Source organism: Elgaria multicarinata, chromosome 1, assembly GCF_023053635.1.
Source record: "Elgaria multicarinata webbii isolate HBS135686 ecotype San Diego chromosome 1, rElgMul1.1.pri, whole genome shotgun sequence".
NCBI classification, from domain to species: Eukaryota; Metazoa; Chordata; class Lepidosauria; order Squamata; family Anguidae; genus Elgaria; species Elgaria multicarinata.
The window spans coordinates 162,459,297-162,562,612 of record NC_086171.1 but is presented as its reverse complement, the minus strand read 5'-3'; the positions used below and the strand labels follow the sequence as shown (position 1 = coordinate 162,562,612).

Below are 103,316 nucleotides of genomic sequence, written 5' to 3'. Positions count from 1 at the left end.
TCATGACTAATAGCCTTATCTTCACAGAGGAGAAGGTCACGAATGTAAGCCTATGCGGCAGGGCCTTGCTATTTACTGTTTTACTCTGTACAGCACCATGTACATTGATGGTGCTATATAAATAAATAAATAAATAAATAATAATAATAATAATAATAATAATAGAGTACCAGACAGAATGCTCTGAAGAGACTGGTTTTTAAGACTTGCCTACTTTTGTTCCATCTTTATTTCTGTAATCACAATATTATATTTAAGTTACAGGCTGTTTATTCACAATATTTTGAGGTAATGATCAAGTGCTATAACACTTATTTTAAAGTATTGTGGCTTCCACCTGAATGCTCTCTCCTTTTTATTGAAAGCACAGGTATCCTAGAGGTACCTGTTTCTTGCACATATGTTTGATGGTAGGCCAAGCACGCTAGCTTGTGTCTTAAGCCACACACACTCCAGTCTATACAACTGTGCTGCCTTAATTCATTAAGTGAGAAAGAGAAAAATACGACACCAGGTTACACACACAGTTCTGCTGAACAAGTATTTTCTTGCACAAGTAACTGCCGATTGTTTCAAATTAAGCAAGTATGGCAGGAATTCTTCAGGAAACACTGAAGGTTACATTTCTGACCACACACCAATGATGACAGAAAGCAAACATGACTCATTTTAAGAGAAGTCACATGCTACTTTGGTGAAGCTATGGAATACCCATTATCCATGACTTAAGACTCCACACTAAAGACAAGTAATCAGGAATATCTCAAATCAAGGAACATTCATGCTGTTCAAAGTAGGCCTGGTGACTGCTTTTGTCCACATAAAAGCATGGGTGGTTGCAATGCAATTTACCCCATGCACAATCAGGTATTGTTACATGGTGATAACATTTCTACAATCCCAATTCAGATTGCAGTGGCCTTTAATTTATGAAAGTGTCAGAATTACAGACAGTATGAAAGAAGGAGGAGTCTACAGCAATGTATCTCTTAGGTTACGAAAACAGACTGCTGGTTTGATATTCGAGCTCCTATTTTAGAATTGTTTTCAATTTTATGGTTTGTTTTAATAGCATTATTTATTTGTTGCTTGCGAGGGGGTTTTCCTTGAAAGGCAGGATAATATTTAATAAATAAAATAAGCATTTGCACGTTATGACATTAATCCTGCTGCCGCCACCATATAGGTTTACTGTATGCTGATCCTCACTACATAAAGTAGTAACGAACTTTTCCAAAAAGGTTACTTTAGAAAACACACCTGCATTTCAAAATGCATGCATCTTCCTACAGCATAAAATGTTGCTGGAGGCATCAGTTGTGGAAAGCTCTGGAAATTCAAAAACTGAAATATTTACACTATGAGTTTGAGGAATGTAAAACATCAATTGTTATTCTAGCCAGTATAGAATGAATGATCAGATTAGGCTCAGGGATCACTTGCATCAATCAAGCTGTTCAGAAGTGCAGCTCCCTGGTAGCACTATCACAATGACCTTTGTCGCTAGAAGACTTCCCATGCACTCTTATGCACGTCTTCTCAGAAGTAAACCCCATTTAATTAAAGGATTAATTCCTGGTGTGCGTAGGGTTGTAGCCTTCATCTTGCCTGTCCCAGCCACAGACATAGGGCTACATCCAACATCATGCAAGTGCACTTCCACTCACACAATAAGACTTCCCCTTTGCACCCCTCCCAATCTGCTCCAGACTGTCCCCCAACCTTCCAAAGCAGATTTGGAGAACGTGGGGGCTGTAGGAGGGAACGGGGAACCTGTTCTGTCAGAGGTGTCCATTCCACTGGTGGCTAGACACCATTACATAGAAGGGAAATGATGTCAGAGTGGTGGTGCTAAGAACACTATCTGATGGGAGCGCTAGAAATCATAGTCCAGAGACACTGAGAAGCAGAACTGGCAGCGGGCAGGGGTGGGCAGCAAGCTGGAGGGAAAACAATTGCAGTTGGGTGACAGGACAAACAGTGTGCAGCTTTTGAGGATGGATGGAAGTGGGGACAAGGACTGCTTCGGAAAGAAGCACAAGTTGTGACTGTTGATACGAGAAATCTGGTATGCAACTCTTACACTTTATCCTACTGCACCTTGTATATCGGACAAAAAACACAGAGACTCTATCTAACAAGGATCAATATTTTATTCTAACAATGCACAAGGAAAAAACGTATTTGAGAAATGCTACAAGGCATTAGTCCAATATTCCCCCTCTTCCCCCTCCCCTCCCCACATTTTAAACTTGCAAATTGAAAAAGGAACAGGTTTGTTGATGTCTGTGGCAATGTAATTCCTGGGGCTCTCCGTCACAGAAGGGCATACATAAAATGAAGTTGGAATGGTAGGTCCACTTTCACTTTATCTGTCTGGACGAGCCATTCCTGGTCTGGTTGGCACCATCATGGGTCTGGATGGAGGTCTCATCATTGGTGGCCCTGGCATCATTGGCATATGCCCTCCCATGGGTGGTCTCATTCCTGGAGCTACAGTAAGCAAAGTTAATTTAAAGCCTAACAAATGTAACAACCAATGTCTAGACAATATATTACCATTTTTTTCAAAATATCAATGTTTAATTTCTGTGTGAAGGTTTCTCTACATTCAGTGCAGGAGAAATAAATCTTGCTAGACAGAAACACAGTGGGCTGCGGTGATCATATAAACCTGGTCACTGGTTACCACTTACCAGGTAAACCTCCCAAACATGGTTTGCAAGTCTACTGGAGATCCCACACTATACCAGTTCCAGAGAGCTTCCCTTGCTATAGCCCACTAAAAATCTTTGTCCACTGACAGATATCACCAACCATCTTGTCAGAGAGCTTAAGCATGGCCTCAGAAAATGGCCATAATCCAGAATAGTCAGGCCTCTTTAAGTCAGAAGGCACAGGGGCAACTGTGGTGGTAATATTGATGCTTGTATAAAAGTGACCCCAGGAAAATTGATAAGGCTGGGCATGGGGTATAAGTAAAAATCCGTGACTGTTAGAGACACACTTCAGTTATTTATACAAACATCTCAGCTACCACCATTATCAGAGAAATCTATATCTACACAAAGATATGAAATTTTATGAATGGAAGCTTCCTAAAGTCCTATGAAAATAGGAAGGATCAACAGTTAAATCAACACTGATAATTTGGTAGGAGGCTTGTCACATGGGGAGAAAATAAAATTAACCAAGCCGTTGGAAAGATGGGTGACATTTGGACAATAAATGTTTTGGTTAAAAAAAGCTGTAGTAAAGGATATTATGTACAAACACACACACACACCTTCAAAATATAAAAAAGGCAGAAGCACTTATGTACACTAGAACTTACCAGGTCCAACTGGCATCATTCCTGGGGGAGGTGGCCCCATCATTGGCATCATTGGAGGTCCACCCATATGGGGTGCTGGCATCATACCAGGCCGTGGAGGACCAGCTAAAGTGTGGCAACAATAGTCAAATATGTCAAAATAGGTTTGCACATCAACCCAAGATCTCAAAGAAAGAAAATCTTTTCAGTTTTGTTAAAAACTGCCAAGAGACTTTAAAAAAAATCTGTTGTAGATACAGCTGTGACAGCATCTGTTTGTTTGGTGACTAGTCTTGAGTGCATCTACAAATTCTGGGAAGGTGAGCTGAAAAAGTCAGAGGGATTACCTCACCTGTAATGCACTAATAAAGGAGGCTATTTTGCCTTTATCTTGAAAAGTATTCTACTCTAAAAAATTGTTCAGTAAGTGTAATTACTATTTTGCAACATCAGTTATTGTAAATTGTTAAGGAACATGTTAGGTCTACAGGAGTACCTGATGAAGACTTTATAGAGTCAGCATGGAAATACACCGGGGTTCCATAGACAGATGTTTTGAAATCCCAATTGACTGTTTATAATTGTAAACCAATTGGCACAATTGTGCCTCTTACCATTACAAATTTTGTAACTAACTGACCCAGTGCTGTGTTATAGGTCTCTCACACCTGGAGTATTTGTATTGATATTGTTGTTGGTAGCTTTGTCTTTTGTTTTGTATATTTCATTAGTCCCTACACCACAGGAATGTTTACCATTTTACCACCATTACAGCCAGGTGTAAGTGGGGATCCTCCTGGAAAGGGCCATTCGAAATTAATATGTCCTCAAAATTAATAAATGGCAACCAAATTTCTTGTACTCTTACCCCAAAATAACCCTTCAAGGGTACAATTCTATGGTGCTGGAGAGCATCCCAGGAACCATAGAGGTTTTTTTGGATTCCCCCTCTCATAGCAGTAAACAGTGCTATGACTTTAGGAGAGGTACTTCATGCTCTGATCCCTCCCCACTCGCAGCTGCTCCTGCAACAACTGTGGTGCCAACTTTCTGAGTTGGCAAAAGTGGCCTCAGATGCCCTCATAGAAGTAAAAATAGGGGCATTCCAGTGGGCATGGAAGGGGAGACACTGGGATACACAAAACCCTATGGTCTCTCCAGACCTGCCCCCACTCCCAGCGGCGCACTTCCTCTAGATGAGCTCAGAGGGGAAACATTTTAAAAAGGAGAATGGAGAGGCAAAAATTGACTCCAGTAGCCTGGAAGGGCATAGAATATTCAGAACCCTCCAAAATTGGAGGCTTCTGTCTAGCAGGTATCAACCCAATAGGGTTGCTCCCTAAGAAGCTTCTCTAATAACGTATATAAAAGCATGTATCATACTTCTATATTAGTCAGAGATAAAGCAACAATATTAATACTTACGGAGATTAGGTGGCGGTGGTATCATAGCTCCTCCTGGAGGTGGAGCAGAAAACGGAGTAGGTGGGATTTTGCCTTGTTGAAATGCAGCCGCTACATTAATGGATACACACAGAAGGCCAGATATGATTAATCAATATGAATAATACAAGATTCTATACTTTTATTTTATTACTCATTAACCAAATACACATTTTCCAAGTGCAACTGTCTACAATCCTCTAGTCATGCAGTCTCTTCAGATCTGCAACTGTCTGGATTAATTTCTCCAATCTAATCAACATATTTAATCACACAATTAGGCAAGATTCATCCATTTAAGTGGCCCATATTTTCAACTTTAAAAGTGAGAGAACAAACCTTAACAGGCCTGCACATTTTCTGTTAGTCAAGACTGTTCTAAGGAACTTCACAACATTTACAGTGCAATCCTATGCATGTCGACTCATAAATAAGTCCCACTGACTTCAATGGAACTTCCAGGTAAGCCTGTAATTCTAAAAACATATACTAGCAAGTAAGTCCTATTAAACATATTGGTGCTGAGGAAACATTCATAGCATTGGGATATAAGACTATTTGGAGCAATGGCCAGATGAAAACAAACTTTTCAAAAGCTTCAAAACTTGTTGTTCTAAACTAAGACTACAATCCTATACTGACTTACATAAGAGTAAGTCCCACTGAACTCAATGAAGCTTACATCTGAGGAGACATGTATAGGATTGCCCTGTCAGTTAAAGTTAACTGCTCTCTATAACAGGAAAATACCTGAATACAAATTTAGAAAAAAAATGTCTACATGGTAGACAAATGTCAACTTTAAAGGAATAGCTTTCCAAATGTTTAAAGAGAAATAAGACCAAATGTTGTTGCATCTGTTCAGTGGAAAGGCTACTCCAGTTCATAAAATACTCCTTTTGTCAATAGATTTTTGCAATAAAGTAGGGCATAAGTTCCATAATTTTCCAATGGAAATCACTATATTACTTCATGACATGACCTGTAAACTTTAAGGGCTGAGAAGTCCCACAATTTTCCAGTATAGAAAAGCTAATAGAAGTATAGCTTCATCTGCAGATGTGCTATGAAAAAAAGGCCTGAACTACTTTCCTAGGTTACTTTTATTAACCACATGCAAAAGAAACAATGTTAATAAAGATTCTACGTAAACCAGTCATTGCAGTGATATGACTTACTTGTTTTATCAATCAGGCTCTGAGCTTGTTCTTCCATCCATTTTTGATAGTAGTCTTTCACATTCTCTTTGTGTTTCCTTCCACTGCAATGGGTTTTTCTCACAGATGGCTGCAAGACAAAGAACTGTTGCTCTCCAACCACTAACCATACCTATGAGCCCAAGATTTACCTATACTTTATACAAAAGCCTGCAATCATACACATTTACCTGGAGTAAGCCCCATCAAAGTCAGGCATACTTCTGAGTAGACATGTATAGTATTGCACTATAAGGAATCTTGCCACATTATTTTATTCATAAGCGATATGAACAAACATGGGACAGTATCTAACCCTGTCTCCATGCTAGTGGGACTGACCAGTAGGGCAACATGAAGCTGGTGGTTCCTAAAGCAATGGGAAACAAGCCAAAATACTTGTTTCCGTAATGGGCCAGGTCACTGGAGTTTACAAAAGGGAGCTCCGCTGATGTGCCCCTTTCCAGAAACAAGTGGTTTAGGCAGTTTCTGGGGTTCTGTTAGGAAGTAGTTGCTTCCTGTTGCACTAGTGTTCAGTCATGCTGTAGCAACAGAATATACAGAGGTGCAGTGGCAGTACTGGATATTGCTCATGTTCAACAAATATTTTAAGTTGTTTTTTCAATATAGTTGTGGAAAGTATTAAAAATGTCAGTAACTGTGAAAGATATTAAATGTGTCAACAACATGTGAATTGTTGGCTGCTAAATATTTTTCCAAGGAGATCTCACCGCTATTCTTCAGTTCATATCCTTGATCTTGTAGTCATACATATTTAACCCCTACTTTCTTTCATCTGTCTCACTTTTCGAATGGTAATGAAATTAAGCAAATATATAAATATTTGCAATATGAGCATCTAATCTATCCAGATTCAACACTCAGTAACCTCTTTTTAGATTGATGTCTTTTAAGAAAAAATATCAAATAATGAATACGCAAGTTAGGTTTAATTTATGTAATGTACCCAGGATTAAAACTGCAAAGGGAAGAACTATTGTAATTTTCATATTGTAACTTTGTGAAACTTACTACTTACAGAGTCATGGGTGAGGTAAGTATCACAGTAATCACAATAAAACCTAGAAGGTGAAACAAACATGCATTAGAAGGAGGAGTAATGACTACTTGCTTAACATCAGTTATAAAAAGATTAATATGCTTTTCACTTAAACTAGCAATTTAGATTTTACAGTAAGAAGCTATTTCATAGATATATTTCCCTTGGAAAAAAATATTAACTTTTCATTTGTGGTATGCAATACCATTCTTTTTTGCTTCAAATATATTTTATTCATGTATTTATATCCATGTAAAGGTTCCATCATTAGCCACACGCTGGTATTACTACAGAACCCCACCGTAAGCATTAAGTCTAGGAAAAGAACCCATCACTTTGACTTTTGTAAATGACTGAGACCAAAATGACCTAGTTGTGATTAAACTACAAGAGCACTTCTGTCAGTCTGGATCTGACATTGTCAGGCAAGGCAGCTGGATCTGGGAGCCACCAACCATTTGGGGGGAAATTAAAATGGCAAAGGTGGGCAGCTTACCAGAAGACACCTTGCCAGGATCCTCCACAAACCTGGAGCCAGTCGAGGTGTCAGCAACTAATGCAGACAAATCTAATGCTCTTTTAAGGGCCTTACTCACAAGGAAGAATACATAGGATCACGGTTTTAAAGCCTATGCGAAAACCAGGAGGATGAGAAGGAAGAAGAGTGGGGGGATGAGTACTTGACTTGAGAGAAAGTACTTGCAATCCAATACTAATATTAACTTTACAAGCAATAAGACATACAGTTTTCATTAGTGAAGCCATCTGCAATCCCTGAGAGAAGAATACAATGTAAAAAAACCGGAAGCATCGCACAGAAAACATTTTAAAAATACAGAACCGCCAAACATTCTGTTTCCCTACTTTCCGCAGCAACTGTTCCTACATACCCAATCCGTACCCCGCCCTCCCCTTTCCTATTTTCTCCACCAGCAACCCAGCACTTTTCATCTCAACGCTCGCCAGTTAACTCACTTCGGCATGTTGCGCCCAAGCGATGCGCTCCCGGTCGCGCAAGCGTCGACAGGAAATGGCGTAGTCACCGTGCGACTTGCCTCCCTTTCCATCATAGAGATACAAAATACACACAGGTTAGACTTCCGTTAAAAATGAAAAAAACCGCCGTTCCCTGTGATTCGCTCAGAACGGGGTGAATAGCGACGCTCTGAGGCGTTTACATCCATTGTTAAAAGCCTATACGCTTTGCGGTGGAAGTTGGAGATGAATCTTATTTCAATTTCAGTCTGGAAGTGCTAATCAGGAGAGCGATCATTATCATCACAACCAATGTATATGCATGGCGCTTTGCTAAATGCAGAAAGACAGGTTCCTTCTCCAAAGGGCTTATAGTGTACAGTCCCGAAGAAATTCTACTAATTGTGTATAATAAATAAATAAATTTAGGCATAGTTATAGTAGGCCGGTAGGGGTGGGTGGGAATTAAGAAATCGTGCCGAAAGGGTTCGTGTCTGTATTTTGGCTGATTTTTCTGTTTGCTTGTTTGTTTAGTTATTGGATCTTAAATCTATTTCCAAATAGTTCATTATGTAGACTAGGGTGACCATATGAAAAGGAGGACAGGGCTCCTGTATCTTTAACAGTAATATAGAAAAGGGAATTTCAGCAGGTGTGAATTGAAGAGGGTGAAATTCCCTCTTCATCACAACACTTAAAGCTGCAGAAGCCCTGCCCTCTTTTGTATCTGGCCACTCTACTATAGCTAGTGTAGCTTTAACTGTTGTGATGAAGAGAGAATTTCACCCTCTTCAATTGACAGTTGCTGAAATTCCCTTTTCTACATTACTGTTAAAGTTACAGGAGCCCTGTCCTCCTTTTCGTATGGTCACCCTAATGTAGACACACATTGCAAAACAACTTACAGAAACAACAAGGAATCAAATTATCTGTTATTTATGCCAGAAAGAGTTTGTTAGTCTTTAAAGTGCCACAAATCTTTTTGTTGTTTTGGCTACAACACAGGCTACCCTCTGGAAATTGTAACGATAAAACTGTCCATGTATTGCAACATGTCTTTTTAACTCAGAAAGTTATTAACATTAAAGTATTACATATCTTAATCTGAATGTCAGGAATTATAGTAGTGAGGGTAAGAACAATAGAAATTGCACATAATTCAAATTACTGAAACCATAATGTGAGTAGCTCTATTTATTTCACTGGCCACTCTATATATTCAGCAACATTACACAGCATACTTTCTGAAAGGTAATATTTCTGACTACAGGCGGAAAATCACATTTCCAAATCCCCTTGCTTGCAAAAATTCCCACTGCATGTACAGTCCAGAAAATTTCATCTATAGACTGAAGTGGTACAGTCCAGGGACACTACCACCATTTGATATTGCTGAATGTGTGCCTGCTAATACTAAAAATCTTTAAATGTAAGTCTTTTGCAATTGTAACAGGCACATCAGATGGCAAGTGTATGTGTGTGTTTGGGGAATGGGAGAGAGACAAGACACATGCTATTATTAAAAAATAGAATGGGTAGAATTACCCATCTATAATAAGAAAATAGGATGTCTGTCTGTTGGCATCATAGTTCTGGTACTGTGAAACCTAGACACCAGAAATTTGGCATGCAAACTAAGGGGATCCTAGGGATGTGCACCTTGGGGTTATTTTGTTTTTAAAATGCATTAATTTAAATGTGTCCATGTGTTTGAAGTCTGCAGTACCACCTCCGGGCACAAGGTGCCAGATTTCCCTAACCAGCACATAGCTTGGCAATCAATTCTGTTTGAAGCCAGGTGGAGGTGCTTTGAGGGACAGTCTTATACAGCTGCCCCTTCCCCCCCTGCTGTGAGGCAGTCCCCTTCACAGGAATGGAGTAGCTTCACATAGATGGGCTGGGCACAATGTGTCCAACTCTGACATCTGCATAACTTTATTTGAAGGCTTCGCTATTTCAACTAAAAGCCTATTCCAACCCATGTGAAGCTGCGTTCCATTCAATAGTAATACATAATAGAGAAATGTGACCAGCAGGTTTCCAGTTGTTATCTGTGGAAACACAAAAACCCACATGCATTTAGTGTAGCCTTTCTATCGCTGTCACTTGGAGCCCTATTTGTGATATTCTGGTTCATGCCAATAATGTTTAGAGAACCACATTATTAGACTTTAAATTACACCAATTTACATTAGTGTGACTAAGAAAATGTGATAGAATACAAACAAGAGTATGATGATGGAATTTGGAACACAATATTAAGAGCATAACTGTACATTATTAAAACAAATATGTATTCTAGCATTATGCATTACCCAAGGAACTCCAATTACTTCTTGACCTCACTGCTCATTATATGATCAATCTATAACAGTGGTTCCCAAACTTTTTCAGGTAACCACCCCCTTGTTTCCACAAACTCATGCCCAGTGCCCCCTACCCTACACTATAAAAATCACTATTCAGAATAGCGGTTTTCAACGACCCACTAAGGAAGATAATAACAATAAAATTCAAAACAGTAACAATTAATTGAATATTTATTCAAAATTCGAAGCACCTGCCGCAGGCTTGCCAAGGGAGGGAGGGAAAAGAGAGCGAATGCCTCTGTTTTGCAGCCGGCATGGCAGGGCACACCAAGCATGGTATGTCTCTTCATTAGTGTTTTTGGTGCTTTTGAAACATTTTAATTCACCTTTAAAAGGACTCTTCTTAAACGGTATTAATACATGTGTGGATTCTTCCCCTATATGGCTTGGGACCAAACTACCTTCTCTCATAAAAATGCCCCTGGGTTTTAAGAACTTCTGGAGAGGTGCTTCTTGGAAAAGACCACCTCAAGCGCCCCCCTGCTGCCCCTTTGCCTCTTAGCGCCCCCCTATGCAATCTCACTGCCCCCCTTGGGGACCACTGATTTATGACATACATAAAAGCATATTTCATGTAATATTTAACCTGACGATTAGATATATTTGTTTATTTCCACTGTTGCACTATTGTAGGTTTTTATCTTATGTGATATGTCCCTGCATTTTTTTAAATTGTTGTATATACACTTGAGCAACTGAAACTGACCTTTTGTTCTAGGATAGTCAACTTTCCTGACAGATCATCAGAAAACAAACAAACCATTAGCCAGACAGAAAAACTTTCTGATTCTTAGAATGTTCAATCCATTACTCACTGCCAGTGAGATCCCTTCTTTCTCCATTTTAGTATACCGCATTGGTCTGTTTTTCCTTTTAACAATGCCCGTTCCCCCCCCCCCTATTTGTGTTGTAACATTTACTATACAAATATTGAAAGTTGAAACATTCTGGTGTCAACATTGCATATCAAATGTTTAAAACCCAACATCTTTGTATTAAACACTGCAATATTCCAGTTTCCTATCTAGTTTATCCAGACACCAGTCTAATTATGGTGGGGTAGGTTGAAAGCTCCATGTCACATAGTGGATTTAAACACAATTTTGGACAAAATATGTACCCTTAGTCCTCAATCTTCCAGCAGTGGCAGTTGGAAAAGTACCTCCAAAAGTGGATGCAAGAATACACATTGTGCCCAACCTCCTGGAGCACTTGATGTATGGTGGCATCGTCTTGCCCCTCCCCACACTCCACATCTTCAGGTAGCAAACAGTTTAAGGCTAGATTTATTATTACTAACCCAGTTTCAGGTTTTCTTCCCATACAGCGGGGTGGTGGTGGGGGTGGTCTCCAAAGAGGCAGACTAGTACTACTGCCTTGGTTTTCAATTTGTCACTTTTTATGCAGGGCAACAGTGTATGACTGGCACCATCATTCTAAACATACGGAGCACAATCTGGAGAATTTTAGATATATTCAACAGCCCTACCATATAGCTCTGCACAGGTGTGACAGGACAAAAAAAGTGACATTTTGTTCTTTCCCTCGAAAGCCCCAATATTTTTTAATCCTGAAAACATTTATTTGTTAGCATTTGTTACTCAAGATTTCATAGAATCATAGAATAGCAGAGTTGGAAGGGGCCTACAAGGCCATCGAGTCCAACCCCCTGCTCAATGCAGGAATCCACCCTAAAGCATTCCCGACAGATGCTTGTCCAGCTGCCTCTTGAATGCTTCTAGTGTGGGAGAGCCCACAACCTCCCTAGGTAACTGATTCCATTGTCGCACTGCTCTAACAATCAGGAAGTTTTTCCTGATGTCCAGCTGGAATCTGGCTTCCTTTAACTTGAGTCCATTATTCCGTGTCCTGCACTCTGGGAGGATCGAGAAGAGATCCTGGCCCTCCTCTGTGTGACAACCTTTTAAGTATTTGAAGAGTGCTATCATCTCTCCCCTCAATCTTCTCTTCTCCAGGCTAAACATGCCCAGTTCCTTCAGTCTCTCTTCATAGGGCTTTGTTTCCAGACCCCTGATCATCCTGGTTGCCCTCCTCTGAACACGCTCCAGCTTGTCTGCGTCCTTCTTGAATTGTGGAGCCCAGAACTGGACGCAATACTCTAGATGAGGCCTAACCAGGGCCGAATAGAGAGGAACCAGTACCTCACGTGATTTGGAAGCTATACTTCTATTAATGCAGCCCAAAATAGCATTTGCCTTTCTTGCAGCCATATCGCACTGTTGGCTCATTTGTTAACTATTGGCACATTTGTTGGCATATTTGTTACAGCGTTTGTGTAGATAACCCACCCCACACTGAAAAATGTTTGACCCAGCCACTGAAGGGTATATGTTAAAATGCACCCATCCTTCTCATAATTAATAAGACATGTATATGTGATAGGGGAACCTAATTCATGAGATGCATAGGTATGTTTGGTATAATTCTAGTCAAATAGCAATATAATGAACACACATAATTAAAAATAATGCATCGACTTGTAATATTAAAATGTTTTAATTGGAATGAATTACTAATAGTGTAACTAGTTTTTATTGTTAGCCATATAACAATTTATCACTATGAGTCAGGTGAAATAATTTGCTGTAATTCTATGGCATAGGTTTTGTTTATTATCTGTCAACCTATTACTTATCCAGCACAATGAATTGTGCAGCAGGCATGCTGTATGTATTTAATATTTTTTATAAAAAATAAAGTCTTGGGACACCTTAAGAATTAACACATTTATTATGGCATAAAGCTGTTGTGGATTACAGTCCACTTCCTCAGATGTAGTCCACAAAAGCTTTACGCTATAATAAATTTGAAAGTCTTTAATGTCCCACAAGACTCTTCGTTGTTTTTGCTGCAACAGACTAACACAGCTATCCCTCTAGAAAATATTTTGTAGTTACATACTTCTGTATATTTACATATACTGCTTTTTATAAATACCAACAACCATCATGTGCAATGTATAATTCTATACATGTTTACTCAAAGGTAAATCCCATTGAGTTCAGCTGTCTAAGACTACAATCCTATACATATTTATTTTTTTATTACATTTCTATACCACCCAATAGCTGGAGCTCTCTGGGCGGTTCACAAAAATTAAAAACATTCAAAGTATAAAACAACAGTATAAAACCATAATATAAAATACAATATAAAAGCTCCCTTCCTTGGGAGTAATCCTATCAGTCTCAATGGGGCTTACTTCTGAGCAGAAGGGTTGCACAGTAAGTTGCTTTGGGTAACCAAACTATCGCAGTAAATGAATTTACAGAGATTCTGATCAAAACATTCCAGCTTATCTAGTTTTAACCACCAAGACTGCAACATTACATACACTTACTTGGGATAGAGAAACTCCACTGAACTCAGTGGGAGTTACTTTTGAGTAAATGTGCATAGTATTACACTTCACTACTGCATAACCATACCATATTACATATTTTAAGAACATAAGAGGAGCTATGCTGGATCAGCCCAAGGGTCCATCTAGTCCAGCATTGTGTTGACACAGTGGCCAACCAGCTGTTGATGGAAAACTTACATGCAGTAGTCAATAATAGCTTTCTCTTCCAGGAATTTTATATTTTATTTTAGCTTTCTATACCTAAGCTGAACACCAAGGACTTAGGAATCTCGCTTTAAATAAATAAATAAATAAATAAATGAACAACATTGGGCTTACTGATATTTTTAAGAGTATACAAAACAGTATGAATCACTGAAGAGTTAAGTTTCCTCCATGTTATAAAAAGCGAGACAAATAGAACTACAAATGTCACTTCTAATACATCAAAGGCATAATTCCATGCCTACTCCCTAGGAAGCAAGCTGGACTCAGTGGGACTTACTTCCGAGTAAACATGCACAGGATCAGGCTGTATAAGCTTAGTTGCTGAAATAAAAGCTACTCTCGCTCTACCTAAGTACAGCTCATTTGCATTCAGAAGAGGCCTCCTCCTCCTCCTCCTCCGTTTACTCAGCGCTGCCTTGGGAAGTTTGTGTTTTGGTTTTCTCTGCTATGACGCCACCACGTCTGTGAGGTCACGGTACGTGGTGGCGCTAGCGACGTCGGCGTGCCGTGCGTGCTACTCGTTCGCTCCCTCTGCTCCCCTCCCCCATGTAGCTCTGAGGAGGCGGTAGTGGCGGCTCACGGGCAGCCCAGGGCCTAGTGAAAGGGGCCGGGCTGGCGCGGGCAGAGGGGGTCCCGTCGCCATGGAGGGGATGGACGTGGACCTGGACGCCGAGCTGATGCAGAAGTTCAGCTGCCTGGGAACCACCGACAAGGACGTGCTCATTGGCGAGTTCCAGCGGCTTCTCGGCTTCCAGCTCAGCCCGGCCGGCTGCGCCTTCTTCCTGGACATGACGAACTGGTACTGCTCTACGGGGCTTGGGAGCGGGGTGGGGGAGCAGGAGGGGAAGGCGGAGTGCGGCCGGAGGCGGCGGGGGTGGGGGTGTCGGTGTTGTCCTGACTTGGCTGTGCCTTTCCGAAAGGGCTGGTCGTAGGCCTGGGGGGGGCTCACTTTGCCAGGCCCAATTTGCTTCCCCGAGCCCCTCCAGCCTACTGGGGAAGTTACCCCGTTAAAGGTGTCCGGTTAAGGGCTTGATCACGCACGCCCTGGCGTGACGGGAGTAGCTCTGCGTTTCTCTCGAAGGTGGATCAACTCCGTTCAATGTAAACAACCTCAGTGTGACGCTTCTTCACTTTGCTGAGCAAGTCATAAAAGTGCCGCCAAAACACAAGGAGCACAGTCCCCTTTCCTTATTCTGTAAAGGCGTTGGTGAGGGTTCCTTAGAATAGGATTCGTGGGTTCATATCCCCCGTCTTGCTGCTTATCCTGCTTCGTGACAGGTTCTGTCATGTTGTAGTTTTGTTTCTGTTGTCTTTGCATTCAGGCCCCGGAAAGAGTTCTTCGTACATTTTAAAATGCAAAGATGTCTGTTCAAGGCCAGAAGGGTCTTTGGCGAATGCATTTTATGGTCTCTGCATATGTATTTGCTGTTAATGTTATTTTTTTTCCATTTTAACTGGAAGACTATTACATATAAACTTTTTACTGGTTTATGGGCTGGGAATGTGAATTAATGGAGTTGTAAAAGTCTCTCTCTGTGTGTGTGTGTGTGTGTGTGTGTGTGTGTTGGGGGGGCAGGATATTGGCATGCTCTTTTCTTGGTATCCGCCAATGTGACTCTTAACATTTGATGTAAAAGAACTAGTGTGCACTTTTGGATTATGAGTTGAACGAATTACATCTGGACAGGTCACACTGTCAAAAGTTTGGAATCATAAAAATCTCAACTTTAATTACTTTCTGTTAAAGAGTTTCTAGTCTACAGGTTTGTAAACAAAGCCTTAAAAAAGCCAGGCTTCCATTATATGTGAAAATTTGGTGGTGGTGTGTCAGGGTATGTTTTTAGTAGCTGGTCTGTCTTAAATCTTGTCCTATTCCTTATGCCTCTCTAGCCTTATTGAATGTATTTCATGCATAGTGTTTCTAGATCTCTGTAACCATCAATTTTGTTTTACAAAAAAATCACAAATCTGCAAAATCAGGGAGGGTGAAAAGTACATTTCAGCTATGGTTCAAGTGTACTTGAAAACTCAGTCAAAATTAGTGAGGTGTACTTCTTGATAAATGCAATTAGAATTGGGTTGATAGAAAACTATTCTTGTGGTATGCAATGGTGTGTAATCTGTGTTTGGGTTTTTTTTGGTCAAATTTGTATTCCACCCTTTCCCTAAGGATCTTAGGTTGGTTTAAATTAAACTTCCGTTTTATCCTTAACAGCAGTACAAGGTAAATATGGTTAGGCTCAGACTTGAACCTAATTCTCCCAATGAATGAGATAAAATTGTGTCTGGAATGTGCCACGTGACTCACATAATTGCATGCTCCCCATGAAAAAAGAACTTGCACATTCAAAGCAAGAATGTCAGGGAGAAACTTAGGTGAAAAACTTTTACCCTGATATCTAGTTCACTACATGGAGGGATTTATTTTGGCACAGAGCAACATTGTCATGTGAGTCCCCACTTTCAGTCTGAAGTTGTGCATTCTAAGGAGGGGTTTACTATCTCGTCTGCCTTTTCTGATAACTATTGCCATGTTAAGTTGAATCTAAATATTTATAGCTATACGACATTGGGCCTGTTTAGACAACATGCTACGACATAGTTAGGCTGCTAACCGTTTTGCAGCAAATGGTTAGGGAGCGTGTTTAAATCATGGTTATATAGCCACCGTGGTTTGGAATGGTTCACATGACATGCTAAGTCATGGTTCACACAACATGCTAAGCCATAATGTTTTGCTCAAAATGCTAACCACCGTGGCTTAGTGTGTCATCTGAACATGCTCAAAGGTTCTCTTTAGAATTACACGTGGCTGAAAACTCATATAATTCATAAACATTTATAAGCAATTTGACATTGTTCCTGGATCCCTATTTACCTACGTGTGGCGGCAAATGTACATTTTTTCTGTTATTCAATATGATGCCTTTGAGAAACAATGTTGTATGGAAAACTGTTGCTTCATTTCAGTGTGTGTAAATTGTGGACCATGGATCCTGCAGTATGTGCACTTGTAACTTGTGGTTGCTACTATTTGGTTGAAGTGGCTGAAGATTTCTAGCAGAGTGTTCATGTGAAGGCCCTGGGGGGGTGGGAAAGGGCAAAATTTGTATGTGTGTATTTTTTTCAAGGGCCTTTTTAGGGATTTCTTCCCCCCCACCCCAATTGAACAGCTTTGGATTATGAAACATTTTCTTTAAGAATGATGCATAAAATATTGAAGAGAAGGTACATATATATTGTTACCCAGCCTTTATTCCCAACCCCAATGATTTCTAAGAGTAATGTAATAAGAAGACTAATAAAAAGACTAAGATACATAAAATTTCTGGAAACTTATTTATTTGATTTGTACCCCATCTTTCTACCAAGAAAAATGGCACTCAAGAAATAAAGTCACCAGGGGAATTTTTTTTAAACCCTCTTTGTAAGATTCCCAGCATAGTTACTTCTTTCATACCTTATTAAAATTATTGATCTAATGTATTTTTTACCAGTAGACATTTAGGGATGCTCCAAGTCATGCTCAGTTTCCTAATATGTGAGTGGAGGTCCCTGATATTATAATATAGAAGAAAATGTGCATTCTTGACAATTTGGGTTTTGTTCTATTGAGTCCTCTGATTGTGGGCTTGTTCTGGCTTGATGCTGTAGCAGTCAGTTAATGTAGTTCTAATCTAAAATCCACATGTGAAAGTTATCCTGCCACCAGATCGACGGAACACATGTGGATTATCCCATCTGTTTCTTTTTTAAAAAATAACGAGGCTTGGGTCTATAGAACACAGTTCCACAGTTTTTAATAAAGTTAATTAGACCTCAGCACCAGAGAATGCTGCCTCAGCTATAAAACCTTTTAATTGCTGCAACTAGAATAAACTCTGACTACCTAAAAGAAACTCAGTAGCTGGGTTCTTATGGCATAGGCATGGGGTTAACACCACTACTTGAGTCAACTTTTCAAAATGAACAAAAATAAGATGTTTTTAACGGAAATTATTTGCAAAAGTGGAGAAAAATTCACTCTTGAAAGAAAAAGTTGAGATTGCTTAAAGGCTATTAAATTAAATGTGATTGCTTACAATTCCTAAGCGGACTCTTTCCCAGTTAAATAACATTTTAATACCTTTTCCTTCAGACTAGATTTCCCTAAATTCCACCCCAAAACTAGGAACAGGGTTAGGAAGTTCCCTAAGTATCTTTACAAATAGGTACAGATGCTTTATATCAGTCTTCTTCTGCCTCCAGTTCTTTTTGCTGCTTCTAACTTCTAGGATGATTCAGTTTTTTTAGGGACTACTTGCTGAAGTTCCCTCTGGTTAGTCATAAAATAGGAACCAAAATAAATTATGCATAACCCGAGTTATACATAATTTATATTTATTTATTTATTTATTTATTACATTTCTATACTGCCCAATAGCCGGAGCTCTCTGGGCGGTTCACAAAAACTCTGTATTCCTAGAGCAGCCTTCCCCAACCTGATGCCCTCCAGATATTTTGGATTACAATACCCAGCATTCCTGACCATTGATCATACTGCTTGGTGCTGATGTGAGCTGAAGTCCAAAACACCTGGAGGATGCCAGGTTGGGAAAACAGCCCTAAAGCAACAAAGTAACTTTATGACTGTAAAGTATGCTAAAAAAAAAAAGAAAAGAAAAAAGGATTGGTTATTTTTCAGTTTCCCCAAAATTTGTTTTCTCCCCACAGCTACAAAATTTACTGCAATTTTATATTTATTTATTTATTTATTACACTTATATACCGCCCCCATAGCCAGAGCTCTCTGGGAGGTTTACAGAAATTCTAAAATTGAGATAAAAACAAGTATACAAAATTTAAAAATTTAAAACACAGAACATACACACATAAAACATTAAAAACCATTAAGAAAATAAACATGTGGGTTATTAAGATGTGCTATCTCTAGATAGGATAATGTAATATATATAAATGAGGCCTTATTAATAATTCTGCTTGCATTACTATTCCAAATAAGTGAAGGGCATTTGGGGAGGTAGAATTGGTCTCCCCGGACATTTATTTTTTTATGTAGGAATTCAGGGTAGCATAGGTGGATCTTCCGGCTGCCATTTTACCCTTCAATTCCTATTCACACTTAATTCCCCTGCCACACATTCATAATGATGTGTTTGAACAGCTCCACGAAGGAAATAACCATTTTGCATACTATATATTTTGAAAAATTCAGTCCTAGTGTTTCAGAGAAAAACACTATAATGAATCACCAGCAGCAGCAGGAATCCTAGTAGTATTCAGGAGGTCCTCCTACTGTTACTTTCCTTGGCCTCTATCCGCTCAAGATTATGCACAGGTCCTTCGACTGCTGGTTGAATTCCCAGTTTGGGATAGGTTCAGCTGTAGACCACAGGATGGCCAAAACTTCCAGTTCAAGGATCTCAGGTAGCAGTCTTGGAAAAGAGCCCCTACTTGAGATATTGGAGAGCTGCATCCATTCTAGTGGGTTAAACTGACAACTTTTCTTATTCAAGACCCACAGGACATGTGCCAGAATAGATCAAAAGCTTCCAGTTTTGATTTTCAAGTAATGTGCTCCCTGTTATTTCCAAACTTGGGGAACTCTGGGTAGTTTAAACTCTGGTTAGGGAACAAACTAAGATAATCTATGGTTTGATCCTGCCTCGTTTGTGCTATCCAGAGTTTAAAGTAACAAGGTGTTCCCTGAGTTTGGATGTAAGGAAGAAATGTAATTAGTTTATATTTGAGAATGGAATTTTCATATTATTATTATTATTATTATTATTATTATTATTATTATTTATTTATTTATATAGCACCATCAATGTACATGGTGCTGTACAGAGTAAAACAATAAATAACAAGACCCTGCCACATAGGCTTACATTCTAATCTTCCTTGTTTGGCATGCAAAAAGGGAGGAAAAGAAGTGTGGAGTTTATAAGGCAGAGTCTTGCCACAGCTCATGATTTAGTATTGTGTTCATATAGTTCTGCCTTTACAATATCCACCTTGCCACAATGTTCCCATCTTCCACTTCCCTGGCCACGTTCCTATCTTTTTCCCCTTTGTCCTTTTGGCTGCTTACAATAATGCAGGCAGCATCCCTGCCCAAATGACATATCATGCCAACTATTGCAGAGTAGACCACGTGGAGTGATCAGTTGGGGAGATATTGAATTCCGGATCTAGTGACACTTGAAGTGAAGTACCCAGTGTTGAGGGGGACATTTCTCAATGTAAACTTATGTAAGATAATGTACTTGAATTGGAGAGGGGTCTTACATTCAGAACTATTTAAGACCAAAGATGCAGATGAGGTATTTAGGTTCTTTATGGAGCCATGTATGGAGCTATGTTAGTGTATGTTGTGATACTATCACACAAAACATTTCGTTGTTCATGGAGAAAGGTGCATTAGACCTAGTGATTTGCAGCTGGAATGTGCAGTACATTATAAATGAATGCTCATAGGATTTGTGTGTGTGTGAGAGAGAGAGAATAAATGAATGAATGCCATCTTTTCCATTCCTCAACTGTCAGATCTTCCTTCTCAGTCACCTTGATCTGCTTCTGGAGCTTTGTCGTTGCATTTGAACCAGGCCATCTTGTTTAGTGGCATGGGAGTTGCTGCAGCTTCCTGCCACACCATCCTCACTAATATGAGAAGTTCATGCCAAAGCTCTTTGCCACACCAATACCTCTCCTCCAAAGGACTGAGACTCTGCTTAGATGGAAAAATGCTGCAGTGTGGATTTGTTCCATGGGAAGGACTCATACTATAGCTGCTCCTGACACCATTGCTGCTACACTTCTCAATGGTGGAAAATTACTGTGGCAAGGAACTATGACGAGGACTTGTTATATGCATGCCACTGAATGTAGCAGTGAAAGAGACCTACTCTTATGCTGACCCAGCTTAGCCATTTGCTGTACTAGGACAATACAGTAATTGGTGAGGTTCACACAACACAACAACCCATACTCAAGGTTGAGTGTGGGTTGTCGTTGAACCATTTTTGTGTGTGTTGAATTATAGCTGTGTTGTGTGAACCCAGCTGTGCTAACAAACCATGGTTTGTTAAACCATGAACAACCCATGAAGAGAACTCATGGTTATTTGTTGGGTTGTGAACTGTGAATGGTTGTGGTTAACAAACCATGGCTTGTTAACACATCTGGGTTTATACAGCACAACAACCCACATTTCAATAACAAATGTTTCAGTGATAACTCATACTCATACTTGAGTATGGGTTGTCATGTTGTGTGACCCCAGTCATTATGTACCTACAAAGGGCCTCCATTGCAATCCTATACTGTTCACAGTCTCCATAATATAATAGGATTTTGCTCAGATAATTTTACTATTTATTTATTGCCTGTTTAAAAAACCTCCCAATAGCCATGGGTCTCTGGGCAGTTCACAATTACCGTATTTCTTCGATTGTAAGACGCCATTGATTCTAAGGCGCACACTAATTTCAGTACCACCAACAGAAAAAAAAAAGTTATGATTCTAAGAAAAAATAAATTTCTTAGAATATCTTAGAAATTTCTTAGAAATTTCTTAGAAATTTCTTAGGAAGAGCTGGGTTTTGGTGCCACTGGGCTGGGAAGGGCTTAGGGGTAAGCAAAAAACCAGGCACTTACCCTCCCAGCTCCTCTTCGCTCGCATGGCTCGCGGCTGCTGCAGGAGCTTCCTCTTTTGGAGGCCTACCTGTATGAGGAGGAGAGAGACAACTGGAGCTGCCATGTGAGAGCAGCTTTGGCGGAGCAGCACTTCTTTGGCCTCTGGCCACAGGTTTTTCGGGTCACTTTGGCCCAGCATCCGCTGCCCTCCAGCAAACCAGGGGGCGGGGACTACTTCCAGGATCCACTTGGGATGCGCGCTTCCCGGCCACCAGAGCCGGGTGGGTACAACCCAGCTGGGCGTCTTCCCAGGGCGGTGGTTGGGGGGGCACCTGGTGCTTGGGGGGGGGGTGAGCCTCCTGACTTTTGGAGCCACGTGTCTTCCGGGCGCGGCTGACGAGGGCCACCCAATCAGGCTGCAAAGCGTTCTCAAAAAAATCCCAATCACTTGCAAAGAGATCTCAAAAAACCCTGCTTGCTCAGCTTTCTAAAAGCGAAGAAGCCAGAGAGAGAAAGTTGGAATGGATGTTTCAGACACTTTTTTAATAGGATAGTCTTTTTGTATCTACCATATTGCTTTGATTCTAAGACGCCATTGATTCTAAGACGCACTCCATTTTTAGAGATGTTTATTTGGGTGGGAAAGTGTGTCTTAGAAACGAAGATATATGGTAAAACCATAAAATACAACAAATCAAAAATAATATGAAGCTTTAAAAGTTTAAAAATAGCAGGTAAAACCAGAATAAACCCAGCAGAAGTTACAGCCCAGGGAAAACTTGTGTGAAAAGATGTGTTTCCAGGGGGATTTAAAGGATGTTACATTTTCTGCATCCCGAACTGCATGAGGGAGGGTTTTCCAGATGGTGGGTGCTTCTTCAGAGAAGGTGTGCTGTGGTGTGCTTTGTTTTTGTGGGGAGATTACATAATTCCACATGTTCTCAAAATGCATGAAATTATACCTTGAAGTAGTAAGAAAGTTTGTGGACAAGAATATATGTACATAGGAGCTGTATTTCTGTTACCACCAGACAAAAATGTCGTTCTTGACTGATATTGACTCAGTTTGCATGTAACAATGGCAAATATGGGTTAATTAATAAATTACCCACGATTTGCTGCGTGCTGTACGCAAGCTATTGCCGCTTTGTATAATCAACCTCTGACTGGCCAGATCATGTTGTTCCATAATGTGCGAACCCAGACACTATGGCATATTTGTGGTTAAACTACCCAAAGTTAATCTTCAATTAGTTCTTAAATTAACTTTGGGTTGTTTAACCCATAGTGTCTGGGTTTGCACATCATGCAAAACCTCTAATCAGGTCAATCAGAAGTTGATTATGTAAAGCAGCATGCCTTGCCACCTGGCAATTTGTCATGATTTGCTGCTGTTACATGTGAAGAGACCCATTGAAAACTATGTGGGGTTTTAAGAAAAACTGAACCTGGGCGTTAGAATTTTCTTTCATTTTGAGATTAGATGTTTGGGTGGTATGGTTAAAAGACATTTTACTGCCAGTCTGAGAAGGTATGCCATTCACTAAATATTATGCATTCCATTCTCTTCTCAACCAGATGTTTCACAATGTGAAAGTCTGCTGAATTTGAAAATGTATCTAGCACCTTAAATTTATGTATTGGCATTAGTGAGCTGTCTTGGACCAATTTATGGTTTAGTGTTTTGCAGTGCCTTAAATGTTACGTTTGAACATGTCTGAACATGTCCTAGTTCTTTACTAGTTTGGAATTGCCACCTGTCAGATTTTAAACTGGCTTAACTGGGGGTTTCACCTCCTTTGTAAAATGATATTTGTTTCGTTTTAGTGCATTTTCAGGAGCTAGTCATTGGGCAATTTGAGATTTGCATTTATTTACATGGATTAAATGTATATATGTAAATGAGTGATTTTTTAAAATCTTTTGGAGACAGAGCAATCCTACAGCAAAGCTTATTGGAACTATTTAAAGACACTGGATTGCAGCAATTATGGAAAAATGGGATATGTTCATTTTTTTGCCCCATGCATATTGCTTCATTTACTAGGTGTAGTTGAAAGTGTGTGTATGTACTGCATTATCAGAAAACTTATTCTGTATCAAGAGAGGGTTCTGTATCTTTCAATAACCTTCCTCATTTCTGTATGTAAAACTTTAATTCTTTCCTACATAAGGGAAGATGGAATTGTCTCTATTTCCGCTAGGTTACTGAATACAGGCTTCTAAAGGGATATTTTTTTAATTTAGAAGGGCTTCTTTGAATCTAGTTTTATTTAGTATTTTTCAGTGTAACTCAAATCATGAATATATGTTTCATATGTTTTGTCTTGCATAACTTCCCCCATTTCCCCTTGGAAAGCATTGCATTTTGTGTGGGGCTTTTAAAGAGAAAGAATTCCGTAATCATTTAGTTTAGGGATCTCTCAGCTGTTTATGGTTCTGTGCAGATAGAAAACTTGCAGAACAACCCAATGTGCCAATTCAAAAGTAAGGCCCATTGAGTTCAATTGGTCTTACTCCTGGGTAAGTGTGTCAGGCTGGTAGCCTTAATCAGAGTGTGTGTGTGTGTGTGTGTGTGTGTGTGTGTGTGTTTAATTTTGTTTTGTTTTGCTTGATCTTTGTTAAGACCTGTGCATACCTAAACCATGGCTACAAATTGGTTACAAACCAGGTTGTGAAACTTTGGTTTGAAGTTGGATCTCAAGCTATGGCTTGTATTAACCTTACTTGCACAAAACAAATGTAGATATGATGCTCAACTGTGGAAAGTGCTAGCCATGGTAACTTGCCTTAAGCATTGTGAAGTTTCTAAACATATAGGGCCGGTTCCAAAGGATGCATGAATAGAAAGAAGGCTGCTTACATAAAGACATTTCTGTCCCCTCTCCCCCACCCCCACCCCCGCAAAGCCTTTCTGCATTGGAGGACTGTAATGGTAGGAGAGAAACCCCCTCAAATAGAAGAGAGGCACCTTCTATGAAACTTACTTTGAGCAATTCCCCTCTCCCACTGCAGCCTCACATTACATGCTTTTCCGGAGGGTCTCCTCTAACTTGGGAGGGTTTTGCGGGCCCACAGAGAGCTGAGGGGGGTGGGGGTAGAGAGGATGGAAAGGTAATTGAATTAATGTTTTTCTGCTTTACAACTTTTGGATTCAACTTGGTATGGGTTTAGCTTATCAAAGTTAGCTCTGTGTCCAGAGCAGGGTTGGGGAATGTGTGACCTTCTAGATGTTGTTTGGCTTCAACTCCCATCAGCCTAGGCAACATAGCCAATGGTGAGGGATGATGGGAGTTGCAATCCAACAATATCTGGGGAACCAGACATTCCCCATCCTTCATCCAGAGGGGTGTGTATAGGAAGACTTTGGCAAGAGCCTGTTTATTGTAATGCAAGTGGGAATGTTTGAGAGGTGGGGAAACTGCCTTAGCCACAGTTAGTACTGGTTGATTTACCTAACACCCATTCTCAATGAAACCAAGATTTCACAGTAAATGAAGTAAGTTCTCATGAGGCTTTTATCCATAAAATGCAAGCGTCCCCACATGTGTGTTGTGCTGTTTTTAAGTTGCTCCTTAATTTGTTTAGTTAATACATTATTTGAGGCACCTTAGTGAAACTCCTGAATCTCAAAAGGATTGAATGTATGAAGATGGGGATGGGGGGAACAAATTCCATCCAGGTGTATACAAACTTGGTGCTAGCAGGATAGGAATCTGAAATATTTGTCCAAACTTAAAGATGGCAAAAATTGGAAAAAGGATTTGATGAGGCAAATAAAGTGTTTTGCATGATAACAGAAAAGTTTATTTAAACCAATTGTGTGAAAGAACATCCAGGAATAACTGATGGAACTAACAGAGCCCTTGTATTATTCATGTTGGCTAATAAAACTCTGCCCTGCAATCCTTCTGAAGATGGCTGATCATAATCTCATCATAATTTTAATGTTGTCCAAACGTGGTTGTTGTTGCTATATTGTTGGTTGCTTTTTACCCAGGAATGGCTGAGTAAGTACCCACTCTAGCCTGGCTAAATGAGGTTACTCTAGAGAAATAGATAAATTTGTTTTACTATTAAAAAATTGTGCTAAAATATTCTTCATGAATATTTTAGCACAACTGGTTCAGTTTGTTTTATTTAAAACATTCCTATTACACTCTACCATTTCCAGGAGCAAAACACACTATCCAGGTCCCAAGTCATTTAGGCCTTTTTAAGTAAGCATTAATATTATGAATTGTACTTGGAAAATGACTGGAGGCCAGTGGAGCTCTTTGAGTATTGGTGTGATGTGTTCTACTGCCCAGTCCCAGTTAGCTGAAAACAGTCGCTAGGCTACTAAGTGCAATTTCCAGGCAGTCTTCAAAGAGAGCTCCGTGTACAACACATTAGAGTAGTGTAACATTGAGGTTACCAGAGTTGCATAATGCAGTAGCCCAGCTCTCTCTATCTCGGAGTTGCTACAGGCAGCTGCCATAACAGCCTTTGCTGGTAAAAGGTGCTTTTTGCTACTGAGGCCACTTCAGCCTTCAGTTACAGAGCTTGATCAATGAGCATCCCCAGACAGTGAACTTCATCCATTAGTGGTAGTATATAGCCCCTTCCAGAAAAAGAGCATTACCTCCCTAGATAGATGAATTGCCACCCATAATACCCATGATGTTGTGTTGGGATTGAATTTCAGTTTTTGGCCTTCTTCCAGTCCATTACAGCCTCCTGGCAACTATTCAGTATGTCAACTGCTGCCTTACTTGTATCTGATGTAAAACAGACATGGTGGCGTGTCATCTTTATATTGATGACACCCATCACAAGGTAGGAATAGAATCCCAAAACTTCTGGGCCACCCAAGCTATCCAGAAGGATACTGTGATCAATGGTATTGAATGCCACTGAGAGATCTAGGAAAATTAACAAAGTTGTACTCCTTTCCTCTCCTGGCACAGGTCATCCTTTAGGGCAACCAAGACAGTTTCTGGGCCAACATCAGTCCGGAAGCCAGATTAAAGTGGATCTAGATAATCAGTTTCATTCAAGGGCATATGGAGTTGCAGAGCAATCACCTGTTTGAGTACCTTGTAACCTGGTGATAGTTATTACAGTCCTCTTCTGGGTATAAGAAGGGTTTTTTGAGGTGTGGCTTTTTGGTTGTATTTATATTTTTTTGTTATTTAGTAAACTTAGAACAAATTTTACATTAGGAACAAAATTAGATGAGGCTAGGCCAGGTTGCGGCCAATAAAATTTTATGTTTAGTTGTTGCTTTAGTCACAAAAAGCCCTCCCCATCCATCAGCCAATGAAAGGAAAAACTTGTATGTTCTAACTTTATTGTCTTCCTAGAGTTTAAGGAAATGTGATGAGATGTTTGAAGTGTTTTGTACATGTGAGAGCATTTGTGACTAATGTAATATGTTAATATGTGACTAATGTAACAATGTGACTGTCGTAATTCCTTCTATGTTAATTTAATATTCCATTCAGATGAAAGATATTGATATAATTATATGTTAACTTATTTATTAATTGGATAGTTTTTCAGGTTGATTATCAGTGTGGTTTAGAAGGGTGTAGAATCCGGGATATTTCTCTTCTAGAGCCAACCTACTTTCTTGAAGCACTTAGATGGTTCTACCAGCTTCAGCTCAACTGTATCAAGAATAAAAGCCCTTGAAGCTTCTCTTCCTTTCTGTCTCTACCTAACTGGGCAGGAAAATCTTGCCTTTGGAAACACTCTGAAAGACCCTGGAAAAGGTTGAAGCAAGTCTTTACACCACAACATATAAATACACTTTCCAAGTTCACAATTTGTTTGCACATAACTGAGAACAGGGGAAAAGAAAAGAAAAAGATCTTGTCAAGTTTATTTTTAGAAACAAATTCAATGAAAGGCATACAATCAGCATGATGTCAATATGGGATAATTTAGTGTATGCTGTTATCGAAATACAGGAGATGAAGCCGCTATGGAGAATGTAATTATCCTACAAGAAAAAAGAGCAGAAACAGCCACTAAATTTCTGGTGTCACTTGACTACTTCATTTTTGATGAGCTCAAGACAGGGAAACTGGAAATAATGCTGTCGGTCAGGTGCTACGACATGATATTCAGATAAAGAAAATATGCTTTCTGGCAAAATGAACCACCCAAACCTTTGTCCTCATTACAAATGACAATAAATGTGGGTTTGAAAAGAAAATCATTAGGGTGTTGCCAAAGCCATGTGTGAATTCCCATGGGCATTGCACATTCCCAGATGAACTTGATATTGAACTGCAATATGTGTATACATAGTAAAGTATCATATGCACAAAGAGACTTGCTTATATTTGTGTGTCCTGCAGTGGGTATTCACATGTTATGTTGCTTACATTACATTAGTCACAAGTCATTAACAAAATTTCTACAGTTTCAAATGAATATTACCTTAAGTTTGAAACCCATGAAACATTACTTATTCATGTATATTGATACAGGAGGAAACACATTTTTGTATTTGTAATTGCCCTAGCTATAGCTAAGTTCTTGAGACTGCAAAAATGTTGTGATAGCTGCATCTTTTAAAATGGAATAAAAAGAAAGCATTTAAACTACCTGTGGGATATGTGTCTATATTTTGGTAGGCAAATTCAATTTAATTCACACACAAAAAGTTTGATTTACATTGGAGTTTTTTAAAAAAATATCAGCCAAAATACAAAATGTTATGTAACTAAGCCTTACATGTGTTATATTAATCACTGCAGAAATATCCAGCAAATTTTGTGTGGAAATCACTGCTTTCTGCAGTGTTCGTTTATGGTCTCTGCCCCAAAGCTCGTATGCTGGATGCAGCTATTGAGATCTGTCCTATGGGACAGCATCCTGGGTGTGTATGTGTATGGAGAGGTATGGTATGACATTTAATCACTGCATGCATCCTGTTCTCATTTTTGCATGGTTTGCCATCCTTTTTCCTATTAGCCATGAATATACACTTGAAGTAGAAGTGAGAACCAGTATTCCACTTGTGTTGTCTATTCAGCATGTTCATATATGCACACAATCATTAAGAAAACATAATTCAGATCAGTTACCATTTTAACAGGAGAAAACATATGTATTTCAGTGCTCTTGTAGACTGTGTACAATATTATTGTGTTGTCTCTGCTTCTGTTTGAGAGTCAGTAGAGCCACTAAAGTAGGGAAAAATTCTTTATTTTACAGCATGTGTTCTGTAATAAGCTGAATGGCTAGGCTTTCTATTGGCTTGTGTTCATTTCACCTTCACACTAGATTTAGGGTGAAACATGGAAACACAATGGAAACTAAGAATGGTTCCTTATTTAAACTGTATATTGTGCTGTGAGGTGTGTTTGTCAAGAAGAATTGAACTGAACCATCTAGTTACTATGAACCTGCCTGTGTTTGGGAAATTGAAGTGCATGCTAGATGGGAGATACTCCAAAGCTACACATAAACATTCATAGTCAATATATTAATAATATGTTCAAATAGTAAAGTAACTGACCATCCTCAAAATGTTGAATTTCTGTATGTCTTTGGGTAAAAATTTCAGAACATCACACACTCAGATTAAAAGAATTATATAACTTTTAAAAATGCCCCAAATTTGCTTTATCAGCCTTTCTAAATTTCATTGAGGTTTTGCTGGATTTGAGTTTCAGCAGCAGTTAAAGACCTGCATTCCTGGAAAACTGGGAAGCAATGGAAATTTTGGAAATAATTGACATACATGCACTACCTACATTTATTTTGCTGCTTTAGCCAAGAATGTCTTGTAATTGTGCTATTTGGCATATTTGTGAAACGTATAGAGCTTGCTTACTCAGAAGGCCATTTCCTTCTGTAGGTTTTTGGTTGGAGCTCAGTTCTCACACAAATGTTCAGGGTTTTTTCTCTGCAGCTATGGTACCTACAACAGTATTTTTTCAGTTATCCCCCATCTCCTTCTGACTTCATTATTTGTCAGCAAGGTGGGACAATAAACTGCTAGTTTCCTAATGTGTAACAGACCGTTTTGGTGCTTTTGGGGGAGGCTTTCACAGAATATTACAGGTGGGAACGGGATGGGTGGGATAGTGGTTCAGACAGCTTTGCCTTCCGCTTGTAAGCCTTGGTTTTCTTCCGTCCTTTTTTCCTTATCACAAAAAAGCATTAAGCAGGAAAAGATGGAATAGCTGCACAATGCCTTTCAATTGGTGCTGTCTAGAAGCACCTTAAGAAATACAGTCCTTTGAGGGGAGAGTTGAAAGGTTGACCTCAGGGAATTGACTAGGACAAAAGGATAACTGACAAGATACTTGATTCCAAACTAGATCAGAGCTCACCAGAAGAAGGCAAGCAGTAATTCACTGGACAATAATAGCCCTATATGCTCATCTCGTGAAGATGACAGCACCCTCTAGGTGCAGGAATGCATTTTGTATTTGAGTGTTGTGTATGTCTACATAGGAATTAAGAGTGGGAAATTTTGTGGGGCCTGGGGCCACCTTTAACCCCTGTGGGTTGCATTCCTGCCATCACCACAACGCTGAATTGTTCTCAAGCTAAACTCGACCTTTTATCTCTCTGCAGGGTTGATTTGATTTAAATCATGATTTAAATCACTTCTCTAAAGGACACAATTGTAATGATTTAAATCACAGTTTAAATCATTAGTGAGGAAGATTCTGTTTAATCATTTTAGTAGAAGTACAATATTGTTTACTATAAACTTAATACATATTCAGAGATGTAAGTTTCATTAGAAGGTACCGTATTTCTTCAATTCTAAGACGCACTTTCCCCCCCATATAAGCATCTCTTAAAACGGGATGCGTCTTAGAATCGCAGGTGTGATTATTATTCTTAGAATCAAAGCTTTTTTCTGTTGTTGGTACTGAAATTAGTGTGCGTCTTACAATCGATGGCGTCTTACAATCGAAGAAATACGGTAGGTACACACTAAGCAATTATTCTGAATTGTTTTCAGATTAATTTTCATCAAAAATGGAATGATAATTTGGTCATTTTAGTACTAAAGCAGAATGAACTTGTGAAGTCGTTCAGGAGATGAACCATCTCCAACTTTTCAGTTAATCATTATATTTTTGTCATGATGTGCCAGAATCACTACCACCAAACAGGCTTTTAAATTTTACTAATAAGACTGTTTATTCTTCTGGTTAGTTTTCTTCTTCAGCAAACAACATTAACCAAAAAAACCCCCTGCTCATTGAATGGTTAACTATTTCAGTTTTTAGATAATGTAAAGTTTTTTAAAATAAAAATATGGAGGCAATTTCAGCCATTTCAGCAAGTACAGAATCAAAATATTCCCAAATACGATCTCTTTTATGACCTGCTGTTGCCATGCTAGGTACTTCCTTTCTACAGTGGAGGATACATGCATAAGTTTCCTTAGGAGTGAGGACTGCATGAATACTTCTGCTCACTTTTGGTTTCACTTTCTATTCCCCTCCCCTATCCCTTGCATTTATATCCAGATCCCTCCTCCTTGTTCAGTTCTGCTCCATCTCCCTTTGACCTTCTCTATCTTTGCACTTAGAGAGAGGCAAGCCCTTGAGAGAGAGAGCGTGTGCGAGAGAGAGCGTGCACTTCTGTACACCACTTGCAGTGCAGAATAGGACTGATCAGGTTATTTCCTATCTCCATAAACTGCTATTAACATATTCATAAAATATAATTAGAAAATGTATAATTAGTATTCATGATATCTTTTACCTAGACTCTTTTTTTACAAATTGTTTTAAGAATATTTCAAATTCCAATTTTAATTTTAAAAATCCATTTTAAAAAAAACAAAAGACCTCATTGATCTTTATAAATTCTTTCGCTCCGTACAAGCTAGCTGCAACCACTGTGAATTTTGCTGGGGGGCAGTAGGGGCCACATTAGAGGCTGGCATGGGCTGTGTGTTGCCCATCATTGCTATAGATTATATCACATGAGAATCTTCATATATTTCATCATTCCAAAAGAGAGTGTTGCCCTGCCACTTGGAATATTCATTCAGATTGGCTGTATTCGTACATAACGCTACGCCCGGATTTAAATTAACTATTGTTTGTTGATGTAGCCATGACTTGCCTTATAGACAACCAATGAAATGGCAGTTTCTTTTGCCCATTCCTGGTTTGTTTTTGTACCACCATTTCTGCCTGCTCCCTCCTGGTTTCCCAAATACCTTCACAACACTGTAGGACTGAAATAGATTCACTGCATCAACTGTTTTCTTGTCATTAGTCTCCTGCAGAAACAAGATTAGGTTACATTATGCTGCCCTTGGGAGGGTTCCTTCTAACTGTGCATTCTTTTGGGGAAAATAGTGCTCCAACACCCAATCCTTCCTCACCTACTCCCTCACAGTCCATCTGACTCCTTCTTTGATCACTGGACCTTCTCACCCTTAAAACTCTTTTCTAATCTGTAGACCTAGTTTCTAGCTTGATAACTATTTTTCCATCCCCTTGCTGCATCTAGCAAGTGCTTAAAGGGCAGTCTAGCAGGTAGCACCATCTCCATAGTATTCTTGTTGCTTTGTGGAGTAGATTGGTTGTGGAGTTTAAGCAGTAGGTAACAAGCAAGAGGAAGACCCAGAAAAAAAAATGAGTTTATTTTCAAAAACATCACCAAACCTGCATTTTCATCCTCACTTGTACCACAGCACAAACTCTATTTTGGAGTAAGATTGCCTCCCATGCATTGGCAAGCCCCACAAAGGGCATAAAGTTTATCGGCCCCATGAAACTGTTGCCACGCACTTACAATTTAAAACCACTTTAAGTCTGTACCGTTCTTGTAGCACCACCAGTGTGACTCTCTTCCTAACCTTTCCCACACACCCTGTTTCTCCACAGCTGCACATTTCCTTTTGAGCCTTTGCATTCTGCATGCCATCAAATGCATCTTCCTCCTCATGTGGGTTTGGTGATTCTCTGTTAGTAGCCATCACACAAAACTGAGTCTCTGGTCCTGTTGGCCCGAGAAGGTGCCACACTGGTAACTTTCTAATGGCATTGTAGGACTTAAGCAGAGGGAGTATAACCCTTCCCAAAATAAAGGTATCTGTAGCCAACCCAGGAATTACTTTGGGATGGGGCACCAGGCTTTTGTTATTCCTTTTTAAGGGACCCTGATGGCAGACTTTGCAGCTGCACTATCCAGTTTTTGATTAAATACTTTATTTGTAATCAATAGTGCAAAAGAGAAACAAGTACAGAACTGTTTTCAGTGCTCCTTTAAATTTAAGGACTAGTGAGACTGAACAAATATCAGTTCCGCTTTCCTAGAGCAAGAACTGTGCTCTGTCATGTAACTACTCCAAGAAATTACATAAGATTTCTTATTGTTACTATCTAAAGCAAAATATTTACTTGAAAACAGTTTAACTATACAAACAAGAACACTTCAGAGCATTCCAATCACTCAATAACTATGAGTATCATGAGTTTCCACCATGATCCCCGGTGCCTCTTCAGCAACCTGCCTCAGGTCTCAAGGCAAATGATGCTCCTGCTCTGCTGGTGCAGTGGCAATGGGGTGGGGAATAGTTTTGCAGTGAAACCTGCTCTGCCATAGGTGGAGGGAAATGGTGCAGTGGTGTTTGATCTATTATGGAGTGTATAAAATGTAGTGCTTCAGGCTGCTACCCTGTCAATGGCATTATTGAGTGTGGAGGTTGCAGCTGACGGTGCTGGTATGGGATGCGACTGCAGATACCCTATTACTGGGAAGGAGGAGTAGGGTCATGAGGGCTTAGTGTGTGAGCATGCATTGCATCAGTAATACACTGCAAAACATCAGTTGGCCTCTCTGTGACAGTGACATGCACACGTCTCTCAAAGGCATAGGGCTGCTAGTGCATTGTAGAGGCTCTCATGGAGTGCTGGCTATGTCCCCTCACTCATACCTGGAGATACCTTCTCCTGCACATGATGTGAAACTTTCATAGATGTTTGCTTACCTAATTGGTTGTTGGTGCTGCCCTTGGAGCAGGTATGATGGAAGCGGATGACCTTGGTACAGTTGCAGCCTTGCCTGATGTCCTGAGAGTTTGTCTTGGCAGCAAATAAGATATTTGCTTAGGGTGATGGCATGAATATGTGATCTTGCTTCCCACTATGTAAGCTGTTGTGGCATCCCTTCCTGTATAAGAGGATGGTTGCCAGCTAGTCATAGAAGGGCATGACTTGGGGTTCCACCTCATGCTTGCTATGAGTGGTTTTTCAAAGTATTCATCTTCTCCTCAGACATCCATATTACAACCACTAAACACATTATGTAATCCCTTGTGAGCCTCTTGGCTCATCCATAGATGAAGACCCCACTCCCCAAACATCTTCCTTGATTCTAGAGCCCAAATCCTCTAGGATACTATCTGTTGTGAGTCCTGGAATGTAGGTACTAGGGAAGGAGTACCCTTCTCAACCATGGATTGGTTTGGGGAAAAGTTGTGTCTCCTGATATGGGAGGTTGAGAGAGTGCTGAGTTGTTCTCACAAACTAGTTTCTATAGAGGGGTTACCCATTCACAACATGGTTGTCATGCAGTGTGTGGTGAGTCACAAAACACCTGAAGGTAAAATATATCTAAGTGTAGAGTAGAGGTATGGTCTGAACTCCAGAATACAAAACCATTCTTCTGAACCCACAGATTTGAGATTTCTACTCCAGCACCCATTTCAAAGAAGGCAAATTGATAAAGCTCAGAGAAATATCTTAGCCAAGAAACTGAGTACAAGGCACAGGTGGAGTTTGACTCTCATATGCCAAATTACATTTGCCATTGCAAAACAAGTTCCCAGAAGACAAAGTGGTGATGATCAGAAAACACATGCACACAAAGGCAAGGTTTATCCGGTTGACAATAGAACAAACCGTGATTTGTTTTCTCAATCCCTGGGTTTCTTGTTTCTCTCCTCCTTCGTCCCCATCCCAAATTCCCTGAAAAAAAATTATTAATCTTTTTTCCTTTTATTGTGAATTGAACAAAAGAAAATAGAAAACAAAAACAAAAAAAAGAAAAATGAAAAAAACAGGGAAGTACATACATAAAAATATCAATATTCCATCAAGTACAACATTCTTTTTTAAAAAGGGGATTATGAATAAGTTTCAAGAAAAGCAGACCAAATTTCAATATATTTATCCACTCATGAGTGGCATCTATATATCACCTGTTCAAATGTTGGTAGCATTTTAGGTTCTCAGCCCATTGCATTATGGGAGGTGAACATTTATTCCTCCAACATTGTTGACAGCAACCCATAGTTCTGGATTTCCACGTAACAACAACCCACAATTCAGTAACCCATGGTTTGTCATTACATGCAAACCTATTCATAGTGTTAGGCCTTTGACACCATTCTGAGGAGCTGTTCAGTTCTGGCATCATCTAAAAGAAATATGTGTAGATAGGGACATGTCTACAAACTTGTGCTGAACAGGAATAATCATTGTACAAAAACACCTGAATTCTGTAAATTGAGTAAATTATATGCAGTGTGGTGTAGTGGCTTAAGTGTCGGACTGGGAGTCGGGAGATCCGGGTTCTAGTTTCCACTCAGCCATAGAAGCTCACTGGGTGACTTTTGGCCCAGTCACAGACTCTCAGCCCAACCTACCTCACAGGGTTGTTGTTGTGAGGATAAAATGGAGAGGAGGAGGATTATGTATGCTCCCTTGGGTTCCTTAGAGGAGAAAAGGCAGGGTATGAATGCAATAATAAATAAATAACAAATAAGAGGCATATAAAATCTGCTTCTGAAGGGAGTTTCTGGAGTGGCATTTGATGGAATATATGTGAGGGGCTGCAGCTAGATGGAAATATCAGCACTACCTCCACTCTCCCCACCTCCCAATGTGCTTGCAGAAGCACTTAATGCATTCCATTTGGGGCTCTTTGGATCCCATAAAGTATTTTTTATTTTTTTTACATTCTCCCAGCACCCCTCAACCCATGTTATACATAGAAGTTCACTAATGGTGCTCTGGTCAAAAGAGCTTTATAGCCTATGCAGAAGAGAGCAAGTATGAAGAATTTTGAGCTTTAGGTAATTGGGCATGCTAATCAAAGGATTGTTTCTGGTACACTTGTCAAGGGCAGGAATATGCAATAAAAAGGTTTATTTGAAGTGAGTGTGTTTAATTAAAGTAGAATGCGTAAAGAGATTTTCAATAGGATCTCACACATGAATTCAAATAAACGAGGGGACGTGATGAAATTTTCGGATGCTATGAAGTATTCTATAATAAATCTGTTTCCAAGGTGTCAGAATTTACGTGTGTGTGCATGTACTTTTCTGCTGTCATATCCACTCTTATGGAACTTCTGCTCTTAGTTCACATTTGCCAGTAAACATGTCTCTCGACCTGTTGGTGGAGTGTATGTTTGTGAGAGAAACTCTTGCCACTCCCTAGAGTTTCACAGACAAAGCTACAAATGTGTATCTAGGCGGTCTGCTGAAATCAGGTGCAATCTTGAAGTAGGTGTTTACACGGATACTTCATTTGGCTTTAAGCAAAGGCAAAGGAAAAAAAACAGCTGTCTGATATGTTGTTTCTTTTAAGTGTCTGTGTCTTCAGATGTATCCGCTGTTACTGCGGGTTTCTACCATGCAGATTCTGTGGGCGTCTCCTTGAACAGCTTTATGGCAAAGAGCACTTGTTCAGTTGAACTTCAGTCAGACGTTTGCTTTGTCATCCTGACTCTGCTAGTGTTCTTACCCACCCCCTTGCTCTTGTCTAATACTTCATTTTGTTGTTATTGTGATCTCTCTAGAATTTGTCATCAGCTTCTTACTGAAAAGTCCATGACTGAAATTTAGTGTACTCATTTTGTCTCTAGCATAACAGTCTATAGAATCAGGCTTAAAATGCCTTAGGAGAACAAGGTAGCAAGTCTGCTTTTCAGCTTGTGTTGCCTTCAGTTAGATTTTAACTGGAACAGACACTGAAATCATTCCAAGTGGCAAAGCTGGGTGATGAAATATGACACATGGAGGGGAAGAGAATTGGCAGGGAGCCCTGATGCACAAATAGCCCTTTCCCCTTTGAAGCATATATACAGAATGGAAAATAAAAACATTGCAAGCTGCGGGGGTGGGTTTCTCTTTTTCGTTTGGATAATTGTTTTAAGAAATGTGCCCCAAGAGGTATTGTGCGGCTGTTTCTCTATATGATGATGGAGTTTTGATAATATTTATGTGCTTTACATGTATAATATAAGATGTCTGAAGACTTTTGCATTTTTAATAGGCTGTAGCAAGGTGGAAGGGGGTTGGCTGGAGGGGGGTATTGAGCAGTAATTGCACGACTATGATCTTTTCCACCTCTTGTCAGTTTAATCTTTGGTCAGAATTGAAGAGGATCTATTTCAGTCAGATTATCATATTAACCTGTTTATTTGAACAGGAGTTTCTTGACAAATCCTTTTGTGAGTTATGTAAATCTAGTCGTCCCCCCCCCCCCCGGTACACTTTAGAGTGCCCAATAAACAGTTCTCTGACAGAAGCAACAAGCAGCTGGTGACATAAAGCATTTGTCTCCACTTTGTGGCTAATGTGACATGCACCTTTCCCATAGTGTTTGACTGAGCTGGCAGTTTTAAATATAGCCCTCTTTCTTGTTCAGAAAATAGTTGGGGCTTCACAAAAGTTGTAGTGCAGCTCAAAGGCTTGATGTCTGATTTCCTGAGCATCTAAAAGTGTGATGCAACGGCTTAGAAGTTGGAAATATTGTTCTAGTCATGTGTATAAAGGGCATTACTGACAATGACTGGGTTCAGACAACACAATAGTCAATGGTAGTTCAAATAGTTCACGGTAGACTAAATAGTCCACCGTGGACTATTGTGTCATCTGTGGGGCAAAAAATACCCCATGGTTGGTAATTTCAATGAAACAACCAACTCCAATAATCAACGCTGTGCAGAATTGTTTATCTGCACAGCTGTTGATTATTGTGTTGTTGTTAGGCTCTGTTGATTATTTCCTCTGCCTACAGAGTTGCGAGGCAAGAGCAGCAGAAACCTCTTGCCCAGCGGGGCTCTATAGACAGGGGAAATAATCCCAGCCCGGAAGCACTTGGGGAGCCGCTGATTGTGCCATCCGTTGGTGGGGCGCCGCGGTCCGCAGCTCCCCACACGCTTCCTGGGACAGGCCAATTAGTTTCGAAGCCGGTGTCAAAACACATAAGAGTGCTTGCACTGCGGACCGGGTATGGTATTCATCTGCAGCGTGAGTGTTTCCATTCATTTCAAGGCTGATGGCAGAGGTAGTGTCAGCGTCAACGGGGGAAGGAGGTGACGGCACAGAGTGAGATGACATCGCTCTGCACCACTGCCACCTCCGGCGCTGGGGCCATAGAAACACGGAAGGCGGTGGCTCTAGCAACCATTGCTAGAGCCGTCCCCTTCCTTGTTTTAATGGCTCCAGCAGCTGCCGCGGCAACACTCCCTTGGCCTCGGTGTTAAAACAAATAGGGGATGGTAACTGGAGCTGGTAACCTTCTGTGGCACATGCATCCCCCATTTGTTTTGATGCCAAGTGAGAGAGAGCTGCTGTCAGCTCAGCCTCATTGTCAAAACAAATGGGGATGCACGTGCCACAGAGGCTTGCCAGCTCCGGGCTGGTAACCTTACGTGGGGCATGTATCCCCAGTGGGGGCTCCCCTGCCTTCTTCTGACTGCTGTGGGTGCCGTGGGCGCTGCTGCAGCCAGAAGGAGGGGGAAACCTAAGGACATGGTGCGATTGGTTCCCTTGATGGGATCATTTAGTGCTGCATCCTTTCCCTGCAGGGGCTGCCCTACCTCCTTCTGGCTGCAGTGGGCGCCATAGGTGCCACTGCAGCAAGGAGGAGGCGGGGGAGCTTCTCTCCTCACTTCCATGGAATGGTGAAGTCCTGATCAGGTAAGGGTGAACCAGTGCCGCCATTCGGTGGGGAGGGCGGGGGGGAGCATTAGTCAACTTTGCCCTTATGACCAACTCAACAGATGACTATTTGCATGTCACCCCAAGCGTGACATGCAAATAGTCAACCATGGAGTGGACTATGACGGCAGGGTTGCGGAACATGACATCCGAACATGGCCAATGTGTAACTGACATGCAGTCTCTTAGCTGAAAGGATCTGTGAACTATTAGAGCAGCCCCCCATGGGAAAGGCTTGCAGCGCATGTATACCAGCGGAGATCCATTGCTCGCTAGTCCCCTACTTGTAGATGGCTATGGTGGATAGCAAGGCATCCACACTGCCACATCACATAGAATTGAGACTGAATCCTGGCAAGACGGAAGCCCTGTGGGTGAGTGGTTCCCGAGTCCGGGAGACAGACTCATTGCCTGTTCTGGATGGGGTTGCACTGCCTCTGCAAGAGCAGGTTCGTTGTTTGGGGGTACTCTTAGACCCATTTCTGTCGTTGGAGGCTCAGGTAGCCGCCACGGCTCGGAGTGCCTTTTACCATCTTCGGTTGGTTCGCCAACTACGGCCTCTCCTGGACAGGGATAGCTTGACCATGGTGGTACAGGCATTGGTAACCTCAAGATTGGATTACTGCAACGCGCTCTATGTGGGGCTGCCCTTGAAGCTGCTCCAGAAGCTGGAGCTAGTGCAGAATGCTGCAGCTCGGCTGTTGTCTGGAGCTGCCCCTTTCCAGCATGTAACTCCTCTGCTGAGGGAACTGCACTGGCTGCCTATTAGCTACCGGGCCAGGTTTAAGGTTCTTGTACTTGTGTACAAAGCCCTAAACAATTTGGGACCAGGATACCTGAGAGAGCGCCTTCTCCCTTACCAACCTGCCCGGTCACTGAGGTCATCCGAGGGCCTGCTCCTGGTGGTTCCACCTAGATCCATCCTCCGATTGGAATCCACCAGGGGAAGAGCCTTCAGCGTGGCGGCGCCCCTCCTGTGGAATTCCCTGCCTCTGGAGGTCAGGCAGGTGCCAACCTTGTACTCCCTTCGGCGCCTCCTGAAAACATCTTTATTCCAAGAAGCCTTTCTTTAACATGCAGCCTTGGATTACTGTTATTGCTTCTTTTAAATTTTGTTTTAACTGTTTTTTTTCTGTTTTTTTTCTTTTCATTTTACCTTGTACACCGCTCCAAAATTTTTCAATGGGGAGTGGTATATAAATATTCTAAATAAATAAAAAATAAATTCCAGCCCAGAGCAGAACCAAGGGGAACTAAATACACACTTCCACTGAGTTGTTTTCTGAGCCTATTCTGTTCTGAATGCTGTTCTATTGCTATATGTTATATACTTTTAGGAGCACCACTCTGATTTCTGGGTGCAACTCTCCTGGATCATTAGCAACAGCTCTGGTTATTTCTTTGTACCCCAGCCCTTATAAGCATTTTTTTCAGTTGCCATAATAGTGTATTCTTTTTGTAGAGGCTAAGCTACCCTTGCATAACCCACGTTCTGTTGAAGGGTTTGCACCATATCATCCAAATCAGGTCAATATGTAATGTCCGTTGTCCTTTTAGTATAATTTTGAGGCAATAATTGGTTCATAATCATCTTTATTTCTTTCTGTCCAAGTCCAAACGTAAAAGCAAAACTTTCCTTCTTCAATGTGTATTTAATATTTTGGATATTGTTTATCATTCTTAAATTTCTTAGATAAGGACACTCTAATGTTCCTTTATAATTTTTTTGCCAGTATACTGTTCTATTGTGAACTACATGAATAACGAATCTTTTTCACAGTTGCTCTCCACATGTATAATGTAGGTGTCAAGGGAAAGCAATAATGTGTTGGTGACCCAGTCTTTGGCATTCATGTATTGAGAAAGATATTTTCTATGGGACACCTGCATATGCATATGCTTTGCACTGTGTCCTCCCTTTCTCAGTATGAATTTGAAAAAGGCTTTAATCTCCTATAAATCTGAGCAATTATCGCTCATTAAGATGTTATATCTTTATAGATGTATGGTTGAATATACCTTTTATTCTCTTTCTAGGAACCTGCAGGCAGCCATTGGAGCCTACTATGATTTTGAGAGTCCAAACATCAATGTGCCCTCCATGTCCTTTGTAGAAGATGTGACCATAGGAGAAGGAGAATCCATCCCTCCTGATACCCAGTTTACAAAAACTTGGAGGATACAAAATACAGGTGATTAGTGAAACTTCTGGCTTCTGATTTAGTTTGCAATTTTCCCTTAAAAATATAAATTATTTTGTTTTTAGCAGTAATATTGTTTTCTTTTAGATTATTCAGGGAATAGATTTTTTTTCAAAGGCACAGGGAAGTATTTTTTATTGTTTTTAAGAACTGCATTTTCCATATTTTATAATAGACATTATAGGGATGGGAAGAGGACTCATTGTTCATAGTTGAAAATACTTTCTTTGGTTTGGATGTCAATAGAGGGGCCTAAAAATCAGCTTGTCACAGCAAGCTTCCTTCCATTCTAGAAAGTACGCTGATTCCCTCCCCTCTCCCTCCTTCCTTGGAAGAGGCAGAAGATCATCCTTGTAGTTATGCTGCACTTCAGACATATTCCCAGCTTGGAGCTGGGGTAGGGTTGGGGGTCATCCCTAGTATCATGCTGTGCCTTGAAGGTGCTCAGAGTTCCTCCAAAGCTCAGCATGACATCAGGTCCCACCCCTCTCACAAATCAGGGGAGATGCAGGGTGAAGATGAACTCAACTTTGGCTAGGTACCAAGGCTAGCCAAAATGTGTGGATTCCTGTACCTAGTGTCTTTGCCAATCTTGAGTACTTAGTATCAGATATTCAAGCCTTCCTCAACCTGGTGCTCTTCAAATGTGCTGGACTACAACTCCCATCATTTCCATTCAACATGGCCAGTAGCTGATTTTTTGTTGTCTTGGCACTTTCCCAAACTTGCATATCATTTTAAATAAAGTTATCCTCAAACTCTTGCTAATGTTTTCTTTCTGTGTTTTGATTGCCTGGGTGCATGTAGTTTTACTCTGACAATCCAATTAGTTTGGCAGCTCTAGCATATGTCTGGATGCATAATGATTTTCCCAAGCCTTTATTTTCGATCTACCAAATGCTGAAAACGGAGTATTTTTCTTGAACATTTTTCTTTCTCTTCAGATCTGGAAAAGTAATAGAACTTCTGTAGAACTTTAGTGTGATAAGTTTTAACAATGGAGTCTTTAGTGGAGTTGTGAACAATTAAGCTGTGGATCTCACGTCTCACGCTCTGCCTCCTCTTACTGGTCAGGGTGGAAGATGTATATGTGGCAAGGTTGCCAGACTTTTCAGCTTGACAGATCAGCCTGTTGTCAGCAGTGGGAGAGAATTATCTATGTCAGCTCCAGTTTGGCATAGCTTAGGGTCCTGATCCAGTCTCCTACTTGGACAGTGGTGCAGATCGAAAGCTGCTTCCATCCAATCCTCTGAATTCCCTATTTCAGAGCCTTTTCTTTTCCACTGCCAATGGCAGATTTCTGCAGACAGAGCTCCTCTCTGCCAGCAGGGGGCACTTCAGTCCCATCTTCATGTCCCACCAACACCACTAGTGAATATGAGGGTGAAAATTGTTCTTCCCCGATAAAAATATTTTATTTAAACTTCTACTAAATAAGCAGCAAAACAGATGCTGAACCAGTTTGCATATCACAGTGGCAAATCATGGGTTTGCCACCGTGATTCGTGGGGACGTGCTCTGCCTGCTAGCTGCTTCTACGTACTGTAAAGATGCGTAGTGTAATCACATGTTGTCACCAGAGATGTAAAATTTCTGGAAATTTTGAAGCTATGGAAAAAAAACGGTTTTTTTGGGGGGGGGTTTCAGAAAAAATGGAAATTTTCATAAAAATTGCAATATTAGCACTTTTTACAGATTGAAAGTCACTTTGTTACTTTAGTAACATAAAATGTAATTATGTCCAAGTTGGTTTGGCATAAAATTATTACATTTGGTATATTAAAAGTACAGTGTATTCAAACAATTATTACAAATTTAATTTACTTTTTTATTTTTTTTAGTTTTTTTGGTAACAAATGGAGCTACAAGCTCCTGAACTGTTAGGAACACCTGAACTGTAAGGAACCTCTTACTTTGGTTCTGCCAGTTCTGCCAGTGGTTTCTTCTGTTGTTGTTTTTAAAAAAACAAACAGAAGAAACTACCAACATTAGTAACAAAGAAAATTATTTATGTTTCTGCTAATCCTCCAGTGTCAAGAGATAAAGCACCCATTCCCATAAAAAGAACTGAGAAAAAAAGAGGAACCAAGATTCAATGAATATGCATGAAATTTAATCAGACTCATTTTCTGACCTATAGCTATCGGTATTAGTTTCAGTCTCTGCTTCCATGGAAGTGCCCCCTGGAGGCAGAAATGCATCTTGCTCTTGCATTTGAGAGTTGTAGTCTCAGTTTGCAACCTAAGACTTGCTTGTCGTTGGTGCACAGACATTGTAATAATCTGATACTGTACAGTTTTTAGAAATCATTTGGAGAAGTAAATATCTGAACACCTCGTCTTAAACATTTTATTCATCATGCTAAAATAAAACATTCTGTAATCTGTTTTTTCTTCATTTTTTTCCAATTTTTCCAATTTTGGGGGTGGGGGAACAGAAGAGGCTTCAGAAAAAATGGGAAAAAATCTGTTTTTTTTCTGAATTTTCCCAGTTTTTCCCCGGGCCTTCACATTTCTAGTTGTCACCAAGAACTAGCTCTTTGACTACTGTTCTAGAATTTAGGTGCATATTGGAATCTGATATAGTAGGCAGTATCTTCAGCTGGAATAGAAGCAAATTGCAGGAACTGCTGCACAAAAGCACAGGAAATGATGCTTTTGTTTATATTTTACATAAATTCTCCTATTTTTCAGGATTAAAAGCAGGAAAATAAAAAGTATTGTTTGATAGTTTATTTATTAATTTATTTTTAACATGTATATACTGCCTTATTTGCTAAAAAGCTATCAATTTAAACAAATAAAATTTTAATACAGTAAAAACCATTAAAACATTTAAACTCCATAAAAAGGAGTAAATTAAAAAGATATGTTTTCACACTCTTTCTAAAAGCCAAGAGAATTTGGGCCAATTGTAGTTCTTGAAGGAGCACATCCCACACTTTGGGAGCAACACAAGAGGGAGCCTTTTCATGTATGCCTGACAAATGGACCTCTGCAGGTTATGGTATCCTCAAGAGAGTCTCTCCTGCAGATCTTAATAACCAGGCCGGTTCCTAAAACCAGTCTAGTTCTATTTACACAGACATTTTGCTCCTGATTTGTTGGTTTTGGTGTTTTTAGGTCAGATTATTATTCTTATAATTGTTTTAGTTTTATGGCTGCTTTATTGGTACATGTTTTATTAATACTGTAAGCTTCTCTGTACTCCTTTTGGAGGAAGAGTGGGGTATAAGAATTTTGAATAAACACACAAATAAAGTGACAGGCAGCCCCTTAGATAGCAAAGTTCTAAGCTGTTTAGGACTTTCAATGTTAAAACCAACACCTTGCATTGAACAAGGAAAGTAATTGGCAATCAGTGCAGCTCTTTCAAGATAGGTGGCATATCATAGAATCATAGAATAGCAGATTGGCCATCTACAAGGCCATCTAGTCCAACCCCCTGCTTAATGCAGGAATCCACCCTAAAGCATCCCTGACAGATGGTTGTCCAGCTGCCTCTTGAATGCCTCTAGTGTGGGAGAGCCCACAACCTCCCTAGGTAACTGATTCCACCGTCGCACTGCTCTAACAGCCAGGAAGTTTTTCCTGATGTCCAGCCAGAATCTGACTTCCTTTAACTTCCAATCTGGCTTCCAATCTGCCATGATTTGCACCAGTGGAAGCTTCCAGACACACTTAACGGATAGTCTCACGAAGGGCACATCGCAGTAGTCTAAATGTGATGTAACCATGGCATGTATAACCATTGCCAAGTCAGACTGACTCAGGAAGGGTCGCAACTGGCTCACCAAGCATAATTGTGAAAATGCACTTCTTGCCACCACCATGATCTGAACTTCCAGGGTCAGTGTAGGATCAAGGAGCACCAAGTTATGGACCTGATTCTTCAGCGGGGAGTGCAATCCCTTCCAGAATAGGTTGAACCCCAATCCCCAAGTCAAGCTTTCTGTTGACCAACATCACCTCTATCTGGCCTGGATTTAATGGGCTGGATTCAGCTTGTTCGCCCTCATCCAGCCCATTATTGGACCAAGGCAATGTTCAAGGGTTTCAACTGCTTCCTTGGTGTTAGGTAACAAAGATCAACAGAGCTGGGTGTCATCGGCATAGTGGTAGCACCTTATTGCAAAGCTTTGAATGACCTCTCCAGGTGGTCACGTGTAAGGATTAAATGACATGTGGGACAAGATACAACCCTCTGGGACATCATGGGCCAATGGCTGTGGAATCTTAACAGTAAACCCCCTACACCATCTTCTGGACACAGCCTGACAGGACTAGAACAGCACCTGCAAGGCCGAGGCTCATCAGGCAGTTGAGAAGGATACCATGGTTGATAAAACTGAAAGCTGACGAGGGCCAGGAGAACTAATAGCGTCATGATCCTTGAACCAGTTCCCAACATAGGTCATCCATCAAGGTAACCAAAGCAATCTCAGTCACACATCCTGGCCACAAGCCCAATTGAAATGGGTCTAGATAATCTGTATCATCCAGATGCATTTAGAGTAGTGACACCATCATCTTTTTAATCGCCTTCATGAAAAATGGTGCATTTGAGACTGGCCTATAGTTAGACAGATCTTTTGGGTCATAGAATTATTCTTGGGTTTTATTTGTCTGTTCCATTTAAAAACACTTCGAAATTTCTTTCCCTTATAATCCGGTAGCGAGAGGGTTCTTTAAACATTTAAGTTGGAATAGCCATTATGCTATACGTTTTTGGTTTTTTTGGCCTAACTCTGGAGGTAAAGCTATGATGAAACTTTGAGAAGAGATGAGATGAGATGCGCATCCTTTGGCACTAATCTACTGGGACGTAATTATAAAGGAAATGAAATATGATGCAAGGGAAATAACTCTTAACAGAGATTGCAGTGACAATATATAATTTGGATAGCTGATCTATGTATCCATGTTTTGATTATACACATGACATCTGTTCAAAGTAATTACACTAAAAAAGGATGTCTTCAATAGTTATTATGGCGTATAAACTTGGTTTAGTAGATCGCTCACTCACACTCCACACCTCTAAAGGTTATCAGGTACTTCTGCTCACAGTCTTAGGAACCCAGAGGTTCAAGGATTATGATGCAGAATGGATGGCCATTAATGCCTCTATTTCTACCAACTTTATCTGAGAATTTTCCTTCTAAAATAATTCAGCTTGGAGTCTTTGGTTTCTGCAATTGATGTCATAGCCTTACTCTTTATTCATAGTAAGGGTTAATTTAGTACATCAAAGGACTAAAGTGGTGTTCAAGATAAAATCATCTTGCCAGGTAAATGCTGAAGTGAAGCAATGACTCTTAGTGGCACTTCAGCTGTTCTTGATTAAATGAGTTATTTCTGGTTATGAATGATTTAATTCAAGTGGTATTTTGAGAATTCTTGATGTCTTAAAGAGCAAGCTACTATGTGCTAAAACCAGTTCATTCATAATGTTGGAAACATATTTCAGAATAAGATAATTTGTCAGTTTCCTTTTGTTCATAAATTATATGTGCTAGTATATATAATAGCATTCTTTTCTAAAAGCCAATAGATTGGAAAGAAAATACCCATCTTAGAATTATACTGTTGGAAAGGATCTTGGAGATCATCCATTCCAACATTTGCTAAGTGCAGGCTCTGCAATGGAGACAGATGACCATCAAATCCCTGCTTAAGTACCTTCGGTGAAGAAGAACCCATCACCCCCTAAGGCAGTCCATTCCACTACCAAACAGCACTCACTATTAGGAAGTGTCTCCTAATGTTTATCTGTAATGTGTTTGCCTGCAACTTCCAACCACTGGTTCTGGTCCTGCCCTTTGGAGCAACAGAGAACAACTCCGCTCCATCTTCTGCATGAAAGCCTTTCTAATTGGGGACTGCTATCATGTTTCCTCTTAATCTTCTCTTTTCCAGGCTAAACATACCCAACTCTTTCAACTGTTCTTACTCTTGTGTTAAAAACGTTTGTTATCTTCCTGGAGAAATGGGTGTGCTGACAAAGAATTATTTTCTTTGGCTGCAATTCTAAACACACTCAAGAGTAAGTCCCATTGAATGTAGTGGGACTTACTTCTGAGTAATAGCCTTAGGATTATGCTATAATTTCCTTTCCCACATCCTTCCAGTCACTTAAAAGCCATTAAAACATTAAAAGCTTCCCAGTGTTACAGAAAGAACACCCTGGATTTTAAATGTATTGTTTTGCTGAATGCCCTGAAGACGTGGTAGGTATAAAACCAAAATAATTCATAATTTATTTCTGATACTCTCCTATCTGTTGTTAGTCGTTTATAGCTTTATCAAAATCAAGATCAGCTCAAGTCAGGGCCTACTCTAGGATAAATAGTACCTTGGGCAAAGAGTGCCTTTGGTTCACCCCACCCAGCCTAGTCAGTTTTGCAGGGTCATCAGGGGGGATTTATGGGGCCACTGGTGTGATTTCCATCGAGAATGACATAGCTCAAAATCTTGATCTCTCAGCCGCTGTGCTACAGTTTGTCCAAACCAAAGTTCAAAAAGCCACATCTAAGCAGTGGCAGTACACTATGCAACACAGCAGAACTGTCACACAGGTTTTACTTAATAATATTTCCCCCCGTTTTTAGCAGTTCCCATGTTTTGATAAGCATTCTTTATTTTAGAATAACCGTTATTTTTATGTTTAAAAATAATAAAGAATTTTTTAAAATAAAGTATCCAGCTGACCTCTTACAGCTTATGGATTCCTTTTATTGTTTATATGGTGCTCATAGAGTTTACAGTATTTGAAGTGCTAAATGCTTGGTAGCCTTGTCTCAAAGTGAAGTTCTGTTCCACTGATTTTTACCTAGTGCAAATGACATTGAAGTGGAAATTGAAGAAACATACTATAAAGCTAATTGAAGGAAGATCGCTTTGTAGAGGTTCTCTACAAAACAAGCTGTAGTGTAGAACCTTGAAAGAAAGGTTACAGACGCTTGCCTTTTGCCGTCCTAACTCCCTGCAGGCAGTAAAGTCAAACAAACAAACAAACAAGCAAAAACACGGTCACCGAGCTCAGCCTGCGCCCCCCCCCCTCAGCTCAGTTTAGCATCCCTCTCAGTTCAGCACCCCATCTTGCTCATCCCTAAGACCAGCCCTGGCTCAAGTATTAGTTTTCAGTTCCTTTGTGATGGGTGGAGTACAATGGATGCCACTGTGAATTTAGCTTGTAGCTGCTGCTCTATTGCTACATTCCTTTCTTGTAGTGTTCTCCATTAAAGTTGGGTCTTAAACCAATTGTTGAAATTGGAGGAAATAACTGTAAAGGGCAAACAAAATATTGTATTGCTAAGTCAAGCAATACAAAGTCTTCAAAATTAATACTTTCTTTAGAGCTGCAGACCTATTACTTGATAGGCTTAACTCAGATAAACATGCTTTAGGCTTCCCTCTTGCACATTCCAGTTCTCTCCTTTCCTGGTTTCCTCTATCCATATCTTGCTGTGGCATCCAGATTACCAGATTATTTTAATGCTAAACAGATTAATCATGATTTTGTAAATCCACTTCAAACCATGGTTTCAAATCATGCTACTGTTAGTACTAATTACTACATTAAGCCATTGACACATTCCCAGTCCTCCAAACCATGGTTTGCAGGATCAGAATGTGACGTTTGAATTGAGCTATACTAGGGTGAACATATGAAAAGGAGGACAGGGCTCCTGTATCTTCAACAGTTGTATTGAAAAGGAAATTTCAGCAGGTGTCATTTGTATATATGGGGAACCTGGTGAAATTTCCTCTTCATCACAACAGTTAAAGCTGCAGGTGCCCTGCCCTCTTGTAAATCTGGTCACTCTAGTATAGTTCCTACATCTTTAACTGTTGTGATGAAGAGGGACTTTCACCAGGTTCTCCATATATACAAATGACACCTGCTGAACTTCCCTTTTCAATACAACTGTTAAAGATACAGGAGCCCTGTCCTCCTTTTCATATGATCACCCTACCTAACCCTAGCTAACTTTTTCAGAGTAGGCATTTTCCATTGTTCAATCACTATTTTTAAAATCTCAGCCTGGAGACTTTGGGAACAATAAAAATAAGAACATAAGACCATAATAAAGCTTTTTCCAATCTGAGATAATCTTTATGGTTGAATGAGTCCTGAGTGAAGCATTCATGCACCACCCGAGCCTTGTTCAGGCATTTGCCTGAATGCATGAGGGCTTAAAGTGAGTAAAGGGTTGGGGTTGTGCACACTGGCTCCACCCCCTACGTCTCCAGGTGTGCCCACCCTATTCACTTGGTTGCAAGTTCCGATCCTGCAGACAGTTCTACTCATGTTCAAGCCAATGTGAGCAGAACCTTTCAGAACTTGCCAATTCAATATGGCAAAGTCTGAACTGAGGTGTGAAGGGCCTGTGTGCTTGGAAACGTAAGAGGCATGGCCAGCATACATGGCCCCAACCCTCTACCCATTTAAACCCTCATGCTTTCAGGCAAATGACGGAACAGGGGCATAGTCTTGTAAGCTCTTAAATTATAGCTCTGGGTATGCTGGTTTAAGTACTTCATAGAGTCTTGGTGTGTGTGCAACAATTTATGTTAGGGTTTGTATGGAATTCCCCTTGTGTTCCTAAAATTAAGGGTGACCTTAAGCAGCACTTTCCGTATGCGTGAGTGCACAATTCCTGGGCCTACCACATATTGATGCGTACATGCCAATATACGATAACAGAAACATGCTTCTGACAACATGCTGCCAAAATGGAGCTTCCAACTGATTTATCAGGCATGTTGACTTCATGGATACGCATGTCAATTCATGGTAAGGCTGAGAGTCACTCTTGTATGTACTCAGGCACCCACCAAAGTATTGTATCTGAACCAATAATCACCCTAACCACTATAAATGGCCAAGACAAATAGTCTTTTACCAGGCATTTACTAACAGTAAATACTAGACGGATACATATTAATGACAAATGTATTATCCATTCATTAATGTGTTTGCCATATCTTGCGTGAATGTCGCCTCTCCAGTGCTTTAATGCCTTCTTTGCTGAATCCCAGGGACAGAAGCATGGCCTCCAGGTGTTTGTCTTAAGTACGTCGGGGGAGACCAGTTTGGTCATGTGAACATGGTGATGGTCCGATCGTTGGAGCCCCAGGAGATTGCAGATGTCAGCGTTCAGATGTGCAGCCCCAGTACTGCGGGAATGTATCAAGGACAGTGGCGAATGTGCACTGCCACAGGACTCTATTATGGAGGCAAGTGTCATCTTTTCATTTACTTGTAATGTTTGAGAAGCATTCAGCGCTGCTAGGACTGTATTAGTTCATGTCAAAGTAATATCTTCTAACAATTACTGGTCTACTTGGTAAGAGAATTATAGGAATGGATTGTTACAGGTATTCGTTTTGTGTTTTTAACATTTTATACCACACTTTGGTATAAAAGTGGTATACTTTGGTATACCACATTTTATACCCACACAATGGGCTCCCATTGTGGCTGCCTTTCATCCACATAAATGGATGAAAAAGCTCACTTTAAGGTGGCAACTGTCACCTTAAATTAGGTTGTTTCCATTCTCTTGGCAAGGGTGAGATAAAGGATCAACTCATCATATTGTTGAAGATTGCGTCCTTTAAAGAAGCAGCTATAGCTACTTCAATAGAGGTAATTCACAGAGTAATTTTTTCCCTTGTCTTGGCTTCCATAAGATTTTTGCAGTTTTGGAAAAAAACTTTGCGGTTTTGGAAAAAACTTTGCGATTTTGGAAAGAACTTTGCACTTCCTACTAAGTCAAGGAGGAGATCGGAAAAAAAATGCAGCAAAACAGTGTGTGACTTAAATCAGAAAATGCGGCATTTTACTCCTAGACACAACCATTTCAGTTGCTTGAAAAATAGCACTTCTCACCATCAGTTGTTTCTTAAAGGATAGGTGAATCAATAGAACAGTTGTTTTAGCATTCAGTAATACTGTTTCATGATTCTGGGCCAGTTCGTATGATCGTTGGAGCCCAACATGGGTGGTTTGCATGATATGGGGATCGCCAGCCATAGCGGAATGCTCACAATGGCTGCCAACATACACCATAACCCAACATGCAGTAACTTGTGGCTTAGATGAGTGTTCACTCAGTCTTTGGGAATGTGGGCATTCCTAACACTGTTTCTGGAAAGTGTGCATAGAATATCTAAGGCATTATTTAATCCAGCCTTTTCAGGTAATACATAGATAGAATGGAAAAATGATTCTGCAAAAAGTGCATGTAGGTTGAGCATATTGCATCTTGCAATTGTAATTTTACTTTAAAATATAATTAGAAATGAATACTAGGTTGCCTTCTCTTGGCAGATTGATCATGCTCATGATAAGCATTTCCTCATTAGAAATTCCTGTTTCCAAGGGTACCTGTTGATTGCACTGTTATTATATGGTGCATACTGGATTTCCCCCCCCTGATTCTTGTGTAGTTAGTGGATTTACTCCATCGTCTCATACACACACACACACACACACACACACACACACACACACTAATAGCAAGCTCAATTCTCCAAGTGCCAATCCATAAGTAGCCAAAATGGCAGCATCTACACAGAGAGATATCAGCAGGCTTGGGGGAACCCCAAGGTTTGCAAAATTGGGGAAAAACACCCTAAAAGTGGAGAATGAACAGGTACTGTAGAATGTTCGCTGAATGTTGAAGGGAAAAAGCAGAAAACCTGGATGAGGGAATGATGAAGTATTACAGAATACGAGCACTCCCTATTGCAACATTTTGTTGCAGGTCCCAGTTTTGAGATTTGATTGCCCATTTTCCTGGTTTTATCTCCTGTTGACTGCTACGGTCAGCAACTTTTACACCCAGACTTGGTTCTTCCTTTCAACAGGAAGATAAGGCAAATGAAATATGTGAGTAGCAATGACTTTTCCTAATTGGAGGCTCTTCGCATAATCCATATTGTGCTAGGCAGGAATTTAAATACTATGATTAACAGCAGGTGGCAGTATTTTGCTACCTTCAAAGTTTCAAAATGCCAAAACATTCAGCATGGCTTTTGGCAGGCAATTAACCCTGTTGTAATGCCTCTTATGTATGGAAGCTGTACTTGGCCTTTTGCAAGGAGCTGTACTTGATCTTTTGTTACACACTTGCTCATAACCAGCATGACAACTTTTGAGAAGTGATGGGGTTTAAGCATAATTTTATCTTGTGCTGACCCAAATTTCTATTTTGCAGACATCATCTGGGTGATCCTCAGTGTGGAAGTTGGAGGACTTTTAGGAGTAACGCAGCAGCTGTCATCATTTGAAACAGAGTTCAACACACAACCACATCGCAAGGTAGAAGGAAACTTTAACCCGTTCGCATCTCCGCAGAAGAACAGGCAACCAGATGAAAACAACTTAAAAGACCCTGGGGGTTCCGAGCTAGACACAATCAGCAAAAACACGTGGGGGCCTGCTCCTGACCAAATTGAACAAGATCAGACTGAACTGTCACAAAACTCTGTAAATCTCTCCCCCAGCAGTCACTCGAACAACTTATCAGTAGTGACATACAGTAAGGTAGGTGCCCTGGGTATAAAGGAGAATGGGGAGGTCATGAGTCCACAGCCTGTGTTGCAATAGTCCTTCTGTGCAGACTGTGTAGCTCCCCCTTGTGCCTCTGTCTGGTCCACTTACAGGGGCCTGCATTTGACTATTCAACTTGCCAGGTACGGTCACAATTAAAAGCAAGCTAAAAGATGAACATGTTCAAATGGTTTAAACATTCTGATAACCTCACATTCTTCGGATGCTGCATATTGGTTTGAGAAGGCAACAATGTACAAAGCATTTTTTTATTAGTGCACTTAAAATTGAAAGCATATGAGGTGGTAAGTGTTGAAATATATTTAGTCAGCCAGGTTTGGCTTTGGATTTAAGCAGTTAAAATGTATGGATACAAGGTGTTCAGCAGAATGTGATAACAGTTTTAGCTTTCCCTTTTGCTTTTACTAGCTTTCCATTTTGTTTTAACTAGATTTTAAATCAGTACTTTAAATTGTTTGGTTAGCCTTTTGGTTGTTGTGTCCAGATTTTAGTGAAACGTTTTGCTGCCTTATGTATAAAAATATGTACAAACTTGTTAAATCATACCCTTCACAATCCAGTGTGATATCGATAGTTTGTTTGTGTTGTGCATCAAGCCAGATAAAGACTAAACTCTTTCATCATCCATTACTTTATATTGTTCTGGGCAATGGAGTAATTTCAGTTGGTGTAAGCTTGAAATTACAATGAGTAAAATGTGTTAGGCAACTGAAGTAGGAGGAAGGCAATTAAAACAGATAGACCAGGTTCACATAATAGCAACAGCTTTTCGTGGCGTAGTTAAGCTTTGATGAGCATGGCACCCGCAGGCACCATCCTGAAAATTCAAGCCATAATTGCAGCTTGTCGTGTCATCCAAACCTGGCAGGTTGTGCAAGAGTTAACATAACCCTGAAACAGGCTGCCTGATACAACAGGCCACATTCGATACAACAGGTGATACAACAGGCCACATTCGTGGCTTGAATATTCAAAACGGCTGTTGGCACATGCTGCCGCTCACCTTGCCTTAAATAAGTCACAGTGGGCTGTTTGATTATGCGAACAGGTCCATAGTGTAGTCATCCATGACTGAGCTCAGATGATCAGCGGAGGAAACTATGCCACCATGGTTTCTTTTCCCCACCTTGTGCATGCCCCTTGTGTGCCTGCCGTTTTCCTAATTACCTGTAGTACAGCTTGCCATGTCATTCAAACCCAGCAAGCTTTGTGACGGGTGGCTTTCAAACCACCCTACAACAAGCCATGGATTGTGGGGTGTTTGGAAGGCACCCCCGCTGCACACCTTGTCAGGTTCGGACAATACAGCAACCAGTGCTGCGAGAAGGGAAATTAGGGAAATGATGGGTATGTGAGCGGGATGCTCATGGTGCAGAAAAGAAGCCAAAATGGTGTCTTTTGCCTGCTATCGTCCAAACCCGACCCATGTGTGACTGCAACTACCTTCAGATTGACTGGGTAATTGTAAATTCAAGTCATGACAAAGATAACATTTCTAGATACAACTGTTAATTGTGCCTTGGAGCATTTAGTCATAGAACCAGAAAGAGGAGAGGCAACAATTTGATCCTAAGCCATGCCTAGGTTTTTGTGTAAGATCTAGTTATTGTTTAAATGCATAGAAACCGTGACTACAGCATATCAAACTCAATGGACAATTGCTTGGAAACTCCCATATGGTTGCATTTAATTACACAAGAAGAAATTGCTTAATTGCTTAAAAGGAAGTTGAATGGTATAGGAGGATCAAATCTCTTCTCAAAGCTTGGGGGGTTAGTTAAAACCACTATCATATATGTGTACCGTATAATAGCTCTGGGATGACAGAATGTTTATCTTGAACTATAATAGACAAATTAAAAAATAATAGGTCACAGGAGCTGGAAGGTATTCATCCAGGAATTCATTCTTAAAGAACTCAAAAGTTTAATTATTTGAAATACACAGCCCTTCGCTAAAAAAAAAATTACTAAAGGATTTGAAAGGTATTAAAGTAGCACCAATTTTTACAAAAAGGATGCAGGGTACATTAAAACACATAGAAGAACGAAGTCTGCTGTGAGAGAATTGGTACAGCTTTGGGAAGGGAGGGCTTGTCTTCCTTATCTGTAGAATTCTTGGAAAGCATCAGTAACTTGTATGTAGGTAAGGGTGGTCTGGTGGACTTGCCAAAAAAATAAAACATTTTTCACAAAGTTGCTCAGCAAAGACCCCTAAAGAAGCTTGGAAGTCATGTCACAGAGGAAAAGGCTAACATGGATTGAAAACTAGTAAAAACATGGGAGGCAAAGCGTAAGACAAAACCAAACAGTTTTCATAACAGAAAGAAGCAAACAATAGAAGTTCCCAAGCATCTGTATTGAGACACATACTGTTTAAATGTTTCATAAATGAATAGTGAAGTGGATGGTTTTATTTATTTCATTTCATTTCTGTACCGCCCAATAGCCAAAGCTCTCTGGGCAGTTCACAAAAATTAACTAGATTATTCAAGAGGATGAAAACCCAAACACTTAGAATAGCTCCAAAAGGATCTCTCCAATGGAATGGTTGCTGAGAGTTGATGTGAGCACAAAAAGATTTATATTAAGTTAGGATTCTGAATTGTATATGAGCTAGTAGGATCTAAATTGCCTGTGGTTACCAGGAAAGAGAATTATAGTGGAAAGCTCACTGAAAACATTGGATCAGTGTGCTGCAGCTGTGAACATGGCAAAATCAGCATTAGTAATTATTTCGAAAAGTGATGCAAATAAAATAGCAACTTGCATCATGCATAACATGCATGTATAGCACACCCACACTTAAATACTGGATTGGATCCAGAGTTTGCTTCTACTAGCAGGAGCATTACCTGAGTAGAGCTCTGCTCAGAGCACTCTGGCCAGCAGGAAGGGGACTTTCACCAATCCCCACCTTTGCCAGCACCACTTCCTAGGCTGTTCCACACAGAATCCCAACTCTTCAGAGCAGATTTTCAGGGGGCATGGTGGGAGAGCAGGGAATTGGTGAAAATTCTCTCTTCCCCCATTCTTCTACTAAATGCTCTGCTGGATCAAAAATCCTTCCATGGATGGGAGAAATTCTTCCGTTCACAGGAGACAGGGTCTGAATCCAAGCCACTGTGTATAGTTGTAGCCACCCATTTCAAAAAGGCTGTCTGAAAGGAAAAGCTGCAGAAAAGAGCAATCCCAATAATCAATAGACTGGAATACATTCCATATGAGAAATGGTTAAAGGATTTGGGCCTTTTAAATTTAGACTAAGGGACATGAAAGTAGTTTATTAAATTTTGTATGGTATGGAGAAGGAATATTAAGATAATAGTACTTTACAATACTAAACCATGCATGTGTACATCTAGTGAAATCAATCTGCACTAGGAGCAAGGCAGACAAAAGGAATTACTTCATTTAGTTTATACTTAACTTTTGAAAAACCCGTTACCACAGATGTGGTGACAGCCACTAACTTCATCGGTTTTTTTAAGTGATGATACAAATTCATGGAGGATAGAGTGTATAATTACATTGTATTGCACAGGACCCAATTATGTTAGGGGATGTAGTCTATCCCTTTATGAGAGTGCTTTGTTTATTTATTTGTTAGATTTATATCTTGCCTTTCCTCCAAGGCGGCATATATATAATCCTTCTCTCTATTTTATCCTCACAACAACCCTGTGAGGTAGGTTAGTTGTGGCCTCTGAAAGAGTTGGCAACTTGATCAGAGCAAGCCTAGTTAGAAGCTTATAAAAGGTAAAAGAGGTAAAAGTAGCTTGCATGGTCTAAATCTAAATAAATATTTGCACATTAACATGATGTACATGAATATTATGAACTCAACTGAATTATGTGCAGCAACTGTATAATTTAATCTCAGATGTTTGAAAATATAAACAAGCCCTTTAATACAAAATGCTGATGCTAATCACATAGTTCAAAAACAAAATATAGATGCTTTATTGTTTAATGAATTGTTTCTCAGCAATTATGAGAGCTTTTTAAGTTCAAAACAGATCTTTGAAATTTTGGCTAACTGAACCATGCAGAGTGTCAGCAGCTTGCTAACTATCTCTGACCCTGGACAGCTGAGATGGATTCATCCATTCAGCTGGTCTAGCCTTTTGAGCTAACTTTATTCTTGGGTTATTTCATTACTAACATCTTTTTCTTCAAAGCTTGCTTTGTAAATACCTGATGCTTCTGACTATCAAATGAAAATTCCGCTTTTGGGTGGAGGGAAATCTTATGTGTCCCTTTTATTTAAAGGATTTAGAAGCCATTTTAGGATTTCTTTCAGAAGAGATATCTGGAGCCTTACATTTGTAGAAACCATGTGTGTTTCTCATCTAGATTCTTTTTAAACATGTGTATTTATAATATCTGTTTTCAGTACACAACTGCATAAGGAAAGGAGTTTGATTAATAGGCATGTTTTGGCATTTCTTAGTGTGGTCAACAGCACATCATTCTCTCTAACAACCAATTCCAGCAGGCAAACCTTGGTAAAAAACATTTATCTGGAATAAGTATGGGGAACCTTTTTTCTCTTGAGGGCTGCATTTCCTTAAAGGTAAACCAACAGGGGCCAAAGCTGGTGGCTGAGGCTAGAACTAAATATGGGCAGAGCCACCCTTTTCTTTCTGTGGTTGCATTTGGACGTCACGATAGCCCACAATGGGTTAATAAGTTACTCACCGTAGCTTATTTCTTAAATAGCTCACGTTCCTCCACCACACTAATGGGCTAATAAGTTGCTGTGAGTAGCTTATGTACATTGATGGTGCTATATAAATAAATAAATAAATAAATAAATAAATAAATAAATAAATAATAATAATAATAATAATAATAGCTTACTAAGCTACTGTGTGTAATTTGACACCACCCCCTGTCCTGCTGCAGTCCTACTGGCCAAGCAGTGGGGCTGTTTCAGGACAACACTTCATACACAGCATCCCCCAGTCAGGAGGCACCTGATCCACCATCAAACTCCTGTGCATTTACTTCAGAAGAGCAAAACCCTGAGTGCACCAAAAAAGGGTGCGGTGCCTAGAAAACCTTGGAGGTTTGCAGAATCAGATCCAAATTCCATACATAGCTTCTCCTAGTCAGGAGGCACCAGATCCACCATCAAACCCCTACACATTTACTCTTGAGGAGCAGAAATTCCTAGTGCACCAAAAAGGAGGGAGATGCCTAGAAAACCTTGGGGTTGCAGCATCTGGACCAAACCTCATAGCCAGCCTCCTCTACTAAGGAGGCACCCAACGCACAATGAAAACCCAGCACCCTAACTTTAAAAGCTACACCAAAATCCCAGCTACACCAAAAATGAGGGGATGCCTATAACACCTTGGAGGTTTGCAGAATCGGGACCAAACATCATAGCCTGCACCCTCTACAATGTAGACTTGGTCCCTTTAATATGTGCCTCATCAGTAAGCCAGCAAAGAGCAGAGCAGAAACTATTTGGACTGTTCTTGAGCCAGCCAAAATAACCACAGGGACCACAACACAACCCACCAACCTATGCTGGGTTAAGTAACTCACTCTGCAGACCTTGGGTTATCGGAGTGGGTTATTTTGGCCAAATAAACCATTGTGGGTTAAAAAAAACTCCCACCAGACAAGACAATAACGCATGATGGGTTATCGTGACGTTCGAACCGAGTCCCTCTCTCACTTTCCCCTTTCTGCCACCCCCTTTTCTTTCTCTCTTTTTGCCATCCCTTCGCCTCCATTTTCTTGCATGAAATAGGACAAAGGGCTGCAGGTCTTTCTGTCCGCCAGTCGAGAGAGAAATAATTTGTACTCTTGTCTTTTTTTTATTTGTGTAGCCTGGTTTGAAAAATATCTAGAATGATTTAGGCTGTAATCTTGTACACATTTACCTGGAAGGAAGTCCCATTGAACTCAGAGATTTACTTCTGAGTAGATATGTGTAGGATTGCATTGTTTACCACTTACCAGCAAGGCACATGTATGCCCCTCTTTTGCAGTTTGATCTACCTGTTTCTTTTAGTTCTCTTTTGGATCAAGTGACAGTACAATTATGATTGTAATAGTTTGAAGCACCTGGCTTAAGGGTCAGAAAACCACTTACCAGCAAGGCACATGTATGCCCCTCTTTTGCAGTTTGATCTACCTGTTTCTTTTAGTTCTCTTTTGGATCAAGTGACAGTACAATTATGATTGTAATAGTTTGAAGCACCTGGCTTAAGGGTCAGAAAACCTGAGGCATAGAATTTGGTTAGCATCAATAACAACAACAACAACAACAACAACAACAACAACAACAATAATAATAATAATAATAATAATGCCTTGTTATGCTATCCAGCCACTGCTGCAAGGTGGATAGGTGGACATTGTAAATAGGCCCATAAGTTAAAATATTCCTGCTAGGGCTTTGTCTGAATATATTCTGAAATACTTAAATTAGCTCCCTTGTTTATTCCATAAGACTGATAGGTTGCCACTCCTCTGACTCACCTCATAATTTACCCCAGAACAGGGAAAGTAATAGATTACCCGTAATTTATTATACTGGGGAAATGCCAGATACCTCCTTTTCTTCCTGCTATACTGGTGCTAAATAACTTCAAAAATGCATTGAAACATCTCCAGTTGGGTCAGGTATGTTAAATACAGTGACTTTAAGACATTATGAAGTCTTTCAATGCAGAAAAATGGACCAGGAATTTCGGTGTATTGTATTCCTTAGAGACTAAAACAAAATGTCTCGGTGAAGTTGTGCTTTTCAGTGCAGAAATGTGTTCCTGAGTTCTAAAAACTATGAGTTTTTATTTCAGCAGAGGACTGGATTAGAGAACCATTCATTCCTCTGAACTCTCTTATTCTGTAGTGCTTAGCATTTCCCCTGTTGAGACTTGGTGAATGGGATCAACAGATGATAAAGCATTACTGAAGCTAGTCAGGCATAGAGCTGATCACCAATCTTGATGGAAAATGGCCAGAAAGAAGCTTTATGTAAGAGAAGCATATGCATATGATTTTTTTAAACCATCTTTTTATCTGTTAAAGCAAGCATACACAAAATAAGTATAGGATGAAATGTATATATAAATGCAATATTGATCAGTTCCCAAACATTTCCTTTATATGATAAATATTTCCATCCATTCTCCCTTTTCCCCCCAAGAAGCATAAACTGGAATGGCTGAACTATTTATAATGTTGCTAAAGCTGCTGGTTTTGTCCCTGCAGTTGCCAAATTTCTTGGCAAGAACTCTTAGATAGTGAAGCTCCTTTTTTCCTGAAAGTTTCGCATAACTCTATAGAAAAGTTGAAATCTAATCCATAGAACAGGAAATAGAGCAATTCCCAGTTATGAAGAATGAACAGATGAATTGTGGGAAAGAGCTTTGTGTTACTGCATTATATTTGTGTAGCATGCTTTGAACAAAATATAGTACAAAATGCTCTATTCTGTTCGTATTCAGTTTACATAAGTGATTCAAAAGAGCTTAAGGTAGTTTGGAGAAGCACTGACCAGGAACGGCCCAGGAAGTGATGAGAAAGAGAGAGTGATTGAGTAGCGTTATCTGAGGCTGCCATCAGTGTAAACTGGGAGACTTCTGTGTTATTTTGCAGCAGTGCATCAAATGCTAGTGTCTTTTTTAAAAAACAAACAAACCATAATGTGTACTTCTGTTTATTCAAACACCATGACAAACAGAAATGAAATGCTGTTTTTTCTCCAGACCTTTCTATGTTTTTGGGTGACATGGGAGGGAAACTGATATCAGGTTAGGTTGGGGGAGCAAATATATGCTCCCCCCCAAAGTGATATTTCCCAGTTAATATCAGTACAACAGTGACAGATGTGGCGTTAAGAACAAGTACTTACCAAATTTTATCCTGTTACTGATTGGATTGGAGATTGACACAGCCCAATCCTGTTTTATTCACCCAGAAGTAAGTCCCCTTGTATTAATTGGGACTAATGCTCATGTCAGTGTATATACTGTTGCAGTCACAAAGTCTGAATAATGAAACCCTTAATTTCTTTACTGAATCCATGTGCACAAGCCTCAGTGCTTAGAAGGATCACTTTTTTGTTAAATGAAATATTTATTGTATTACTGTAGATTGGTTTGCTTTGAATATTTGTATCATAACCAATGATGACTGGTCAGAAATCAAACATGATGCAAACATGTGTTACAAAGTACAGGATAGTGCTGTCTTGTGTGAGAAAGTAGCACTGCTATACTCTGGAACACAAAAAAAGGAGAAGCACATCAATTGGTAAGAAACCTACTGGAAGAATTCTTATTAATCAAAGCATTTTTAATAGCATGAAAATGCTCTGGTATTACCAAGAAAACACACCATAGTAAAAAGTGAGGAGTAGTGTTTTCAAGATTACTGTTTACTTCAGATATTTCTACCATCAAAACACAGGTATTCTAAAGTTTGCATCCTATAACAAATGAAGCTGTTTATGATAACTGCAAGTACCAAAGTTGTTGCATGGTATATATTGTAACTGACTGGTCTTACCATTTTCTCTATTAATGTAATTTCCTGGGTCCATTAAAGATGCATTAATTTTGCATTGTAAGACTATTGATTCCCAGATTATAAAACTCTGTGTAATATGACTGACAGCTAACTATGTATGCTGGCTCTGAAAGGGTTGCAAGTCTAACCAGAATGTATCAGTCTTGGATTCCCCACCCGCCCTCATTTAAAAAAAGGTTCCTGCAGTCTGTCCTTCAGATTAATGTGGGATTTGGAAGTAAAGAAAACCATTGGTTGCTCTTGCTAGTGTACAATTAGGAGGAATGTCTCTAAAGTGCCTGATTATTTGGGTGCCTAAAATGTGGTAGTTTTAGGATTTGAAGTACTTTGCCTAGTACTATACCTGCACCCCAAATTGATGCAGGAACCCAGGAATTAAAAAATAGTTTATCATTTTTGTTTTGTGCCAGATCATGATAGGTGGGTTAAAGGAGAAAGCAAACCTGTTTCTGTTACATTACAGAGTAAATTTATTTGATAAATGTGCAGTTTTGAATGGATGATTTATCAGAATAAGACAAAATTGATGAAAAACATCCTGGGCAGGAAATGGTGGCAAATTTAGACTGCATCTAAACATATTCATTTTGTGTCTGTTTTATCAATAGTGGCAAGCTAGTGGGTAGCCATAACAGGAAACTAGCAGAAGTGTGCCTTAATACAAATCTGCCTACCTTGGCTTAAGTTAGGGGAGCTGACTCATTGCAAATAAAGCTTATTGAAGTTTATTGTATGGATCTATGGAAATTTGAACAGGCTTGGCTGTGCTAATAGTACCAATGCCTGCTTGCCAGAAAACTTCCATGAGGTCTGTAGCTCAATGTGGGATCCCTGACTGGGAACACAGAACCATCCTTCAAGCCTAGTGAACAGTGGTGTGTGTTCTGTGTATGGGTTTGTGTATGTAAACTGTTGGGGCTGGGGCTTTTTCTGAATTTATGAATACGGGCTGTCAAGTTTTTCAGAGGTGTGGAAGGTACTTAATATTCGCATTGTTAAAGCATTCCAAGTATACCAAAGCCCTTGAACATACAAACCATCCTAAACTGGAACTATGCTTCAAATGCTTTTGTCACTGTTGTGGATATCTCTCTTGACCAGTATACTTCACTAAATATTGCAGGTGGTAAGGGAATAGCATTGGTGGTATTCATTTTGGTCTATAAACATTGAAGTGTAGTATTGAAATGAGGAAGGGAACAGGTTATACCAGTGGTTCCCAATTAGCTAAGTACTGCGGACCCCTTGTTTTTCAAATGTCAAGCCATGGACCCCCTACCTGTGAAAATTTTGTTATCTCTATGGTAGTTACGTGTGTGAAGCAATTTTTTGGAGAAAATAAGGGCTAGCCCCTAATAAGCAAAGAATTTTAGGTATACTAAAAAAAAGACCATAATATCTAGCAGCTACTAAACCTAAATGTGATTGGAGAAATCATGCCTCTTTTTGTCCCAAACAATCCCTTCCACATCCGGTTCAATATTTCCTACTTTTAATCTCAAATCTGGATCAACATCGAGCCGATTTCTGTGCTTGTTCTTCATATAACAAAATGTCAAAAATGTTTGTTCACAAAGATATGTGGAACAAAAGGGAACTAGATGTTTCAAAGCTTTTTCTCCTAACTTCTTATAATCAGGAAAAACCTCCACCCAGAATTGGTCCAGTCTATATTCCTTGAAAAATGATTTCAATGAATCATCACAAGTCACGCCAACAAGTGAATCTTTCTCTCTTGCAGATAGAGTTGTTAGTTGTACATCCACATTCAAAAGGATTCCTTCTCCATAATTTTTCAGGATTAGGTGCAGGGAAGTAATCTCTGAAGCTAGTAGCTAAATCACGCAGGTGCTTTCGCGCATGACGTCACCGTCAAAGCAAACAGAGTGCAGGAGATGGCATATTTTCTTTTATTAAAATGTGGACCTTGCAGAGCTAATATATGAATGGTGCCACAGACCCCCTAGGTGGGTTACGTGGACCCCCAATTGGGAACCACTGGGTTAGACTAAAATGTATGCACCTAGGCTGTAGAGAACTTCAAGCACATGGGATTTTGAGTTGGGAATGTATTGGACCAGACATTGCTTAGCTTATACTCACTGCTGAAATTAATTTTTTGTCTCTAATTCTCTTCCAGGGTTTTCATGGTCCTTATCCCTTTGGACAGTCTTAAAAACAAAAACGGGTATCGTCAAGAAGAAAATTTGACAAAGGACGAACTTGGGAGGGAAGGGGAGTTCTTGTGGCTTATAGAAGATATAGCATGAATCCCCTTCTTGGTCTCCATATCCTGGGATAAGAAGAAAACAGACAATAACTTAAGACTAGTTGTTTCCAGAAAAACAAAACAAAAAAAAACTAAAGTATGCATGTGTGAATGCTGAATTTCAGGAGTGCTGTTCAGTGCTATGAGAGAGAAAAATACACCAATGTTTTGTTTAGAAGTCATTGTCACAGTTAATTAGGTAGCCTAAAAGAAATTTTTTAAAAAAGATTAAAATGGAAAAGCCATCTCTTTTTAAAAAGAAAAATTATTTTGCCTACAGAGCGGTTGTAGTCTGAGCAAATGTTATTTTTTTGTTTCATGTTCATAACTTTTTAAAAAGGGACAGCGTGCATTTTTGTGGAGATGTGCTTGCTATGAAATGGAAGCTTGCTTAGCATTTTCTTGGTTAGTACAGCTGCTATTTGTATGTCAGTTGGTATTAATTTCTAGCTTTATCAGTATCCAGACCCATGAATTTTAACATCTTTTTTATTTTAGTTATTTGCCTTTTAATCTGCTGTTGGCACCATTCTTCTTGGTATGATGTGCATTAGTCACCCGCTAGCTCTTTTCTATTTGATAAAGTTGCTCAGATCCAGTATTGCCATTCGTGGATGGGGCGAGAAGGTGGAAAAGACAAGAAGACTGAAATGATGGAGGTTTGTCTTGTGCTTTGAAACATGCACATGCTCTTACTAGATTTCCAAAGTTTACCCTGAATGGTTAGCATACTGAAATATTCCCATGTTCATTAATGTACAGTAACTGTCTTTGAGACAGCTATGCATGTATGTGTCAAGTTTGTGCCAAGAAGAAATTTGGTTTCTAGAGTGGTAGAGCACCAGTTATTAAATTTTCATGACACTTCTAGGTGTAAACTTCACATCTTCCTTTTTATATTAGGGTAACCAGTTTGATTCTTCAGGGATAAAGATACATGCTTTGTTGACAAAGTCTAAATTGCTTTGAACATATAGGAGAAAGAATCATCAGCTGCTACTCACAGTAATTTCTTCAGTTTATTAGCTTCTCTGAACTTTTAGTTTTCTAGACTGGGGTGTGTGTGTGTGTGTGTATCAAGGGGGTGGAGCTGTTTAATCATAACTGTGTGCAGCCCATGAAGAATGATAGCCATATATAACTGAGGCCAAGCTGTCCAGTTCCATAGGGAGAAGTATCAAAGGATGGTCTCTTGAAATTCTTGGGTTTTGCATCAGTGTAAGACTTTGAAAGAAGAGGAGAGTAGGAGGGGGGCTCTGTCTAATTCAGAAACTTGAACTAGGCCACAGCAGCCATCTGCCAAAGATAGAATAATATGCAATGCCCTCTTCCTTTCATCTCACTCAAAAGACCAAGCTGCCTACTCTATTTGAAAGAGAATGGATGTGTGAATGTGTACTGATGGGTGTAATGCAGAACACGGTAGGTCCCAAAGAAACATACTCCAAGCTATTGTTCTGTCAGCTGGCATAAAGGGCCTTTAAAATGCTCCACAATTCTGCTTCCAACCAGAACTTATGGATAGCACCTGCAGAGTCAGTTCTGGCTGGAATCCTAGGAGGCAGGAATTTAGGTATTCAGTCTTCTAGGGCCAGTTGAGCATCTTACTTGGTGTTTGTTCTTTTCAAGAACATGTATAACTTAATTTTTCTTGCAACCTATCTAATTGAAGCACATATCAACATAGCCGTGAACACTGGGAGACGTTATTGCAAAGAGCAAAATTTGAGAGGGGTAAATCATGGGAGCATAGGAACTAGGATATATATTTTCCTTTACTCCTTGACCCTTTCCTCAGCATGGCCTTCCAAATAATGTATCAAATCACCTTGACCAATGTTTTCTCCAAATGCAAAATAGGGTATATAAACTGATTATGTACAGCATTAGTTATGATTATTGGTTTTAATTCATTTTATTCCCCCCCCCTTTGCTCTGGTAAAACGCCTTTATTGATATGCAAGTAAAAGATAAAATGGATGAGGTGTGTGTGTGTGCGCGCGCATGTGTCTGGTAGCAACATTGGAAGTCTTACAGTGGTGACAACTGGCAAATAGCAAGCCAAGTCCTACCAAATCAAGTCAAAATGGCTTCAGTTTTCTCTTTAGAAAAAGACCAGTTATTAGTAGACTTATCTAACATGTCAGCTGTTATTGTGGAGACCATATTGTTTTTTCCACTATGCAGGGGGAAAGTTGATATTTACTGCCTACTGTTCTCTTACAGCATGTAGGGTTGCCCATTCTCTGCAGTCATCTCAAATGCTGTCTCCTCTTTTGAGTCCAAGTGACTCTTGTCAAAGAAACAGTCACTCCATTGAAGGTGAAAGCTGGATCCCATCTTCAGCTGGGTTGTAGTAAACAGTTATCCTCTAATTGTCACTAATTCCTGAAATCTTTTGGGGGATAAACATTGTTTTTCCTTTTCGGGATGATCTTTGTATAAGTAGTTATAAAGGGCTCATACCTGTTTGCAAGTAGAGTAGGGTGATAATTCTTGCAGTGACTACAACAGGAGGATATTTAAATTGCTCACTTTGTCTCTGATTTCTTTTCAGATATTCTTCCCATGATTATAAGATCTATTTTAGTATTTACTGATCCTCTTAAGACTCAGATTTAGGTCATTAGTTTTTAAGGCATATGTGATGATTTTGAAGCCATAGAAATGGCCGATGAGAAAATCATGTTGGTTGCATAGGTGTAGCACTTCCAAACTTTAACAGTTAAGGACATCTTCATGCCCAGGTGCAAGGGCTTGATTTTTGGAAGCACGTAAACCTGTCTCATAATCATCAGGGAAAGCTGGTGCTACCTTTTCCCTTCCCCAATGGATGGCCTATGGCTTTAATGACTGTATGGCAAGTAGGAACTCCATGGATGTAGCTTTGCAGACCATGGAGGTGCAGTAATGGGCGATGGCTGAACCTATAGAATTGTTGCATCTCATATAGTTAAAGGCACAGACCCTTTGTCAGAAGTGGGTGGCAGTATTAAGTAGCACCTAGGATTAAAACTCTTGTTAGGCTGGGGAAAATTGAGTATGCTGTCAAGTTTGGAATTGGCATGAGTGTTTAAATTGCCACTAGTAGGTACATTTGAAAGCTGTGAGTGGCTCTTGGGCTGTTGTAATTACAGAACAAACACTTCATTAGTGAACATGCCCCTCCTACATGAGCTGTAGAAAAATAGTCCTCAGACCCTGTTACCAATGTAATACTGCTTGGTCATGGAGGAAGCTGAATGCTCTTGATTTTAGAAATTTAGTGGCTGATCCTTGCTCCCCCAAATTTATCCTGCTTTATGTAGCAAGTGTTGTTGGCTCTGCCTCCTCGTTACCCTAGTGATTCATTCTGGAAAAAATAATGATGGATTCCTGAGGGGAAGAATTAATTTAACAAAGGGAAGTTTGAATTTCTTATTGATAGTACTTGGTTTGCAAGGTTCTTTTAAAAATGCTAACTTAACCATAGCCCAAGCTGTTGGGTTTGACAATATGCTGGTAACTTCTGCATCTGAGAATATGACACTAGCCTGGGATGGACGAGCTCCCAGGCTTCTCACCGTGAAACTGAGCTGGCTTTGGCTGAAAATAAACTATCTCTGTTTGCGGATGAACATAAAGTCTGATCTAGCAGGCTGAGCCTATGTTGTTGCCCTTATTTGAGGCAGGAAAAGGTGAAGGTTGTAACCTGAGGCCTCAGTGATTTGGGAATGTGTACTCATCCGTCCCCCAGCTGCAGATGAGCACATCCTGGATCTCTCTAGGTACAAGTATAATCAAAGTTCTCTGGGGCTAAGAAATGCACGCTGTCCCATGTCTGGGTTTCCATTGTTTTTTCTCTTGTGTGAGTGAGTGGTTGATTCTGCAGCCTGTCTTTATTCTCTCTGGGGGGAGTGCATGTGTAGAGCAGGATGGTGTGTTGCTTCATTGAGTCTGGGAAGAATCCTGTAATAGCACATTGTGGGGGAAAACAAAGACGCTTTTTCCTTAATGTATAAATGAATATTTGTATGATTAAATTAACACAAAACAATCCTATAGTTGTTGAGTTTTTATTGAATAAGCATAGGTTGATCTTGCAGTATGTCTCATCATTTAAATGGTTTTCACTTCACTATTTCCACCCTTTATTGAAGATATTGTGTAAGCCAGAACAGAGCTGAAGACTCAGTGTCCCAGCTCGTATAATTAAACAACCCATAGTTAACAACCTATGTTAGGGTTCAAAAATGGAATTGGCAGGTAAATCCCTAACCATTTGCCCAGAAGGAATGTCCTTTTCTTTTCCCTCTGCCTGCTCTACCTCTTTTCTTCCCCAGCCAGGAAATCCCAGACTGAGGAATAATTTGGACTGGTTGAATGACCCATAAAGACCTAAAGACAGTAGTGCACGCGCTGGTAACCTCAAGGCTTGACTTCTGCAATGTGCTCTACATAGGGCTACCATTGTACCTAGTTCGGAAACTTCAACTAGTTCAAAATATGGCAGCCAGGTTGGTCACCGGTACACCTAGGGGTGACCACATTACACCAACATTAAAATCACTCCACTGGCTGCCAATTAGTTTCCGGGCAAAGTACAAAGTATTGGTCATCACCTTTAAAGCCCTAAATGGTTTGGGTCCAGGTTACCTGCGGGATCGCCTTCTCCCATATAGTCTGCTCCGCAAACTCAGGTCCTCTGGGGTGAACTTACTTCAGTTAGCTAAAACTAGGCTGACATCAGTTTCCCAAAGGACCTTTTCTTCTGTTGCCCCCAGATTGTGGAATGGCCTACCGGAGGAGATTCGTAAAATTAACACTATGTGTGATTTTAAGGCAGCTTTAAAGACTAGCCTTTTCCGGCAGGCCTATCCAGATCAATGTTAAATCATGATTTTTTAAGATGTATTGATTCCTGTTCTAATGTTGTTCCCCGCCTCGATCCAAAGGGAGAGGCGGGTAAGAAATAAATTTATTATTATTATATTATTATAAGTATGCCTGTTGCTGGAGAGTGAAAGTAATGGTTGTTCAGATGCTCCCTTTTGTACGAAACCAATGGCGTGAAGTACTTGCATTGTTCAGTCTTGCATTATTCCATATGCACACCATTGAGCAGTTGTATTAAAGAGGTCTGTGTTGCAACTGATTTCAGCATAAGTTGCATGGTACAGATGCTCAATATTCAACATTTAGCAGTCTTAAGTTCTTGTTACTGAGCCACAATTAATTTTGTCAGTGGCCACTGAGAGATTAATGTTTAAGGTTAGAAACTCTGTGCCTGAGAAAGTTCTGGAATCCTATTGCCTTCATGAATCTGTGAGGGAAGAAGACAATAATTTTTTCATCACCCTCAAAGAAGCAGTGGGATATGAGCTCTTAGAAGGGTGTGAGCTGATCAGGTCAGTGCTGCTGTCTTAATATTCCTCTAATTGGAATAGCCAACATAGTACAGAACATTGGATCAAAAATGTTAATCTTGTTGACTTGGACCTGAAGAGTTGATTTCAGCATGCATGGTGAAATTGTTTAGAAACATACCATGGGCTTTTCAGTGTTTACTTATTTAAACAGTCCACGTACACCAGTAAAATCCCCAATATAACCTTGTTGTCAAAAATGTACAAACTGTATTGGATTGTTTATATACTAGATGTTTCTGATAGCCTCTGTTATGTACAGTTGCTGTCATTTGCAATTGTGGCTGGTTGGAACAATGTGGACCGCACACTCACCCAAACGGTCCAGGTAGCCAAGTTTGAGTAATGCATGTGAGATCAATAGCTTGCATTAGTTGATTTATTTACTCTCCCCCCGCCCCCACCATGCTGAATAGCAGCAGCAGCAACAAATCACAAGACATTGTTATTCATTCTGAGATGGATGCAGAGCACGACAGCAGATCAGGTGCCACCTATCCTCTCCATGGAATAGTTAATAATAATATATTTCTTACCCACGTCTCCGATTGGATCAAGGCGAGGAACAACAGCGAGCATAAAATACTAATTAAAAACATAGTATACACTGTTAAAAAGCATCCTAAAAGCATCCTAAACTTCTACTGGATAGGACTGCCGGAAGAGATCAGTCCTGATCGTTCCTTCTCTCCTGTTGTAGCTTCTGCTACTTATAACCCCAATAGGTTCTTCATCCTCCCTTCTCATTAGCCCACTTCCCTTTTGCTTCTAGTGATAACAATATTCTCAAGAACTATTTACTAGAAGGCAATTAGGCTACAGGGCAGAGGACAGTCCCTGTACTGTCCAAAATGAGCGCTGCACGGCAATGTGTATTTACCACCACATGCTCAGTCCTGGGAGTTAAAGTCAATCCCAGGTCACTGGCAAGTGTAGCTATAACATATGCACCAAGAAACATGTTTGCCACACAGCATGTATTGCACTTTTACAGGTACAAGCAAAACATCTTGCCTATATTCTAACAAAAAGAAATGACTAAGAGCAGCACGACAATGAAACCCATTACCTAGGGAGGTCGTGGGCTCTCCCACACTAGAGGTCTTCAGGAGGCAGCTGGACAGCCATCTGTCAGGGATGCTTTAAGGTAGATTCCTGCATTGAGCAAGGGGTTGGACTCGATGGCCTTACAGGCCCCTTCCATTCCAACTCTACTATTATTATTATTATTATTATTATTATTATTATTATTATTATTATTTATATAGCACCATTAATGTACATGGTGCTGTACAGAGTAAAACAATAAATAGCAAGACCCTGCCGCATAGGCTTACATTCTAATAAAATCATAATAAAGCAATAAGGAGGGTAAGAGAATGCACCAAACAGGCAGTATAAAAGTCAGAACAATTCAAGTTTTAAAAGCTTTAGGAAAAAGAAAAGTTTTTAGCTGAGCTTTAAAAGCTGCGATTGAACTTGTAGTTCTCAAATGTTCTGGAAGAGCGTTCCAGGCATAAGGGGCAGCCGAAGAAAATGGACGAAGCTGAGCAAGGGAAGTGGAGACCCTTGGGCAGGTGAGAAACATGACATCAGAGGAGCGAAAAGCACGAGCGGGGCAATAGTGTGAGATGAGAGAGGAGAGATAGGAAGGAGCTAGACAGTGAAAAGCTTTGTAGGTCAACAGGAGAAGTTTATATTGGATTCTGAAGTGAATTGGAAGCCAATGAAGAGATTTCAGCAGTGGAGTAACATGGTCAGAGCGGCGAGCCAAGAAGATGATCTTAGCAGCAGAGTGGTGAACAGAAACCAACGGACTGATGTGAGACGAAGGAAGGCCAGAGAGAAGAAGGTTGCAGTAGTCCAACCGAGAAATAACCAATGCATGAACAAGAGTCTTGGCAGAAGAGACAGACAAAAATGATCGAATCCTGGCAATATTATACAGGAAATAACGACAGGATTTAGCTACTGCCTCAATATGAGGAATAAAGGAGAGCGAGGAATCAAATATAAAGCCAAGACTACGAGCTTCCTTGACTGGAGTAAGTGTAACATTATTGACAGTAAGAGAGAATGAGAGATGAGGAGAAGGTTTAGGAGGAAAAACATGCAATTCAGTCTTTGCCATATTAAGTTTCAAACGATGATGAAGCAACCAAGCTGAGATATCTGAAAGACATGCCGAGATACGATCGTGAACATCTGGAGAAAGATCCGGAGATGAAAGATATAATTGTGTATCATCGGCATACAGATGATATTGGAGGCCATGAGATTGAATTAGATTACCCAAGGGCAACATGTATAAAGAAAACTATGATTCTGTGATTATAAACCTCTTTGAAACTTGAAGAGGAAAGTCATCTCAGCATCCTGAAACATTCCTGTTGCTCATATAGAGGAGCAACGTGTGCCCTGCCCCAACTTACACTATCTTGCCACAAGACATTTAAAACCTCTCTACCTTATTTCTCCAGATTAGGGCCCTTAATATTTTTTTTACTTGCCTTTTGTTTTCTTCTTTTAAATGAAGGGTGCCATTTTATGATTAAAACATTCACCCCAAACATCTGGATCAGAAATGACATTTCTAGAAAAGCAATGGATTTTCATGTTAGGAATCCTTTGGCTTAAAAAGCCATCTTGAATGATATCTTGTATGTTCCTGTCTGAGAGCTCTTAAAAAGTAAAATATTGAAAGGCCCTTGATTACTTTTTAGCAAGTATTTTTTACAAGCATCATGTGAAATGACCATAACCAAAAACTAATAAGAACCATAACTATTAGCTTGAGGTGAAGGCCAAGCCCTGTCTAGTTTCTTAGCTGTCTATTCTTATTCAATTTCAAATTTTACAAAAGGAGCTGGTATGTTTTGTGTGTTGGAATAAGTGGAACTCAACTAATTGACCCTGAGTTTCAGCCTGATCTCTGGGCATCCTCCAGTAGGTACACATGGTTACGTATCTCGTCAGGGAATAAATGCACCTGTAGAACTCATGATGCTCTCAGGTGTACATTAAATTGCTGGTGGTGGTGGTGGTTGGATTATTTGCAATTTCTGCTTTCTCTTCCTTCACATTTTCTTGTTGTTTGCTTTTAAGATTGTTTGTCTTTAGGGCTGCAACCTGTCAGAAGTTCGTCAAGGCCATGCAATCAGATCACACCTTCATTATAATGCTGTCTTTGGAGCAAACAAATAAATTGTGCTATCATTATGATGCACTCATTTTAAATGAAGCAATGTGCCATGACTTTTACGTGGTATGTGCCATGGGTGTGGTGTAATACACAAAAGCCAAGTCAAATAGGTACAGAGAATGAGCTTCTGCAAAGAACTGAATTTAAATATTAAAATACAGCCCATTCAGTTTTCCGCTTCAAGCAATGTAATGATTGATGCCAGCCATGGACAGGTAGCTTGGCTGTATTTCTCTTCCTGGAGCACCTGTGTGAAAGCCCAGAACATTGATTCATCATAGCAGACATTATGAATCTTACAACTTTAACCCGTCTTTTTTTAAAAAAACAACAACACATGTTCATCTTCAAAAACTAGGCTTGCAGTAGATGTTAGTTACAGTAAGAAATGCACTTCTAAAGCTAGGTTCTTTCCAGCCAATCTGCAGAGTCTTCTGCTCTAAGAACTATGTACTGAGTCTCTCCCAATTGATAATGTTCAAATCCCTATTTCTGTAGGTCCAGATGGAAGGAAAATTTGAAGCAAGTTTTTTTAAAAAAATTCAGCATTCTCCGTATTTGGTTGCTTATTCCCAAGAGCTGGTTCAGAGAGTATGTGATGCATTGTTCTCAGGACTGTACCACTTCAAGACGGGTGCAAGGGATGTATATTTGCTTACTCCTTTACATCATACACATGGGAAAATGTATATGGAAATTGGTCAGGCTCATACCTTGCCCCCTGAAGTCCTAGCTTTCCATGTGTAAGGAACTTTATATAAGAGAACATTCAAATGTGATTCTCTTCTCACCCTCCACGTTCTGAAGTGGCAAAGAATAGGGTGGTCTCTCTCTCTCTCTTTTCAGTGTTTCAGTTGATGCTACATAAGTTCTGCAGTGATGTAGTTAAAGCATGCTTTTCTAGACTCCAAAGCCCTCTGGGTTCTAGAAGAGCCATTAGGAACACCGGTTGCTGGGGAACATGCATGGGAGGGTGCTCACTGCTCTGGTCCCCTGCTGGTCAGAATTTAGGAACATAGCTGCCTTATTCTGAGTCAGACTGTTGGTTTCTCTAGTTCATGAGCCTAGACTAGGAGTGGGCAGAAAATAAATGATCAGGTGTATCAGACTTTAACTCTCAGCATTCCTGACCATTGGCCATGCTTGGAAGATCTTCTAGGAGTTGAAGTCCAAAACTTCTGGGGATCTAGCTCCTGCCCACACAAGCCAGACACAGCTGGAAATTTTGGTTTCTGCAACCTAAGTAAAGTAGGAGCTATTTTTTTATTAATTTTGTCAGAAGTTAATCAGAAAGTCTAGTTCTGTGGATGAGGTCTATTTCCATTCTAGAGTGTCTGCATCAGTATCCCTACACTCCCCCTACGCCCAATGAACATTAGATATGCCAATACTAACCTGTGATTTACTCTGAATTCATGAACTTTGACAACCACTTCTTTTGCATTTAAGTAGGATATACATTTCATTGATGTCTGCTAAAGTTGCTAAGATCCAGAAATAAGGTTAAATCATAATAACCGAAGAATTATCTCATGCGAAGACCCACTAGAGCAAGATTGAAAAATTGCATGCATGCTGATCCATTAGAGAACATTGCAGAGTAATTATGGGTAGCTGCAGATTACTGTTTACCATTTGGTAGCTCTGGAGTGCAGGCAACTCTGGGGGAAGCAATCTACAGCATCTGGCCATGTAGTGAACAGATTTTTACTAAGCATCTGCAATTGCTAAGAAATGTAGAATAGTGGGGTCCAAGAATATAGGAAATTAATTTGAAGATAATTTGAAGCTCTTATTAGAGAAATGAAGACAGGCTATGACCAAATGGATTAAATTACCAATTTCATGGTTGGGGTTGAGTGGCTATAATGAAGATTAAAGTGTGTTGTCCCACTTAATTGTCTTCACAGAACACATTAAATAAAATATAGAAATTTAAAAAAATACATTCCAAATTATGAAATGCTTAGAATTAAAGCAAGTGGTATTCAGCAGCAAATATTGGGGTGAGATTCAAATATAGATTATTACATAATATTATTATGCAGCAATGCCAGTGGCATTAGTTCAGTGGTTTTGAAGTTTAAAGATAAGCTGTCCTGGCAGATAAACAGTAGAGGTGGGCATTCCCTTGAGGGTTTGGATATGGGATAGTCCCCAGCAACGAAAAAGAGCTCAATCTTATGAGATCAGAGACAATACCAAAGGCCCCGAACAAATATAGATCAATATTAGCCCCCATTATTTCATCCCTAGCACCAGTAATGAGTAGGATTTCAAAGAGCAGGAGAGGTAGGAGATTTCAGTAATTGGATAAGAGCTGGTTTTGCCTGCTTTAAGATGTTTATACCCCAAGGCATACTTTTGTTTTACGATCAGATTGCTCATAGAAATTTAAATGTGCAGCTTTTGTGTTTTTTCAGTTTCTGCAAATTAGAAGCTATATTCAAAGTGCCACAAGAGGAATAACTATAAATAGACCATTAGCAGCTTTTGGGGAAAATGGTAGCAAAAGAAAAAGGACTACTGTCAGCAATGTATAAATTACCACAGGGAAAAATGAAGTCTGGGAATCTTCCTTTAAGTATGCAAAGTGCTATAAAGAGGTACTTGTTATCTTCTGGTAGGAAAGGCACAGAACCAGACCCAAACCAATGATACAGGGATGTGACTAATTCTAGATCATACACTGAAGTCTAAGTTATAAATTAATGTTTGATTTTGTCCACACCTGATCCACGTACACTTCATGAATGGAGTGGAAGACCTGAAAGAATGAAGCAAAGAGTTGAAAGAAATCCAGTTAAATTAGTTTTCGTATGTAATTCTAAGGGTAGTCCCCAAGTTTAGTCCTACGTAGAGTAAACCCATTGAAATGAATGGAACTTTCTAACTTAAATTTAACTTAAACTTTCTAACTTCTAATCCAACTAACTTAAATTCCATTCCTTTAAATGGGTCTACTCTAAGTAGGACAAACATTGGATGCTACCATTAATCAGCCTTCACCAACCTGGTGCCCTCCAGATGTTTGGAATTACAAATTCCAGTAGCCCTAGCTGGCATAGGAGTTGTAGTCTAACGCATTTGGAGGTCATCAGGTTAGGGAAGGCTGCTCTAAATATATTCTCTCACATTCATAAGTTTATGGCAATTAATGCTTTAATGAAGTCTGATAGAAGAGGGAGCAGTCCAAGAGAGCAAGTGAAACTGTGCCCGAAGGAAAGGCAGTTCCCATTCATAAATATCTATTTTCAATACTCACTTTTGACTCTGAAAGTTAGCATAATTTGCCTCAACACCCTCCCTACCCACCACACAAACACATAACAATTTGGTCAGTACTGTGCTCCATGCCGAAATAAATATTTACAATTGCCTGAATCTGAGGCTTGCTTTATTTTTATGTAGAGTCAAACCGCTCCACCCATTGAGGCACAGCAAGAAATATATGTCATGTTGTCCTTCTCATTCATGGACACTACGGCACCTTCAGTTCCTATACGTTCAGATGGTGAAATCTACCCAGCCTAGAGATGCCCACAATTCCAGGGGCATACATCTGCCTTTGAGGTACTCATTATCCTAGTCTTCCCCAAGATGGTGCCCTTCAGATGTGTTAGTCTGCAGCTCCCATTGCCATGGTGGCTGGGGGATAATGGGAGTTGTAGTCCAACATAACTGGAGGGCACTCAGTCGGGGAAGGTTGATGTCATAGAATTCTCGCCTCCAGTTCAAACAAAAAGTCTTGCAGCCATGCGATCTCAGAATGGCCATTTCTGTGACCCTCTGTATCGTCAGACTCTGAGTTTGACTATTATTGCTCTCTTTCCTTTCTGCTCCACACCTGCTTACATTTATTTTTAATGTTAACCTTACCATGGAGAGTTTATTTGCTAGGTCAGCCTGAGCAAACCATCTTGGTGCACTGAAAACCACTGTGGCTGCTATGTGGAAATCCCTTCATTTGCTAAACTTCCAACCGCCAGCCTGCCTGCATTCTTTATGAATGCCTGTGTGCAGAGAAGCTCTACAGCTGTGAGCAGTGGCAGAGATTCTCCTGGCCAACCAAACCCATATTGCTGCATGCTTCACAGGCACAGCCGGAGAGAGACACAAGACTGCTTTGCTTCTCTAGCCTTCTTGTAAAGCTTCTACATCAGTCAAAACTCTGATCAAACAAATATCCACCACCAGCACCATGGCAAAATGTATGTGATAGAGAAGGGGAAGTGAGGGTGAAAGCAGATGAGCATGAAAGAATATAGGGGTCACAATGTCATGGGTATGTAAACGATGGAGCGCTTGGTGTAGTGGAGGAGTTCCACCTAAAACGTATTGTCAAACCCCATCCGTCTCACCACACAAAACGGAAAGGCTCTTAATAACTTTGGGATAGTGAAATGATCGTGGATTCTCTATGAAGTGGCACATTTGTAACGCAGTTAACTTAAGTCATAGTTTGCACAGAATACAAACGGCCTTTGTTCTGGAAAAGAATTAGGCACAGTTGGCCATTAAAATGGCAAATGTTCAGTGTAAGCAAGTGTAAAGGGATGCACAGTGGGGCAAAACATCCTAACTTTACATATACGCTGTTGGGATCTGAGCTGGCAGTGACTGACTGAGAAAAAGATCTTGAGTTTGTGGTGGATATAGTTCCACTGAAATGCTGACCCAGTAAAAAAGGCAAATTTCGCAAGGGCTGCTGTAAAAAGGCAAATTTCATGTTGGGCGCAATTAGAAAAAGAATAAAAAAATAGACCTGCCAATATCACAAAGCCCTTATACAAATCTGTGGTGTGACCAAAGTTGGGATACTACGTAGAGGCCTGGTCACTGCAGGTCAAAAAAGATACTGTAGAGCTGGAAAAGGTGCAGAAAGAAGTCACCAAAATGATCAAGAGGTTGGAGCAAGTCCCCTATGAGGAAATGTCACAAGGTTGGGATTGTTTAGCTTAGAAAAAGGGTGAGTAAGGGGAGACATGAGAGGAATGTGTCAATTTTGCATGGTGTGGTGTGGAGAAGCTTGTCCCCCACTGCCATAATACTAGAACTCTAGGATAACCAATAAAGCTGAATGGTGGGGACTCAGGACAGATAAAAGGAAGTACTACCACAATATGCAATGGTGGCCATCAACATGGGCAGCTTTAAAAGGGGATTATACACATTCATGGAGGATAAAGCTATCAATGGCTACTAGGTCATGATTACTATATTTTGCCTCCAGTATCTGAGGCAGTATGACTCTGTAAACCAGTTGGGGAGGAACATGAGTGAGGATGCTGTTGCACTCATGCATGTGGGCTTCTCATGAGTATATGAGTGAATTGCATGTTGGACTAGATAGCCATTGGTCTGATTAAGCATAGCTCTTATGTTCTAAAATTGTGTTTTCATATCACTGCAATAGCTAGTATCATTTTTACTTGATCACAAGAAATTTATTGTCCTTGTCTTGGAACACTGCATGCTTTTCTCATCCTTTTTGGGCAAATTGTGCACAGACAAATCTCAGATGTTTTAGCCTCCAGCAATAGATTTTGAAGACTTGACTCTGTATTGGCTAAAATAGCATTGGGTTGGTTCCAGATTTGGTTATGCTTAGAGTAGACCCATTGAAATCAATGAGATTTAGTCATAACTAATTTATGTCCCATTGATTTCAATGAGTCTACTCTAAGCATAAGTCTGGATCCAACCAAATGTTAATTTTGAAACTCATGAAAATTGTAGTGAAATTGAAGCTATAACTCAATTGCACTACATATAATTACGTTTGTGCTTCATAACTTCTTAAACAACAAGATGAACACCTTATATCTATCATTATGTGAATGCAGATGTTTGCATTAAACAAAGTTGGAGAGTTGCAGAAAAAATGTGTAAAAGTTGTCACTTGTGATTGAAAAAAATGTACTACTTTGAATATATAGTTTCTATACTATGAGTATATATTCTCATTACCACTGTGCATTTTCATCGAATGTTGATTCCATTTAAACCATTTTTTTCTGCCGGTTATGGCTCTATTTGTGATTCTAATCAGATGTCTTTTAAACATTGTGTAATGTGGGGAAACTATACCTCTTCCAGCATTTATGTTCATCCTGGTGGTAGAACATGCACGCACACGTGACACTGACACACAGACAAATATATGTAGGTGACATCTGGTAGCAACTTTGAATTTCCACTGGCCACTTAAATGTGGCCAGTGGAAATACCAGCTTATGTTCCCTAATGGAAAGCTAGAGAAAGATTTGCTTGAGAGCTTATTCAAGCATTCATCTATTAGCAGATCGTTTAAAAAACCACCAGAGGGAGTTGGATGCATTTTGCAGATCCGTTTATCACAGCCTGGGTATTTTCAATATGAAAGGAATTCCCTGGGCTATGTAATAGGAGATTATATATAATCTCACTGAAATGGAACATTTGTTTTATGGTGGCATATTTCACATTAACAGAAAGACCTAAAGGGTATTTCCTACTCAAATTATTATTATTATTTATTATTTTTATATACCGCTCCATAGCTGAAGCTCTCTGGGGAGTTTACTCAAAGAAGAAAAGGAAGAAATGTCCAGTTATTGGAGCTTTGAATAGTTGCCAAAAGGTATTGTACAATTACATATTGCATGACTGGTGTACAACTTCTTTCTCCAGTGACTTGTGCTTAATATGTATCGACTTTTCAAGAATGCCCCTGAAATAGACAAGTAGTTTGCTAGTATAAAATTTCTCTAGGAAAATAGTTTTGTGGCATAGATGTGGAAGGCATGTATATGAGGCTTGCGATTTCATCAGAGGTTATCAACAGAACCAGATCATGGGCTTCTTCACAAGAGCAAAATAAAGGACGCTTATGGCTGGCCGCTCACCGAGGTTCACGGGTCCTTTTGCTGACACGGCATCAGCCAGGACATCGCCCGCAGCTTCCCCCTCTTATTTTGTTATAAAATAGATCCAAGAAAAGCTTCAATAATGGCACGAAATCACCTGTATGCAAAGCTGAGGTTGCACTATGAACTTGCTGAGGAAGGACTTGAGGGCGAAGAAGGTAAAATTCCCCCCTGCAACAAAGGGAGGCAGCTCTGATCCCCCAGTCCACCAAGAGCAACCCTTTAAGTTCAATGGGGCTTACTCCCAAGTAAGTGTGCTGAGGGACCTAGGTCTACTGAGAAGTGAGTCCCATTGTGTTCAGTAGGGCTTACTCCCAAGTAAGTGTTCCTAGGGTGGCAGATGTACAGCATAATCTTACATCTACTCAGAAACAAGTCCTGGCTTTCATAGGGGCTGTGAGGAAACAGTACTGCAGACTTCCCCTCCCCTGCTTTGCACACATGGGAGGGAGGGAGGGGCTCCTTCGATTCAAACCTTTAAAGGAGCCCCAGGAAGTAGCAGGATCTTCTGCCTTGTCACCCCTCTCCTCTGGTGTAATCACTTCATATCAGTTGCGTCAAGAACCAGGGAGCACAACAGCCTAGCGGAAACAATGTGATTTCCCTTAGTGTGGAGACGCTCCATTTTCTGCAAGGTGGCTTGTTAATCATGCAGTGTGGTTGATTTTTCTTGAACAAGCCACCTTGAGAACCCATGGCTTGTTGTTGTGTTGTTCAGGGCCGGATCTACACTACTGCTTTAAAGTGCTTTATAACAGTTTTATAGTGCTTGAAAGCAGTTAAAGCGCTTTATAACTGTTATAAAGCGCTTTAAAGCAGTAGTGTAGATCCTGCCCAGGTTGGTTAACAACCCACCCTGAGAAAAACATGCTGCATTTAGACAACACGATAGCCCTTGGTTCAACAACAACCCACACTCAACCACTAAGTGTGGATTAGTGTGTTGTGTGCACCCAGCCCGTGTGTTAGGATGGTTTTATCACCAGCTTGGAATGGGCTCAGGTCCTTCCTTTTTGTCCTGTGCAGTTATGCATATCTCACAAAGGTGTGAATAGAGGATGGCTTATTAGAAATAGTGAAACCCACATCACATACGATGCTTCTCATCAACTTGCCAAATCAGGTTTTCCACTGCTCAGCCAGTTAAGCAACCAACACTCATTTCTTAATTGCCAGTTAGCAGCAGTTGCCAGCAATTCCATTTCCCATGCATGTTATCTGTTATGGGCAATAGAAAAACAAAAAGCTGCCAGGGCCCACTTGATTGTTTAAACAAAGCAGGGCTCTCATGCATATGGTTCTAAAAGGAGCTAAAGCCAAAGATATTAGTCTGTCCTAATAAAATTGGAGCTTGTGGAGCAAATGCTGCTTGTCAACTTGACAAACAGGGAACCATATAGACAGGGAAAGAGGAGATCTACAAACTAGAAAAGTTGGAAAGGATCCTAGTAGTACCAGTGTGAATTCCACCATGGGGGGCTAGTAGTCTGAAAATGATTGGATAAAAGTAGTTCGCCCGTTTCCCTTGCGACTGTACAACCTGACACTTTAAAAATGTGCTACAAAGGTGAAAATTATGTTCTTTTTAAAAAGATCATTTACCATTTTTTGGTTTGAGGTTGAAAACACATGATGTAAGATTTATCTCTCTCTATTCCTTCTGGTGTCCTTTCAGTTCTTTCTCCCCAGCTTCTCTTCCTCCTCCTCTATCACCAACTGACTTTTCTTCAGCTCCTTTCCCAATAATCTGGTAGAACTCTAGCAATAAGCCGTACACTACTGTGTATTCTTATATAAGATGTCTGCACAGAAAGAGGTTTGCATTGTACGCTAAGAGCAGCATGGCAGTTGTGTTCTGATCTATCCAATTCAATTAAGGTGATGAGGAAAACAAGCTATTTCCAAAACGTGTACCCCAATTTTTTAAGCACCTATGACAGGAACAATTACGAAATTGCACAGTAAAAATTGACTTAAGGGAAATAAAAACAAAAACTATCACAACTACTCACTTAAAAAAAACAAAGGCAGATAAAACTTACCAGAAAACATTAAATGTAGCACCCAACAAATTACCTCAACTGACCAAAAACCTGTCTAAACAGGAAGGTTTGAATATGCTGAGCGATGGCTATGTAGGCCTCCTTCGGGAAAGAGTTAAAAAGCCCTCATGTTTCCCCTCCCCCTTAAAAAAGCACACACCTTAAAAAAAAGAGCCTCTCCACTCATGCAGGTATGTATGTATGTATTTATAAATAATACTTCTATATCACATAATATAATCAAATCTCTCTGTGTTTTACATATAACATTAAAATCATAACTTAAAATACACTATTAAAAACAATTTCAACTATGATAACAATAAAAGCATTACAACCACCCCCCTTCCCAGTAAAATGGAGTAGCATCATAGTTATTTTGTAATTGTGCTTTTAACCTGTTGGTTGTTTTATTGTGGTTTTAATTTTTGTGAACCGCCCAGAGAGCTTCGACTATTGGGCGGTATAAAAATGTAATAAATAAATAAATAAATAAATAAATTAAGGTTCATTATAAGCAGAGAAAGCCTATTTAAACAAGTTTGTTTTCAGGAGACATTGGGCATCATCAGACAAGCGTTTTATTGCATGCTCATTACTGGGAACTCATGGATTCTCACGGGTCCTATTCACGACATTGTCTGCATCCTGCACGCCTCCCATCCGTTCTAGCCTTCATCGTGCGACAAAAAAAGACCCTGGTAAATCCGAATTATTTTTGAGACGGAACTTGCTGCTATCTCCTGCTGTGTGCAGGAGAAGCAATGCGATCAAAACAGCCCACTGAATGAGCCACGTGCATGTTGTTTCCTTCTTCTTTCCTCTCCCTGAGAAAGAAGAAGTAATGAGGGACAATAGAAGCAATGGTATAGAAGCAAGGGTAAGGAAACACAATTTCCCCCCGTGTGATGATGCTCATTGAAAACGTACCATATTTTCTGTCTCCAAATCCACACCAGGGAAGGAGTTCCAGAGGGTGGACAATACTACTGAGAAGGTCCACTTCTGAGACGTAACGTGGCAAAATTCTGTTGGTTGCAGAATGACAAACAAGTCCTTCTTTGAACATTTGGAAAGGCATCTGTGTATACACAAAGGCAAACGATCTGCTAGTTGTCCTGGTTCTGACTTGTTTATGGTTTGTATGTTAGCTAATAGGCAGCCTGTGCAGTTCTTTTGGCACAGGTGTAATATGAGCATTGCTGAGTGCTCCACTGAGCACTCCACCCGCAAAGCAGCTTCACATAGAATGCATTACAGTAATCTAGTTGTGAGCTTAATGGCAATACTTGCAATTGCAGCACTTGCTGGAATCTAGGTTTGGCCCAGCTGCTTTTACAGCTTCAGAGTCTCCAGCATTGTTAGAAACACTTTCAGGAGCTGAAATGACACATAGATCCACAACTCACATATACAAATATCTAATAGCAGCAAGTAAATATGATACCCATAGTTTAAGACTAGATTGGAATTGGGAATTGCAGTGTCCTATCTTGCCTAACCAATGGACCTTAGAATTTAGCATCTGTTTCTGAAGTTTCTATGGATCTTAGGCTACGTCTTATTCAGCAAAAAGTTTTGTTTCGGGTTTATTGGACTCCACAACACCTTTTCAATAAGGGTTTGTCTAACTTGCATAATTGCTGGAGATGTAATGCATCTAATGCTTCTTTAAGTCATGTGCTTTGGCAATACCCAGTAGCTGGCCCCTTTTGGGAGGAGGTTATAATAAGGATGAACTTTGTACTGAAACAATCTATAATATAACTTGCACGTCCTAAATTACCTACCAGTTTCCTGGAAGTTAACGCATGGTCAGTGCAGATGGATCTTCAGAGCCCTTATGACAGTCAAAAGACTTATATTATCACATTGGAAGGACAAATTTATACCTCTTATAACGCAATGGATCGAGGACCTAATAACATTATCAACTTTTGAACAAGTGTTATATAGACGCAACTTGCAAGAGGATAAATATACGGATATTTGGTCTGCTTTTCTTGAAACCTTTGTATAACTCTCCCCACCCCCTTTAAAGTTTATATGATGGAAATGATGATAATTCTATATACACAATCTATGGTGTGTTTCCCCCCCTTTTCATGATGTATTTTTGTTTTGTTTGTTGATATTCACAATAAAATTTGTGTGTGTGTGGGGGGGGAAACAATCCTATGTATGTTTACTGGGGGGGAGGGGGGGTTAAACCACAAAAAACCACTGTACATAAGGAGTGCTTCTTCTCTTGTGATTCTGCGATTGGCAGGGATTGTCCTCTCCAACAACACCCCCCTTTTTCATATGCATTCTGATACAGAAACATTCCAGTGTTCTTCCCCACACTTTACCTCACCTGTGGGCTGGAAAACAACTCTTTGGTTCATTTTAAATTAAAGTGAACTCAGCCGGGGCCCATGCCAGGTGGAGCAGGATGGGAAGTCAGTGATTCCCATAGTCACAGTAAGTGAGAGAAGCTTGATGAGGCTTGCAGGCTATGAAACACGCCGTGGTACTGCCTGGCTGAGCCTGTCAGAATGGAGCTACTTTGGCATGGAGGAGTCTGGTCATGCTGCTACCTGTTACTACTGAAGATGAGACATTTCCCCACAGTGCCAAGGGCATCTTCCCTCCTGAGTTTAATTGACTGACCTCCTGTCCTCAGCCTTGCCTGTGTGGCTGGAAACTGAAAGCAGAGATAGATGGGACAGGCATCAGCAGACACTGTGGCTGCACTAGAATAGGCTGACCATATGAAAAGAAGGACAGGGCTCCTGTATCTTTAACAGTTGTATTGAAAAGGGAAATTTCAGCAGGTGTCATTTGTATATATGGGGAACCTGGTGAAATTCGCTCTTCATCACAACAGTTAAAGCTGCAGGTGCCCTGCTCTCTTTTAAATCTAGTCACTCTAGTATAGCTCCTGCAGCTTTAACTGTTGTGATGAAGAGGGAATTTCACCACGTTCTCCATATATACAAATGACACCTGCTAAAATTTCCTTTTCAATACAACTGTTAAAGATACAGGAGCCCTGTCCTCCTTTTCATATGGCCACCCTACAGTAGAATGGTATCATGACTGGAATCAGGGGGTGGGCAGCAGTTGCACCCTCTTGCCCCTATGAACAGATGTCCATGTCTGCAGTTATTCTTCTTTTGTATACTTGTTTTAATCTTAATTTTAGAATTTCTGTAAACCGCCCAGAAAGCCCGGGCTATGGGAGCGGTATATAAGTGCAATAAACAAACAAATAAATAAATTTTGAGTTCATGCTGTTTCTTCTACTTGTTACCTACTACCTGTTGTTGATCAGGGTGACCATATGGAAAGGAGGACAGGGCTCCTGTATCTAACAGTTGTGTCGAAAAGGGAATTTCAGCACGTGTCATTTGTATGCCTGCAGCACCTGGTGAAATACCCTCTTCATCACAACAGTTAAAGCTGCAGGAACTCTGCCCTCTATTGTATCTTGTCACTAGTATAGCTCCTGCAGCTTTAACTGCTGGGATGCACCATGTGCTACTGAAATTCGATTTTCTATGCAATTGTTAAAGATACAGGAGCCCTGTCCTCTTTTCTATATGGTCACCCTAGTGGTGGTGGTTACCTTCGGCATCTGCCTCGACCTGCTCTGACCCCATTTCCTCTTATTTGCCTCCTCCTGTTGTATATGTATATCATTCAGCTTTTTTTAAGGTGATGGTGATTTGCCAAACGTCACCCTATAACCGTTATGGATGGTTGGTGATTTGAACACGACTTTACTACATCCAGCCATTACAAAATGCTGGGTGGCTTATTTCATGGTCAGGCTTCTTTCAAGTAGATAAATAATACATATTTTTGTAGTCTGCATGTGTATTTTCAAATGCATGTTGTTTTTGTTACCAATCTGAGGAAATTACAATCCTAGCAACAAGATAATGGCTGTGAATGAGATTCCCAAAATGCTGTATAGCAGAGATGAGCCGATTGGGTATTATGAGACCTCGTGATGATCCATTATTTTCTTACCTTGTGCAAAGGTGAACTACTCAAAATGCCAAGTATTGTAAATAAATAATGTTTTAGTAAAGGTATCGAGGTGTTCCTATGTACTAAACCTACTGCAAAGGAACAAGGGAAAATTAAGTTAATAGGGAAGAACTTGTACAGATAGGTGGTTAGATAAATAATACAGTAGGCAGTTATGGGAGAAAAAGCTGAAAGCCCCAAATATTACGTATTTTTGCAATATGGCTTCAAATTGGGCGTAGGATAATGCATGCACTATAATAATTGTAATGACTGATACCTTTCTGCTTATCAAGGCAATTAGCATTCTTCTGATTGACTCTGTGCATGTGTCAAGCTGACTTTTCTTTCAGCAGCAGCCTTGTTTACACAACACAGTCAACTGAACCTACCTCTTGGATCTTACCTAGTTAATATGACCTGTACCCACTTGTTTGATCAATAGGGGCTTGGAGAAAAGACTGAGCATTGTTCTTCATGAACTAAAATCATGTATTTTTGCAGTAAACAGATGGTCTCTGGACTGGCACAGAATGACAACGCACAACACTAATGCTCTTGGTTGTATTTATTAATTTACAGGTACGAGTGTCTCTGAACACCCTTAGGGTCGCAAACTAGCATTTAGTGTTGCATTGAGACCTGGAAGAATATTGTAAAACTAAAATAAAGTGGGGCATGTTGATTAAAATAAATCTAATATCACCAAACTAATAAGTACATTTGTTATCCTTACGCAGGACAGCGGGTGAGCATTCTCATGTGAGTGTTCTTTGTGCCCACTTGTGGCAATTGTTGGTTAATAGGAACAACTTCACAAACTTCCAGACACTGGGGTGGGGGTGGGCAGTAGAGAGCTTGTTGTATTAACAGCCGTTTGTCTTGTTCATCCCCCTTGTCGTCCTGTAACTTGATTGGTTCGTTTCTCCTACTCCCTCCCCTTCTTCTTCCTTTTTGCCTCTGCAATAGGCAACATGTTCTCTCTCCCTGAGGGAAGCAAGTATATCTCACCCCTTGATTTACACACACCTCTATAGGGGGTGCTTGTAGCTGACCAGTGTTAGATACCTTTCTCAATGATGTGTATAGAAACACTAATAAAATAAGTTGATTTGAACAACTTCTAGACCGCTTCTAATAATAAATGCTGTGTTATCACACTTTCTTTGTATAAGGCAACTCTGCTGTAAGTCACATCAGACTCTCCAACAGCAATAAGGCATGTTTCTCCTGACAGGCAAGTCACTGTAGCTCTTGTCACTTAAACTTTGACTGTGGGTCTAATTCCGCTTCAGACTCATGGGTTACCCATTTGCTGCCCTGTTTTGACCTAAGAATCTTGTCTGAGTTTCTTTGAACATACATGCATACACATGTGTATATCTGTCTCCTAAAGTTCAAAAGTGACTCATCAAATAAACATTGTTCAAGTATTGTAAAACCTCATCTCTGAGTAGTAAAGATCAAACCACTTGAAGGAGGATTGCTTTTTTTCTCTCTCTGAGGATCATGGAATTGGATTTCTACATGAGACTATATTATTGATGTTAGATTATTGTTGCACTGTTAAGAGCATAGTAGAATTGTTGCTGTATTATACTTCTATGGTTTACACAATGCTTCTTGTTTTGGAATCCTTACTAATTATTAGTTTTAAGTTAATGTAATCAGAGCTAATCCAAGAAATTGTCCTTCCTGAAGCAAACAAGATGGCATCTCCTCCTTCCCCTGCCCTGTTCTATATAAAAAAATGTTACACTGGCAGTTGAACCAGACCAGCAGGCTAGCTTACAGAGCACAGGGCAGACAGCATAACACACACAGCCCTGTCTACTCCTCATGCCTAAGTATCTTCCACCTGAGGCAGATGCCTCATTCTGCCTAATGGTAGGGCCAGCCCTGAATATAATGGTTATCTAATGGAAGAATATGCCTAATGTTTTAGGCCAAATACTCCACTATCCCTGAATCAAACTGCATGATGGAGAAAGCCTGCTTGCCTTGAGCTATTTTTGCTTTGTGACAAGATGGCTGTCCTTCCCCAAGGCTTTCACCCCAGAACTTTTCATCACCACCAAATTTGTGTGTGGAACTGAATAAATAGACAGGTGTGAGGTTTATTTTTGGATCACAAATGCCGAAGCAAATGATTGCTGCTTGAGAATTTACACGCATAGCAGGGCTTGCCTGAGAGACACAGAGAAAGTGATGATAACATTATCCAGGAAGTAACATTTCCTGCTAAAGGGCAGGTTAGGCAATCTTATTTATACAATCTGTGGTGTAGCTGTAAAACAGGCTATCGTACGCAAGGACGGAAATAAGAAGAAGGGCCAGCCCTGAGTATGTGGCGTAGGTATTTCATTGACTGCAATTAGGAGATTTACTGGCCTGGATTAGCCATCAAAATGAATACAGCCGCTCTACCAAAAACCTGAGCATATCTGTATCATTCTTGTAAGACATCTTAAACAGCAATCCTGACTAAATGTACGTTACAATGCTCAACGTCTGTCCAGCCTTCATGCTTCACAGGTTATTAAACAGGTTGCTGAAACTTCAGAGTATTATTTATGAGGCAGAGAGGAGCCAGATTTTTCATAAAGGGGTTGGCTAGATTTTCAACTACTCATCCCTTACAGATTGATGCTAGGTTCCTAACAGAGCAAAGCTGTTTTCTGGGCACTTGGATTCTTGGTGGATCTTCATAAATAGTTCATACACAATAACTCCTATTATTGAAGTGCATACACTGGATTATCAGGACAGATTCAGACTGTTCAGCTTAAAACTTTCTCTGTTACTTCTAAAATGCTTTTGACCCAGAGGGTTTTGCAAATAGTAGATAGTCCAAACTGTGGCAATTACACTACCCACAAAAGGGAGTTTGGGGGAATTATCTGGCTTTTAAAAAGTGGAATCCAAACACCCTTGATCAACATGAAGCATGTAGCAGTAGTACAAAGCAGCAATGTGTGAATACTTAGATCAAGAATTAATAAAATAGCAGTGGTGGGTTATAACAATGAAGTAGGTGTCTCATCCATAGGCCAAACTTTATCTTCTGCCTTCATTCAAGTAGGCACATGATACTGGGCAATGTTTGGGGTACACAAGCAGGCACTCTTCCATTACTCTTCTATTCTCCCTCTCTGTTTTATGCTATAAAATCATTAGCACTGTTCAGCATAGGAAAGTCACATGATGAGGTTTATTACTCAGATGTGTAAAAACCATTGCTTGATCAGAAAATGTGAATAGAGATGAGTTCTTAAAGTCTAATGTTCTAACTGATTTACACTCATCACTTCATCCATCCTTGTAACCCTATGTTACCTATGTTATGTCCAATTTACAGATGAGCAGTGGGGTTGCTGCAATGGGACTTGAGAGTTACACTCTCAGATGCAAGTCCATCCACATGTCCTGGGCTAATCTTTCATGTATTATCTGAGCCAGATCTTAAATGAATTTAAGAAGCGATTGGCAAAATCTTAGGCCACTGGGGCATCAGCACAAATAAGCTGCCAAGAATGAGGCAAAAACGGATGCACCTTTCACATGTCAGACCACATGCTTTGCATGAAAAAGGTTGCCCGTTCAATCCATGGCATCTCTAGTAGGGCTGGGAAGGACTCCTATCTGAAACCCTGAAGAACTGTTACCTGTCAATAAAGATTAGGTGGACCTACGGTTTGACTTAGAGCTTTTCTACATGAGGCTGCTAATCTACTGTATCTGCTTTTGCTTTCATTGCAAAATTGAGATCAGAGCACTACAAGAGGAACTTTTCCTTTCCTGCTTTCCCACTACATAACCTCTAGGTGGCACTGTGGTATAGCTAGGGCAAATACACAAGAGGAAATCTCACTTTCTTTCACTTTTGCAATTAAATATCACATTTTCCCTGCTCTAAAAAACTCATAGAAAGTTCTGGTTTGACACAGAAGGGAAACTGGAGGGTCATGTCAGGAAAGATGAGCACAAAATAAATACTTTGTGTAGAAAAGTCCTCAGAATAAGCTTCTAAAGTCCTTGACCAAAAGTACATATAGCAAACATGCATGTGGGGAATGGGATCACAGTGGCAATCCCTGCTCCTTGGCATATTTTCTGCATGTCTGCCACATGTACATATTATTTCCTTGTCTGTGACATGTACATGCATGCAAACTGTTCATGTGGCCAAGGACCCTCTACAGATCACAGTCCTGAATAGTGTACTATTGTACATAAATATGCACATGCATTATTCCCCCTGCATGCATTTGGAATATGAAAGGTTGGTTGTCTAAAGGTCCCATGATACAGACAATCCAACAGACCCATAGGTCCTTGGTTAGTAGTACTTAAATGTTTTATTTGCCTCTTCATTTATTGAATTTACTGCTCAAGTTCTGTCTCTATGGAGTATTGAAAAGATGTTGCTATACACTTGAGTCTAAATATCAGAGTCTCTGAATGTGCTATCTCTCCAGTAAATAGATTGCTAAGCCTCTTTTGTTCTTGAAAACAACTATTTTTCAGTACATAATGCTGTGGCAGTGATTTTTTAAAAGGTTTGATTAAGATCTTTATAAACAGGCACTGATTTTTTAAAATGCCTATTTCTGTAAAATGGATTTGCTGCAAATATCACTATGTAATATGTGTACTGCCATTAATGTAAACTTCTATGTTGACACTCTTTGTGGTTAAAAGGTTGCTTCTAGGGATAAGTAAGCAGCAGGAGCATGAAGATTTCATGACATCTACTACTTTGTAATTTCTGATCTTTCTCCATTTTTAAAAATGTTATAGAAATACCTTGGGTAAAGTGGCCAAGGCCTTCCTTGTAAGAAGGCTTCCCTGTTTGGCCTCAAGAACATGAATGAGATGCCATATTTGGAAGGAGCTGCAATGCAGCCCCATAACAAGTAAGACATAAGAACATAAGAAGAGCCATGCTGGATGGAATAGACCAAAGGTCCATATTGTCCAGCATTCTGTTCACACAGTGGTCAACCAGCTGTCGATGGAAGACCCACAAGCAGGACACGAGTGAAACAGCAACCTCCTGCCCATGTTCCCCAGCAACTGGTGTACATAGGCTTACTGCCTATGTAGCTCAAAGCCATCAGAATTACTAGCCATTGATAGCCTTCCCTGCCAGGAATTTATCTAACCCTCCTTTTAAAGCCATCCAAATTGGTGGCCATCACTACATCTTATGGTAGTGAATTCCATTGTTTAACTATGCACTGTGTGAATAAGTACTTTCTTTTATCTGTCTTGAATCTCCCACCAATCAACTTTATGGGATGATCCCGTTACTTTGTTACTGTTTCCATGATCTAATGGTAGTGATGTTAAAGATTGTGCTAGCTTTAATCTTGTTGAGCTACATGATGACCTATCAGAGACAGGGGGCTTCATCACATCTACTTTCCCACCCCCCTAATTTTCCTCCGTGATTTCTAGCTCTGTTTCATTAGTGCGTCAAGCTAATGGCCCCTTTCATGTGGGTTTGTGGTATCGCACTATACTCATGAAACCTCCTTTTCACTTGTTTGCTCTTCCACTCTACCCCGCCCCTTCTCCTTCCACCTTCAGTTCATTGGTTCTAACATTGTAATAGGCGTGGGCTCCTTCCCCCCTCACTCTGGCTTTGTTCTCTAGCGATTTACTGACACGGTGCTGGAGGAGAACGGCCCCACCCTCCCCTTTTGTCAGCAAGCTCTCCCTTCAAAGCACATGCCCCCAACAAAGGAAATAGCAAGACCATGGCACTACATGGGGGCTGAAGGGCACTTTAATTCCATTTGGGAGAAATAATCCAGACTTTTCCCCCCTCTAGGAAAACACAAAAAAGGGAGGTGAAGAGGCAGGGTGTCTGCAGGACAGGCACAACACCGTCTGAGTTCTGAGCTGCAAAACCGCAAACCAGGCATGATGAGAGTGCAATAAAACACTGGTGTGATGGAGCCCAGGGAGTATCAAGTGTACTTTATCAGAGATTGCTTTTCTATAGCCATAACCTTGAGTGAGGATTAGTGCTTTCCTGTCCTGCATGCTTTATTCTAAATGGAATAGAATTCCTGAATGTTTTAATATTAATTCCCTGGTGAATATATTGCTGAGTTCCTATTGAGAGCTCATGAGCAAGTGTCAAGGTAAAACAAACAAAAAAGGTCTTCCAGACTTCCTAATGCACAAATGTCCATGCAAAATAATCTTCCTAGCTCCTCCGAATCCTTTCCTTTGTGCTTATTCCTTAATACACATGTAGAATGCTTGACCTTATATTCTTTTGGAGCTTAAATTCTAGAATTTAAATGAATACTTGTATCCTGATAGTATGCAAAAAGCCTGTAAATTGTATCAGACTTATTTTGCGACAATGCACAAAGCGTACAGAATCAAGTGACTGTTATGAAGGGAGCTCTTCATAAGAAGCTCTTAGCTGTGTTTAAAGGGCAACCTATTCCCATCATTCACTCTATTTTAATAGAGTTTGTAGGCTTGGGATTAGGTTTGTGTTGACAGAGCAAACATTTTACTGCCCTCCGATCCACCGGTAGGAATGAAAGATAAAAACCTTGCAGCGCCTATGCCCTGCCAACACTAACCGAAAACCTGAACAAGCCCTGGACTTGGAGAGGAAGTATAAATGTGTTGGCTGAAATTAGAGCAAGTGGGTTAGATGCTAGAACATGCAGGGCATCAGTACATCTGAATGAAGGAAGTTTGACCTGTTCTATGTCTATGGCAGAAGGAGGTGGTAAAATCTTGAAGTGCTTAGAGTGGACCGTACCACTTCAGGCTGCAGGTGGGCGGCCGCCATAAGAAACAACAACTCCTTGTGGAAAATTCCTTGCAGTTATAAGAAGGAACATTCTAGCCCAGTTCACTTGTTGTGCTAGTTTTTCACTTGTCTCACTAATGTATATATAGGGGGAAATTCAAAAGCCCTCCTGCAAACTCAAGAATAGTCCACTTACCATTTGAGGCTAAAGGAGATGAATATTAAAATGGTCACGTATTGTAAATGTTTTAATATTGGAATATATTTTAAACTTTTGTATATTTCTTTTCATAGGTTTTAAAATGTGTATGTTTTAAATCTTGTAAGGCCGCCTTGAGGCCCAGTATTGGGCAAAAGGTGGGATACAAATAAGGATGATGATGATGATGATGATGATGATGATGATGATGATGATGATGATATCTGTTCTGTACTGTAGGGGATTTCTGTGCTCTGAATCATGCAACTGCCCTGTCTTACGAATCCATTATTTGTCTGACTAGGGCCAGTGGTGCAGCTAGGGATAGACCTTGAGGCCAAGGACCAGGGCTTTGCAGCCCCTGCCCAATGACCACCCAGAGAGCAGCAGGTGATGGGACAGAAGCCTGGTATAAGCACCTGGGTTGGCATGGGCATGCATGCTGTGGACCACCTAGGCTAACATTCCCTGCCTACCACAACATCCTTTCTTATTATACACACATATACATATCTATATAGCTAGCTAGCCAGGCATGTATACAGTTAGAGATAGTCATGTTTGTTTTTATTTTTGTAGAATCTACTGTTTCTACAACAAAATGGTGCTTATGGCCATCTAAGGTGGGGTGGGGGAGCAGGGAGTATAAGACTATTAAAATTACCTGGCTCCACCAATGAACTGCAGATTTCAAGAAGTGTCTGTAGACTCTTGGCAGTCCTGGGAAGAAGCCAGTGATCTTGTGGATACTGAGACATCAGGAGAGCCAGTAGTGTTGTAATGGTTTGAGTGTTGGACTGGGACTCAGGAGTTCTGGTTTTTTTTTGGGGGGGGGGGGTTGGTTGGTCCCCACTTGGCCACAAAGCTCACTGGATGAGTTTGGGCCAGTCACTAATTCTGAGGCTAACCTACCTCGCAGGGTTGTTGTAAGGATAAAATGGAGAGGAAGAGGGTCATGTATGCCACCTCGGGCTCCTTGCAAGAGGAAAAAAAGATGGGATAAAAATGTAATAATAAATAAATAAATAAATAAATAAAAGGTAGGCGGAAGGTCCTGGAGGCCAAATTCACATTATTAAGTTGGATTTACATTGATGAGATTTTGTTCTAATAAGTATAAAGAAGAAGTGTACCTTGTGATAAATAATGCTAATATCCATTAATGGATGTATTCTAAACCGTCTGTAATAACTCTGGAGAGAAACTTGGAGGAGTTATAATAGAAAGCACGTAAGAGATCCAATGTGGTATGCTGGTTAGTGTTAATCTAACATCAAGGAGATCTGCCAGATCTACACCAAGCAGGATATGACACTTCGAAAATGGTTTGAAAACAGTATACGGAGTGTGTGTCCTGGGCCCCAACAGTTGTCACTATTGTTATAAACCATTTTAAAACAGTGGTGTACATCCTGCCCTGAATCGAAATGTCCACTCAGTCACAAAGCTTGGGCAAATCATTAGGTTGCCTAATTTACCTTACAGGGTTGTTGTGAGGTTAAAATGAGGTGGAGGTTGGGGGAGAGAGGATTATGTTTACCATCTTGAGCTCTTTGGAGGAAGGGATGGGAGAATAAATCTAATAAGATAAATAAGATCTCACTGGAAATCATACATGGTGCCTTTCCCCGTTATTCTAAAATCAGGTTGCAATTTCTTTCTTTGTGATATTACTGTTCCAAATGTCCCCTCCCCCAACAACCACCCTCCTTAGGAGGTTGACAGTTTGAAATAGTGGGAGGGGGGAAGATATCTGCAAACAAAGAAAGGGAAAGAGGAGGACAATAGTTTTCTGTCTGACTCATTGGCCCCTCATATTTGCCTTCTAGCCTCATATGACAGATGGTGGATGGTTTGTGTTTCCCCTCCCACCCTGCACTTTCTGCCCTGCCATGATGCCATCAGTATCCATCGTCAAACACTTCAGGGGGCGTGTAGTCATCTGTGTACGCACACAAGAGGCTGCACTGCTATTTGCTTGGAAGGGACTCCCCAGTTTATTTAGTCACCATCTTTACAATCAGTTGTTATTTATTATGGTCGCAGACCAGCAAAATCAACACCAAAACATGCAAAGGATAGATAAAAAGTGACATAAAAACAAAATACAGCTTGGTGAAGTTCCTTCTCTCAGGACTTGGAAGGGACTGAAGCAATGACGTAGCAGCACTCTGAAGGCCAGGGTGGGCAACTTGTGGCCTTCCAGATGTTTTGGCCTACAACTCCCATTGTCCCTTACCAGCTGAGCTAGGGCTGACGATGAAAGGCCAAAACATCTGGAGGGCCTCAAGTTGCCCACTCTGCTATAGCCAAACTTTCTACAAACTTTCCATAGCTAATGGCTGAGAATCAAGGAATAACCTCATCCTTCTATAATGTCTTGGTGTTTTTTTTCTTTCTAAAATACCAACATAGCTATTTACTTATGTGGATTGGGTCCACTTGGATTCACTATCATTATAGGAATTATTGCTGTATCCATGTAATCCATTAGTTTACATATTACATTATCCATGCAAGCACATGCCTAAGGATGACAGAGACTGCTCTCTTGTCAAAGCAAGAGTTTAGTGAACAGTGTTACATTTTCCAAGAACAACCTGGGCCTGGACATTAAGCATAGAAAGCTTTTTGAATAGAGATTTATACTACAGTTTGATTTGAACATGTCTGAGTATTCCCAATTAGAATTTATCATGGTACTGTAAACACTTCTACCCTTCCAAGAACTGCAGTTCTTTGTTAGATCTGATATAAAGTGATAACCTTGGGACAGGGGAGCAATAGTTGTTCCAAGTCTTGACAAGTCATTACGAGAACAAAGGACTTGCCTTGCTCCAAGCGGTGTATGGGAATAATCTTTTAGCACAACGTCTCTCTAGGATTTAGATTGGGGTGGGCTAATTGTACCCTCCAGATGTTTTAGCTTACAACTCCCATCAGCTTTAGCCAGTGTAGGCAATGGTGAGAAATGATAAGACTTGTAAGCCAAAATATCTGGAAGGCCACAAGTGAATGGGCCTAATTTACATAGAACTATCATTGGATACGGCATATTACCTGCCTCTTGGCAAGAGGAATGTCCGTAGCTAGAGAGCACTTGTTTAGGAAATTGTCAACTTCACTTTCCAGTTTGGCAGAGACTCTTCAGTCTAAATTCTTCTCCTTTTATTAGTTTAACACTGCTGGGAGAAAATTAGTTAATTTGGAACTTCCTTTCTATATGCGGTACTTGATTTTCCTTCCCCACAAGTATGTCTAGCACATTTTAATATATTAAGGATTTAGAAGCAATGCACATTTCAGTAAGAGGAGGCAAAAGTACTTCTAGGTGCCTGATGTCATGATAAGCTAGATTTAATTGTAGTCAGGAATAAGCTTTTGCTCTTATATCTATGAAGAATTCCAGAGACAGGGTTTGTGCGGTGTCCTTTCCCCCCTTCGTTCTGGGTTCTTCCAGACAGACAGCTCCTAGTGCTACCAATCAAATAGGATTGTGCATTTATTTAATCTTTTCTCCCTTAACAGATTTTTTTTTGTGTGATAATAAAAATATGCTTCTGTATTAGGCTTTTGTTGTGCAGATGCACTTTCTCATTCATGGAAATTTATGGGATCCAGACAACATTGCCTACTATTTGTAACCCTCCCATGTTTTCTCTCCAACTCTTCTGTCTTACCAGAAAAAAAATCTGTTAAGGCTACCACAAGATGTAGTGATGGCCACCAATTTTGGGGGTTGGATAAATTCCTGGAGGAGGCGGCTATCAGTGCCTACTAGTCCTGATGGCTATGTGTTACCTCTGGTATCAGAGGCAGTAAGCCTACAAACACCAGTTACTGGGGAACATGGGTGAGAGGGTGCTGTTGCACCATGTTGTGCTTGTGGCCCCCTGGTCGACAGCTGGTTGGCCACTGTGTGAACAGAGTGCTGGATTAGATGGGCCCTTGCTCTGATCCAGCATGGCACTTCTTCTGTTATTAAAAGACAGAATAGCTGCACAATGCCTTTCGACTGAGACCGATAGGGGTCCTTTATCTGGAAGCACCCAAAGATGGTGGAAACAGGGCTACAAATGGAAGACACCCCTCCCAATGAAATTCTGTGCATGAGACAGTGTGACTGCATAAGAAATGTCTCCTCCGGAAGCATTTTCCTGCTCTCCCCCTGCATATACACAGAAAACAGAAAAATCTTCTCCTGAGGCAAATGGTCTTGCCAGAGGATTATTTGCATGCATGGTGGAATTTGCATTTCTCCGAGGCAAGAACTGTGGGAAATGAAGCAGATGTGAGTCAGGCTCTGCTGTTGTGTGAAAAGACAACAGGCCTTCCTTTGGCACTTGTCATTTCTAGTTTCACCTGACTGGGTGTGTATGCTTGGGAACAACCAGAGGAAAATGGGCTTAGGCTGAGGGGTGTATGGGCTGGACAAGAGCAGGCTGCACCATGTATGACCCCTTCCTGATGAGAGTTGGAAAGGAAATGCCAGGGGAATTAAAGTCCTACAACAATGCATTTCTCATTGAGCGTGGTGTGCATGTTTCACATTATCAGATGGGTGTTGCAGCTTAGTATAATGTATGGCAAAATTTAGGAAGCATTATTCCTTATTCTATTTTAGAATGAGACAATTTAGGATGTCATTCACGCAAGAGTATGAATTGCAATTACACTCGACTGCTTCAGACCCCTGCTGTTGGGTACTATGCGGGAAATTCCCTTTAACAGCTTTTGCTGGTTGGAGGTGGGGAAGTATATTCTCCAGTGCCTTTCCCCCCCAAAGTGAGAGGAAAATGAACATTTGCAGTAGAACCTGGTCCCCTTCCCTTTGGGAAAAAAATCCACACCAAATGTAGTATCAGATGCAGTAAGCTTGTGTGAAGGACACCCTGTTCTCATGTTGTGCCAACCTGAACTCCTGGGCCCCACAGAATGAGGTGCCTCATTCAACCCTAGTTAGGCACTTGGAGACTGTACAGCTAGGCTGGATTTAGGCCAGCTGATGCCCTAAGCACAGCCCAATAATGGTGTCCCCTTGGCCCTTCCATTGCTTAGCCTGCAAGACGTTGAGGGCCTTGCTAGACCTACCAGATAATCCGGTGGGGAGTCGGGGCGAGGCCGCGCTGCAACTAGCGTGCGCCGTCGCCCCTAGCTAGATGTAAACACGTGACAGGGTAAGGGAAAGCCCCGTTGCGTGCTCCAGTTTGTTTCCGCTTATTTATTTATTTATTTATTTATTTATTTATTACATTTTTATACCGCCCAATAGCCGAAGCTCTCCGCTTAAAGGGCCATGTGCGCAGGAGCGCACCAACGGAAAAGGTACGTGTTTTTTAAAACAAATAAAGGGTTCCCCGCTCCCCCTGATTTCCCCCCCACGATGTCTGATGCCCCCCCTGCTTGCTTGCCCGTCCTCCCCATCCGCCATGCCCGTCCCCCATCCCTGTTCTTCTTTCCCCCATCCGCCATGCCCGTCCCCCGTCCCTGTTCTTCTTTCCCCCATCCGCCATGCCCGTCCCCCGTCCTCGTTCTTCCCCCCCCCTGCCATGCCCGTCCCCTGTCACCGTTCTTCTTTCCCCCTGTCCACCATGCCCGTCCCCGTCCCCATTCTTCTTCCCCCCCTGTCCACCATGCCTGTTCCCCGTCCTTCTTCCTCCCGTCCACCATGCCCATCCCCTGTCTGCCATGCCTGTCCCCTGTCCCTGCTTGCCATGCCCGTCCGCCATGCCTGTCCCCATTCTTCTTCCCCCCCTCTCCTGCCAGGTCCGCTCTTTCCCCCGGCCCCCATCTCCCCCCCCCATGATTCCTCCCCCTGGCCTGATGGGCACAGGGCTCCTATAGAATGCTGTGCCCAGTCCACGGCTTCTCCCGGCTACTCGCGAGACCTTCCGCAGCCCCGGCCTCAGCCCAGGGCTGCGGAAAAGCCGGGCCATAAGTGGATCCACTTATCCTGGGTCAAGGGAGGACTTAGCCCGGCCTGACCCCGGGATCCCCTGTGCGTCATCTGGATGCACAGCAGGGAGACGGGCCCTCACACCGTGCTAACTCCTCGTCTAGCAATGTCCTAAAACTCAATAAGTGCTGAAGGTGAAATGCCAGAATGCCCCCCATGCCAGAACACACAACTATCTATATAAATAAAAACGTAAATGTTCGTTCGAAACAGACGTTATATCTCCGAAAGTTCTTCACCAATTGCTTTGAAATTTTGACACAACGTTGCATTCAAATACGCGAGCGTCGTTATGTAACTATGTTCTATATGGGGACAAAAGTTTGTCTTAAAATCGAAGAAATAGGCCTCCTCAAAACCAGTCCTGCTGATCATTGTGCATTCATTGTGACATTGCCAACCAGTAGGCTAATCCACTGCCTCTGCCTCCTCTCCTATTTGCATGTTCTCTCACAATTGGCTGAGTGAATATAGATGTCACACCTGTGACAGTTACACGTTCTGAAGAAAGGTAACTGCCAGGAGTTTCCACTAACCTCCTCACCGTAAAAACATCCTTTTTTAAAAACCAAACAGTAGGCCAATCCACTGCCTCCTCTCCTATTTGCATGTTCTCTCACAATTGGCTGAGTGAATATAGATGTCACACCTGTGACAGTTACACATTCCAAAACTTTGCAACGGCACGCAGCTTGCAGTAAAAAAATTACTGAGCAACGTCATAGAAGGAACAATCTTGACAGGACCTTTCAAAGGTGAAGATGTCCTCATTCCTCGCATTCCTTTGATTCCAACAGATATGCCATTTCAATTTAAGAGATTGCAATTCCCCATTCAATTGGCGTTTGCAATCACCATCAACAAAGCTCAGGGCCAATCTTTAGAATTGTGCGGTTTAGATCTAGACACAGATTGCTTCTCACATGGACAATTATATGTTGCGTGTTCTAGAGTCGGCAAACCAGACAATCTCTATATCTACACAGACAATGGAACAACTAAAAATATTGTATATCCACAAGCATTGTGAAATTAAACATATTAGAAACATCCGCTTTGTCTTTTTTTTCTTTTCAATTTAACCAGACTGAGCCACAGCAACGTGTGGCAGGGTACAGCTAGTATTAAATATAAACTGTTTTTATTATATTTATTTAACACTAAATAGCAACAAGCAATATAAGCCAATTACTTACTTATAACTAGGGCAACAGAAAAAAATACAAATTTTCATCACTGTTTTGTGCATTTTTTAAATAAAACTATTATAAGGGAAAAATACAAATGCAAACATGGCTACAGCTATGGTACCTGTACTCTGTGGTGCCCCCATTCCCTTGGTGCCCTAAGCATGTGCTTTTATTGCTTAAAGTTTAATCCAGGGCTGCTGTACAGCTATCACATGGTAGCTTATGTGCTGCTGAGAAGGCTGGCTAAGACCAGTGTGTTCAGGGCTTTTGAATGTCAGCAAAACCAAAACTAAACAGCCCCCATGCACTCCAAACCCTCACACCCAGAGATTGCAAGTGGGGGCAACCTTGCATATATATAATTATTAGAGGACAGATGGTTCACGTGGGAAGCACCTGTCCCTCCATCTTCTTTGAAATCTGTCAGAGACAATAGATTTCTTACATTTTGCTGGCAACCACTACCTCTGTGCGATCAATGTTTCCTACCGGTATTGAAATTAGATTCCCATGATTAGATACTGCCATGGAAGCCACATTATGTTGTGTTGTTAAGTAGTTGGCCTGCAAGGCAAGTTAATTTACATCTACCTACAAATGCCTCCCCTGCTTTTTGCCTTGCTGCTGTGAGAACCCTTCCCAAGAGCCTCCCTCTTTAACTTGTGGGTAGGGAAACTGTTTGTTCCTCTGATTGTGAACTGAGGGATTACCTGATTCAACCACACCCACTGTAACTTCCTATACAGAGACTGTTGTAGATTGTGCAGGTGCAAGACACTTTGTTGCCTGGGGCAAAAAACCACATGGCATCTCTGCATTCCATCCAAAGAAGCTGGCAAACGACCACATGCCACCTACAGAAACTGATGGAATAATATCCTCCACCTCACCTGAGGGCAGCAGGCTAGTTTAGGAGGTGGACAGGCTGCCTGAAACACACAGCTCTGTCTAGATGGCTACTTCTTCTGCCCCAACCACACCACCCATCATCTGCTACCTGAGGCAACTGGCTCACTTTGCCTAAGAATAGGGCCGGCCCTTGCTATAGAGAGAATCAGAATGGGGAAAGCATGGGGCAGTAGGGGTACTGAAGGGGATATATGGTTGAAGGCTTGAGCAAGGCCTGTTTTATATAGTCTAGACAGTATTTATCTGGTCTTCCTGAGTTCTAGATGTTTAACAGCCCAGCTGTAGAAAAATCAGTGGTGTTTCCAAATGACATCTCACTTCTGTTTGGATCTGAAGTAGAGCTTCACTTCAGAACAGCCAAGCTTTGGGTGTCTTCCTATTGACTATAATGGGAAATCAACAAATGGCTATAATTTTGTAAAATTATTACTCTTTGAAGGAGTTTGATGAAATCTGTAGCACAGCAGCACCTCCTGGAAGGATGAAGCTCACCAAAGTTCAGATAAATAATTATGTGTGTAGGGTGTGTGTGTGTGCGTTTGGTTTAGGAGCATTTACAATTTGCATTTCTTTCTTTCTTTTTTCTTTTTTTTTAAAAAGGTACCTTACCTTCTTTGTCCTTCTATGAATGTGTTGCAACTACATAAGTTCTCTGCAAAATTTCAGAAGGATAAGTGCAGGGGTTATGAGGAATTATGATGAATGAAAAAACAGTATGAGGATTTTGGGGAGGGGGGTTATTGGTTGCCAGGGCCAGACCTTTGCCTCAGCTGAATCAGGGGGTTGTACAGCCCCTTACCATTCAGGTTTGCAGCTTGGGACTGTTTCTAGATTCAGTTTTACTTATGGAGACGCAAGTAACTTCCATAGCAGGATATTTTCTAACTGTATTTTCAAAATGCGAGTAGAGATGCTGTAATATTGAAAGCAGAATAAATTCAAGCATGTACCATTTTAGTTGTTTTTGTTGGGCTTTCTTTTGACAGTCAAATGACAGTGATGCTACAAGACGGATATTTACTACTAGGATTGTACGAAAGGAGGACAACATCTCTCCATTGCTGAGGGGTTTCTGGTCTTGTAAGTGGCAGCAAGTCATGAGGCAGCAAGGTAACCTGTGACTGGCTGGAACACGTGCCTGTACTACTAAATAAATAAATAAATAAATAAATAGATAAGTTAACAATAGGTGCTCAGGTCACTCACCTTGCAGGAGGCTGTTGCAATGACTTCAACACCACCATTCTACCTTGCTCTTTAGCCTCCAATTTGGTAGGATGAAGGAGGTGGCCATGTGTGAGCTGAGTAATAATTCGCATTGGAACTAGGTACATACACATGAAGATAAAGATGCAGCTGTTAAAAAGTTATTTGCTGAGGAGGATACTTCTTTGTATACATCATTCACAAGGGAGAATGCATACAACGTAGAATGGCCTTAGTACTAGCCTGCTGCCCATCAAAACTTCTGGCACACGTATAAAGACCCATAAACAGCTTTTATGACAGCATATGGGAGATGGAATCACCGGGGGATAATAAATGCGAGGAGCCTCTAATCTAGCTTTTGCTATTTTGTCCAGGAAGCTGAAGTGCGCAAAGCTTTTATTGGGACTCGCCTAGTCCTCAATCTGGCAAAAACCCAAATGGATCATTCATTATCAGTTATAGAGCCAGGTGTAATTGGTGGAATTTCAAGTTTATGTAATGAAGTGAGTCAATTTAGACATCATAATTGTTCCAATTGGCTTTAAAACCAACAGACTATTTGTCCTAAACTTGCTGAACCTTTCTGCATTGCTAAAGTTGCAATCCTATACATATTTATCTGGTAGTAAGCCCCACTGATCACGGTACAACATATTCACAAGTAAAACAAGTGAACGTGCATAAAATTGGGCTACATGCTTAGTGAGACATGCAGCTTTTGATAATGCTTCAGATGGAGAGGTGATAGTATTTTCAAAGTTTTAACTGTGTTCCCTTTTCCCCTTTCTTGCCAGTCACTTTGCCTTAGCATAAGGTGTTGATAGAGGGTTTTTTTATTCAGTTAGCTGATTTTGAAGTTTGCTAGCAGCACTTTGGTCTTGCAGGGAAACAGGACAATCTCTTATTATTACCTCCAGGGAGACTGATCTGGAGGTGATAAGAATCTAAGTCTTGCAATTTCCACCAAGGGGCTGAAACAAGGGGTGTATTTATTGGGACTTAACCATTCTCTAATTTCAAATGGATCACACACTAAAATCTTTCTTATGTAAATGTTTCTGATTTTCAATCAGTTCTTGGAAATGATGGAAGCCTTCAAGGAATAATTGCCCTTCCTTACAGATGGTGTCCTAACCTGAAGCAACTATTAACCAGTAGCAGTGTATACTACTCAACAGGTACATGAGCCAACAAAGTAAACCTTGTACAAGCCCTGGTGTGTTCACCTACTACTGGACCTAACAACATCTGCAAAACTATCAAGGGATCATTATCATCATCATCATCATCATCATCATCATCATCATCATCATCATTTTATTTATTACCCACCTCTCCCTCTGGATCGAGGTGCGGTACAACACAAATAAAAACACCATAAAATACATACAACTAATTCAAACGTTTAAAACCAGTGCATCATTAAAATCTTGCTATATATGCTTCCAACAATGGCTATCCTCATGTTACATTAGCCAAACATAAGTCAGTGCATAATAGAATGCATAGATATAGCATGAGTATTAAAATGGAAACTCACAGAAATGAGCAGGAGAGCATTTCACTCAATCTCCCTGGATATTGCATCCTTGACTTTAAGGGCACTAAAACAGGCTTCCCCAGCTTAGTGCCCTGCAGATGTTTTGGACTGCAAATCCCAGAATTCCTAATCATTGGGCATGCTGGCTGTGGAAGGTGGGAGTTGTAGTTCAGAATGTCTGGAGGCCATCAGGTTGGAGAAGGCTGAACTAAAATGTAAAATGATCCTTGTCTGATGGTTTTAACTTTTGTGAACCACCCAGAAAGCTTTGGTTATTAGGTGGTATAGAAATGCAATAAATAAATAAATAAATAAATAAAAATTGAGTGGACTGTCAGACTGAAAAATTGCAGAACTGGGATACATTAAGAATGTACGGTGTGTGGGTGATTGTCTTGCTTAACAGTAATTGTCCTGCATTTGTTTTTACAGAAGAATAAAACAGATGGATGGCTTTCATAGACATGACAACATTTCAGCGACAGGCTTGAAATAACCCCAATATTCATATCAAGGATCACTGCCTTAGGTCCACTCTATTATATACTTTTCAAGGATCCACTCTACTTCTGTGTACTGTACTAATTTAATCTACAATTTCCTGTCTTGCACTGATGTAAAGGCCAGTAGGGTGTTTTGTTCTTTTAGTTAGCAGTGTGTGTGTGTGTGTGTGTGTGTGTGTACTAGAAAATTATATTTGACTGGCAATCTATTACCAATAGTTCAAAATATGCTTCCACATCTTCAGCATGTGCAATGGCAGCCTGTGCATCACACAGTGTCTTAGCACCCATGCACGTGCATTGACACTAGAGATGTTGCATCCACTCC

The 103,316-nt window shown here is 40.5% G+C and overlaps 2 protein-coding genes across 2 annotated transcripts; one reads left to right on the top strand and one right to left on the bottom strand.

Annotated features, from left to right (window-relative positions):
- Nucleotides 1–2,199: 2,199 nt before the first annotated feature.
- SNRPC (small nuclear ribonucleoprotein polypeptide C) lies at nt 2,200–8,059 on the bottom strand. Its single transcript, XM_063118933.1, has 6 exons — nt 7,988–8,059; nt 6,992–7,034; nt 5,935–6,043; nt 4,739–4,828; nt 3,335–3,439; nt 2,200–2,493 (listed from the first exon to the last, which is right to left on the bottom strand). The coding sequence occupies exons 1-6, from the start codon at nt 7,993–7,995 to the stop codon at nt 2,369–2,371; spliced, it is 480 nt and encodes a 159-aa protein (XP_062975003.1). The 5' UTR covers nt 7,996–8,059; the 3' UTR covers nt 2,200–2,368.
- Nucleotides 8,060–14,492: 6,433 nt separating this feature from the next.
- Nucleotides 14,493–67,160, top strand: ILRUN (inflammation and lipid regulator with UBA-like and NBR1-like domains). The gene is made up of 5 exons (XM_063141453.1): nt 14,493–14,747; nt 40,557–40,711; nt 49,765–49,962; nt 51,948–52,276; nt 62,996–67,160. Exons 1-5 carry the CDS (start codon nt 14,590–14,592, stop codon nt 63,029–63,031), a joined length of 876 nt encoding a protein of 291 aa, XP_062997523.1. The 5' UTR covers nt 14,493–14,589; the 3' UTR covers nt 63,032–67,160.
- The last annotated feature ends 36,156 nt before the right edge of the window (nt 67,161–103,316 follow it).

What these genes read in the sequence shown, in the direction of transcription:
- SNRPC (XM_063118933.1), bottom strand. An exon ending in GAGCCTGATTGATAAAACAA is followed by an intron (nt 4,829 to 5,934) that starts GTAAGTCATATC and finishes CCATTAATGTAG; the next exon opens with CGGCTGCATTTCAACAAGGC. An exon ending in AATGATGCCAGTTGGACCTG is followed by an intron (nt 2,494 to 3,334) that starts GTAAGTTCTAGT and finishes TGCTTACTGTAG; the next exon opens with CTCCAGGAATGAGACCACCC.
- ILRUN (XM_063141453.1), top strand. Translation starts at nt 14,590, where the DNA reads ATGGAGGGGATGGACGTGGACCTGGACGCCGAGCTGATGCAGAAGTTC. An exon ending in TTCCTGGACATGACGAACTG is followed by an intron (nt 14,748 to 40,556) that starts GTACTGCTCTAC and finishes TTCTCTTTCTAG; the next exon opens with GAACCTGCAGGCAGCCATTG. An exon ending in TTGGAGGATACAAAATACAG is followed by an intron (nt 40,712 to 49,764) that starts GTGATTAGTGAA and finishes GCTGAATCCCAG; the next exon opens with GGACAGAAGCATGGCCTCCA.